Source organism: Vigna angularis, chromosome 7 (genome assembly GCF_016808095.1).
Source record: "Vigna angularis cultivar LongXiaoDou No.4 chromosome 7, ASM1680809v1, whole genome shotgun sequence".
Lineage (NCBI taxonomy): Eukaryota > Viridiplantae > Streptophyta > Magnoliopsida > Fabales > Fabaceae > Vigna > Vigna angularis.
In genome coordinates, this window is record NC_068976.1 from 13,916,206 (window position 1) to 14,026,341 (window position 110,136).

At 33.3% G+C, this 110,136-nt stretch overlaps 9 protein-coding genes across 12 annotated transcripts; 6 read left to right on the forward strand and 3 right to left on the reverse strand.

Annotated features, from left to right (window-relative positions):
* The first annotated feature begins 17,772 nt into the window (after window positions 1-17,772).
* LOC108337004 (abscisic acid receptor PYL2) lies at window positions 17,773-18,741 on the forward strand. The gene has a single exon (XM_017573442.2). The coding sequence runs from the start codon at window positions 17,912-17,914 to the stop codon at window positions 18,479-18,481; it is 570 nt and encodes a 189-aa protein (XP_017428931.1). The 5' UTR covers window positions 17,773-17,911; the 3' UTR covers window positions 18,482-18,741.
* A 12,669-nt stretch (window positions 18,742-31,410) lies between these two features.
* On the forward strand, window positions 31,411-35,390 carry LOC108336467 (homeobox protein ATH1). Of its 3 annotated transcripts, none has more exons than XM_017572933.2 (6): window positions 31,411-31,968; window positions 32,264-32,338; window positions 32,581-33,915; window positions 34,164-34,519; window positions 34,784-34,844; window positions 34,921-35,390. In XM_017572933.2, the coding sequence occupies exons 3-6, from the start codon at window positions 32,785-32,787 to the stop codon at window positions 35,083-35,085; spliced, it is 1,713 nt and encodes a 570-aa protein (XP_017428422.1). In that variant the 5' UTR covers window positions 31,411-31,968; window positions 32,264-32,338; window positions 32,581-32,784; the 3' UTR covers window positions 35,086-35,390. The 3 variants fall into 3 exon arrangements, with proteins under 3 accessions (XP_017428422.1, XP_017428426.1, XP_017428423.1); XM_017572937.2 differs by having other exon boundaries at window positions 32,264-32,326; XM_017572934.2 differs by lacking the exon at window positions 31,411-31,968 and adding an exon at window positions 31,996-32,106.
* A 745-nt stretch (window positions 35,391-36,135) lies between these two features.
* On the reverse strand, window positions 36,136-40,901 carry LOC108337067 (protein NDL2). The gene is made up of 11 exons (XM_017573509.2): window positions 40,644-40,901; window positions 38,999-39,098; window positions 38,383-38,480; window positions 38,174-38,262; window positions 37,943-38,003; window positions 37,780-37,866; window positions 37,623-37,700; window positions 37,484-37,540; window positions 37,189-37,244; window positions 36,800-36,935; window positions 36,136-36,711 (listed from the first exon to the last, which is right to left on the reverse strand). Exons 1-11 carry the CDS (start codon window positions 40,707-40,709, stop codon window positions 36,490-36,492), a joined length of 1,050 nt encoding a protein of 349 aa, XP_017428998.1. The 5' UTR covers window positions 40,710-40,901; the 3' UTR covers window positions 36,136-36,489.
* An 8,739-nt stretch (window positions 40,902-49,640) lies between these two features.
* LOC108336266 (uncharacterized) lies at window positions 49,641-53,900 on the reverse strand. The gene is made up of 5 exons (XM_017572653.2): window positions 53,060-53,900; window positions 51,610-51,662; window positions 50,760-50,926; window positions 50,518-50,669; window positions 49,641-50,273 (listed from the first exon to the last, which is right to left on the reverse strand). The coding sequence occupies exons 1-5, from the start codon at window positions 53,790-53,792 to the stop codon at window positions 49,876-49,878; spliced, it is 1,503 nt and encodes a 500-aa protein (XP_017428142.1). The 5' UTR covers window positions 53,793-53,900; the 3' UTR covers window positions 49,641-49,875.
* A 452-nt stretch (window positions 53,901-54,352) lies between these two features.
* On the forward strand, window positions 54,353-55,654 carry LOC108337746 (uncharacterized). The gene is made up of 2 exons (XM_017574328.2): window positions 54,353-54,962; window positions 55,101-55,654. Exons 1-2 carry the CDS (start codon window positions 54,577-54,579, stop codon window positions 55,333-55,335), a joined length of 621 nt encoding a protein of 206 aa, XP_017429817.1. The 5' UTR covers window positions 54,353-54,576; the 3' UTR covers window positions 55,336-55,654.
* An 8,662-nt stretch (window positions 55,655-64,316) lies between these two features.
* On the forward strand, window positions 64,317-67,316 carry LOC108337667 (probable protein phosphatase 2C 72). The gene is made up of 5 exons (XM_017574238.2): window positions 64,317-64,687; window positions 65,080-65,415; window positions 65,644-65,758; window positions 66,320-66,546; window positions 66,985-67,316. Exons 1-5 carry the CDS (start codon window positions 64,529-64,531, stop codon window positions 67,180-67,182), a joined length of 1,035 nt encoding a protein of 344 aa, XP_017429727.1. The 5' UTR covers window positions 64,317-64,528; the 3' UTR covers window positions 67,183-67,316.
* Window positions 67,317-67,602: 286 nt separating this feature from the next.
* On the reverse strand, window positions 67,603-72,083 carry LOC108337347 (uncharacterized). Of its 2 annotated transcripts, XM_017573851.2 has the most exons (5): window positions 71,651-72,083; window positions 70,423-70,528; window positions 68,431-68,574; window positions 68,313-68,331; window positions 68,017-68,183 (listed from the first exon to the last, which is right to left on the reverse strand). In XM_017573851.2, exons 1-5 carry the CDS (start codon window positions 71,905-71,907, stop codon window positions 68,158-68,160), a joined length of 552 nt encoding a protein of 183 aa, XP_017429340.1. In that variant the 5' UTR covers window positions 71,908-72,083; the 3' UTR covers window positions 68,017-68,157. The 2 variants fall into 2 exon arrangements, with proteins under 2 accessions (XP_017429339.1, XP_017429340.1); XM_017573850.2 differs by lacking the exon at window positions 68,313-68,331 and having other exon boundaries at window positions 67,603-68,183; window positions 71,651-71,961.
* A 3,469-nt stretch (window positions 72,084-75,552) lies between these two features.
* On the forward strand, window positions 75,553-81,840 carry LOC108338162 (vacuolar-processing enzyme). The gene is made up of 9 exons (XM_017574898.2): window positions 75,553-75,838; window positions 78,102-78,266; window positions 78,355-78,511; window positions 79,076-79,161; window positions 79,347-79,546; window positions 79,821-79,869; window positions 80,004-80,210; window positions 80,652-80,858; window positions 81,123-81,840. Exons 1-9 carry the CDS (start codon window positions 75,644-75,646, stop codon window positions 81,303-81,305), a joined length of 1,449 nt encoding a protein of 482 aa, XP_017430387.1. The 5' UTR covers window positions 75,553-75,643; the 3' UTR covers window positions 81,306-81,840.
* Window positions 81,841-91,721: 9,881 nt separating this feature from the next.
* Window positions 91,722-93,606, forward strand: LOC108337578 (uncharacterized). Its single transcript, XM_017574134.2, has 2 exons — window positions 91,722-92,644; window positions 92,764-93,606. The coding sequence occupies exons 1-2, from the start codon at window positions 91,901-91,903 to the stop codon at window positions 92,815-92,817; spliced, it is 798 nt and encodes a 265-aa protein (XP_017429623.1). The 5' UTR covers window positions 91,722-91,900; the 3' UTR covers window positions 92,818-93,606.
* The last annotated feature ends 16,530 nt before the right edge of the window (window positions 93,607-110,136 follow it).

Genomic DNA, 110,136 nt, shown 5'->3' on the forward strand with positions numbered 1-110,136 from the left:
GGTTTTAAACACAGGAACATATTTTATTATAGTAATCAATTCATCTTTTGGAATTCGAAGCAACTTATAATACCAAATTAATATCTTAAATTCCTTCTATTATCTTTGAGAAAAGAATATACAATGTTTGATTAAAGGATTTATTTTGCTGTAATAAGTTTAACCATTTTCTAGTAGTCTAATTTGGTATTAATAATTTTTAACACATCCTTGAAGATTTGTAAAAAGAAGAGGTTTATGAGACTGATCATAATTTGCTACTGTAGGTCATAATTAAGAGTATGGAGAAAAAAAATTATGCACATTATAGAAGGAAATTATAATTAGAAATATTAAAATTAAAATTCATGTTTAGTACAATTAGAATATAAATAGAATACGTCTTAGAAAGAATTGAATGTATTTGTTGTCTTCAAACTATTATAAAAAAATTATATTTTATTTTTAAATTAAATTATAAAATATTTGTTTGTGTTTTATAAGAATATGTGAAACATTTTCTTCAACGAATATAGAGATTATATTATAGTTTAGTGACTCCGTTTATGGCACAAAAATATACATCACTTGAACTAAATATTATAATTTTGTTTAGATACCAAATACAACTTTTTATAATAATTTATTCACAAATACATATTTAATCTTTTTTTAAAAATATCTTTTCTTTGTCAACAAATGGTAAAGATCTCAAAGTATTCTAAAATTAACATGTTTAAATTTAAATTTAATTAATTTTATCATTAACCAGATAAAAAAAATTTATATCCAATGATTTAAACAAGTTAAAACCTAATTATTATATTAGGCTAATGGCATAAAGTTAGACAACTTTAATCAATTCTAGACCCACATTTTCATAATCTCTCTTTGACTCAAAAAGACAAGACACATTACGCCTTCAACCCTTACCATAAGAGCACTACCCTACATGTTAAAAAAGCACAATTGTGTCTCACCAGATGAGACAACAATCCATATCTCATTTTCACTCTCACTTTGCTTACCAACACACCAACAATCCCTCTTATAAAAAGAAAAAAAAAATGTTTTCTATAAATGAACACTTGTTCTCTACACCAACTTTATTCTTTTTTCATCTTCTTCTCTTTTATTTTATATATATATATATATATATATATATATATATATATATATATATATATATATATATATATATATATATATATATATATATATGTGTGTGTGTGTGTGTGTGTGTCAAATAAAACTGTTTTTAATGCTTTTAGATCAAATAGTTATAAACTTTGTCAATTTTAACAAAATTATTGATCAAACGCACTTATAAAAATATATTCTTTTTTTTATTAAAACTAACAGTGTATATCAGGATAAAATATTGACATTTGTCAAGTTCATATCTCAAAGTCAACATGTAATCCTTCCTAGGTAACCGTTATAATAAGGAAAAGATATAATTTGAACATAAATATTCTTTAAAAAACAATTTATTTATAGAAAATAATAAATATTAAATTATTTTTAATCACCTTTTTTAAAGAAATTACTAATATAGATTTTGAGCCTTATTATAATGGTGATATGATATTTTTTTTATTTGAAATAATAATAGTATAGAGTATTTTTTTAATAACTAATAATTTTTATTTAAAAATATCATAACAAATCACTAAAAGAAGACTTACTATTTAAATTTCATTTAGTATACTTCCTTTTGATTGAATTATAAGAATTATAAGAAAAAGTGGAAGAAGAAAAAGAGTTTAATAGACTTAAACATGAGTAAATTTGAATTATTTTCTTTTTTTAATGATATGTATCATTTCATAAATATTTTTAATTAATTAAGCTTACATTTTAACTATACTTTTTTACTTTCGATGTTATGTTTTAATAAAATAAATTTTAGAAAACAAAAATACACTGATACCTTTTAATAATGTAGGAAAATTAATTAATTTTGTTTTTATTTAAATTTTAAATAAGAAACAGGATTAAATTTTGTCTATATTGATATAACATTTAATGTGTTTGGACTCCATTACATTTTATATGATACCTTGTTGACGGGTAATAGTTACTTGGAAAAGTAACAGTTACTTGGAAAATTAGTAAGTCGAGAGTGAAAAAACATAATTGTAATTGGAGATTTGTTAATTTTGACTTATTAAGTTAGTAATGATATATTTATAGTGAATTTGTTAATTCTAAATTATTTATTTATAAAATATAGTTAAACTAGTAAAAGTAATATCTGGTATTTCTATTTCGTCTCACTTATGGGTTTAATATACCTTACAGTAATGAAAATATTCTAGTATACATTGACTATGTATTATAAATTAATACATTTTGTTTTTCATTTTTCAAATTATATGTTAATATTAATGCGCGTTGGAGTAATGTATTTATTGGTGGACTGTAGGCCCATGTATTCTCGATCTAAATTTCATTAATCTAATTCATATTTTATACCCATTTAATTGAATTATTTCATCAATTTGAAGAGCATTAACATTTTTATTGAAACAAAATCACATGAAACAGGTAAAGCTGAAAACAAAAAGTAATGGAAAAATTGAGTAAAAGTGAAGACAAAAGAAAAAAAAAACTTGCAACTTCTAATAATTAACTCCAATCATGGTTGGGAGAGTTTGAAAACTATCTAAAATATATATAATAATTTTGTTAACGTTTAGAAAATATAATCATCTTGATCATATATTATATAAAATGTGGTCTTGCTAATATTTATTTATTAATGAATGGAGATAATAATTAACATTTACATTCCACAAATATCGATATGCAATCATTGGAATCATCAAAGTGTTGGAAGAGACAACACACATACATATAGATCTCTATATTGGTAAGATATTGTTTGCTTTGAATCAAATTCTCACGAATTTATTTTTGGTATCATTCCAAAAAACCTCTTACCAATAAAAATATCTTTTATATATATATAAACTCATGTTTAATTTTTTTTATTCTATTTGTAACTTACAAAGCTTAGGTTGCTTCCCAATTCCAGAACCTTCAATATTCATTTTCATAATATAGATTATGTTAATAAAAGTGAAATAATAGTAAAATTCCTACATGAAGGAATAGACAAATGCAAAAAAACATGCACAAATGAGTCCAATGATGCGTTTATTAATGAGAAAGTGTCAGTGTCTGTCGTTTCAACATAGCTTTTCTTGAATTTCTCACAACTTCTCACCTTAATTATTGTCCTCATTAGTGCTCTTCTATTAGTTTGGGGTCATTTATATTTCACGTGTTGGTGCATCACTAGAAGTTTCATTTATATAAAAAAAGCAATAAATCTGATCACTTGTTAAAATAAATTTTGCAGGGATCAAATATGCTTTTTTTAGACTTAAAACAAGTTTTTTACTTCCTCTCTTCTTATTTATGTTAATATCTAAATTAAAATTACATCTATTTTGTCAGACCTCATTAAAAACGTACTCAAAACCTTTCTGAACGGACGCCAGGTGTCAAGCAACGAGGATTTGAAAATCAGATAGTGGAAGGCAGGTGTCAGCAGATGAGCGGACGTTTGTTTTAACGTGAGAAGCAAAACTGATTTTTCTAAAAAATCCCGTCCCACTCTTTCTGCATGCACCCTTCTTCCCCAAAACTCTGAACTTCTCATTTTTCTTTCTTCTCTCTAAAAAGTTTTTCCTTCTCTCTATCGATTCTCACCTCTTCTCTTCTCCAATCACCATTCAGGCACCAGTTCTACTTTTCCGGTGTAGAGGACGATCGTTTGAACCGATCAGTTTAGGATTCTGAACTGGTAAGTTCATTCTCCCTCCATTTGTGTGTTTTCTGTAACATGCAAACCCAGATTCTTGGTTACATGAGCTGATCCTATCATTCTGAGTATCTTTCTGGTTTTATGTTGGTTTTAGTTCTTAGAACGTGCTGTAGAACGTTAAGGCCTCTGTTAGAAGGAGAACCCTAGTCTGTATCTGGGAATGTTCGGCTACCTTAAGAGGTAAGGGAAGCTTATTTAATTTAATTGTATGTTCGTTAAAAGTGAATGCATGTTGTTGAGTGGTTGAATGTATATAAAGTATGAATGCTGATATGCTTGGTTATATGGAATATGATTATTTACTATGTTATGGATTGTATGAAGTGTGCAAATTGATTATGATATGAATTTATAAAGTTATGAAATTATGTATTGAGAAATGAGTTGAAGATAAATGAATCCTGGATATAAATTTTTCCTATGATAATGTACGTTCGTCACTGAACGGTCATTGACCGTTCGGTAATATTAGTAACCTTAGTTGAAATTGGATTCTTTCATTTGGAAAGAATTCTAGTTGAGGACGAGCGTCTTCGTGTGGTAATACTATGCTTGAGCGTTCGGCCAAGCGTAGTTGCATCTGAGTATTCGGTGATAAGCTTAAATTTTGTAAATATATGTATTCGTATATTTTAGTTATTCTTAAACACAATTTCAATAGTATCTTATTATATTTATTAATCTTTTTATTATAAGTTTAATATTGCTCGGTCTCACACCAAGCTCTCGAAATGAGTAGTGTTGGGTCTTATACCAAGCGCTTGTACTCGGTTATGGTATGATCTATCTTGATGAAAATAGCGTTCGTCCAACTTCAGTAGAATTTCCCTCTACCATGTTCGGTCAATGACTGGCATTAGGTTCCTGTATGAAAATTATTCTAAGTAAGATTCTTTAAACGTCTTGACGTGTCTACATTCATTGATCCCGGTCCAGAGCCTTAGTACTTGACATGTTCCTTGAAGTGTTGATTTGAGCTCACGAGAGTCAGTTCATTTAACTGATTCATGTTATAAGTAACATTCGTTCTTGTGATATATATATTGGTACTCGGTTTCTTTCTCAAACTGACAGTAACCCTCTTGGTCTTATTCTATTCGGGAACGGGAGACTTCTCTGTCTCGTTCCAAGTGTTAATCCTCGATTCTAAGTGAGAATTGAACGTTCGGTATCGGGTATTCTTAAGAATCCTTGAACAAATATGGAATTTAACAAATGGGTAATGAAAGATGAATTTGAGAAAGTTAATAATAAAAGATGAAGAAAATATGAGATGAATGGAATGTTGTGGATTTGAACGAGCGTTCCATGGCGGAACGACTCTTGGCTGAATATTGGAATTTGGTAAAGTATGATTGTGGTAATGCTAAGCTGTCGATTCATCCTGATGTTCCGTGAGTGCTCGTCCTCACGTAGAAGGGAGTAGGTCATGTGTGGAAACGGCAGGAGGTCCTAGTCCTTAGGGTTACTTTGGACAGATAGGACTAACCTAGGGTGGCAGCTGATGAGGGTATTCCAGTTACTACATCACCCTGGTGCACGAATGTCGTAGCTACATAGATTTCATACAGTCCGGACAGTCAGTCTAGTAATAGGCTTCGTATGATATGTATGATGAAATGTACATTGTGTGTTGAATTGGTTGAAATGTATGTTTTTGCATGAATTAAATTACATAAGCTTACCCTGTGTTTTCTTGTCATGTCTTGTCTTGTACGTCCGTCCTTGTCATTGCAATGATCATCCGCGTGGATGTGAGCAGAAGGCGACGAGCTGCTGGAAGAAGCGCTGGAAGAAGAAAATTTGGTAGAGGTAGAAGTGAAGACCGAATAATAGCACGTTCGATCAGTAGTCTAGTTATAGTAAGGTGGTCGTTTGATCACCTTCTCTTTTGATTGTAATTGGTCGTTCGGTATATACTTTTGTAAACCGTTCGGTCAGTTTTGGTTTATTTTGTACATTTCAGTTGTAACCTTTCTGTAAGGCCGTTCGACCATAACCATATGTTTTCTTAGTGTAAGACTGAACTGAAATATTATTAAATGTAATTATTCTCTTATATAGTTTATTACTGTATTTTTGGGATGTTACATATTTGTTGTATGATTCCATTCATAGACTAAAATACTTTTAATTGAATTAGTAAAATACTATACATAAAGATAGTATGAGAAGTATTAATTGTAAGGATTATTTTAAAGTTTATAAATGTACACTATGAGGTAAGTTAATCACTTATCTGAATCCAAATAAACTAGGCAATTTAATCTTAAAAAATAAGAATAGAGTAACTATTTTCACCTAAATAAATATTTACAATTTTAAAAGTATTTCAACATTAATAAATATATCCCTTTTAAAAACTCTCAAATTAATTATCCAAATATGATTTTAATCTTTATAATGAGTGTGTGTGCAACAGCATTTTCAATCTACTTTATTCTTATTGGAAAGTGGAAAATGTCTATTTCAATAAGGTTGGAATGATAAACCAACCATACCCTAGTTGCTGAGTAAATACAAAATTTGAATATTCTGTAAAATGAAAACCAGAGAACTCATTATATGTATAGACCAAAGCTGATATACTGATATAGATGGTTTTGCTTTGAAGCAATTTAATTATGGTCAGTTTTCTGCAACTCTGGTGGTGACATTTGTGCAAACAGGTGGCGACACACATGCAAAACCTTTGCATGGAAGAAACTCCCCAATGATTCAAACCCTTTGAGAATTCAGATCAATCACTCTCTCTTGTTTGAGTATTGAAGCCAAAAGTGGGTCCATGAGAGTTGGACAATCCTGCAAAGTGAAGCTATAGATCACGAGGATTAGAGTTTCTCACATGATTTCTCAATCTTTCTACCTTTTCTCACTTCTCCCCTCTCCAAACTAAACACTTCACTCAAACTTTTACTATCAACTTTCACATAACTCATGGTTTATCTTATCAACATTCACATGATATATTGGGGTGAATTTGGATTATTATATAGTTAAAATTAATTGGGTCAAAGAAAAATTGTAGCTTTAAGGTCAATTGAAGTTTATAATGAGTTTTGTTTTTAATGGGTGTGTTAACTAAAATCCAAACACGGTTATTTTGAATGTGGAATAAATTACATATTATAATAGGGTTTTCACATCTTATGTATTCTCAAGATCTAGAGCATTATGTATTCAATATATATTTCTATAGTTAAAAAAATTGATTTTTTAATATTCAACAATTAGGTTAAAAAACTTTTGTAACATCCCAAAATACAGTAATAACCATAATCAGAATTAATTACACTTAATGATAAAAATTCAGTCTTAATTTAACGGAAGCAGAGTTTTAGGTCGAACGGCCTTACAAAAAAAATTAAATAAGAAAAACACGCTAGACATAAATCGCACCCGACCCTACGGTTACAAAGTATGGATACATACCGAACGACCAAAAATATAAAGGTCGATCCCAAAAATCAAATACAAAGAAGCATCTAATCTAAAAGTTAACCGAACATCTACTGTTCGCACTTCACTTCAACATCTACAAGAGTTGCTTCCTCCAGATTCTCCTCTTCCAATGTTTCTTCTAATAACACCTCGCCCTCTGCTCACATCCACACGGATGATCATTGCATAGACAGGACGGACGTACAATGACGATCGACAACACAAAGAAGGACGAAAGGGTAAGCTTACGTAATTTAAATTCATACTTCATCAGTTATATTCAAACAAACACACGATCAACACATATACATACACATCAATCAACACATGAATATATCAATACTAGACCGACCGTCCGGACTGTATGAATCTGTGTAGTTACAAGCGTCCTTGCACCCGAGTGATGTAGTAACTGGGATACACCAAACAGCTGCCACTCGAGGTAAGTCCGTTCTTCCGTCGCCCATGTTAACTTATGGACTAAGGACCTCCTGCCGTTCTCACACATGAATACCCCCTTCTACTTGAAGAGGCGTATCACGGAACATCAGGATGGACAGCGAGTCTTAACTTATCCACAGTCATACTTTACCAAATCAATATCCGATATAGAATTAAGAGTCGTCCCTCCTTGGGACACTCGTTCAAATACCAAAATCATAATTTCACTTCTCATAGTGCTCGCACACCTTAATACTTCCTTTTATTCACATTCTCATTCTATGTTCCACTTTCTTAAAGAGATGAACGTTCAGCCCCCTTCATAATGAGGGCAACCGTGGAGAACAAGACCGAAGAATTTACTCTATTCCAAAACAGATTAGAACCAATTACCAAATAGATGGACGACCTGTATTAATCAAGGTTACTCGACACTGTCGGTCGACACTGATGAATGATCTGTGATTCTCAAGGGTGATCGACACAGTAGGTCGACACAGATAGATGATCTGTAGTCACAAGGGTGATCGACACAGTAGGTCGACACAGATAGATGATCTGTAGTCACAAGGGTGATCGACACAGTAGGTCGACACAGATAGATGATCTGTAGTCACAAGGGTGATCGACACAGTAGGTCGACACAGATGGATGATCTGTTAGTCGCAAGAGTGATCGACACAGTAGGTCGACACAGATAGATGATCTGTAGTCACAAGGGTGATCGACACAGTAGGTCGACACAGATGGATGATCTGTTAGTCGCAAGAGTGATCGACACAGTAGGTCGACACAGATAGATGATCTGTATTATCCAAGACTTTTCCAGAAAAGAGTAAGAGCGCTTAGTGTAAGACCGAGCACTACCCAATACGATTACTATGAGTAAGGTCGACACTGCTCATTATGAGCTCAAAATAAAAGACCTACATAGCTCATACTCTACCAGAATCCTTCCCAAATGAAAGTATTCCAATCCAAAGAAGTTTACTATAACACCAAACGGTCGATAACCGTTTAATGTTAGACATACGTTGTCGTAGGGAAGTTGATATTCAAGTTTCACTTACATTCGCTCGTTTCTAAGCATGTATATTTCATAATCATACGTATCACCCATATCATACATTTCAACCAACATATATCATATTCATTCAGTACAGCGACGTTCGACCATGCATACTCAACCGACATACATTTCACACTTTCCGTTCATATCATGTTTACATACAACATACAAGTATAAATTAAATTACTAAGCTTCCCTTACCTGGATAGTAGTGTTCGTCTAACAGTATAACTTGGACTTGCCCAACTATGGCTTTCTACTCTCCACGATCTTTCTTACGCTCTTCAACTAAGTCTAACCAAAAGAAAACTCAGAGAACTCAGTTTATACCCTTGCATGCGACTGAATCTTAGTTTGCAGGTAATACAGAAGTAAGCGTTCAGAGTCGAGCGACTTACCGGTTACAGAACTAGGATCAGTTCGGTTCGGACTGAAGCTCACGGTGCGAGGGACGTTCCTACGGTTCTGAAACGTGATCGGAGAAGAAGGTGATGAGTTACAGTAGAGAGAAGGTGAAGGTTTCTAGAGAGAAGTTGGAGAAAAATGAAAGGTTGATTTTCTGAGGAAGAAGATGAGTGGTGCAGGTGAGTGGAAGGGTTTTTCGAAAATCATTTTTGTTCATTCTCATTCCATTCGAACGAGCGTCTCCTCTGCGGACACCTGCACTCCCACTTCTGATTTCAGAATTTTCCACTCGACACATGGCACTCGTGCATGCGATGCAAAGTGGGTTTTAATTACCCAGATCAGTGACGTGGCGTGTGTTTTAATGGTGATGTGACAGAGATTATTAGTGTTAGTTTTCTGGGGTCTCACATTCTCCCTAACTACAAAAATTTTCGTCCTCGAAAATTTAAAACTTACCCGTAAATAAGTGGGGATACAAGTCCCTCATTGCACTCTCCACTTCCCAAGTTGAGTCACCAGTCTTCGCGTCCCACACCATTTTAACTAGACGAACTGCCTTTCCTTTGTAGTACTTGGTGCGGCTATCTTCTACATGGACTGGTTGCAACTCCAGCGTTCGATCGGGACGAAGTTGAACGTCTTCTAACTCCAGTACGTGTGATGGGTTTGCTACATACTTCCGAAGTTGGGAAACGTGGAATACAGGGTGAAGGTTCGACAGTTGAGGCGGTAATGCAAGTTCGTAAGCCACTGGTCCGATTTTCCTCAGAATTTGATAGGGTCCGACGAACTTCGGGGATAATTTCTTTGGTCGCATAGCTCTGCCAACCCCTGTGGTTGGATTTAGTCTAAGGAATACGTGATCACCAACTTGAAATTCTAACGGCCTTCTTCTCTTGTCGGCATAGGACTTCTGCCTGCTCCTCGACGTCTTCAACCTCTCCTGGATTAACTTCACTTTCTCGGTCGTCTGTTGGATAAGTTCGGGTCCGGTTAGCACGTTCTCTCCTTCCTTGAACCAACAAAGTGGCGTTCGGCACTTCCTCCCATAAAGTGCTTCAAATGGTGCCATTCCAATGCTCGCCTGGAAACTGTTGTTATACGTGAACTCCACCAGCGGCAACACTTCATCCCAAGCTCCTAAGTGATCTAGGACACACGTCCTCAGTAAGTCTTCTAGCGTTTGGATGGTTCGCTCGGACTGGCCGTCCGTCTGAGGGTGGTAGGCTGAACTCATTTGCAATTTGCTTCCCAACTCTCCTTGTAAGGATTGCCAAAACCGAGATGTGAACCTCGTGTCTCGGTCAGAAATTATGCTCGACGGCACTCCATGCAGACGAACAATTTCCTGAATGTATAGCTTGGCCAGATTGGTCATCGACATCTTTAAATTTACTGCCAGAAAATGGGCGCTCTTCGTCAGTCGATCCACAATCACCCAAATTGAGTCATGATTTCTGACCGTACGTGGTAGGTGGGTCACGAAATCCATGGATATGCTATCCCACTTCCATTCGGGAATTTCCAACTGTTGAAGCAATCCGCCAGGTCTTTGATATTCTGCCTTCGCTCGTTGACAGGTTAGACATGATGCCACGAAACGAGCGACATCACTCTTCATTCCAGGCCACCAAAACGATTTCCGGAGGTCTTGATACATCTTAGTCATGCCAGGGTGCATACTAAGACGACTATGATGACCTTCCTCCAGAATAATCCTCTTCAGTTCGCCATCATTAGGAACGCACGTTCTGCCCATGTAACGCAACATGCTGTCCGTTCCCGTATTGAACCACTTAGCTTGATCCGTACCGAGCGCGCTTAAGATTTTTACCAGCTCTTCATCCTCGCGTTGCTTCATCCAAATCCGATCAAACACATCACTAGATATGCTAAGGCTACAACACTTGATGCTTTTCGGTTCTAATTCGAACTGTAACCTTAGATCTCTGAAACTCTCCACTAAACTTAACTCTTTCACCATCATAACCGAGACATGCACTGCCTTCCTGCTTAGAGCGTCCGCCACTACATTGGCCTTCCCAGGATGATAGAGCAACTCAAACTCATAGTCTTTTAAGAACTCTAACCAACGTCTCTGCCTCATGTTCAATTCCTTCTGATCAAATAAGTACTTGAGGCTCTTGTGATCACTAAAGACTTGGAATGTAGATCCGTACAAGTAGTGCCTCCAAATCTTTAGTGCAAAAACGACCGCTGCCAATTCCAGGTCGTGCGTTGGATAATTGCGCTCGTGAATCTTCAACTGACGAGACGCGTACGCTACCGCTCGTCTCTCTTGCATAAGCACACAGCCCAAACCTTGGTGAGACGCGTCACAGTAGACTTCAAAAGGCCTGGACGTGTCCGGAATGATTAATACAGGAGCGCTCGTCAACTTCACTTTCAACTCCTGGAAACGCTCCTCACACAAGTCGGTCCAAGCGAACGGCTGGTCCTTTCTAGTCAACCGGGTAAGCGGAGCCACTACCTTGGCGAATCCCTCTATGAATCGTCTATAGTAGCCCGCAAGTCCAACAAAACTCCTCACTTCCGTGACCGATCGCGGGCTCTTCCAATCCAGCACTGCTCGCACCTTAGATGGATCCACTGAAATACCTTCAGCCGAGACCACATGGCCCAAAAATTGTACCTCCTTCATCCAAAATTCACACTTGGACAGTTTTGCATACAATTCCTTTTCCCTCAACACGTTCAGCACTGCCCTCAAGTGTTCTTCATGCTCGGCTTGTGTCCTAGAATAGATGAGAATATCATCTATAAAAACGACCACAAACTTGTCCAAGTATGGCCGGAAGATGCGATTCATATAATCCATGAACACTGCAGGAGCGTTCGTTACTCCAAATGGCATCACTACATACTCGTAGTGTCCATAACGCGACCTGAAAGCAGTCTTCTGGATGTCGTCCTCCTTCACCCTGATTTGGTGATATCCCGAACGCAAATCAATCTTAGAGAACACCGTTGCCCCATGCAGTTGATCCAATAAGTCATCAATCCTTGGCAACGGGTATTTGTTCTTGATGGTCAGCTTGTTCAATTGCCTGTAGTCTATACATAAACGAGAGCTGCCATCCTTCTTCTTCACTAAGAGTACAGGCGCTCCCCAGGGTGATACGCTCGGTCTTATGAATTGCTTCTCCATTAGCTCTTCAATCTGCTTTTTGAGTTCAACCAACTCTGCAGGCGCCATACGGTACGGTTGAACAGATATAGGGGCTGTTGTGGTCACCAGGTCAATGGTGAATTCAATCTCCCGCACAGGAGGTAACCCTGGTATTTCTTCTGGAAAAACGTCCTGGAATTCCTCTAAAATGGACGTTCGTTCTTTACCGTCAACAACGGACGCCTGTTCTTGCCTCAACTCTCCCAGCTCTTGGTCCTCATGCGTCATGATCAAAAAGCAAGACGCGCCCTCCATAATATCTTCTTTCAGTTGACCGAGCGTCACACCTACGCATTCTTCATCTACGTCCGGAAATACTAACTCCTTATTGCCACAATCTATGAGAATGTGGTTGACAGCCAACCAATCCATCCCTAGAATGATTTCCAAGTCCTTCAAAGGTAAACAGATTAAATTCACCTTATAACTATGCCCCTCAACCACAATAGGACATCTAATGCATACGGTAGATGTCCTAAGCTCTCCAGCCGCTGGTGTTGATACCACCAAGTCGAACTGCATATCTCTCTCCACAATCCCCAGCTTTTCAACACATGCCTTCGATATGAAGGAGTGCGTCGCCCCAGAATCAAATAACACACAGCAAGGTATTCCATGAACTAGGCAGGTACCAGTGACGAGCGTACCTGAGCTCGCTGCCTCCGCTCCAGTGATTGCATACACCCGTCCAGTAGCTTGGGCTCGACCACCTCTTCCCTGCTGATTTCTCCCAGCGTTCGGCGGCCTCATTACTGCGCGTCCGCCCATGTTGCACTCGTTCTCCAGATGGCCATTTCGCCTACACCGAGTGCAATATTTCACTCCAACTAGCTGAGGACATGACGATCGATAATGTGGCCCTCCACACTTGAAACATACAACGCTACCTTGCTGCCCAGACTGTCCAGTAGGGACCAAGGCTTGAGATCCACTCGCGTTAACTGCTGGACGAGCATAAGGGGATCCTCTCTGATTCACGTTTCCCCTTGAGACAATCGGCCCCCTTGCTGTTTGCTGTTTCTTATGCCGTTCCGCTTCCGCCATGTTCTTCTCCAACACCTTGGCCCTCTCAACCATGGCAGGAAACGTTCTTATGCACAGGCTTGAAATCATCACCTTCAAATCACTCCTTAAACCGTTCTCAAACTTCCTACACTGCCACTCTCCACTGGTGGCCAGTGTATTAAACCGAATAAGGTGCTTGAACTTGTTGGTATATTCAGAAACGGACATTCCCCCTTGAACCAGCTGTAAAAACTCAACCTCCTTTGCAAAACGGACGCTGTCAGGGAAGTACTCTTCATAGAACTTGCTTCTGAACACTTCCCAAGTAATCGGCTGATGAGCGTCCGTTAGAATAGCTCTGGCGCTCGCCCACCAGTGGCTTGCTTCCCCAGTCAGCAAGTACTCCGTATACGCCAAGCGGTTTTCATCCGGACATCTCTTGGCGTTGAAAATTCTCTCCATATCTCTCAGCCACTGATCCGCTTCATCCGGAAAACCTTTCCCACTGAACTTGACCGGATGATGTTGGAGAAAACTCTCCAAACTCCATTCAGCATTTGGTTGAGCAGCGTTTGAAGAGGATGCTCCAGACGCACCTCTAGTTGCTGCAAGTATCTCCATTAACTGTCTCTGCGTGGTCTCAGAATTTGTACGAGATGCCTCCAGACTCTGCATAGCAGCTTGGTTTTGCTGCATCAGTGTGGCGTTTTGTTCCATGAGGGTGGTATTTTGTTGTTGGAGTCTCTCAATGACGTTCTCCAACAATCTAGAGTTGTTGGAAGCATCAGGTTCATTCGGTTGAGGAGGGGGAGGCAATCTAGGTGCCATTGATTCTCTGGACACAGAGAAAAACGAGCGTTAGTTACGTTCAAGAGTTAAAATAAAATTAACTCATTAAACATACAACAAGCACACAGCAAAAACGCAATGCACTCATAACCTACAGCGTCCTTTTAAGAGAACAAAACTGCTCTGATACCACTAATGTAACATCCCAAAATACAGTAATAACCATAATCAGAATTAATTACACTTAATGATAAAAATTCAGTCTTAATTTAACGGAAGCAGAGTTTTAGGTCGAACGGCCTTACAAAAAAAATTAAATAAGAAAAACACGCTCGACATAAATCGCACCCGACCCTACGGTTACAAAGTATGGATACATACCGAACGACCAAAAATATAAAGGTCGATCCCAAAAATCAAATACAAAGAAGCATCTAATCTAAAAGTTAACCGAACATCTACTGTTCGCACTTCACTTCAACATCTACAAGAGTTGCTTCCTCCAGATTCTCCTCTTCCAATGTTTCTTCTAATAACACCTCGCCCTCTGCTCACATCCACACGGATGATCATTGCATAGACAGGACGGACGTACAATGACGATCGACAACACAAAGAAGGACGAAAGGGTAAGCTTACGTAATTTAAATTCATACTTCATCAGTTATATTCAAACAAACACACGATCAACACATATACATACACATCAATCAACACATGAATATATCAATACTAGACCGACCGTCCGGACTGTATGAATCTGTGTAGTTACAAGCGTCCTTGCACCCGAGTGATGTAGTAACTGGGATACACCAAACAGCTGCCACTCGAGGTAAGTCCGTTCTTACGTCGCCCATGTTAACTTATGGACTAAGGACCTCCTGCCGTTCCCACACATGAATACCCCCTTCTACTTGAAGAGGCGTATCACGGAACATCAGGATGGACAGCGAGTCTTAACTTATCCACAGTCATACTTTACCAAATCAATATCCGATATAGAATTAAGAGTCGTCCCTCCTTGGGACACTCGTTCAAATACCAAAATCATAATTTCACTTCTCATAGTGCTCGCACACCTTAATACTTCCTTTTATTCACATTCTCATTCTATGTTCCACTTTCTTAAAGAGATGAACGTTCAGCCCCCTTCATAATGAGGGCAACCGTGGAGAACAAGACCGAAGAATTTACTCTATTCCAAAACAGATTAGAACCAATTACCAAATAGATGGACGACCTGTATTAATCAAGGTTACTCGACACTGTCGGTCGACACTGATGAATGATCTGTGATTCTCAAGGGTGATCGACACAGTAGGTCGACACAGATAGATGATCTGTAGTCACAAGGGTGATCGACACAGTAGGTCGACACAGATAGATGATCTGTAGTCACAAGGGTGATCGACACAGTAGGTCGACACAGATAGATGATCTGTAGTCACAAGGGTGATCGACACAGTAGGTCGACACAGATGGATGATCTGTTAGTCGCAAGAGTGATCGACACAGTAGGTCGACACAGATAGATGATCTGTAGTCACAAGGGTGATCGACACAGTAGGTCGACACAGATGGATGATCTGTTAGTCGCAAGAGTGATCGACACAGTAGGTCGACACAGATAGATGATCTGTATTATCCAAGACTTTTCCAGAAAAGAGTAAGAGCGCTTAGTGTAAGACCGAGCACTACCCAATACGATTACTATGAGTAAGGTCGACACTGCTCATTATGAGCTCAAAATAAAAGACCTACATAGCTCATACTCTACCAGAATCCTTCCCAAATGAAAGTATTCCAATCCAAAGAAGTTTACTATAACACCAAACGGTCGATAACCGTTTAATGTTAGACATACGTTGTCGTAGGGAAGTTGATATTCAAGTTTCACTTACATTCGCTCGTTTCTAAGCATGTATATTTCATAATCATACGTATCACCCATATCATACATTTCAACCAACATATATCATATTCATTCAGTACAGCGACGTTCGACCATGCATACTCAACCGACATACATTTCACACTTTCCGTTCATATCATGTTTACATACAACATACAAGTATAAATTAAATTACTAAGCTTCCCTTACCTGGATAGTAGTGTTCGTCTAACAGTATAACTTGGACTTGCCCAACTATGGCTTTCTACTCTCCACGATCTTTCTTACGCTCTTCAACTAAGTCTAACCAAAAGAAAACTCAGAGAACTCAGTTTATACCCTTGCATGCGACTGAATCTTAGTTTGCAGGTAATACAGAAGTAAGCGTTCAGAGTCGAGCGACTTACCGGTTACAGAACTAGGATCAGTTCGGTTCGGACTGAAGCTCACGGTGCGAGGGACGTTCCTACGGTTCTGAAACGTGATCGGAGAAGAAGGTGATGAGTTACAGTAGAGAGAAGGTGAAGGTTTCTAGAGAGAAGTTGGAGAAAAATGAAAGGTTGATTTTCTGAGGAAGAAGATGAGTGGTGCAGGTGAGTGGAAGGGTTTTTCGAAAATCATTTTTGTTCATTCTCATTCCAGTCGAACGAGCGTCTCCTCTGCGGACACCTGCACTCCCACTTCTGATTTCAGAATTTTCCACTCGACACATGGCACTCGTGCATGCGATGCAAAGTGGGTTTTAATTACCCAGATCAGTGACGTGGCGTGTGTTTTAATGGTGATGTGACAGAGATTATTAGTGTTAGTTTTCTGGGGTCTCACAACTTTCATAAAGACTCGAATACAGTACATACTTTAAGATTTAAATAACATTTAAAAACACTATATTTAAATTGGTTGATGTTTGTAAGATATGAGTTTCCTCTTATTGGTAGAAAAATGGAGTTGTCAAAATTGATTTGAACTAATGTGAACTAGAGTTAGTCTATTTCAGAATTGTCAGTTGTGAAATAAAATATATAAAAAGAAGCTACTAATAATTAGTTGTCTACTATTTATATGGGTAGGTATAGAGGTTATATTAAAAAAAATGGAATAATTAAATAATCGGAATAAACAAAGTACTCCATGCTTTTAACATATCTAACATATGCATCACTTTTAGGAAAAAAATAAAGCGAAGGCAAAGGTCAACATGACGCACAATTATTACAAACCTGTCCCTGATATGAATACTAGTGGCCAAAACAAAAATTAAATTAAATTAAAAAAATTATAAAAAAAAAACCTCAAAAGCATCACCGAATCTGCTTCAAATCACCATAAGACAAAGCTACGAATTCAATAAAAAATAATTAAAAATACATGGTGTTTGAGACAACACATTTCCTCATATAGCTAAAGTTAAGGTCCAACCAGCAAATGCTAACTTACATATGAAGTAAGAGAATATTACATACATAATGTTAGAGACAACACACTATAATTCAAACTCAATATTTTACTAAAAAAAATCATTACCCATCTAATATATAATTTTTTTCCTTCATATTTCTGTCTTTCTTCCGAAGCAATAATAAAATAATTTCTCTGGAAATTATTTAGCATGGTCCTGACGTAGCAAGTGATGTTGTGGTGTCATATAATACATCATAAAACAAAAAGACAAAAACCTTATAAATAACCAACCATACACATCGATTCTCAATTCTCATGTGTTGTTTTTTCTATGATTATTTTGTCCACTACCCTATCTATCTCCATGTATATATCATCAATGTCTTTCCTCATAATTGACATGTCTTCTTCCTTCTGCATGAAACATTAAAAGTTCACAGCAAAACACGAAGAAAACATCATATGGCTTCAACCCAGCACCATGTCCAAGGCCTAACAGCTGAGGAAGAAACAGAACTAGAACCTGTGATAAAACAATACCACCTTTTCGAACACTGTCCCAACAAATGTTCTTCCATAATATCGTACCGCATCGATGCTCCTGCGAGCACGGTTTGGCCGTTCGTGCGAAGCTTCGAGAGCCCTCAGAAGTACAAGCACTTCATCAAAGGGTGCAACATGAGAGGTGACGGTGGCGTCGGAAGCATAAGAGAAGTAACCGTTGTTTCTGGTCTTCCGGCGTCGACGAGCACCGAGAGACTCGAGATTTTGGACGATGACAAACACGTGCTGAGCTTTAGGGTGGTTGGTGGCGAGCACCGACTCAAAAACTACCGTTCCGTTACGTCGGTCAACGAGTTCAGGAAAGAGGGTAGGGTTTACACCATCGTATTGGAATCGTATGTCGTAGACATACCCGAAGGGAATACGGAGGAAGATACGAAGATGTTCGTGGACACTGTGGTGAAACTCAACCTTCAGAAACTTGGGGTGGTGGCCATGGCTTCTTCTTCATCCATGCATGAACAATAACAGGAAACGGTTAACTTCTATGGTATGTTTGCAAATTTAAGGATTTTGGTATTGTTGTGTTCAAACTCATTCAACGGTATCAACATTCTTAGATTTGTCTTGGGATATCATAGCAATTTGTTTAGGAAAATGGGGTAGGTATAGGTTAATTAATTAGTGTGCTTGTTTTCAATTTGTACGAAAATGGAGAAACAAACACGCATTTGGACTCTATTTGTCCTTCCATGATGATTAGAGTAATATTGCATGGTAATTTGGAATATGATCACTTTCATTTCTTCTCTCTTGATTTCATTTTTTGGGTTAATGATATAAAACTAATAGTTTAAAAATTAGTTTTGCATACACCAATCAACAATGGTGAACAATGATGAAGAGGAAGATAAGTTTGTGGGTTTTATATATGGTTGTTTGCACGGTTGCAATTTTAAATTCAATTGATTAGGTAGGTGGGTAGTGGTTATGTTAATTTAGTGATATGGAATAGAAAAATGGTTGGAATCTAATTAATATTTGAAGCTACTTCTTTCTGCACTCCCACGATTATTAAGTACACCTCACAATAAGACAAAAAGACTCAAACACCTTTAGAATTACCACCATTGCCATTGTTGTTGCTGCCATTTTAATCGTCATGCTGCTATAGAGGAAGAAGAGAGGAGCAACATTGCAGAGGAAAGAAACATTGCAGAGGAGGAAGAAGAGATAAAATGAAAAAAAAATTATTCTAAAAAGCTCTTTCCAAAATGTATTTCATGTGTTTACCTAGTGTTTTGGAAAATTTATCTTGAAGGTATTATATGTGTTCCAGAAAGTTTGTTTGGAAATATAATTCTGAAAAACTAATTTTAGAATACACTTCATGCATTCTAAAAATTTTGTTTCAAAAAAATAAAATTTCAAAAATTTTGTTTTGGAAATCTTGTTCAAAGAATCTTGTTTTGAAAATTCCAGAAAACTTATTTTGGAAAGTTTTAAAAATACGTATTATGGAAGTCACTTTAACAGAGTGCAAAACGATCATTTGAAAATTCGAGGGGTGCAGAAAGTAAAATCAGGCATTGGGTTCTGCGGCTATTTCTTAGTGGGTTGGACTGGGCCTATGAACACTAACTGGTTATTGGAAGTATTTCTTAGGCGAAAAATGAAAATAATTATTTGCTATAAAGCTTATAGTTAAAATGGCATTAGATTGTAATGTTGGTAGCATTGATTAATGTTGAAAAGAGAAAAGAAGATAGGTAGATGGTAGTTGAGTTAGAGCTTAAATGTCAAAACCCTCATTCAAAGTAAAGAAGAGCAAAAGAGAGAAAAATCTCGTGATAAAACTTCAGAAACATGTGAGTATGAAAATGTGAAAAGCTCCTTTGTTTAGGTTTTGCAAGCAAGCTTTGTTTTCATCACTACAAGCGTGATAACTTATTACATACAATTTTTTCTTTTGCAATTCAACGTGTAACGTTTCAACAAGCTTTTATGAAACCTACGATGACATCATTACATAAGACAACCAAATGTAAGGTTGGTTTTGTAAGTAGTGTTGGAATCGATAGAAAATGGGCCTGTATTGTTTCTTCTTACGCCTTCATGCGTTTCTTCTTACACCTTCCTATAAAGATAAAAGGATGGTATAATAATTCTTTTTATAATTATGTAAAATTTTTCCGAATATGTTAATATAATTTAGTATAAGGTTTATTCAGACTTAATAAGGTACATGTTTGTCGGTTTTTGAGGAAGTAACAGCATAGGTACATTTGATGCCCCTATGAGAGGTTGTCTCTTGTACCATTTAATAAGCCAACCAATAACAATGGATCAAAAACAAAAGAAAAAAGAAAAAATGTCCCAACCAAGTGAAGAAATTAACAAAGAGGATAAATGCAGAAGAAAATGAGACAATACTCCTACTTTTCTTGATTTGATATTTTGACTTTATTTTTCTTGGTTTATCTATAAAAACACACTACTCCTACTCCGCTTGATTTTATATATGTACCCCTATATATTTTGAGACTTACCGACATATATCTAAAATACCTTTTTATAAATAATATTATATATATATATATATATATATATATATATATATATATATATATATATATATATATATTTCATTAGTAGAGTTAAGGAGGTCTCATATTCTAACTTTCTAATAAATTCCAAATTGTTTTACAATATAATGTGATGGAGTTAAGTGTAAAAAGTATTCTAATGTTTAAGTTTGTATATTAGAATTAAGGTTTAATATCTTGGTAGGTCCCTATTTTGGTTTGAAATTTCAAATAAGTCTCCTTTCTTTTCTGTGTATTAATTGGGTCCTTATTTTTATAAAATTGGAGTAATTAGAGGCCTGCCGTCAAATTGGACAAACGAGCGTTTAAGTATGAGTTACGTGGCATGGTCAGTATATTTACTAAGCACACGTGGCATTAAAAACGAGTTTTGTATTAAAAAATTTGTATGCACAGAGGTGAAATCAGCTTTAAGGAAGGGCAAAGTGGGAAAAATGAAAAAAATTTAAGGGCAGCCCCTTTTAATTGAGAAATGCAACTAAGATTGGGGAAACAAATTGGGGGTTCGTATTGTTAAGGTTAGTGTGAGGATAAAAATCGCATTCTTTCTTCGATTCGAAGCGCCAGGGTTCGTGGGTGAAGAACATCTAGTTGGAAGCGCGAGAGTGCATGCGCAGGTTCATGTCTCGGTAGGTGAGGTGTGGGTCCTTATGTTGTTGGAAGTGCGAGGCTGAAGCATGTGGTGAGTGGAGGTTAATCTGAAGGAAGGTCGGTGTTTGTGCTGTATTGTCTTTGTTTTTATAGTTGGGAAACTACAATATTCGGCGGTGGTCCCCCATTGATGTATGGTTTGGTTTGCGTTGTTGATTGCATTTCGGTGGTTTCTCATGTATGTTTAAAGTTATTTGACTTTGTCTGAGTGCGTGTTGTTATTGTTTTAATTTTTTTTTGTCGTCATATGTTTGCATAACAGGTGTGTAGATATATTTATATTGTGTTGTGCGTAATGGAGGACGCTATTGACTGTGTTTTCCACCATGGAGGAAAGTTCATCAATGATGGTACCCTAAAGTATGAAGGGGAGACAACAACTTTATCCTTTGACCCTGACATGTGGAGTTTTTTTGTGGTTGACAATGTAGTGAAAAGTTATGGATATGATAATTTTAAAGATTTATGGTACTGTGTAGGAGGGGGTTTAGTGTTAGAAAATAGGTTGGAACAATTGATTGATGACACTGGTGCCATGCATATGGCTAACTTAGCTAGGCTTAATGGTGAGGTTCATTTATACGTTGTGCATGTTGTTTCTCATCCGGAAGTCATACATATGCTTCAATATATTACTAATGATGAAGGAGAAGTTGAAGGTAATGGTGAAGTACAAAAAAAGGGTGAAGAAGATGGTGATGGTATTGAAGTAGATGGTGAGGTTGATGGTGACTTACAAGAGGTGCATGAGGGTCAAGAAGATGGTGATGGTGTTGAAGTAGATAGTGTAGTTGATGGTGACTTAGAAGAGGTGCATGAGGGTGAACAAGATGGTGATGTTGTTCAAGTATATGATGAATGTGATGGTGACTTAGAAGAGGTGCATGAGGGTGAAGAAGATGGTGACGACGATGGTAACTTACAAGAGGTGCATGAGGGTGAAGAAGCTGGTGATGGTGTTCAAGTAGAGGTTGAAGGTCATGGTTACGTACAAGAGTTGCATCAGGTTGAAGAAGAGCAAGAGTTGAATGTTGTGAAGGAGTTATGGAGGATGAAGTTGATCTTTGTAGTTGGAGTATATCTACTGATGAAGGTGATGTACATGGAAATAATGAGTGCTTAGAGGGGCTAGTAGATGTGAGTGTTGAATGTGATATAGATGGTGATGTAGATGGTAATGTGGAAGTAGAAGTAGAAAGTCTTTATGACAGTGATGATGTGAGTGTTGAATGTCATGATCATGATGATAGAGGTTTGTCAAATGAGGAGTGGAAATCTGAGGAATTACTTAGTGCAACAGATAGTGATGAAGAGGTTAATGACAGTGAAGGTTATGGGAGGTTTGGTACTTTTTCTATGCCAAAAAGTATGGTAGACTTTACATGAGAAGTTGGGACCTTTTTTGCAGAAAAACAAGATATTTTAGATGTTGTAAAAGGGTATGTCTTGGAAAATGGGAGGAATATAAAGTTTGTAAAAATTGACAAAAGAAAATTGAGGATGAAGTGCTTTGGTGCAAAAGGAGAATGCCCATGGACCATGTACATTGGTTATATGGAGGCTGTAAAATCATGGCAGCTAAGAACTAAAAATGACATTCATACATGCAGCAGGGCGTTCAACCTCAAGTTACTTGACGCCAAGTGGTTGAGCAAAAAGTTGGTGAAATCAATAAGGGAAAATCCTAAGATGAAGGGTGTAGATATTCTTGTAAAAGTTCAAAGGAAGTGGAACATAGGTATATGTGTATGGCTTATAGATCCAAAGTTATTGCTTCTAATCACATTGATGGGTCCTTTAATGAACAATATAAGAGGATATATGATTATGCGCATGAGTTTTTGGGAAGAAATCCAGGATCTACAGTTAAGGTGCATGTTGAGAATAATGAGGGCGAGGTCATTTTCAACAGATTTTACTGTTGTCTGAAGGCATGCAAAGACAATTTTGTCTGTTATAGGTCAATAATTGGATTAGATGGGCCCTTTTTGAAAGGAAAGTATGGTGGTGAGCTGATAACGGCTATTGGAAGAGATGGAAATGATCAAATGTTGCTCATTGCATATGCGGTGGTAGAAGTGGAAAACAAAGATTCATGGACGTGGTTTTTGAATCTTTTGATTGATGATCTTGGTGGTGAAGAAGTATGTTCATCAATTACTTTTGTGTCAAACCAACAAAAGGTAATAATCATATTTAATTTGCTTCTTTCCTACACTAATTCATTAATTTGATATGGTCGTAACTGTTATTTTTTATTTTAACATCACAGGGTCTATTACTAGCCATACAACAGCTACTCACAGGTGTTGACTAGAATTTTGTGTCAGACACTTATATTCAAACTTTAGAAAAAAAAATTCCTGGTAAAAAACTGAAACGGCTGATGTGGAGGGCAGCTACTGCCACTCATCCACAAAATTGGGAGAGGAAAATGAGAAACATTAAAGATGTAAATGAAGACGCATTCAAGCATTTGATTGTCATCCCTCCAAGGTTGATATTTTGTATTTATTTTTTTTTTTGCCCTTTCTAATTTACACCACTTATTGATTTAAGTATGTTTGTGGAAATGTTTCTGGAAAGTGGAAAGCTGAATATTGGTCATGTGAGTTTTGATATAAATATTATACAAGTAGTTTTGATATTAATCATAGACTATAGATTGATTTTGATATGCATTTCTCGTTGTCTTTGTTGATTTAAGTCTGTAGCTGTGATGTATAGATATTTTGCATTTTGTTGGATATAGCAGTAGTTATTAGTTGTAGGTTAATACTTTTCAATTGAGTAGGAGAATTGAACTTTGTTAGGCACATTGAACATTTGTTTAATACTATATGAATATCAATGTGCTTCACCTATTTTCATATACTCTTAACATTTGTTTATATCATATGTTGTAGATACTGGTCAAGGTCCAGATTCAGTCCAACACCAAAATGTGATACATTGGTCAACAATATGAGTGAGGCTTTCAATAGTGTCCTGGTTCACACCAGGACTAAACCAATCCTAACAATGCTGGAAAAAATTAGGGTCTACATCATGCAAAGATGGGCAAAAAGCAGGTATAAGATACAATCATTTTCAGGACCAATTCGTCCAAAGATCCAGACTAGATTTACAAAGGAATCCCAATCAACCAAGAACTGGATCCCTAGGTAACTTTCTTCTCCACTACCTAAATGTGTTATGCTTTATTCATTCCTAGGTAAACTTTCTTAATTTGTTTTATAATTTGTTCACAGTTGGTCAGCAAATAAACTATTTGAAGTGAGACATGTCTCCCAAAGTGGAGAAAAATTTGTTGTAAACATAGACGAGTTCTCATGCTCGTGTAGGAGATGGAGCATCACAGGAATTCCATGTTGTCACTCCCTAGCCGCAATGAAGTTTCTCAATATTGATGGACAACAGTTCTTTCTGACTTGCTTTCTAAAGTCCACCTACGAAGAAACATATGCATCAATCGTATACCCCATCAACGACAACAACATGTGGGACCTAACACCATATCCGGATGTCATGCCTCCTAGGAAAAAAGTTATGCCCGAAAAACCTAAAAGGAAAAGAAGACTAGAGCAGTGGGAGATCAGAAAGGATGATTCTCGAGTGAGCAAGGGTGGTTTGCGCAAGAGATGTGGACTATGTAGGGAGGTTGGGCACAACAGGAGTCGTTGCCCCAAAGCAACCCAAGAACCAATCATACCATCATCACAATTATCTGAATTTTGTCATGATTCCTGAAGCTCAACCATAGAAGTGTGTATGAATGACAATGATGCCAAGTTTAAGGATCTTATTATGTAATAGTTCAATTCTAAGGAACAATGTTTATGGTTTTTCTGTTATGTAATTTATGAATGACAATGATGCCAATTGTGTATGGTTTTGGATGTATGACAATGAGCAAGAACTATTTTCTCAATATGATTTAGAATATATTAGAATTTTCTTGTTTGATGTCTGATGTGTAGTAAATGATCGGTCATAAATGATAGCCATGCCAATTTTCTTATTTCACAAATTATATCTGGCACTGTACTTCCATTGTTGTGTGCCTAAAGCATTAGGATTGTTTCTGAATACTTTGGTGGGCACACTTATGTTTAGAAATTGTTGAAGGAAGTTAACATCTGAATTGTTAAGTCTTTGGAAGATCAATTTTCTTTGATCTCTTGAAGTTAAGAAGGATCATTGTTGTTTTTTCGGTTTAACATAAAAACTAGAAGCACATTGCTGTTTTTTTAGTCCAGTTTAACCTTTTCACCATGCTAATCAATCCTTACAAAGTCCACTTCGAGTTTGGTCATGTTGAGCTGCTATTTTCTAGATTAGATAAGTGTATTTACACTTCCTCTAGTGACTTTTATTATTGCCTTATCATTTAAATCAGTAGAACTTAATTTTGTTGGTGTGGTTGAGCATTTTTCTGTAGAATTAGCTATTACAAGGTCAGAAATCATTTTTCTTTGATTCGGTGTCACTTCGCAATTGAAACAAGTTTATTTTGATGAGTCGAAATAGCTATTGTGCATTTTCACTTTCTAAACCATCACTTTGAGTCTTATTTTATGATGCAAAGTTGAATCTAGTAGCTTGTTTTGAAAAAAGCGCATTCTGTAGGGAAGTTATATTACTTGTCTATCTAAGTAGCGGATCAAACTAAGTACTCTTTTATCGGTTCTATCACTTGTCAATCTAGGGAAGTTATATATATAACACAACTATATATGCAAGACACAAGGAAGTTAGAGTTGTAGATATAGTTTTGTTGCTTAGATATTCATTGTAAATATAGTTTTGCTAGGGATTCATTGTAAAATTGTTGCTCATACAGTACAGAACCACCTTTTTCACAGTGATATAACATTAAACCAAAACCTCAATTTATTACGATTCCCACTTCAGTAACACAACTTCATTCCTTCACATAGTCAAATACATAATCAGTAGCATCCTAACAAAACGAAAAACCCTGCTAATTTCATCCTAACAAAACGACCAACACTACTACATTATGGATTTATCATCCATATTGAAATTACAATAATATTAAGCATACAAATAAAAAAAACCAACCCTATCAACACCTTTATCCATTTCTCCACAACCTTAACAAATTTATGCAAATCACTTATAATCTTCGTTCCGCTTCCCATTTCTCCTGTCTTTGACAAACACTCATGCTTTTCTTCCCACTTCACATTCGTATAGCTTTTTCTCAATACCATCGTCACAACACCATTTGAAGAAATTGCAACCACCTTCATGTCCATTCTGTAAAAAAAAATAATTAAAATGACTTTCTACTCAAACAAAACACTACTCATCCACGTTCTTTTACCTTGTACTTAGGGCAGCCCCAAAATTGCTTCCCTCTGTTCTTAGCAGTTCAAGTTGTTCTTACCACCGTTTTCTTTCCACACAGGCAAAGGGGTGATACACCACCAATCGTAGATACTCCACCACCACGAAAAACGACATCAGAGTTTTGATTTCGCCACCCATTGCATGTCGAAGATGAACAAGAATGCGACTTCTGCATTTCATTATCCATCTCTTCGAATCGAAGAAAGAACATGCACTCTCGCGCTTCCAACTAGATGTTCTTCACCCACGAACCCTGACGCTTCGAATCGAAGAAAGAATGCGATTTTTTCCCTCACACGAACCCTAACAATACGAACCCCCAATTTGTTTCCCCAATCTTAGTTGCATTTCTCAATTAAAGGGGCTACCCTTAAATTTTTTCATTTTTCCCACTTTGCCCTTCCCTAAAACTAATTTCACCTCTGTGCATACAAATTTTTTAATACAAAACTAGTTTTTAGTGCCACGTATGCTTAGTAAATATACTGACCATGCCATGTAACCCATACTTAAACGGTCGTTTGTTCAATTTGACGGCAGGCCTCTAATTTCTTAAATTTTACAAAAACAAAGACCCAATTGATACGCCGAAAAGAAAGGGGACCTATTTGAGATTCCGGACCAAAATAGGAACCTATCGAAACATTAAACCTAAAATTAACTATTAACAATACAATAAATATAGTTATTTATTTTCTTAACTTTAATTATATTTATAAGTTTTATAATAGATTTTTAATTAATATTAATCTAATTATTGTCTAATATAACTGATAAACATATATTAAGACGGATATCTAATTAATTATTAATCGAATAATATATATATATATATATATATTTCTAAGTATAATGTGTCATCTTAAACGGAACAAATTAATTATATATAACTAGCATAAATAACTAAACACTTTCGATCTCACAATTTAATGCAAATTAAATAAATAGTATTTGGTCATTTTAAGACCAAATACTTGAATAATATTTCTCAACTGATAAAATCAGCAAAACCTCAAAAACACTCACCAATAAAAAAAAAGTAAAGATATTTTAGAACAGGAAAAAGGTTACTATAATTTGAGTTTTGATGGAAGAAAAATATTTTTTAATTAGCTGGATATACTTATGAAAAAATAACAAATAAAGAAATAAATAGTTTAAGAAAATAGTTAGAAATAATGTATACAAAAACAGGAAAAAGAAGTTGGGTGAAAATAAATTAAAAAGGTCATCACTTCACATGGTTAAAATTTTAAAGAGATAAAAAAAAAAAACTAACTCTTCTTTTTCATAATTGAGACATGAAAAGCATGGAAGTGAGTATAAGATGGAAAAACATTATAAAGTGTTAAATGCAAAACATGAGTATGCAAAAGAAAATACTGTGAAGCTTAATATCCATGAATAATTATTGAAAATATTACGTTTAATTAATTGTTTTTAACTTTGACATATCCCTTAAATTTGATTCTTTTAATAACTTAGTAGCATCAAATATCTGCCACTTTGATCATTGCACTTTGCATAAATAGAAAAGGTTACCCTCTTTCTTCTCATTATACACCTTTATAAAATGAAACTTTGTATTCATATATTTTATATCATTTTGCATTTCATGGTCAAGATATAAAAAAAATTATTTGTATTATTCAAACAATATTGTATTATAAAATTTTAAAATACAAAGTATGAAACTTGGCCCAAAAAAAAGTAAAGTAGATATTTATTATTATCCTCAGCCTAGAGAAGAGAGCATCACAACGGCTACACACAAATTAAAATCCCACAATATATGCAAAATGACACCCTCTTCTTTCATTATTTCACTTGTTAAATAACTGTGAATTTTATATAGTGTTTATTGTTGATTTTTAATTATTAAATGAATTTAAATCTTAAATAGGAATATTTTCATCTCATGATTTTCATAAAATATTTAAAAATAATACATAAGTAAAAATTATTTTTATTCCACATGCTAAGTGTTTTTGGTTAGAGTTTTTCTTAATTATATGGAAAAAAATCTGTTAAACAAAAGAAACCCAAGTTACTTAATCTTTCTGTTTAGTACAAACATTAGATATTAATCTTGTCTTATAAAATATTATAAATTATTTTCATTTATAATTTCTTTATTTTTCTCATCTAGTTTCCAAAATTATGATGGTTAAAAAATCATAAAAGTAAAATTTATAATAGATATTGAATTATTTATTTAATAAATATATATAATTTTGTATAATTTTTATATAAATTATTTAATGAGTATATATATATAATTTGAATATAAAATATAAAATAATTAAAGTGTTTTCTACACCACTCTCTTCCATTATAGACGGAATGTTGCATTACAAACATCGCTATTTTTTTATTCATTAGTTTTTCAAAGATTGAAACTGAAACAGGGAACAATTAAAGCTTATGCGTGTTTCCTTCCTCGATTTCATCCAAAACTTAAATAAATTATTTTAATAAAATTAAACAGATTAAAATAAAAATTATACACTTTATTAAATTATAAGAACAAATTTATACAACTTTTAAACATGAAACCAACAATAAAAAACATTAAGCCGTTCTCTTTAAATTAATTTTATTGGGAGGATTTTTAGTATTTACATTTATATTAGTTTTATTTTTATAGCTGTTCTAATTTTATCTTTTTTATTTTTATGTCTACAAATAGGAAAGAAAATGCGGACATGCATGCTAAGTTTTTGTAATTTTTTTTTTCATGTAAAATATTGAGATGTAATATTTTAATAACTTTACTTTTATTTAATTAAATTAGAATGGTTAGATATATTATTTTATTTTTAACTAGTTTATTATTATTTTTTAATTGTACTTCAGGTTTAACTTATATTTTTTTATTATAAACTAGAGTTAGAGTCTATTCTAACTATATTTATTGTTTGTTGGATGTATTGTTCTTTATGTTTTAGACCATCCATTAATGTCTAGTCTTACGCTTATGTATTGAAAGTCTCGCATCGACTAGAGATAAGGTCAATTTAGAATATCTAAGTGAGTGTAAATTTCACCTTATAAACCGGTTTTATAGACTTCAGTTATGTTTAAAGTTTATTTCTTAACATTGTATCTAAAGTCAAGTTCTTTTGAGAAAAAAATTTATGTCCCCATTGTCGGCGTCCACTATTTGCTACCTCTGTTCACCGACGTTCTTCGTAGGGGAGTCTATTTCTAGGTGCTTTAATGAATAAATGAGACAATTTATTGTTTGTCAACGGTGCGTCATCATTTTCGTCGTCCACTGTGAAGGGAAGTTTGTTTTTATGTGGTCCAATCTATTCCCTGCAATCTATTACTCTTAGTCACTACATGCCATTATTCGTTATTGATGACAATATAGTCCTTGCAGTTTGTCGTTATCCACTATTGCAAGCCCACATTAGTTACTAATGGTAATCTAGTTTTTGCAGTTTGTCATTGTCCGCCACTGTTGGCCATCTAGTACTGATGATAATCTTCATTGTCAAAGTCATCATAATTGAAGTTTCGTTGTTTTCCATGACTTTCAAATATTATTCTCCATAACTATCGTTAATTGTTTGTCGACCTCTATCGTACTCTTTCTGAACTGGATGTCAATAATGATTTCTCAACTGCGATTTGCAAGAAGAAATTTATATGGAGCAACCTCTCATATTTGTTGCTCAAGGGAGTCTTCTGAGTTAGTATTCGGCCTTCTATGTCATATTCACAAATCATTAACAATTTTGTATCATAGAAACCCATATTTTCACTAAGTCTTTATTGATTATATTAGTAATAAGTTTGGTATATACTATTTATATACAACAGAGGGGAGTGTTAAAATATATTATTTTTATCTTATGTTTGTCTTTTATTTTTAATTAGTTTATTATTATTCTTTATTTGTATTTTGGGTTTAATCCAAAATTCTTGTATTATAAATAAAATACTACGTGTATATTTAAGAGAGATTAATCTCATATATAGATTTTAGTATATTCAACAAGTATGAATAATAAAATTTATAAACATATTTTTTAAATAAGTAGTATACATAATTTTATAATTTCTAATTTTTAAATATAAACTTGTTGAAAATACAAATTACTTTGAATTAAATTAAAATTAGAATGATACGTGAATAAGATAACTACTTTTTAGATGAAAAAAACATAAATAAATAAGTAGTTTAAAAAAATATATACACTTGACATGTTAGGTTAGTATTGGATTCATGAATTTAACTCAATGTGAGTCAAATGCACATCAGTGCATAGTTGACTCATGCGAATTGCATGAACGACATAAACATACAAATAAGCTAAAATATTCAATTGATTATGTATTTTTCCTTACAGTCTCATACTGATCATACTGAAATCCCTACTTAAAAATTATTTTAGTTATAAATTAATAAAATTGTAATCTAATCTTTTGTTTAGTTTTATATGGATTTTTTTTTGTCTCCATTATCTAAGTTATGGTACTAAAAGGTAATTTGTTTTCCACTACAGGGACTGATTTTTGTTGATATTATTTATTTTGAAATGTATTATCTAATATACCTTAATTGTGATAATATATTAATCTAACTTTACAATTTAATAATGTGTGGAGTTTAAAAAAAAAGGATGATGATAGATATTATATTAAAATATGATGTGAGTAAATGCAAAAAGTGATGGAATGAGTAGTTGATGAATGATGAAGAAGGAGGTTTATTGATAGGAAAAATTGTCGTCATTAATTGGCATGCTTACATAAGAAGGTCTATGTCTGAGAGCTACTATCCACAAGAAAGTACGTTCAACAGCTACACTACAAACCCTATAACAGTGTTCTTTCCATTTCTCTCTCTCATTCACACGTCAAAACAATTCCCTCGTGCCTTTGTTGTTACATTGTGTAAGGAAAGCCTTGGCTTTTCTTTACCCCATTTGAGTCATGTTCCTATTCACGTTAGCATCTTGTTTAAAAATGGCTAAAAAACCAAAGGGTCTTCACCAAAGTGTTTCTGAGGCCCCCCACCCTTGCTGTTAACATCAGAGAAAGAGAGAGAATACTGATATTTTTGTTGCATTGCATTTGCAGTGACTGAACAAAATGATAATAATAGTGATAGAAATAGTAATAGGTGTTTGTTGTTTAGGTGTGAGGACTGAGGAGGACAAAAGAGATCAGAGAGGGCCCGTTAAAGGCTGCACCACAAATGAGTGGCACTGTACCAAAGGCTACTACCAATGTCTACTGTTCTCTCTCTCTCTCTCCTTCCTTGCTTTTACTCCTTCGTGGCCCTTCTACCTCCATCTATCTCAAACACCTTTTTCATCCATCTCCAACACTAGGTGCAACATCTACCTCTTTTCGCTCCTTGTTTGTTATGTAAGCTATCTTTTCTTCTTGAGCCTTTACATACATTTTACACACTCTTCCATGCTTTTGGTTTTCTTCGGGTGCTTGTCTTTTTTCTGTTTGCTAAAAGACCACATAAGACGTACATATATGTGTGTGTGTTTTTTTGTAAGAGAATTTAATAGCTTATTAGTCTTTACCATCGTGCTTTCTGCTTATGCTTTATAAATTGTAATCTTTGAGGTCAAATTTGATGACTCTATATCCTTTAGAACTTAGTACAGGCAGTTTCTTATTTTTCATGCTCCTTTTTTTTGTTTTCTAGGTTCTTGGAGGGAAACTAGACATCCTTTGAAGAAGTGTTCCAGTGATGGCTCAGCTTGTTCTGGTGCGTGATAAGGTTGTTTTACTTGGTTTTTCTTTTGACTTGGTCCTTCTCTTGAAATCATTTGTGTCAACTTTAGTTTACAGAAGTAGTCCAAAAGCCTCTTTTTTTTTTATTATTATTATTGTTAATTTCGCCTTTCATCTTTCAGTAAGTGTTCTAGTTTGGAATGATGATAAATTAAGTCACAATGTAGGAGAGTTCTCTACTGCTATTTTTGTTGCTGCCTTGTTCTAATTTTCTTTTCCTGTTTGTAGCATGGAGCTATTTCCATTTTCTTCAAGGGAGTAAGGTGATTCTTCCAAAAAAGGGGATAACTACAATTCTTCTAAGAAGGGGAGAAGGAGATTCTACTAGTCCAGATGACCATGAATTTGAACAAAAACCAAGCCACTCTGGAGGTAATGCTGTTTTGAAAGGCTATTGAAGAAGTATCAAGTGCCTCTTTTTACATTTCCCAGATGGAGAATAATATGTACAGTGCTTCACTGGACATTGCTGGCAGAAATTCTGCTGTCATAGAAGAAATTGCACAGCATTTAGCACCGAAGCCACTGATTCAATGCTACTCATTTGACCTCAATAACCAAAACCACATTATAAATGGAATTCCAGTTCTTGCTGCAGAACAAGGTGAACCTAGAAGTGATGTCCATGTAGATGGTTGCTTCATAAACCCAGCTAGAATTGCTGATTCCAATTCATTTGTCTCAATACAAGGAAAGAGTATTGTAGGAGATGCCTCAAATCCCATTAACAACAGTGCCATTCAAGAGCATTTAGCTGGAGGAAGGCCAATTGCTTCTGCTGCTTCACTTGCTGATAGAATAGGCCTTCAAGAAAATCTGCAGAGTTCAGCAGCTTTGCCTCATTCAATGAGTTCATTGGAGGCACTGGGACCATACATCTTCAATAATTGGCAAGATACATCAAACCCTTTGGCTGCAACTTTTGGTGATCATGCCTATGATGAATTATCAAGTATTCAGAAGTGGAATGTGAACAAGTTTCTGAAAGCTCCAGAGGCCAATGGGACTGAGATCCAGGCTTATTCTTCCATAGGAAACCTGGTTCAAAATGGATGGACATCATCAAATGTTGCAAGCTTGGGAAATTTTGCCTATAATTCCTCTAATTGCAGTAAAGAACTGTCACTAAGTCTTTCAAGATCTCCTCCAACTACAGGTCAGTGCTCAGAGATGAGCTGCTCCAACGCATCTCGCAGCATGAATGGAAGAAGTTCAGGCTTGGAGCAACCTTCCTGCAGCAGCAAGGAACTGTGTATGAGATTAGGTTCCAACAAACATGTCCAGTTTTCACCAGCAATATTGGGGTCCAGATATCTTGCTGGAGTTCAAGAGATATTTGCTCAAATTGCCACATACTCATTTGAAAACGTAGAGCTGATGAATTACCCAGCTTCTGGTGTTAGAGCAGGAGGAAATAAGTCAGCTTCAGCTTTCATACCAAAGAGAAGGGTAGCGAGTAATCAGAATGAAAATTCCATGTATGGAGCACATGCAGAAGAGTCTCCATCGGAAAGACATGCAGCTGATTCAAACAAATCCCAACTTCTCATGCTTCTACAACTGGTAAAATGCTACCTCTTCCACTCATCAGTAGCACATAACTTATGGTCATGATTTAATTATATGTTCAAATGTGCTTGCTCTGCAGTTATCATTTTTGAACATTAAAGTTTATGCATGGAAAAAGGGCAAAAATATATTATATGGTTGCAGATGATAAACCATATGTATATTAACCTTGGGAAAACAAATATGTGAAAGTTTTGATTTTGACATAGTTACAGCAATGGACTAATGCCCTTTATGATTAGGTGGAGAATGGATATAGCCAGTGTTTGGATGAGGTTCATACTGTGGCATCTGCGTTCCATGCTGCTACTGAGTTGGATCCACACATGCATGCACATTTTGCACTTCAAACCATCTCTCTCTTGTACAAGGACTTGAGAGAGAGGATTAGCAACTGTATTCGTGCAATGGGACCAGATTTTAACAGCTTGTGTTCAGAAGAGGAGAAGGAATGGTCTCTTGAAACTTCGTTCATTCAAAAGCAATGGGCTCTGCAGCAGTTGAAGAAAAAAGATCAGTTATGGAGACCCCAAAGGGGATTGCCAGAGAGATCTGTCTCAGTTCTACGCGCTTGGATGTTTCAGAATTTCCTCCATCCGTGAGTTTCTTTATTCCAAGATATTGAATTTCTTTACAACAACTTTTAGCTTTTAGATTGCAGAGACATCAAACAAGAGAACTTACATAAGTTGTTTTGAATTATGAAAGAGGTCTTGTTTGGATAAATTTCAGCAAAAACACTCATAAGAGAAGTAAATAAGAAGATAGAATGGATTACATAGAGTAGTTGTTTTTGTTTTCAATTCATGGATCTACCCTCAAATGCATGTTTATTTATATGATATGATGTGATGGATTTCAGGTATCCTAAAGATGCAGAGAAGCATTCATTGGCAGTAAAAAGTGGGTTGACAAGAAGCCAGGTACTTGTTACTCTCCTGTTAGATACATCCTTTCTACTTGTTTGAGATGATGTTGTGTTTATGGTTGATTTAGCAGGTATCCAATTGGTTTATCAATGCACGTGTTCGATTATGGAAGCCTATGATTGAAGAAATGTATGCTGAAATGAGTAGAAGAAAAGCTTGTAGAAATGAAGAAGGATTGGAGAGCACTCACAGAAGCAGGATGAGCATGAACAGTCAAATGTTGAATATCAATTGAAGTTGAAGATAGTCATATAATATAATATGACATTATTATTATTACTATGTTTTTGGATCAAGTGAGTAATTTGACACTGCTGAAATCAGAATTGTGAATAATGCTGTGCTTAGTTCAATATTTAGGAGAAGATACGTTATCTTGAAAGAGGTGCTTTCATAGAATGGATTATGATTTGCAGTTGCTAACATGGAATTTATTTGACTGTCCAAAATGCCTCTTTTGGTTTTGGTTAGATTGTAAATTCCGTGCTGCTCTGTAGCACTTAGAAGAGAAGTGATTTTTTTTGCCTATTCATCAAGTAGACCGAGTATTTATAAATGTGAAATTTTTTTGAAAGAATACACGCATTTTTTTTTTTTAAATTATAGTGCTGCGAAAATACAAATTTATTTTAAAATTTTGCCGACAAAAAAAAATCTTATTATTGTAAAATAAATTTCACTTGAAACAAATGGTCTTTCTTTTCGTTGATTACAACAATTAAAATTATATTTTCTTTATAAAAACGTGTTTACTACATTAATGTAATAAATACTTTGAATGAAAAAGATCATTTTTACATGTTTAAAATCAATTTTAAAGAGTTATGTTGATAAAATTTATAAAACTAGCATTTTTAACATCCGTAAATGTATAAAAAATACATCTTTATATAATTACTTATTTGCAAAGTTAAAATGATTTTATTATATTGAGTGCATGAAATTAGCAGAAAAATATCATTTGATTTCATTTAAATTTGAAAATGATAGTATATTTAAAACAATAATATTTGTAAAGCATTTTAATGTTAAAATCAGTTTAAGAAGAAAAAAAGTATAGCGTACACGATTAAGAACATTATAATGATATTGAATTGGATAATCATTTGATAATTCTACTTTTTAACTATGTATTTAACTGATATATATGCTGAACTTTATCGATTCCTCCTAGCATACAATTCGCTAATTAACCGCATCCTATTTATCAGTACGAATGCAGCGTAACACGGGCAATTCCATATCCTGAATAAACATTTGGCTGTGAAGTTTGAAAGACGAGGCAATTAAATTCCAAGAATCCTTCATATTTTCAAAATTCAATTATACTTATCGACAGCGAATAAGATGTCGAAAACAAGAAAATACTACAAAGAGAAGATAGCACAGTAATTTCCTCATCGTCTCCAGGTTTGCTGTTTATACAATTTTAACCAGAACTTTCATCTCCCCCAACCAATATGGAAACAACAATACCGAAGCTTTACAAGTATTCAGGCTTGAGACTAAATGACTAAAATCTATGTCTGATTACAAATGAAAGAATGACTATATTGATTTCTTATTTTCTTATCTCCTTATCTACAACGATCACTCACTCCGTTCCATCACCAGTATCCCAGTCTTTATTCATCTACATTTATATTTTCATAGAAATTCGTGTCTTTATGGGTTTCAATTTTAAACCCATACTCTCTGGGGAGTAAAGCTCGGGAGATATGCAAGATGGACTCAAGGGGCTTCTTGGGCTGACACTCAGCTTGGATGGCTTGTACAAGCCATATCCCATGAGAAAGTACTCCATCGGTATTAACATCGCATGAGGCTGCTCCTCTGTTACCATTGATCCACATGCTTGAACCTGTTGTTTCACCAGCAGATATAGTAAAGCTAAACCCGATTGCAATATTACAGAATCTTATCACAGATTAATAAACTATTTTCAATACCTCAACTAAGGCACTGAATCGTCTGTCCAATTTCGAAGTCATGTGGAGAGCCTCCGAGTGAAATGGTGACATATCCCCAACAAAAATAAGTGAACGGCACTGTAATTTTCTCAACCCTTCACTTATGTCAGGTCTCCTGTTAGGTCCCAAAATGAAGTTAAATGAATAAGAAATATATCTGTAAGCAAACGAGTATATTGTTATCCAGAGCATACTGAACTAAAGCGCTGTCATACTTGTGCAGCCAAGAATACAATTATAATAACCGCTTTCAGAGTGATGTTGCAACCTTTGAAATAATACATATCTACAGGGGCAATTGCCAATTCTAAACACCACGCCCCCTCAAAATGAAATACGAGAATACTATTTTGGAACTGTAATCATACCCGTTAATAGCCTCCAGGAATCGCCACACATTCAAACTCTGCCTCTCATCCAACAACTGTAAGAAAATATAGAGTATAGTGTTCAGGTTCAAACAAATAGCTACCAGTAAAGTGTTCAGATTGCAGATTGCTCGAGCTCACTTAATGGATGATGTAGTAGGCATCCAATTTGTGAGGTTTTTTCTTTTTTTCTCTTTTCTCCTGTTTTTAATTCTGACGCATAAAAAATAACTAGCTCTCAGTTATTACCCTGTTCCTAGATGAAAATGAAACAAAAAAGAAAATGTTGACCAACCCTTCGGCAAGCTTTAACAATATCCGACTCCGGCAATTGTGTACCACCTCGAATTTCCTATCACCACCAATCAAAGTCAATGTTTCAGCACAAAACAATGGAAGTAAAACAAGGAATACTTTTGGAGGCAAAGATATACCTTGCTGAAGTACCGCTTCAGCAATATTTCCTTTACTAAGCCACACATGCCATAGAAGTATAGCAAATTTGACATGACCTGCAAATATTTTAAAATCGTCAGAAAAGAATGTGATTAACTTTTAGATCAAAACAATCTTTCAGCATAGGACCAGAACCTTGTTGTACAACCATTCAGCCCAAGATGGTTCTTTACATAGAGGCGAAACAAGTATCAAACCAAGAACACGTTGTCTATACTTCATCTGTTGTCAAGTGTTAGAAAGACCTGGAGTATCTTAGGGACATTTAAGAAGGAGACAAACACACATGAATACTCACAGCAAATAAGGTAAGAACGTAAGCCCCAGCAGTTACTCCCATACACATGACTGCGCTAAGACTGCAAAACAGGAACAAGTAAAGGATAAATCAGCTTCTATGGCCAGTACCCATCACTTTCAATCTGTGGAACTTGGAGTCAACTGAGAAATTTAAAAACGAACAAGGCTCCAAAATAATTTCTTCATGTCACTAAATGGGAAGCAACATCTAATTAAGCTAAACACTCACCCGAAAAAGTTGAGAACCTCAGCTATTTGATCAGCTAAGTCATCCACAGAAAGAATTGGGTAATTTGGATCAATTGGAGCAGCTCCTAACTGCAATAACACTTGAAGAAAGCACAGCATGATAAGGAACCAGGTATATTATAAACGTTTGAAATTGAAAACAGGAGACAAGAATCAAGCAACAACATTGTACAGCTTCAAGATACAAACCTCATGCCCAGGTGGACTAATGTGATAAATGCAGAAATTGTGGAGCAGAAGGTAATATGCCTCGGGACAAAATAATAACCCCTGAAAGCAGGAGACATCTGATGAAACCACATGCATAAAAAGAAAGGTTAGATTGTCAGTGCATTACAAAAAAGAAAAAAGTGTTGAATTGAGAATAATCAATGTTTGGCAAAAAGCACTAAACGGCAGTTATGGATTTTATTTTGCCTGCATCAAAACTTTTAGGAGCAAGCCTAAAATTTTCAGAAAATAAATACATAGTTTCAGGAGAGGGAAAGTTCAAATGTTTAATTTTTATAAAAACTGTTACATACATTACAAAAAAAAAAAGTTGAATTGAGAGTAATCCATATCTGGTAAAAATGTTTAATTTATTATGAAAACTAACACATATTTCAATGCCAGCATGTACCAGATTTAAAACTCTGGTTAAACTGAATCTACTTAAATGTACTGGGAAAGAATTTGTAACCATAGCAATAGGAACAAATCCATAAAAGCTATAACTTCAAGACATAAAGTAAAATGTTCTGATGCAAAATTAGAGGGGGTGATTAACGAGATATACGTAAAATGTAAAATCCGCTTGACTTACAATTTAAAGCCAAATCTGGATATGTGATAAGTGCTGGCTTATCCTGGTCTCCGTATACAGAAACGGATATAGAACCATGGCGTGTTCTGATGATATGTTCCTGCAGAAGCATATGAGTAGCACACTAATCACTAACGGCACATAAAATTAATCGTGTTGGAAGTTCCACATCGATTAGAGATAAGGTCAATTCATAGTATATAAGTGGATGCAAACCTCACCTTATAAGCTGGTTTTATGGGGTTGAGTTAGACTTAAAGTTCACTTCTTAACAAACCGACAAACGACAACAAAGTGATCATTACATATCATTGCCTTTATGTTTTATAAAAACAAACAGGGAAGGAATCGTATAAGTGAGCAAAAAATGATCTGTAGCACGTTTGAGTTTTGTTGACGACGAGTAATGGTAGAATACATTATTAGAAGCTCCTTTTAAAAGAAAATCATTATTCTACTCTTATCACAATAAAAGAAAGAAATTCATTTTCATGAATGGACAATATTTTATTCAACAAAAGGTCTTTAATCATGTGTAACCAATTATGTATGTGCACCAAAGACGCGTAGAAACACTTGGGGCAGCAAAATGAAATCACAAAACGTAACTCATGCAAAGAAGCAACCCATAACAAGCCACAAAACCTTTCAAGGCGGAAACAATGTAGATTGCATGTGAAGAAGCACCTTTTGAAAGAAAATAATTATTCTACTCTTATCACAATAGAAAAAGAAATTCATTTTTATGAATGGACAATATAAAAATTTTTATGCCATCACCTAAGTACAAATCAGTTAAAATATTGTTTTTAAATTATTTATTACAAAAATCAACAATATTAAAATACATGTCAAGCTGTAAAGAGACAATAGTGCATAAAAGTATATTTGAATTAAACTCTTAAAAAAAGTTGGTTTTCTTATAAGAAACAATATTCCGCCATCATCCAATCAGAAATCATCATCAGTATCACTTTTGAATTAGTTATTACAAAACTAAACAATGTAAAATATTTTCATATTAACCGTCCAGAGTATTAACTAAAGAAAAAAAAACAAAATTTAAAAATCTAAAACCACAATCTAATTTCTTTAACCATATAGGCATGATAACACACTAACACAACGTCTTCACCATTTTGCAAAACCCTTAGACAACATCGAAAAGCGAAGTATTAACAACTGTAATTGCAGCAACCATTTGCCTTGCGGAGATTCACAACTCAAAAGCTGGGTTATTCTTGACATCAACCTCCATTACAGAACATAAACAAAAAACGAAACGAAAAACGCGTTTCAGCTCGGCACCAAAAAACAAACAAACAAAAGCCCAAAAAACGCAATTGAAGCCATTGTCAGTGTTACAAGGGAATAGAAATCAAACGCAGAACTCCGAAATTACAAAAAAACAAAACGCGAGAAAAATAAAACACAAAAGGAACGAATCGAACTAAAAGCGCAAAAAGATATTTGATTGATTATAGAGTAAGTCCTGTAATGCAAAAGAAGATTATTATCGCTATTCTTATTGTTGTTGTTGTTGTTGCGTATAACATCAAATCGATAACAGAAAATCCAATGCAGAATCACAATAATCATAATTATGATAACGCTAATGATAATGAAGATAATAAAATTAATATACCTGAGGTGAAGGAGAGAAGGAATCGATGTCTAGCGAGTGAGAATCGCTTGAGGTTGAATCGGCCATGGAATGGAAAGTGATTCGAGAGTGGAATCGCGAATGCAGAATCGCGTTTTGTATCGATGCTGTTGTTATGGCAACACAACGAAACGAAACGAACAATGATGTGTTTGTTTGAGTGAGTGATGGTGGTGTTAATAAACTCGAGCGAGTCAAAACGAGTCACCGACGATTCCATGGCGTGGCACTTGTTTGTTTGGGGCCTCACCAGCCATCTGCATCAAACAAAAACAATCCTAACCTAACCCCACACTCTGGTCAACTTAACCACACTTGGGTAAGCCGACACATTTTTTTTTCTTCTTTTACAGCTTTTCTTCTTAGGTGGAGAATAGAACAAAAAAAATGGTAATAATAATGCACTTTTAATATATTCTTTTTATATTTCTTTAATTATTTATTTTTATTTTAATAGAATACTTGTGAGGTTTCTTTTACTTTTCTTTCACATCAAATATGAATTGGTGATTGTCTATAGAGAAGTTTAAATTTTGTTTTAATATAAATTTTCAAGTAAATCTATATTTATATTAAGAATAATTTAGAAAGTTAATTTTTATTTTTTTTAAGTTTTGGATTTGAGATAGTATTAATTTTTTTATATATCTTTATTTTGTATTAAAGGTAAAATATATTTGTAATATCTTATTTTAATATGAGACTAAAATTTGTATTTTAATTGATATTTAAACTATCATATTTAATAGTTTTATATTGTCTAGAAGTAAAAAGGTGTAATTGTTTAAATATTTTCTTATTTTTGAAATATTTTTTAGAATCAAAATAATAATATAATTTCATAAAAAAATTATAAATTGTTTTAGTTTTCGACTTTTAAATGATATTGATATAGAAGTATATTTAGATATTAATGAATGATTTGGTAAGAGTTTGATAATAAATAAAAAAACTCTAATTTGTTTTAATATCATGTTACAAATAGATTTTAAGCTAATTCAATCTTAAAATACTCAACTTTAAAATAAGATTTGCATAACTTATATATTTTAAATTCTTTAAATTAATCTGATTTTTAGTTAAAATTATTCTATATTTGATTTAAGTAGGAATATGATTAATTGGGAATGTGATTCACATGAATATATGTTGTGTGTTATTATTGAGAAGCATAAATAAATGAGAGGTAGAAAGTCAGAAGAGAAGATTGCAATGCAATGGTTAGAGAAGTTATTGTTTTGAGAAAGGAGAATGGGTTCCACAGCATGGTATCCTTTTGCACACAAATCACTTTCAATTCAGAAATTAGCAGCAGCTGTCACATTCAACTAAATTGCATTTTACGTAACTCATAAACAATAACTCTCTATTCATGCAAGAAAAAACAATTTCATTTAAATCAACAATCTCAACTACTGCTTCCTGTCATCTTCGTTTTCTTTCTGTAAAATATTTATACGCCTATAATTTTTTTTTTATATTTTCTAGAACCCTTTTCTTCTTACAAATAAATAAATGGAGAAAGCAATCTTTTAATCAACTATTTTATTTATACTAATTATATACTTTATAACTCAAACAAATACTTAATTAAAATTAAAATAGTTTTAAAATATTTCAAATAAACTAATACATGTCTTAATCAATCAATACATCTCTTGAAAATAATATTGCATAGTTTAAATATCTACTTTTACGTATTAACAGATAAAGTGCATCTAATAATTGATCATTGTCCATCTAATAATAGTTATTTTGTCTTTTATTTTTTATAAATGGGTCACGTAGGTAATTTTATTTTTGTTGCTTTTAAAATAAATTTTAAATATAATATATAAAATAAATATTTATTTAATAATTTGATACAGCATGATCAATTTCAATATATTAATTAATTGGTGAAACAAAATACCTTCCATGTATATTATTTACTCTTTCTACGCAATAGCAATTAAATAGCATTATCTAAAATTGCAAAAGCTTACCAGATAATTAACACATCCAAAACATGATAAAGTGGTGATGATTAACATTATTTATAAAAATATATCAAACTTTAATATAAACTATTTCAAATATTTAAAATATTCCTCAAAATGTATCAAGAAAAATCATGACAATTATCAAAATGACATCGTAACTTTTGATAGCTAAGCAGAAGCAATGATAAAACTGGAAACGTAAACTCAGAGAGGAAATACGCGTAAAGTAGAAAAACAGAGAATGAAAGAGAGAAAATTTTTAAAACTGAATAATACGTTGTATCTTTAACAATACATGGTAAAGTCCTTTATATAAGTACATATACTGCATAAATAGTAACAAACACAACTAACTAAAGAGACTTGAATTACATAACTAATACTCCTCCTTAATTCAAGTCACCTATAGCAAATACTCCAATTTCAGATCTGAGAAAAACAAATATATTTTGGTTGAGTGCTTTGGTAAATAAATCAGCCAACTGTGACTCGGTTTTACAGTATTTCAGCTCAACGTTACCTTTGTTCACCATATCACGAAGAAAATAATACTTCACATCGATGTGCTTGCTTCTTCCTTGACTTATTGGATTATTTGCCAGGCTCATTGCTGATGTGTTGTCCATCTTCAGCTCAAATGATTTCTTAGTTTGCACCTTCAAATGCTTCAGGATTTCACTCAACCAGATACCTTGGCACACAACACTGCAACCTGCCACATATTCTGCTTCACAACTTGATAGAGCAACTATGGTTTGCTTCTTTGAACTCCATGAAACAGGTGTGTCATTTACAAAGAAAACACTGCTTGATGTACTCTTCCTTTCTACTTGATCGCCTCTGAAGTCTGAGTCCATGTATCCAATCAGCTTCAAATTCTCTTTCTTCATATCATATGGGAACAAAATGCCGTATCCAGATGTTCCTTTAACATATCTTAGAATACGCTTTGTTGTTGTCAAATGACTCCTCTTTGGGTTGCTCATGAAATGACTTAACAATCCTACTCCATACGTTAGATTCGGTCTGCTGTTACACAAAAATCTCAAAGAGTCAATAAGCTGCTTATAACTTGTTCCATCCATGCTTTCTTCTTCTTCATCCAACCTTAGTTTTGTGTTAATATCAAGTGGACTTCTACACGTATTGCACTGAGTCATCTTGAATTTTTCAAGTAATTCCTTTACATATTTCTTCTGATGCATCAGCATTCCTACAACTCTCTGTGTGAATTCTATCCCGAGAAAGTAACTAAGCCTACCAAGAACTGTCATTTCAAACTCTGCCTCCATCATCTGCTTGAATTCTTCAACGCATCCTAAGCTGGGACCCGTCACCAATAGATCGTCAACATATAAACAGACGATCAACACTTCTTCTTTATCACTCTTTTTCACATACAAGCTGTGTTCAACAACACATCTTTCGAATCCTTGGTTGTTGAAGAATTCATTGATTCTCTTGTTCCAAGCCCTAGGTGCTTGTCTCAAGTCGTAGAGTGCTTTGTGAAGCCTGTAAACTTTGTGCTTATTTTCCTCGTTGCTGAAACCTGGAGGTTGCTGGACATATACTTCCTCCTCCTAAGGTCCATGCAAAAACGCAGACTTGACATCAAGAGCAAACAATGGTCATTTCTTAGCACATGCAATAGCAATTACAACATGTATAGTTTCTAACCTTGCAACAACGCATAAACCTCCTTGAACTCAACTCCTTGTTGTTGCAAGAAACCTCTTGCCACCAATCGAGCTTTGTGCTTCGAGACTGTGCCATTCGGATTCAGCTTGGTCTTAAAGACCCACTTCACACCAATACACTGCTTGTCGGGTGGAAGATCAACCATCTTCCACGTTTTGTTCTTCTCAATAGATCTAAGTTCCTCCACCATAGCTTCCCTCTAGTGTGGTTGTGATAGAGCTTGATCGACATTTATTGGTTCCCTTCCCGCTATCAAAGCTAGATGGACTATATCACCTTCTTCATCCACCCCTGCATCTGAATACATTTCATATTCGGAGAAACGAAAAGGTCTTACCATTTGTCTTCTCGGCCTTGTTGAGGATTCTGCATGACTTGTATGTTCAGTATCGCCGTTGACCCTAGTCTCAGCATCATCTCCTTCGACTTGCAATGGCAATTGCATCACAGTTCTTAATTTCTTCATGCTAGTTTGATTGCTTTCCCAATCCCAGCTTTCATCTTCAAGGATCATGACGTCTCTGCTAACGATCATCTTTCTTTTAATAGGGTTGTACAGCTTATATGCTCCGGTAGGGTGGTAACCCATGAAAACCATAGCTTCTCCTCTATCGTCAAGCTTTGTTCTTTTCTGCTCTGCAACGTGACAGAAAGCCAAGGAACCAAAAATCTTAAAGTGTTTAACAGAGGGCTTCGTACCTGACCACTTTGTATGAGGAACGTCTTCTGGCAGCCTCCTTGTTGAACACCTATTCAACACATACATAGATGTTGATATCGCTTCTCCCCACAATTCACGTGCTACGCCCTTCTCTTTAAGCAAGCTTCTCGCCATATTCATTATGGTCCGATTTCGTCTCTCTGCCAAATCGTTGTGTTGTGGCGTATAGGGTGCTATTACCTCATGTATTATTCCTTGTGCACGATAGAATTCTTCGAACTCACACGAAGTATATTCTCCCCCACCATCGGTTCTGAGCAACTTTATTTGCCTTCCATTCTCCTTTTCAACCTGATTCTTGAACCTTTTGAACATTTTCAGTGCTTCGCTTTTTCATTTTATGAAATACACCCAAGTCATACGACTGAATTCATCGACGAAAGTGATAAAGTAACGATTTCCTACAAGCGTTGGTGTCTCTAGTGGACCACATACATCTGAATGTACCACTTCAAGGCGTTCCTTAGATCTCATCTCCAGATGTGTCTTGAAAGGTTTTCTGGTTTGCTTGGCTATGATGCATGATTCGCATGATCTTTCAGGTATGATAATTTCTGGTAACCCAAAAACCATTGTCCTCTTGCTCAGCTTTTGTAAGTCTGTAAAGTTGAGATGTCCAAACCTGAGATGTCATCTCCAATTCTCATCTCCAATTCTCATCTTCTGTCACGGCTGACATACATTGCATTTCCACCATATCCATGCAAACTTGGAAGGTACGATTCTTGCAAATATTTTTTCGTAGGATCAACTTATTGTTTCTGTCTAATATCTCAGCTTGACCTTTGTTACCCATGATCACGGTGAAACCTTTTTCTACTAACTGACCTAGACTAAGCAAGTTGCACTTCATCTCTGGAACGAGAAGGACGTCTTCAATTGTCACATGCAGTCCATTCTTCTTCTTCACGACCACATTTCCAATGCCTTCAACCTGTAATGTGCTATTATCGGCAACTCTTACCTTGCTCTTCCTTGATTCATCTAGGTTGATCAACCACTCTTTGTTATAAGTCATATGGTTAGAACATCCTGAGTCTAAATACCAAGACTTGTTCACTTGATTTGTCGTGCTTTCTGAAGAAGTAGTAACCATGAGAATCAATGGTTCTGAATCGGATTCTTCCTTTACAAGATGTGCCTCCTTGCTCTGGTCTTTCTTAAACGGCCTTTCCTTGTTGGAATAGCATTCATAGGAGAAGTGTCCCATCTTGTGACACGTGAAACACTCCACGTTTCGTCTATCTTTCTTCTTGTAATGATGACTGGTGTTGTTTCTTCCTTCTTGTTCATCAACATCATCATTCTTCCATCTTCTTTGTACAACCGTTTCGTTTTTCCACTTACCTTGAGAAGTAGGCTTACTTCTCCAGTTCTTGAATCTCTTCTTCCCGTCACCTCTAACATGTTGTACCTGATCATCAATTCTAACTGGATCTCTGTCGAAAAGTCGCATTTCGTGGGCCTTCAAGGAGCTCTGAAGCTCTTCTATTTTCAACTTTTCCAGATCTTTAGACTCTTCGATTGCGACAACGATGTAATCAAACCTCCTAGGTAACGATCTCATTATCTTTTCCATTATCAGCACATCGCTAAGTTTCTCTCCGCAACCCTTCATTTGATTTGTAATCGTTAGAAATTTATTAAAATAATCACTGACCTTATCTTCGTCTTCCATTTGCAGCAACTCGTACTGTCTTCTCAAAGTTTGAAGCCGCACTTTCTTGATCTTCTCTCCACCGGCATGGCATCGCACCAAGATATTCCATGCTTCCCTCGCTGTGTTCGAGTTCTGAATTTTTGCAAAGTGTGTATCATCTACACACTGATGAATGATCAGCAAAGCCTTGTCATCCTTCTTTTTAAAATCTTCTTTCTGATCTTCTGTGCCATGAATCTCAATTGCAGACTCCACCCCTTCTATCACACTGCTGACGCCTTGCACTCGAAACAACACCCGCATTTGCGTACTCCATCTACTCCAATTCTTTTCTGAAAGAATGGGAAGATTCATTGCAGAAAGATCCGCCATCACTGCCTTCTTTCTGCTTCAAGACCCTTCTTCTTTAAAACGTTCTCTTGGCCAGCCGCATTGTACCCAACACACGAACACCCTTCGTCTCTTTCTTCGCAACCTAGGCTAACTGATACCACTGATAGCTAAGCAAAAACAATGATAAAACTGGAAACGTAAACTCGGAGAGGAAATACGCGTAAAGTAGAGAAACAGAGAATGAGAGAGAGAAAATTTTTAAAACTGAATAATACGTTGTATCTTTAACAATACATGGTAAAATCCTTTATATGAGTACAAATACTGCATAAATAGTAACAAACACAACTAACTAAACAGACTTGAATTACATAGCTAATAACTTCAACCACTTATTCAAATGTAAATTTTTATATCCACCGAAAAACAAACAAGACAAAGTTAAATCAATGTACCATAATATAAAAAAAATCGTTTTTCTATAAAGACAACTTAGATCTTTCATATTTTTTTCATCAAATGATTTCAAACAACCCAATACCATTGAAGTTGTATCTTCAATAAAAAAAAGTATACATGCAAATTAAAATAGGTGTTTTTATTCATCATTTTCTAGACCATTATATTTTTATCATTCTCATCTTCATTATCATACTGAGACAATGAAGATGTTACGTATTCACATTATTCACATTGATACGTTAGAGTTATTAGCTTTTAATTTTAATAAATTCTTTTATTCTTTTTGTTAGGGTTGAGGTCAATATTTAAAGTTAGAGTGCGTCTTTTATATTCTAAAAGTTATTATGAAATTAAAGTTCTATTGCCACTGTTTATTCAAATTGTTTGGATCATTACCTTAAATTGTTATAACTCCTGATCGACTAGTTCAGTGTTGTGTTGTTTGATCTTGAAGGTGACTCACACTAATCTAAATAAAAACTGGTGGTTCAATTTATGATTGATTAAAGATCATACAATATATTTTTTATTTTATCTTTTATATTTTGTAACTCTTGTTACACTTCTATTTTTCTTCCTCTTGTTTTCTAATAATTCTGCTTAAATTTAATTTCGTAAAGATATGTTATTCTCAAAATTTGATTATTGATTTTAGGATTATATCAAACATTTTATCTACTAATCCAAGACCAAATATTTTTTTTTTATTTAAGTCAATCCATATATATCTTAATCAGATGACATTTGGACTGATCATCATTTGTAACATTGTTCACACAAATTTGGAATGTTAACTTTTGTTTTCTTTGTTAAAATTTATCTTTCAAATAGTGAGTTTGGGATTTATCTTTCAAATCCCCTTTACTTTGGTAATTACCAACCACTTAACATCATCCTTTTGTTGCATAAGATAAGATGATAGGTAAAGTTGAGATGCACTTTTAAAAAAAAAATGGATCAAACTTTTCATATTTTCTTCTTTTTCTTATTTATATACTCTTAGATTTACAAGAACACCATAATAATTACTTAAAGTTTCACTGTATCTAATTTAATCAACACATATCCATTATTAAATGAAATTTTCTTAATTTGGAATTATGTTTAATAAGTTACGTTAATTTAATAAGTTAATATTTAAACTAGATAAACGGTGTAAACAATTAAAACCCTTATTGACATGATTTAACTCATTTGGATTATGAAGTTATATTTATTCGCTTTTTAAGTTTGAGACAAAATCGTATAAAAATTTAACACAGACAAACTTTAATTTTACATCAAAATTTACGTTAATGTTTAAAGAGTAAAAATATATTTAACACAATAAAACTTATAAGAATTAAAAAGATGATTTTTTAATATAAGAAAAAAATAATAAAGTTTGTGCAACTTTAGTTTTTTTTTTTTGTGATATAAAATAGTTGCTGTTACAGTTTATTAAAAAAAATATTATAGAAATAATCTTGAAAAGAAAATGGTGTTTCAAACCATTTTTTTAAATAATCTATATCATCTAAGATGATATAGATTAATATGATTTTCAAGATTAAAGTAAAAATGATTTATGAGTAGTATATTCATTTGGGATTACGTTAACTTATACATAATTTCAATAATAATAGCAAATCAGGTTACATAATTAGGAGATTTTAATATTTCTTTAACATCTTAGTGAATTATATATATATTTATAAGGTAAAAAATAGTATAAAATAAACGTTTTTCTTCTTTTTTTGAAGTTTTATTTTTACTGATATTGTAATTTTGATATATATAAGATAATCTTGTTATATTCTATTGGAGGACTTACACACAAATCTTTAAGAATATGCTCGTTTACGTTAAAATATTCATTGTTGATATCAGTAATAATTTTGTAGTACAATTATAACATATGAAGAACTATCAACATGAAGAAAAGCTATGATAACTTGAAATTAAGTATTATTATTTTTACAAGATAAACACATTAAACTTCAGTTATAAAAAGGTAAACTAAAAGTTTATATAACAAAAACTATTTAATCTTTAATACGGAAAGATAGTTTATGATATCGAAATAATGATAAAAGTATAAACATTTTATTTGGAAGATAAAAATATAAAAATTAATATCCAAATAAAATGAAAACTAGGGTTGATCCAATATCCAAATATGATATATACTTTGCAGAAGTTTCTGGGCCAAATGTTGGCAATTTCCTAGCACCAAAATGACAAAGGATGGTCATAAAAAGTCATTAGCCCAGTGTCCTAATACAGTTTCACCTATCATATAGTTATATTGTTCCTTTTATTTAGGAGGTTTGATTAGACCAAAATATCCAATGCACTGTGCTCCCAACATCCAAAGCATCATTGTTGTCTGAATGTAAAAGCGTTTTCTCTTACTGAAGTCTCATGAATATGACATCTCATATATTTTAGCGGTGTTTTATTAGTATCATCCTCGATCCCTTCTTTGCGTTTTCTTGTCCCATCAATAACTGAGCTCAGATCATCAGCAGCAGCAGCCAAACTTGCAGTTTCAACACTATCAGGCATGTCTATGTCACCATCAAGTTTGTCTGCCTCGGCTTCTCCATTCATAGAAAAGAGATTCTTATCCAGATTGTTGAAGAAATGCTTTATTACTGGAAGTAAACACTCGGTTCTTGAAGTGAAAAAATTAGCTTTGAACATTAAGTCCATCTGCTTGGCAGTTTCGCCAGCAAACACAGAAATTCCTTGTTCCTCAACAACTAGAAGCCACTCTGAACATGAAATCGCTATTAGATACAAGAGGGAAAAGAAAGAGTAGTCTCACAAAGAAAACCAAAGAGGTAGTACTATTTGTTTCAGTTAACAACAATCTTAATTCAATCATCGGTGACATTTTGTGAATTTTTTATTTAGATCATGGAACTTTATAAAAATACAGCAGTGTGTTAATGGTACGGAGACAAGTAAAAAAATGGAAAAACGATAAGAATTGCAAGAAAAAACGAAGGAACTCACTAATAAGGGCTATGGGAGTGGAAACATTTGGTCTGGTGATCTTCCTGCCTATGCAATTTTGATTAGTAACCCAGTTGATCAATTGACTGGGTATACAAGATCTACAGAAGGCATTTATGTACGACATAGCTTTCCCTTGGTCACCTTTTTCCCTGTGACCAAACCAGAGAATATGAGACTTGTCAGGTGAAACATTTGACAAACCCTTCATCCATCAGAGTCACAATTTCCTTTTCTCATACCTAGCAGACTGCACAGCTAACTCAGCAACAAACAACCAAGTTATAGCAACATCTTTCAAGCTGTTGGCATATAGTGAAAATTCTGCCTGAGGGTTAATGAATGAATAGTCTATCATCATCACAGAATTGTACAGGACTTCTTTTAAAAGAACTTGATTTTCAGAACCCTACAGTAAAACAAGAAGTTAGTCGTCGAATCTAATTGTAAAAATTAGAAACAAGTAATGTACTATAATACATCACACATTTATTAAAGGTAAAAAGGAATAACGTCATGTCCACAGAACTAAGAGCTGAAATTACCAACATAAGAAGGGTGCCCATTATTGGATACAATGACCGTGAAGACGATGGCAATGAATAATTAATGTAGCTAACCAAGCAGTAATCCCTTTTCAAAGACATTATACTGAAAATCAAACTAGTGAACCATTCATGAATAATCGATTATGTAAAGAATTTTACTGGTAAGGTTGAGTTTTAAATTTCCAAAATGTAACTCAGTTTTCCAACAATAATCAATACTTCAGCTCCTGCTCTTACATCAATTATTTTATAAAGAATAGATTTGAGCACTGAAAAATATGTCTTGCATACTATTAAACAGTGCAGTTTAGATCTGATTGCATGCTAACCTGAGTAACCTCTATAGATGGAAGTCACGTCAAGACATGACTAGCCTCCATTAAACATATGCCATGCGGGGTAAGTGGGCTTGTAGTTATTTGAAGTTAGTCCTTTTAGTTTTGAGATCCATAAAAGTTTTCAGGAGAAAACGGTGCTTTGACTAAAGCCCTTAATTCCAAATTATGATCAAGGAAAATAAAAGCAAAAGAGACATGGTACTGACCAGTAGAGAGGTCACTGGGAAAACTGGCTCCAACATCATCCTGAAAAGGGTATCTGAATGGAGACCAATCAGCAATCAGGAAGAACAAACATGAAAACTGTAATGAGGTCACCCCAGAAAGCACAAGGATTGGACCAATGTCAAGCTGACAAATAAACAAATACGGGTAAAAGAGAGATTGAACTGAGAAAACAAACATTTGTGTCAAGTGATCCTATTTGTTTTGCAACAGGAGAAAACTATAATCAAGCATAATTGAGTTTCATCCAGAACTAGCTTCCTAAATTGGTGAAAGAGCACGATTAGATGAAGACATTTACGGGGTAAGATTAAGAAACAAAATTAAAAAAGTATTTTTTGTGCAGAAAATAAAATTATATTTCAAACAAAATAAAGGGCACGTATCAATATTTTTTGTTAAACACTTCTTAATATCTTGTCACTTAAATAAACACATTACATCTTTTTTAAGTTAAAATCTAAGGAATATATGTTTTGACACCGCTGTTTTCCTTTACATCATTAATATAAATAATGATGATAATAATCATATTAATTGACATCGCCCAAATTTATAGAATAGCATAACAGTACCACATTTTACCATGTATAAATCAACCTTAATTAGTGTCCTTCCTCTTAGCAAATATTCACTCATTGATTGTTAATGATGTCATATTAAGTGAGAATATAAATGTAGTGCAAACAAAAGAAACAGGCACAACCTAAAATTTAAGTTAGATTTTCAGTGTGATTAGTCATATAATTATATAATTCTACTTTCCTAACATACAAATGTTCAGGAGTATGAATACACAAGAAATGAAACCCACGACCAGTCCTGGCAACATATCAGTAGATAAAATCCATAATGGTTTTGTTAATTGAGTACCGAGGTAATGGGTTTTTCTTTCTTATTATAGATGGGTGGCCGAATATCACGGTACCGCTTCCCGCAAAATTAATAAAATACTCCAGATAATAAAATTAATTTTTCCTTAAAAAAAATTAATAAGATACTTTTAATAAACTTATATTCTATTTTAAATTGTTTAAAATTGAAACTGATCAATAAAAGTGATTAATATATATATTCTATTTTTTTTATCATGTAATTTACTTGTTTGTTTTGATACATTAATTTTAAAGAGACGAATTTTATTTAAATTTTAAATTATCATAATTAAAATAAAAAAAATGTATTCAGAGAAAAAAAAAATTATCAAAACAAAGAATAAAATATTTTTCTAGTGATCACGATATCCGCAGATATTTTATAAACCTGTGGATAATGGTCAATTCCGGAATATTAATGTAATACTGAAAATGAAAAGTGCAACTTCACCCAATAGTCACATTAGGTGACCAAGTAGTCACTATAAATGCACAAAGAAATTAAACTGTAATTCTAAAATGAAAAAATAGTTGAATTGAGAAATCAGGGTCTTACCCAAAAAGCGAAAACTTCGAAACCCTGTTATGGTCTGAACTGCGGAAGCGAGCAAATTCTTCTCCAGCTCCGCTCTGCTAAGTCCTTTCTCGAACGCCAAACACAGCTTCAACAAAAGCGCTTCGCACATAACAACTCCCGCCAAGATCCCAACCTCGCAACCCCTCATAATCCCCTTCCGAAATTCCTCACTCACAAGAGGGAAAAACCCTTCCACGGCGCAATCTCCAAAAACCCCACCGCCACCGCCACCGCCACCATCATCGTCCACCATCCACACCTTGATCAAATCCCCGAACTCCAGGACCGCCACGTCGCCGTTGCAAACCTCCTTCCCGCAGTAAATGCTGCAGTAGCTCACAACTCCTTCCACCAGACTCTCCACCTCGCTTCTAAACTCCCGTTGCCGAAGCGCCAAGCGGTGTAGAACAAACACCAGCGGCGCGAGCGCAGCGATCCGCTTCGTGGACCCGCACGCACCGGTACACGAAACGAGCAACTGGAACAGGTCCCTGACGCTTCGTGAAGGCTCGCGCGCTGCACGAAATTCGAGGGCAGCGTAGAACCAGAGGATTGGGATGGGAGGGTTGGGAGTGGCGTGGAGCATGCGGGAGAAGATGGAGGTGAAGTCGGAGAAGTTGGTGACGCCTCTGCTGTGTTCGGCGAAGAAGCGGTTGATGGATTCCTTGAGCATGTGTTCGTAAGGGTTACCGTTAGGGTTAGGATTCATCATTTTTGGGAAATTTGGTTGGGTGTGATGAAGGGGAAGAGTGAAGGTGAAGGAAATGAAGGGAAATTAAAGAGAGAGAGAGAAACCCTAGGTTTTATGGAAGGTGCAGGGAAAACGGGAGGGAAAGGAATATACACTTTGGTAACGGACAACTTTTTTGAATTTCCTTTTCTACAATATTTAAATTGTTTATTACTTTGATTTTTTTTTTTCATTTTGTAATTAACATGATTAATGCCATTCTATGTTTTTCGTCAATCCACTTGTTAGTTTAAATTTAGTTATTTTAATGCTTGTAATTAAGCTTAATAGTTTATTTGTCATGAAAGTGCATGACCATCAAACTTTTTTTTAATTTCAATAAACTAAGATAAAACTCGTATCATATCATTAAAATGTATTTTAAATCATATATTTTTAACTAAAATATGTAAAAATGTATTTCAACTAAATGAGAAATTATTTTATAGATAAAGAAATTTTTTATGAAAATTTTCTATTTTTTTAATATAAATTAACCTTGGAAAAGTTTTATTGTTTTGACGTTGGAAGTTAGTTATTTTGGTAAAATGTTATGGTGAAATGTAGCAATCAGCTCCAAAACTATAAACAAGGAAGGTTTGTTACAAATTGGTCCACCATGATCCTAAAATGGCGAGCATATTGCAGAGGAGATTGCCTCAGGAAGAAACACAGATTTTCCGTGAACGATACCTTTCATTCCTCCTTAACAAATTACAGACAAAAATAAAAAATAAAACCAAACCAAAGTGCGTGTTGTGTCTCCATGGCTCTCATCACTCGAACCGGAACCACGTGCCGCCTCCCTCAGCGGCTAGCTTCGGCGTCCCTCCTCCACAGCAGTTCAGGAACGGTGGCTCCGACGAGTTATTGTGCGCCGTCTCCGCCGGCGAAGTCCTCCCCCGTGCGATTGTCGAAGCCGGCGGAGTTCGTAATCTCGAAGGTCGACGCGCTCATGAACTGGGCCCGCGTGGGGTCCATCTGGCCCATGACGTTTGGGCTGGCCTGTTGCGCGGTGGAGATGATGCACACGGGCGCGGCCCGTTACGATCTGGACCGCTTCGGAATCATCTTCAGGCCCAGCCCACGCCAGTCCGATTGCATGATCGTTGCCGGCACCCTCACCAACAAGATGGCCCCTGCTCTTCGCAAGTTCGTCTTCTCTCTTCTAACCATTTTCTTTGTCATTGCCCATAAAAATTCATTTTTTTTTATCTGCTTATAATAAAAATGTAATTTTTAGAAAAGGGTAATGGATTTACTAACAAAAGATGGTAAAAAAATTATTAGGGTTTATGATCAAATGCCAGAACCAAGGTGGGTGATATCAATGGGAAGCTGTGCCAATGGAGGAGGATATTACCACTATTCATACTCAGTTGTGAGAGGATGTGACAGGATTGTTCCTGTTGACATATATATCCCAGGTTGTCCTCCAACTGCAGAGGCTTTACTCTATGGTCTCCTCCAGCTCCAGAAGAAGATCAATAGGCGCAAGGACTTCCTCTGGTGGTGGACAAAGTGAAGAACTATTGCTTCTTCCATGCCCTTTCTACATCATATGTTATAGCAATAATAATCACCATTTTCTTTTCTTTCAATGCATGTTTGGTTTGGATCCGAAGCTGAACTTACTCAGACTAGTTTTTATTCCTAATACCTTAGCTTCCAACCACAATCCGAACATGCACTAGAAAGCTTCTGGATTTCAAAGGTTTCTGTGTTGATATATAAATCATAAACCTGTGTGAATAAATGACCACCACCTCAAGTTTATTAACTCAAATTTTCGTTTTGAGCAACTAATATATGCAAGATGGCATGTCACACTTGTGTCATTGAAATTTTCGATGTACTAGTCTTCAAAATATCTAATGTTTTAATAGTCTCTATCCATGAAGATTTTAACACTCAAAATTTTAGATGCAAAATAAATTATTTAGTTTAGTGGAAGTATCTCAAGTCTTATAATATTTGTTTCATTATGATTTTTCTTCAGCGTAACAGAGGGAGTGTTTTCTTTAGTGAGTAAATCATAGCATATTCCCACATTGCAATCACTCCTTATAAGATTAGTATTTAATGTCAATGGTAGGTTTGTATCACAGATTTTAAAACTGAGTGGGAAATTATCAGTAATGTTTGTTGTGATTGCGTGACCTTTTGACACCTATTCCAAATTTGGTATAACACTACCAACATATAAAACAAAGTTTTCTTTAATATACTCTCTTATTTTTTTAGAATTACTAACTTGTAAAATGAAATTGGACATAGACCATTAACATAGTTTAAAACTATATATATTAGTAGCTCAAGTTACACCAAATTGATTATACAAGGTGGGATAAAACCAATATGTGCCAATTAGATCTAGTTAGTCATTTTATTAAGCTAAACGTGTTACTAATCAAGTTTAATTTAATTAGGTGGTGATTAGATCGATTGTAATCACAGGCTTATACAAAACTATAAATACAAGTTAAAAGTATACTTGTTGAAACTTTTATGATACATTTATCACAATATAATCAATTAAACTGTTTGAATAACGAACTAATTTAAACATCAAAGTATCTATAGCAGGTATACTCGATCGTCTAAAATGCACAAACTGTAAGGAAAAGAGTTTAGGAGTGAAAAAAAAATGATTAAAGTAAACACTCAACCCCGTACACTCGAAACATTTTGGCACCCACAGGCCAAGCAGAATCTTTTAAGCTTATGTGGTGACCACAAGGAATATAGTGAGCAATCAAACGCAAAAGAAGACCGTCAACAATGAAATGGACTTGATGGAGATGATGAGAATAATGCAATGGAAGCAATCGTCAACATGACCAATATGTTGTCGTTTGTCTAGGAATCATAGAAACACCTTTGTCCAATAACTAGATGATATCAATGTTCAACAAGTATGATGGGTCCACATACCCAGACTAGCACATCAGGATTTTCATGAACCAAATGATGTGGTACACCACAAGTGACGCTATATGGTGTCAGTTTTCTCTACCTCGCTAAAGGGAGAAAAGCCTTGGTTTGGTTTTCCACCCTTTTCACCAACTCGATAAACTGCTTCGTGACCATACAAACGAAGTTTAGGGCTTAATTTGCAACAAGTTGACCAATCAACTACGTCGATTACTCTCGTCAATGTTTGGCAGGAGAAGGACAAATCTCTTGAGACGTTCAAGAAGGTGTCCTGTTACATCCAAAACCTCACTTCTGATATGGTCATGCATCACTTAATAACAAAGTCTATGCATGAAGCTATCCAAAAGCATGGACGAACTGAGGTAGAAAGTAGTCCAATTCATGCAAGTAAAAAACATGAAATTTATTTACAAACACATATACACAAAATCATCTAATACTAAGAAAGAGGTGATAGATAGAAAAATCGCAAGAATAAGAGAAAGATCGAGAGACCTCTACTTTAGCAAGTCACCCCTCTTAACGTTTCAAGACTAAGATATTATTGAAAAATGAAAAGACATAAAACAATGTATTTAAAGTCATTTCTTAAAAAAAAAACTAACAAAACTATATAAAGTTGGATACAAATACAATATATAGTTATATAATGAGCAAGGAACTTCAAATTCGACAATGTTATTCAGAGGCCTATTTCACTTCGAAGAAGCTGACATAGATGATACGTATGGATTGTGGATTTATTCTTAAGCTCTTTTGGATTGACACCAAACATCTTCCTTTCAATGCCATGGTTTGAAAGCATTTTATTATATGATTTGTTGTTATTGGAGAACTAAATGTCTTTTTTTGTTCTTCATGATCTGTTCTGTAATAGTAGAAGTTACATCCCTACACTCCTCCAATTTACATAAGCATATTTTAGGTTTTTCAACAAATCCAATATGTATCATACTCTTATTACAAGGTTCCATCACTTCACGAATTTTATAACAAGTTTTCACTTATATATGGAAAAGACATTGACAAACCCCTGTTACCATTGGTTAAATTCTTCTCATTGTTTTCTTTTTTATTCAAACCATTTGCATTGTCTTGCAAAGAAAACAATCTCTGTTTACCTCTTTAGCAACGTGGTATGCCTTTTTGCTTCGTGTTTGAATAAGTATTTATGAAAAAATAGATAAATTTCCTCAAATATATAATAACTTTAAAGTATACTCATTCCTCTATTTAAATTTAAATTAAATACTTATTAAATTAAAATAAATAGCTCATTTAAACAATTTTCTTAAAAACAATTATTTTAGCTGGTAATATATACATGTCCAAAAGGATGCAAGGCTCTAATTTTATCATGGTGGTCTCATATATACGTGTTAGATTAATCTTAAGTACATATTATAAAAAAAATAACTAAAGTAGAAAAAATATACATGACGTAGAAAAACTAGTTTTTATTATATAAAAAACTCTATGATATTTCCTAAATCTTTTACGAGTTAAAATATGCGTTTATTTTAAAATAAAGGATTTGCATTTTTTAAATACCAAAAAATTAATTCCAGAGATAGAAAAATCAAGGAAAAAAAATTCTTAGTTTGAAAACCTAATATAATAACGGAAAACAAATTCCAAAAATTAATTCACCTATTTACTCGGTTAAATAATTTGTGATGATAACATGTCCAACGGCCTTAAACGGAGTCCAAATAGCAGGCCCAAACTTTCGGATCTTTTAAACAGTTTTTTCGCAAATTTTGACGCCGAAACTAACATTAGGGTTTACAGCACAAGTATATAAAGCTGTGACCACACGATGCTAACCATCTTCATCTGATAGCACTGACACGTTTTGTTCAATGAGGTGAGTTTTGTTGTTGTTGTTCTTCCATGTTGTGTGTTTTTGAGATGTTCGGCCATGGAAGTAAACCATGGGCTCTATATTAAGAGTCAACAGCAGGGGCTTGTTCTATAGTTACCTGACTGCCGCTTAGAGCCAAGATGAAAACACCAGTTGAAGATCCTTGAAACATATCCCCTTTGTTTCAAGACACAATTTCTGGTCAAATTTTCTATTTTTGTTTTCGTCAATTGTTGTTGTTGTTGGCACTTCAGTCAGACACGGGTGTTTGTTGCTCAATCTAAAAACAAACAACCTTTTGCATGGTGCCTATATTTAATCGGCTATTGATTCACGATTGGGGGAACTTTTCATCTGTGGTTCCTTCAAATTTCAAGCAGCTACATCTTCCCCAATCAATAAAATTTTTTAAACCTAAAACTATATATTTTGCTCATCAAAATATTTTTTTAAAATATATTAAATTTAATAATAAATACAGAACTGCCAAGCTCACTCCTCCATCTCACATTTGAGAGGCACATTAAAAACTGTATAAATTATTCAGCAAGATTTCAGAAACAAAATTAAAACTTGAAAAAGAAGTGAAAAAAAATTGAAAGTTTTAGAATGAAATTTGAAGTCTTTGAACCCCTCATAGCAACTGCTACTATCAGTCAGGACTGAAAACTGCATGACATTACCATGTTTAAGTATCAGCAAAACACTTTAAACTGCATGACATTATCAGCCAAATACTTTGAAACAGAGTGAAATCAATTTTAGGATCACATAGACATAGTACTACATCATCAAAACAGAGTTAGCAACTTTTCGGATATTCTTCATACTACATCCGAAAGTTTCAGGTTCAGTAGTACAATCATTATAAAATTTGAATGCTCTTTCTCTTCCCGCAAGTCTACTAATATTGTGAGAAATAGGGCATTTCATCCGTTCTAAAAACATTATCAAGAAACTATTCTTCTCTCGTTCTCTTTTTTTTAATTTCATTTTTTTTTTCTAAATTTATTTTATTATCTGTATAAAGATAATTCTCTTAAAAATTTTATTTATTTTATTATTATTATATATATTTTAGTTTTTTTTCTATAGCCAATGACCCGGTCTTTTTCTTTGATTCTCATAAATATTAAAAAAAATTCTTTATTTAAATTTATTTGATTCGAAAAAAAATATTTGTAAATAAAAAAAAATAAAAGATAAAACCAAAATAGTATCTTGCTAAGGTGTTGCTTCCTCCACTCCCCAAACTATTTTAAATACAATTATATTCTTAGTTAAAAAGATTTTTACTTTTACCCTATTTTAAATAATTTGAAACCTTAATTTTACTTTCCCAGCACCCACCCACGGAACTCCCATTCCCTTTCCCATTTCCGTTTCACCTCCTCCTCCTGCACTTTCATTCTTTTTTCTTTCACTTTCCTTTTTGGTTTGAAAGCTTTCATTGTCGTCGTGGTGTGAAGGAGCGTCGCCGCCATGGTGTGAAGGAGCGTCGCCGCCATGGTGTGAAGGAGCGTCGTTGCCATGGTGTGAAGGAGCGTCGCCGCCGTGGTGTGGAGGAACATCGAGGAGCGTCCAGAGCATTAACCAGAGTGAGGAAGTATACATCAACAGAGGTGACATCCTTCAACGGATGTCCCCTAATAAAATAAACCCTAAAATAAACGTAACATTTAAACGAAGGTGACATCTTCAACGGATGTCAACATCCTTTAAGGTAAAACGGATGTCAACATCCGTTAAGGTAAAACGGATGTCAACATCCGTTAAGGTAAAACGGATGTCAACATCCGTTAAGGTAAAACGGATGTCAACATCCGTTAAGGTAAAACGGATGTCAACATCCGTTAAGGTAAAACGGATGTCAACATCCGTTAAGGTAAAACGGATGTCAACATCCGTTTAAATGTTACGTTTTTTATTTTAGGGTTTTATTTCAAGTTTTATTCGAATACGCACCTGGAGGAAGCACGAGCGACACTGCACCACAAGAGGGAGACTGCTTGATAATTTTTTCCACCACCACCAACCTTTGCAACTTGTAGTATCTCACAACCCCGAAAGGAAGGGAGGAAGAAATATAATGTTAAAATGAAAGAAAAGTATTTTACTCATGTACGGGACTAGAATATGTTATTAGTGAAATAGGTTGTGAATGAGTAAAATTAAAAAATAATAACCCTAAAAATAAAATTTTACTGAGGGGCAAAATAGTAAAGGGGAGGTGGAGGGAGAAAGGTGTGGTGGTGGAGGAGCAACACCCCTTGCGCAAGTTCTTAAGGACATCAGTCACCTTTTATACAACACAATCAATATTGACATCACCATCGGAATAACAGACAACTTCCTAAAACCAACCACTAGCTTTTCAAAATCATTAGTATAGTCATCGTCATAAGGTTCATATACACATCCAACAAAATCAAGTGATGCATCACCAACTTTCTTGGCCAAACATTGCAACCTTCTTTGTGAACGTTGGAAGATTACCAGCGTGTGCCTATTTTTTTTTTTTGTTACTTTCTCCTTAAGCTAAAGAGGGTTAGTTCTATCATAAGGTCTATAAATAGACCTTCATTTGCTAACATTTTCTCTTTTTGTCCTCTCCATTAGTTTCATCTCTTCTCTTTTTCTTTTCCAATAATATTTTAGGTTTATTTAGAGTTTCTTAGTTATGATATTCTCGTAAATCTTTCGAAAATTCTTGTTAAATCTTGTTTGTTCCTAGTTTTTATTATCTTTTGTCAGTTTTTCTAAGATAATTTTAAGGATCTATAACTTATATCAATAACTCAATCTCAGAAAATAAGAATATTGTTTTCGAAACTAAAACGGTATTTCTCAAACCTTTTTTTAAGATGTATCAAAAATCAAAATCTTCTCTAGTAAGAATTTTTAGCATCAAATAATTTGTAATGGTTGAATAATTTCTATTTTAGTGCTTTAGTACTAATTCTTTGCCTTTCCTTGGGAATGCAGGTCAATTGCAATATCATGATCAAAATGGTCGAGTTCTTATCGAAACAGAAAAGGTATAATTTGTAAAGCTGGAGAAAACCTTACATCCTATGCATAGGAAAGTCATCCACCCATCTTGTGTCCATTTAAATGTTTTACTCGACGCTTTCACAAAAGCTAGGTTGATGGATGAAGCCAAGAGGGTTTATGAGGAGCTATAAACCTTTGGTATAGTTCCTGATCTTGTATGTTATCGTACCCTGCTGAAATGTGGAAAGCATGAATGAACTATTTTGAAAGCATACGCGAGTCAACAAAAGGCGAAAACTTCACCATGAGTAAAGCTGTGCATTCTTACAAATCTGCCGAAAAGCAATGTAAAGCCAAGCTAAGGAAAGATTAATTTTAAAGAACAATGGAATCCCATTCTTTAAGAAAGTTGAGGTTGTATCAGGAGAGTGAAAACTCCATGAGATACTTGTGTATGTGAGAAGAATTATGATAGTGGCAATGGTTATGGTGGATGTTGCATGTATGCTGTGGGTACATCATGATTGGGCTCGTTGTTCAGAAGTACTTTTGTGAGGGGGATGTGATTCACGTTTTACTTTTTGGCAATAGTCATAATATGGAGAATTATGTTATAATAGAATCTGTGTTGGTTCGAATCTCTAAAATTAGGATGTTCAAAATTCATTCAAGTGCACTAAACTATCAAATAAATGTATTATATTATACCACAAATTTTGAACTGTTTAGATTTAAAACTAAACTCTACCTTTTTATAGTTCAATTTAAAAAAAAAATTGAACTCTACCTTTTTATAATTCGGTTTTAAAAAATTGAACTTCTAAAATTAGGTTTAGTTAATTACTCGTTAATTTAAAAGCAGTTAATTTTATATTTTTTACTTGTTTCATTATAACTCAACCAAATTTTGGCTAGGACTGAGTTGACTGAATTTAGTCAATTTTTAGTTCAAAATTGACTTAATTGAGTTTCAACACTGGTTGTCTCAACTGAATTTGGCCGAAGTCGAGTTAATCGAATTTAGTCAAATTTTGATCAAGACTAACTTGATTGAGATTTGGTCAAGACAGTCTCGATTGAATTTGGTTGATTTTTTATCGTGGTTGTTCTAATCAAATTTGGTTGATTTTCGGTCGAGGACGACTTGACTGAATTTTGGTCGAAAATGACTCAACCAAGTTTCGACCATGGATGTCCTGGCTGAATTTGATCGAAATTCGGTTAAGGCTGTCTCGACATCTTGCCAGACCTAGCCCATCTCAACTTTTAACCCAACTTGACTCATCTCAACTTTGGTCCGACCTATTCCATCTTGACTTTAGCCTATATCAACTCGTCTCGACCTTTAATCTTGTCAGACTTGTTTCAACCTTGGATCCAACATGATTTGTATTGATATTTGGTCTAACCTAGTTTGTCTTAATCTTTCATCAGACCCGTCTCGAACTTGGATCAAGTTGATTGGTCTCGACCTTTGCTTTGACTCAATCCATCTCGATTTTTAACATATTCTGGTCTCAAAGTTGTGTTGTGTGTCAAAGTAGAAAACAAAAAAATAGTTCAGTTTGTTTGACCGTGTATATAAGTGCAGTTCATTTTGTCTACTTCTATTCTTAACTTTGTATAAGGAGTTTTAGATTGAATTTAGCTTGTGAAATTGGCCTGGTTTGACTGAATGTGTATTAGGAACTAAAATCCTACCTTTTGTCTCGTTTTTGGTTCATTTTTGCCGTTGTATATGAAGTGCTTCATGCTACTTTGGCAAATGCTGTTCGTTAGTTACAAATAAGCAAATATAGTTTACCCTTCTAATCCATTTATCTTGTTTTAAATTATGAATTTGTTGTCAGTGTGAAAGCCAAAAGGGTGAGGAAAATGAAGATCATTTATGGACTGTTTCATTGCAATATATCACTTTGAGGAATCCAACCGTCTTTCCAAACTTCAAAAGACTGTTATGATTGAGATGAAGAATCTAGAAATACTGTACGGTTGTAATTTTTCTTGTACAATATCTGTTTGATATATGAATATATCTAATATTATTTGTATATTATCCCTATCATTGACAAAATCTATTTGTTTTATTTATATCACACTTATCAGTTGGCTTATCGAATGATAAGAGAAGAGAAGTTTGTCCTTTCACGCAATTCAAAGATCTTCACCTGAAAAGGATCACTTCTTACAATGATGCAGACGAAGCAAGTTGTGCAACTTGCTGATACGTGTTCATTTTTTAAATAAAAGCAACTTGTGTCACTTGCTGATACATGGCCAACTTTTAAAACAAGAACCGACTCTAATTTGTAATTTTATATTAAGTTTTTAATATAAGACGATAAGAGAGAAGTTGTTTAGAAAAATATAATATTTGACTCATGCCTATTAGGAGATTAAGATTCCCAATATTACATGAAGTGGTGATCTAATCTCTTTAGCCCTAAATATTTTATTACATGCACAAGATCATTAAAAAAATGTACTGTTTGATATTTTCCTTTTGTTGATACTTTTATATATTAAATTTTTTCTTTCTTTTTCTATTAAGACGGCAATGTTAACTTTCATTTTATTTTATTTATAGGATCTTCCTAATGTCAACTTGCGTTCTCAAATAAATTATATGAGGCTTAGAGTGTTTGGCTTTATGACAGAAAGTAGAAAATTTGTTTCTTTTTTGGAGTCAAACTTGTAGTTATTAAAGGTTAGATATTTGTTGGTAAATGAAGATATTTTTGTCGCCGTGCTTTCATTTGTCAACTGTAAAAAAAAAACATATTTTTTTAATTAGGTTGGAAAATGTCTAAAATGTTTAAAATGGAAAGTCACTCCCTTTTGAGCATTGGTTTAGAATATTAAATCTAAAAATTATCCCTTAAAGGGAGTACTGGAAATTGAATAAAGTTGAAGGATTAGGGAAATGGGTATCTGCATATCAGTTTCAGAAAAAGATGATGATGAGAATGTGACAATATTTGAAGAAAGGAAGAAGGTCCTGAATGGGAGTCAGATACTCTTCTCTGTTTACTCCAAACAGGGTACCAAAGGACTCAACCAAGATGCTGCCTCTATTCACCAGGTTTTTTCTGCAGTTTCATTGTTCAAACATCAAACAAATCACAGAATTTCATGTTTTTTTTTTTCCAATTTCTTAGGAGTTTATGCATCTCAAAGATATAAGTTAAAATCATGAGATTTTAAAATGGTTTTAGAAATCAAACCAAGTAATAATCCTTAAAAGGCCAACCTACCTTTGATTGCCTGTTTTTATAAGTTTGATGTCTGCATTTAAAACAGTTTTGCAAATCTATGAATAGAAAAATCATGATTTTTGAAATAACTAAAACAAAAGATCAACAGATGTACTGTACATGATCATATGGTTATGAACTGTTTTCTCTTGCTTTGTCAGTCTGATTAAGATTTGTTGAGTACATAATCATTTTCGTGTGCATTTTCCTAAAAAAAAAGGGTTATGGAACGGAAGATGGAACATTTTGTGGTGTTTATGATGGTCATGGAGGGAATGGACACAGAGTGAGTAAAATAGTAAGCAGACAATTATCTTCCCTCATTCTGGAACAAAAGAATGCTCTTGAAAAGATTGATGCTATAGAAAATGGTTGTCACAACACCACCCCAAAAGACCATGTTGGCACAATGAAAGAGAACTCAGATGCAAACAACTTTCAGAAATGGAAAGAAGCAATTGTTAGTGCCTTCAAGGTGATGGAGAAAGAGGTCAAGCTTCAACATAATCTAGATTGCTCTGGCAGTGGAACCACTGCTGTAACTATCATAAAACAGGTAAAAAGGTTGCCAGAAACTCATCTACTTTTGAACACATTACTAAAAATCACAAAGTTTTAGTAAACTAATTATATTTTATCTAATTTCTTTTATAATTTTTATTAAGTTTCAAGAGAAATGACCAATTACGAAACATGAAGAAAAAAATAACTACACCTCCTTAATAAACTTCCTATTAATTTTCATGGTTATTGTGAAAAGAACATGATGAATAACAATACACAGGGTGAAGGTCTTATCATAGCAAATCTGGGTGATTCGAGAGCAGTGATGGGAACGATATGTGAAGAAAAACTCGTAGCCACCCAATTGACCACGGATTTGAAGCCCGAGTTACCTCGTAAGATTCTTCTTGTAAACTATATATACCTTGCAGATTCTTCTTCTGGGACACCACTTTTCTTGAGGTCTAAACCTGAAATGCTTGTACTAATATCACTTTATGGTAACAAAGTGTAAGTCAATAAAATTAGCATTTTCCTTTGTTATCAGAAACTTTAAAAATAAATTAATATAATATTTTTAATAAAATGACTTTAAATATATTTTATATATTAAATGATGTTATAGATTATCATTTGAATTAAAATATGTCAAATTGACGTAAACAGCTAAAATTTTAGTCTAAAATATTATTTAATATGTTAAAAAAAAATTAATATAATTGGATTAAGATAACTATATTTGCTTATTCTTAAAGTTTAATAATCAAATCGTTTCAAAGTTTGAGACGAGTTTAAGGATTAAAAACATGTTTAATTTTCTAAAATAATATATTTGCAGAAACTTCTGGTTTATACAAATAACAATGCATTGGAAGCTTTAAGAAGTTGATTAAAGTTGTTTGCATGCAAAACTATTAAAACCAAGTAAATTTATTTGGAACCAAATTGGAATGCAGGAGAAGCAGAAAGAATAAGAAGGTGCAATGGTTGTGTGTATGCATCAAAGGAAGAACCAGAAATCCAGAGAGTGTGGATGCCCAACAATGAACACTCCCCTGGCCTAGCCATGTCTCGATCTTTTGGAGATTTCTTGCTCAAGGATTATGGTGTTATTGCTATCCCAGATATTTCTCACCACCCTTTAGGATCAAGTGATCAATTTATTGTTCTTGCCAGTGATGGGGTAGGTGATATTTGCAGAACAGAGTGTTATGTCTGCATGCAAGATTCAAAGTAAAAAGAAACAGTTAACTATTTTATAAAATTAAGTAAACTCTTTTTTCGGTACATTATTCATTTATATTTGGCTTTAAACACGTAATTTACTATATCTGAAGTTTATCTCTTAAATAAACTGTTGTACAGTTTGTCATATTAGTAAGATTTTCGAAGAATTGTATGTTCAAAAATGTTTTGTTGTGTTTATCTCTTTCATTACATCATTTATTACCTTTTAACTTTTTCTTTGTTCCTAGTATAATTTGTTATACAACTTATAGGTTATGCAGCATTTCTTATTAGAAATTGTTCCCTGTTATTGTGTGTGGAATTAGCTAGTGGAGTGTATTTTTGCACAAGCATTCTATAAGGAACTTTTTTTTTTGGTTTTTCTTGCTTATAGGTGTGGGATGTACTAAGCAACAACGAGGTTGCATCAATTGTGTGGAGTGCAGAGAGTGAAGAGGTTGCAGCAAGAGCAGTAGTGGAAGCAGCAACTGCTGCATGGAAAAACAAGTTTCCTTCATATATGGCAGATGACTGCACTGTGGTTTGTCTCTTCTTGCACCAGAAACCACAGCTTCAGCCATTTCAAAACTAACCTTCGTTAGTTAGTGTTCCTTCACTAATATTCTGGACACCATTTCCTCAAATCATGCTTTGTGAAACTAGATGAATTGAAAACTAGATGTTTTTAGCAGGGGCCAAGAAACTAAGAAAGAGGAATTGCTTCAATCACTGATAGATATTGCATGTATTTCAGCGAGCGTTTTGAAGAGTTAATTTTAAATAAAATTGATATTTTTAAAATTAAATAAATGTAATGCTTTAGATGTTTTATTTTAAAAGAAAATAGTGATAATATAAAATTTATAACCAAATAAAAAAGTTTGCTTTATTTCATTGTTAATTTTGAATTCTAAATCAAATCAACGTGAAACCAAATATTTATCAGAGTCGACTTGAGTGACCTTTAGAATTAATTTAAATAATATATTCTAGATCCATAGACTCATATAATACCGACTAATTCATAACTGAAGGATAAATATGTAGTGTATTTGTCCAAGACTAGCGAAACTCTTCACAATAGTTCCCATCCATTTCAAGTGCATAAAAAATCTTATGCTATATAGTAAATACCCTCTCGTCTCATTACAAGAAAAATCCTTCCCAGTAAAATCCAAATGCAAAATACTGCCCCATCTGTGTGAACTTGTTTCACAGACCAAAATCGGGATGAAAGGCAAAAAGAGAGCAGTAATGGGTGAGAATGAGAAAGAGATGTAAATTTTGATAAAGGATTGAAAAAAGAGTCACAGTATGAAGGTCCCTTTTCATCCAGAGTCAGGTTGGGTTGTTATCCGTGCTTAGTTCGAGCAAGTCATCATCATAAGAAACAGGTATCCTTAATCTGTCATGAACAGAGCTACGTTTCGCTTCTCCTGATGGTTCAGGTTGATTTTGCCTTTGTAATGCAGAAAAGGGTTTCTCAGAAACATTACCCTGAGGCCTGCTACCAAATGTAGAGGCCTCCCCTAAAGAAGAATTCTCTTTCCTTTGCAGAGGTGGCCTGTTAACATTTGGCTGCCTGAACTGCTTCTGCATTGTTATAAACAATGACGAGAAACTAGATATTAGAGAGCAAATTATGACATGATGAATAATCTTGGTTCTGACACAAATTCATAACACTTGTTCAAAAGAAAACAGTACAACTCTGACACTAACCGGGCTGCTTCTTCCTGTCCTAGATAATAGGAACATGCAAAAACAAACTTATTTTCATTCAATACAAACACAGATATGTAAAGTGTTTTGACACAAAACATAAAGGTCAGTCACACACCTCAAACTCCTTTGCTTTTTTCATGATCTCTTTGTAAGCATTTGGTTCTCGAACCTTAATGATGCTCCACAATACCCCACCCCTTGTCCGAAATCGGCTACCATCAACAGTCTTCTGTCCTCCACAGGACTGTATAGCATCCACCTGTCATTTCACATTTATTTATACGAGTTTACAAGATGTGTATCAAATTAAACAATTCAGAGAAGAACACCAAAAACAATTAAAAAACACCAAATCCATTAATTAGTGATTAAAGTCAGTAATATTCTCATTTATAAATAATTTGTAAAATAATGTACACCATCCACTGTGATTCATGAAGAGAATAAGCTACAAACAATTTCAAATTCATTAAATCCTAATGAAACAGTAGAAACAAATAACTAATATGTTCATGGGCCAAAGTATTCCAAAATTTAAGCAAAAATGCCCTCAATGATTGATCCTGCAAATGCAGATATCCTGGAGAGCTGAAACGAGTTATATGCTCAGTTAAATACAACCTTCATGTGTTTCACCTACATTTATCTGGGTAATCTCTCTAACTAAATCCTGACCCTCCTGGTCTTAAGGAAAATGCTTGATGGTACTAGCATGTTTAAAACAAAATATTATTTTTACTCACCAATTTTTCCCTAATATTTGAGCCATTCAGCTATATAGAAGAAACTATACAAAGAATTCTACAACAATGTTGTGAATCAAAGATTCAGGCCATATGAAATTTTTATAGCCCTCAATAAAGTAACATTATGCATATTTAGAGAGATCCAATTTTAGCTGTGACTTTGTTGGCTACTCCATTTAGGAGAGCAAGATGAAGAGAAGCAATAAATATCGACCTTCAAAAGAATCAAATAATTGAAGTGGTTCATCAGCCAGGAACATCAAAAGCTCAGGCAGAGGTTTGAAATGATCTCTGATAAAAATCTGCAATGTTAGATACAGCGTTGTACACATCAGACATTATGAATGGTTGTATGGCGCTATGAAGAGTGGATATATTCAGCTAACAACAGGCAAATAAAAGCCACAACTCTGATCAAGGGAAAATATTAAAAAAAAAATTATAAACATTGTTATGCACATTCATGCAAGAGATGAAACAAAGAGACACGCCAAGAATAGGAATATCTTATGATGCACAACTGCGATATCAGATAACTCCAGTATTCGATACAGCGATACAATCATTCTAAAATTAATAGGATACATGTAAGATACACAACTAAAAATGCATAAGTGCAATCATACAAATCTAAATTACATGCATATTTTTTGGAAATGCTAAAATAATAAAAAAAAAATTCTAAATTATTTTCATCATAAATTAATTTCTACTATTTACATACAAGAATAGTGCTATTGATCATATTTTCATCTTAAAACCATTCATAAAGAGAACAACTTTCACTTTGATTTGTCAGGGGACAACCTTCCTATATTACACAAATTTATATGCTTCATGTAGTTGTATTGGATTACATAAAATGATTTAAAGATTTAACACTTTACAGTTACATATTGATTAAAAACATATCGGTATAAGATGGGTGAAGCAAATAGAAGTATTATAGATACTTTATTGACACAAACTGGTGCAGTATTCAAGAGTATTGGATATGTGAAACTATTTGAATTGTTCTTACTATTGCATTTCTTTTAAAATGTTTTCATATAATTAAAACCACCATATCCATAATCCAATTATTACGAGCAACAAATACAATTAAAAGAACAGAAAGTGTTTAGTCGAACAATTCAGAAGTAAGTCAAGACACGTAGTAAGTCAAGATCCGTAGTAAGTCAAGAAACGTAAGTAAGGGGAACTCAGCACATTCAAGCACCAACCAAAATTTCATTAGATGTTCTTAAATTGTTTTCAAACCTCTAAACGACCATGATATTTCACTCTAAAATTAATAGAGTAACAGACACAGAAAAAGAACTTTCAACATGAAAGCAACATTTCAGTGAGGGTTCCAATACCTCATTGATGAGATCACTTAATGAAGAAACTCCAAGGCAAGCAACAGCTGTATATACCATGTATGACTTTTTCTCTTTCAGCCGCCGACATACATCTATCACAAACCTGATAGAAGAAATAAATTTATCAGAAACTGAAAAATTGATCAGTAAATAATTTAGGATAAGGATTGAGGATTGGTGAGCAGTGGTGCAACGATGAGGAAGCTGTCTTGTTACCAGACATCACAGATTAATAGTTTAAAACCCGAAAACAACCTCACAACTTGCAAGGTTCCTGTCTTTTCCCATTAGTTGGGAGTCTGCTGTACTGGACCAGTCATTAGATTAAGTCAAGCTGTACACATGCTACAGACTCTACTGAGTAGGTTGGTATTTGTATTTGGTACGTCTTGTGCTCATAGATACTCCTAAAGACTAAAGTCATATGCTAAATGTTTGGCCAACTTGATTCCTAACAGGATAACTAGAACTTGAAAACCAAAGGAATGATGGAAAGTGTATGGTGATGCTGTGTCCTAACTTCAAACTATAGTACTGGAATTATTTTCACAACCACATTCTTTTTCTAAGAATTCAATTAATTGTTATAAATTGTGGTGCTTATTTGAAAAAACCATCTAATATCAAAGGAATGATGGGATATGTTTGGTGCTGCATAACTTCAATCTACTGTGTTGACATTATTTTCAGAAATTTAATTACGTAATAGGTTGTAGTGCTTATTTGAAAAATCCACTATCATTATCTATTATCATCAATACAATTTGGTCATATAATCTTCCTATTAAAATTCTGTTTTATTGTATTACAAGTAGAACTATTATTACCATCATAACTTTCTTTTTCTATTTCAGTATTTAACACAGTTATATAATCAGACTTATATTCAATATCCAACATCACTAATTGAGTTAGAAACAATCAAGTACAAACAGGTCGCAATCATACAAACAGACCCTTACAAAATGAAAAGAAATAAACAATTTTGGTTACGAAACTCGAAAGCTTTTCTCTCAATTCACAAAAAATACTACTGTAACTCTTGTTCAAATAAAACTAATTTTTCGAAATCCACTTGCAAAACATCATTTTCACCAAAAAAAAAGTCAGGTAAACGAAGTGGTGTCGTGAACGTAAAGTAGACACCTTTTTTCTCATACTCTGTCAACAGCAAAAACAAGAACGAAAACCCATTGAAAAGAAATAAGAGGGTAACAGTTAAAACCTGTTAATATCAACGGCACCGTTTATTCCTGAACCCTTTCTTCTGTTTCTCTTGTTTTTACGCCTTCGGTTCTTACTCTGCGGTTTCGTGTTATCAGCTTCCACGACAACGTTTTGTCCAGAAACGTTTCGTGAATCATCTTGTTCCTGTTTCTGCTCCTGTTCCACTAATTCCCCTTCTTCAACGTCGACCATTTCAACATCGTTCAAAATTTCCTCTTCGAGAATCGCGTCCAGAATGTTCTCTCCATTCTCCATTTCAAAACACTCAACAACTCCAATAATCGAAAACCTCAACGAATCAAATGAAAAGTTTCTCAGTTTATATATTTCACTGCTTCAGTTTCATCACGCTCCGTTTAATATCGCCGACTTAACTTAAACTCCAAATTTAGGGTAATTAATTACGAGTGCCGCATAATGCTTAGCGTTAATTATATTTACTATATTGTATAAACTTTAAAAACGAAACTTCATCGAAAGGTAATATAGGAGGAAAAACTTAGGGTTTAAATTTGATTTTTATGCATGGTTTGCTCAGTGCGAAATTTGTCTACATAAAATTTAGTTGAATTGTACCATCCACTTAAATGCTGATGAATTATGAAATTTAATTCTTATTTTTAAGTTTTAATAAAAACAATATTTATTTTGGTTTCAAATATAGTTTAGATGGTATTTTTGATAATATAATATAATGATTTAGATAGTGTTAATTATTAAAATAGAACAAAAATTGATATTTTAGAGATGATATTATACATAAGCTTTCATTATGTTAACATGTTAGGTGTGATGATATATTCAATTCTTGCTTCTATATAAAAGTTACTATATATACACAAACTCAATTCTTAGAATACATACTAATAATTTAAACATGGGTTGTATAATTACAAAAGAGCTATAAACTTTTTTGTATTAGTTAATTTCAAATATGCATTTAAAATTATTTTTAATTGTAAGTTAAATTCCAATATATATATATATATATATATATATATATATATATATATATATATATATATATATATTCAAATAAATGTAAAAATATTTGTTTTCTTTAATAATGGTTTAGGATTTAATTAAGATTTATCTTTTAGTGATATTACTTTAAATGTAGAATAAATTATATTAAGCACAAAATACACTCATTTGAATTTGGTGTGTTGGAATCAATTTAATGATAGATTTCTTATATATCTTACTTTTTTTTAATGAAATTCATTAAGAAAATCACTTTTGTTTTCCTATATCAATAAGTTGTTGACGAAACAAACTCTTCATATAGATTCTTTTGTCCAAACATCTCATTGTTGTCTTCAAATAGACAAGATGAAGAGTAGTCAATTATGTTAAATTGTGATTTGATGAGCCACCATTGAACCTAAAAAATTGACAAGTCATGTTCTTGAATGGCTTAAACTCTTATTGTTCACACATTGCATAAGGTGGTGATTCTTTTTTGGATAAGGATCAAATGGGGGTTGAAGAAAGGATTCTATTTGGCAGAATTTTTATGGTAGTTGATGGACTCATACTTGCAAGTGGATTTTTGTCTCCTACACATACCAATATGTTGCTACTTATCATTCTAGTCCATTTGCTCCAACACAATTCTATTATTTTTGAAATAAAAAAATACGATGAATGGTATCTTTTACTATTTGAAAAAGTTTGTTGATATTTTAAAATGTAATCATTTAGATGAATTTTAAAAAGGGTTTACATACAGAGTCTTAATCATGAAAGAATTTTAAAAAATAATCACTTCACAATCTTCTAGAAAAATGACAACAATGTATTTAGTGAAAGTAATGTTTTAAAATATTGGAAAAGAGAGATTTTCACGCAATCATGATCAATTGTTTGTAGAAGATGATTCTTAGTTTCTCGTTTTGGTGAGAGTGCAAGCCTTTGTGTCAAAGCAATGCTTTCTTGAACAATTTGAATACAATGCCAAATAATATAACAAATCCTTAATTTTAAGGTATTTTGTAATAGGTTTGATTGGTGTTATGCTATTTTCTAAGACAAGCCAAGATGGTCCCTCCATCACATGGGATTTATCTCTCAGTTCTTTTAATAATATAAAAACATTTAATAATAATATGGTAGTGTAGATGTATTTTTGCAATAGACATAATATCAAATAAAGCAAGTACTAGATTAACATCATTTACTTTTGTGCCTTTCTATAAATTTAAATAAAATAAAGCATTTGAAAGAAAACATACAAAATTACATCATTTGGAATGAAATTCCTTATAATTACTTTAGGGTGTAGTTAGCAAATGAACAAACTATTTTGCTGAAGTTATAATAAGGAATGAAAAAAACATTTACTTCATACACGCAAACCCATATGAGTCCAATTCTAAAAGAAAATATTGGCCCAACTCCTTTATAAAATAAACATATTTTTCTCTTTTTTTTCTCTGTTTTCTCTAAAATAATGATAGAATGATATATTTTTATATTTATTTAACACACAATACAAAAATAAAATGATCATAAAAAAACTTTTTTATATTTTTTCAAATAAATAAATAATATCAAATAAATATAAAAAAATATGTATGTCAAAATATTTTTTTTAAATATCGCCTATAATTTCACTTTCTTACACTACGAAGTAACTTTGGTTTTGTTAAAAATTAATTGTTAATAAATAAATACTACAAGCTAATAACACGACTAGAAAAAGTAGACAGAATTTAAAACGGAATTAGCAGTGTATTTTACAGTTAGCTAGTCTATTAAAAGACCACTAATTAAGCATATGAATGTGTTAATAATAACATATTAAATTACTTTTTATCCCAGATAATTTCATATAATAAATAATTTAACTTTTCCCTGTTTAAAAAATTAGATTATCAGCTTTAACAAATCTTATTAAGCAAACAAAATTGGAAAAAGGAATTAAACCATAAGAAGTTAATTATTACTCAGTCAAACGAAAAGGCAATGATATCACATTCATCGAAACCTAATTGATGATGTTAGCATCATGTCTGTATAAGGATAATAAATATAATAGTGTAGTGTTTATAAAATTACCCAGTGGGCTTGCACACAAGTCTATGTTATTTGTTTGACATTGACATTGAAATCAATGTCCAATCAAAAGAGACCCTTGAATATGGAAATGATATTATGGAAAAGATTCCACATACAGATAAGTATCTATTGAATGGCAAATACTGTTGAAGGCTACACTGATGCACTCCAAATGATTATTCTGTATCTTTATATTTTTTTTACGAGATAATTTTTTTTATTCCAAGAGTTTTTTTTATTATGTTACAAATTAATAAATTGTATTATTAGCTTTTCTTTTAAATTGGAAAAATCTAATTAAGACTCTGGTTTAGGGTTAATGGCTTAACTGATTATATAAAACCATTACAGGTAAACAAAATATTATTAAATATTACTATAATAAAAAATTAAATGAAAATGAAATTTATAAAATTAAGATCTTAGATTTAAAAAATAAAAAGAGTAAACAAAAGTCTTAACATAAAGCTATCAATAATTCAGTTATAGGAATTTTGTCCTTTAATGATAGAAGATAAAAATGTTTATTGGAGGCAGAAAGAAGCTTGAATTGAGAGTAGCAGGCCCACACATTATTCCAGAGTTATGATTCCAGGCCCAAGATCCTAAAAAAAGAATCTCGCAACATTTTTATTTTTTAATTTTAAATTTTATATATATTCAATTTTCTTAACAACTTACGTTGATAATAGTGAGGAATAAGTGAAATGCCATCGATGGCGTAAGGGAAAAAGGCAAGGTGGGTCCCACGGTGAAGCTTCCCTTATGAATATAACCAAAAATAAGGAAGGTATCCAATTCGTCACCCACACGCTACCCGTTACCCAACCTTCCCAATTCGCAATTATTGTTTATCTATATAATCTCTTATTCTCTGTTCAAATTTCCAAATTACAGCTACTTACCTCACTCTTCTCTCTTTGCTCTTCCAATGGCCACCGCCACTTCTCTTTCCACGCTCTTCCTTCTCTTCCTCGCAACCGTCGCTCTTGTTGCTGCTCGCCGTGACCTCGTCGGAGACTTCCTCCGACTGCCGTCCGATTCCGGTAACGATGACAACGTCCAGGGGACGCGCTGGGCCATCCTCTTCGCCGGTTCGAACGGCTATTGGAACTACAGACATCAGGTCCGTCTCTTTTTCACTCGATTCTACTAGTTTTGATGCTTTTATATTTTCATTTTATCAGAAATTATTTCCGCCGTTCGATTGTGAATCTTTCCACAGAATATTTTAGATTCTATGCTTCAGAAGAGTGTGCACCGTCCGATTCAGGACAAATGAATCTCTGATCCTTACCGGTTTCAAAGGACCTACTGAATAAATAGACGTGACAACTTGCCACTGACGTTCCAACTGACTCTTAGATATCAGTTAACTTTCAGTTTAATTAAACAACTTATTTTTTCAAAATTCAGTAACAATAAAAATATTTGGTAAATCCGAACTAATATACTATGATATAGTTTTTGTCTCTTATAATAAAATTTCAGTCGTGTATGATGACGTAATATGAACAAAATTTAAATATCTGAGTTTTAGAATATTTTTTAATCTTAACAAAACGTAATAAATCAACTTTTAAAATTATAACAAAAATAAATGTTGATAAAATCTTTTAAGATATGTGGTATGAGAAAATCTGCTTGAAATCCCGTATTAAAATCATTGTAAAGTAAAATACATATTAAGTAAATAAAGTACACACAAAATTAAATGATATTTTGAATAGCTAATGAAGAATTTTAAAGTATAAATATGCTGTCAAACAATTAACAACTAAATAAGTAATTAAACCTTATTATTGCTATTGTTATAAATAGTTGAGTTAATAATTTCAAGTTGCTTCTTGTATATGGTAGTTGAACGAAGGGAGATCCTCGCATGTTTTGTGTTTTGAGTAACTTTGCTTTGCCAAGTACTTGTGTTCTTGCTAAGTTTTCTAACATCTTATTATAATCAGCAATTCTCTTGCATGACATAATACCAACCTAAACTGTTGACTTTTAGTTTATAGTTAAAATATAGAGAATAATTGCACACTTGGAGTGTCCTTCAATTATTAAAAAGTTGCATTTATTTCCTGTACTTTAATATTAAAAACATACAGATATGTATCTTATTCTTAGGACAGTCACTCGATGGAGAGATGTGCGGTTTTCTTTATCAAGAAGGGTGTGACTAGGATAGCAATAACTCTGAGGGAGGCAAGGCATTAAAACAGAAACTCTGATAATCCACTCTAAATTTTGTTTTTTTTTTACTAAATTACATCTGAATTTGATTTCTTATAAATTTATTTTTTAACTCATTATTGTATTTTGTAATTTATGTGTGATGAAATAATTAATATTTTTTAATGTGATTTGATATGTCTTGTATTTCTGTCTGTTTACGTTGTCACTCAACAGCAACCACCTCTTTGGTGAACCAATATGACGTAATAACTTGTGCGTATTTTTTTTCTTTAAATTTGACATTATTATAAATATATGTTTTATGTATAATGGTTTTAAATGTTTTGTTTTTATTCAGTCATCACTTCCCTTTAAGAAATTCTATTAATGATATTCACATATTTAATGAGACTCACGTGAATTTCATCCAAAAGACTGAACCAGCAAAAAAACATGCCTTTAGAAAGCAGGAAAAAAAACATGATTAACATTTTGATACTCGTAAAATATATTATTGACACCGTAGACAGCACTCAATCTCCAATTAGTGCCGTTTACGAAAGTGACTGCAAGTTAGTTTCAACGCGAAATCATTTACAATGTTATCTCTGAATAAATTGAAAATAATTGACACGTTTAAATACAAATTATGAAAATTATGATAAGTTAATATTTTTTATTCACTTAACTTTTTACATTTTGATATTATCTTTTTCTACTTTTTACTTTTTTTTTTCTTTAAAAAAAATATAAATTTTATATTTTTATGATCATTTTACTTTTTGTATTTTGTATTTTGTGTCAAAAGTGTGTATTACTCTTAATTATATGTTAAGTTTGGTCCCTGTAGTCAATATTTTATCATTCTGTGATATACAAGTCATCATGCTGAAAAACTGTTTTGAATGCTGTCCAGCTTTTATGTCTTAGCTGTGATTTTTTGTCATCTTAATTGCAATCTTTATGATTGAATCATAATGATTTGAACGGAGTTTATAAAACATAGACTGACATAGGGAAAATGATTTAAACAGATAAAACTTAGTCGGCTCTCATCTTAAAAGGATACAAAACTTTCATCTTTAAACCCGTTTCCTGTTTCGATGATATGCACACGGGAAACGAAAAAAAGCTCTGGACTCCCTTAATTTAACATAATTTCCTGTATTGCATAATTATTTAGTTCTAATGTATAGTTTTTCTTGTTGCATCAGGCCGATATTTGTCATGCCTATCAAATACTGAGGAAAGGTGGCCTGAAAGAAGAAAATATCATTGTTTTTATGTATGATGACATTGCATTCAATTGGGACAATCCAAGGCCTGGAGTCATCATTAACAAACCAGATGGGGGTGATGTTTATGAAGGAGTTCCAAAGGTATTTATGTTAGGCTTTTCACTATCCAATATCTTCTTGCTATTTCTAGTTTGATAGGGTCTAATATGTGGACTGTTTTTCATGGTAGGATTACACTGGCGAAGATGCTACTGCTCATAACTTTTATGCTGCTTTACTTGGAGATAAGTCGGCGCTTACCGGTGGCAGTGGGAAGGTTGTGAACAGTGGGCCCGATGATCGCATATTTATATTCTACTCTGATCATGGTGGTCCAGGGGTTCTCGGTTAGTAGCTCTAAGTTCTCTCACAGAAAATTTTAATTACAGTCATGGATTGTGTTGGTTGTTTATATGGGTTTCAGCATGGTATAGGCCTGGATTGAGGTTATTACTTTTGTTGTTTGGTTGGTTTTGTGTGTAGATTTACTTGATTATGCCTGTGGTTTGGTTAGTAATACAACCTCTGTTCATAATTTCTGACGGAGACATTTCAAAGTGTGCTGAAATGAAAATCATTCATTGTGATTTTGTAATCCTAGTTTTCCGTTATATAATATTTCATTCTTTTCTGATCAGAAAAATATTTTCATCCTTTTTCTAGAGACTATTATATATCCCATGATTCAGTAGATCGAACGGCCTCTATGTATATCTCTTTTGAATTCTTTTTGAACACGTGTGGGTAACATGAAGGTTAAATTACAGTTACCAGAGCAAAAGGAATATGGAAAAGGGAAAAAAAAGAAAGGGAGACGGGTGGAATACATGGTTCTTCCTACTGACAATGTTAATATCTGCTCCTTGCTATTTCTTACTTGATTTTTTTTGGGATATGTGAATGGATTTTAGGGACGCCTGCTGGTCCTTACATATATGCATCTGATTTGGTTGAAGTATTGAAGAAAAAGCATGCTTCTGGAACGTATAAAAACCTAGTGAGTTTCTAAAAGTTCTCATTTTTTAAAATTTGGATTTCATTGCTTTTTAGGTAAATAATCCCCCTCCACCTTTCAAAAATCTCTCACTGGGGGCTTTGGCTAAGAACATAGTAAGATGTTTTGAACACAGAATAAGGTAATTTGAACGCACTAAGTCCTTGGATTATACTATGGTGGTGCAGGTATTTTATTTGGAGGCATGTGAAGCTGGAAGTATTTTTGAAGGTCTTCTTCCTGAAGATATCAATATTTATGCAACAACGGCTTCGAATGCCGAAGAAAGTAGTTGGGGAACATATTGTCCTGGGGAGTATCCTAGTCCTCCCCCAGAATATTCAACCTGCTTGGGTGACCTGTACAGTGTTGCTTGGATGGAAGACAGGTATGTGCATCGTAGGCAAAAACAATTAGATCATAAATGATATCAATTATCATGGAATACTTATATATTCATGACTTATGTATTCACAGTGGAGTTGTTAATGCGTGTGACTATCGTACTGTGTGTTTGTTCTTCGAGATGCTTTTTATAATAAAGTTGTTTTTATTTATTTTTGCACTTGCTCTGTTTTTAATGTTAGATCAGAAGAACTGTATGTTTAAATAATAACGTAAATTGCATGGGATTAATTTTATTTTTCTTTACTTGTGAGCAGTGATAGACACAATTTGCGAACAGAATCTTTACACCAACAATATAAAGTGGTGAGTTCTTGTTTTTTAATTTTTTAAATTAAATAGTATAAATATAAGAATATAATTCAATACCTTGATTGCTCAGTTACAAGTGAGATGTGCTAAGAGTTGTAACTGAGGCTTTATTCATCCTGCCTTTACAGGTTAAGGATAGGACTCTAGCTGGAGGTTACTATGGCTCTCACGTGATGCAGTATGGTGATGTAGGGTTTAACAAGGATAATCTCTTCCTGTATTTGGGTACAGATCCTGCAAATGATAATTTGACTTTCGTGGATGAAAACTCCTTATGGTCATCTTCAACAGCAGTCAACCAAAGGGATGCTGATCTCGTCCATTTTTGGCATAAGGTATCTTGTTTGTGCAATATTCATTCTTTTGGTTATGAATTAATTGCTTGATCATGTTCTCACCGGTGAAAACCAATAAACATGTCATATGCTGTTAATGGGAACAAAACATATTGTTTGGTTAAACCAATACTCCTCAGTGTTGAGATAAGTGGGTGCGTCAATGCACGGGATATCATAACCATATATTTGAAGTACTAGTAGAACTGAACTAGCTAGATATTCATACGGGGAAGTGATCTAAAACCGATAGATCTGTAAAGTTATGTGCATCTCATGCCTTGATGCTACTCGCCAGTAGTAACCCTTTTTTCCAGGAATGTTTTGCACTAAACCACTAGAAGATAAAGGTTGTAATCTGATGACACATTTAATTTTGTGGGTGATAAAATTTTGCTTACTGTATTTTATCTTAATTTCATCTACACTGTTTTTTGCCAGTTCCGCAAAGCTCCGGAAGGTTCTCCTAAAAAAAATGAAGCTCGGAAACAAGTTCTGGAAGTAATGTCTCACAGAATGCATATAGACGACAGTGTGAAACTTGTTGGAAAGCTTTTATTTGGATTTGAAAAGGCTCCTGAAGTACTGAATGCTGTTAGACCGGCTGGATCGGCACTTGTTGATGACTGGGCCTGCCTGAAAACCATGGTATAATTTTTTTATGAGGCCAATATGATAGAGAGATTTTGTCATAAATAAGTATAGAGTAATAGAATTAGATTCATTACTTTTTAGCTTGACCCTTGAAGCAATGATGTAGTTATGGTTTGTGATGGGTTCTAATTGCAAAATAACCTCTCTGAAAATGAACAAGGGCAAACATTGTTGAACCTGAAACAGAGTCGGGTCTCTTTCGTTGATCACTTTGGTTTAAGAGAAAATAATGGTCATCTTAACCTATTTTGAATGCAGGTAAGGACTTTTGAGACACATTGTGGATCCTTGTCTCAGTATGGGATGAAACACATGAGGTCCTTTGCAAACATCTGCAATGTAGGAATAAAGAAGGAGCAAATGGCTGAAGCCTCAGCACAAGCTTGTGTCACTATTCCTGCCAGTTCCTGGAGTTCTCTGCAAAGGGGTTTCAGTGCATAATTCCTGTAATGTTCACCGGTAAAGATCAAAGCATGATTATTGTTACATTATGTTATGTGGTTGTACATACATATCTTGTCCCGCCTCTGTAAATGCAATTGGGACACTACTAGGAGTCGGAAGAAGGATCCATAGTTCCATATATTTTAGTTTGGCATATATTGCTTGTGTTTGGAAACCTGTTGAGAATGGATGAATCACGTTTGTAATGTGAAAGTTACAACTACACTAGTTTCTGAAAATTACATCAGAAACGTGACAAATCACATTTGAAACGCTAATCCAAACACGTAATGCAACTGCATTTGTATAAACCCATCCATTTATGGCATTAGGAGGATAAAGCGATAGTTGCTTTGTATGCAAACACAGGTTTATGATGTGTTTTGATTCAATAGGCAACTGGCAGATCGGGTTTTCCCTAGTCACTTTGCAACAGACTGTCCAACATTTTGTATAATTATTCTCTGGTACAACATATGATGTAAAAATTACTGTTTAATGTTAATGGGGACATTATATTTATCCTTTATGATATTTGGACTCAACTATACTATACTATTGTCTGTTGTTTTTACTTACTTTTCCAGTCTTACAAAGTTACTATTTAGTAAAATCTCAAATAATTTACAACATTAATTTCACAATCCAATCTAGAAAGTTTAGCTAGAAGTTGGTTTCATATATCACGATTAGCTTCTTGTGATTAAAACTAGGTAATAATATAATGATACTCGCAAAACAAAAAATAATGATTTCGAGCCATTAAATATCGAAAATGACCTTTAAATATTATGGTAGCTATTACCGAACATGTGATTAGCTTAACAATTTTACATAACCTTTTATCTCCGTTTTTCTTACTCCAACTTTAATCTCTTTCGTATTTTTCATATATCCTGATATCATAATTTTTTTGAAGTTATCTTCATCATCTTACATTTAATTATATATTTCTTTTTATTTTATATTAACTAAACTATATTTCCCAAAATAATGGTATACATAATTTAATTTACCTTATAAATTAATAATCATTATAACTCACTAAATAAATTATTTTTTATGAAACATATCGATTTAACAGTTCAGAGAGATTTAACTGTTACATATGATATGTCCCATTTTATATTTTAACACGTTGTAAAATATACTTCATCTTCTCTTCATTCACCAATAAGCACTCATCCCCCTTATAAGAAATCTCTCAAATATCACGTTTAAACCTTTTCTCTTGGGAAGTAAAATAAATTAAATGCTCACACGTGACGCACTGACTTTTTTCTTCAAAAGACAAAAACGAAGGTCATGTTTTACTCAAAATCCATTGATAATTCCTAAGAAGTAAAGGATAAAATAAAAAGCCAATATTTTTACTCAAAATTTCATAAAGCCACACTCCCCTAAACCCAAACTCTTCAATCCTGCAATCTGGATCAACCCACAAGGTAAATTTCATAAAGCCACACTCCCCTAAACCTATTATTATCTGTTTAATTTTCTTCCAATACAAAAAGGATTTCTCAATTCATATACTTTTGGATTCCCTATTAAATGTTTAGAATTCTAAGGTCAGTAAAGGTTAAGAAACAAACATACAGCATTGATTACTCATGGTTTGTGCTTCTTCTTTTTTCTTAATTTATCTTATTTAGGAATTGGGATACTTCAATGGCTATGAGGGGCAAGGAAATTATCTCAGCAGAGAGGGATGTGTACGATATGACAGAGACTCATAACAATAATGTTATTGAGCATAATAACAAGAAGTTGGTGGTCACATCAGACAATGCCTATAATAATAATAACAAGAATGGTATTATTAATGGATCAGTCTCGGAAAAGGAGGAGGTACCAATTTGGGTACCCAAGTTCATGATTGGTTTGACCAACAAAGAGAAGGAGGAAGATTTTTTTGGTCTTCAAAGGTACAAAACTTCCTCCAAGACGCAAAAGGAGGGCTAAATTCATGCAACGCACCATCAATGTAAGCCTTCACCGTTAACTCTTTTCTTTTACATTTTCCCCACTTTAATTTAATTTCCTACTTCTTTCAACATATGCTTTCATCATAATTACCACAAGTGCAAAATTCAAAATAAACTTTTTTTTCTTCACATAAACAAGCTTATATAATATGATTAATATTTACATCTTTAATTAATAATAATAATAATTTTATAATTTTCATTATCTTTCCCTTAATTTAAACAATTTCGTTTTTTCAGTGTTTGTATATTCTCTTTATCTCTCTTTCTTTTTTTATTCCGTAACATTCGTCATCTAATCCAAACCATTCATTCCCATTAGAAATATTTAAATCTAATTTATTAACGTAAATAAACAAACAAAAGCTTCCATCACGTGACATTAATTAAGGATTTGAATGAAACGTTGTTGTATGAGTTGTCACGACAATTAGAAAAAAGAATGACGTGATTTTCTGAAAAAGTTATTGTATGAAAAAAATAATAGTTAATACAATTAGAAAAGGTTATTATATAACGTTAAAATGTTTTCTCTAACGCCTATTTAATTTATAGAGAAAGATATTTAAATACTTAATTTTGGTATAATAAACATTTTAAAGTTCAACTACTTCTCTCGAAGATGTTAAAAGGTATCTTTTACATCATAATGTCTTTATTTGGTGGGTCTATATTAAAACATTTTTAACGTTATATAAAGGTTTTCATTTACTTATATGTTATTTTCACTTTAATATCAAAAATATTTGTTATTATAAAATATTTTTCTAAAACAAAATATAATTTTAATATAAAAAAATAATTTTTTATTTTATTTTTATGGCTCAAAGTTTATTCAAAAGCAAAAGGTCCTAAATTTATTATAATATCAACATCCTTCAATATATTAATTTTATATAACTTAGGTACTAAACTTATTACTTCTTGCAATATAAATGTTTTAAATGATTAACATAAGCTCGAAGCATGTTTCTACAAGCATAATAAAACTAAAAATATCCAATCGTAAATTGATTAATTTAAAATCAAACTTATCCATATTCCTTCAAATACGCGTAGATGTGATATTTGTTGGGTTATTGGGCTCCCTTTCTATGTGGAGAATAGGTCCAAATAATGTGGACCTTTAGATCTCACTAGGTCAAATTGAGATGAGTCAGATTAGTAAAGCACATTACAGTCACTTGAAGAGATGCAAAAGCCAAGTGAGAGAAAAAGAAAGAGAGAAAGTCATTCCCGCATAACCCTAAACCTACACTGGTGTTTTATTCGCTGTGAACTCGTTCACCGTTGTATCGAGCTAATTTTTGGACAGTAGGTTCCAGACATATGGTTCTTCATTCTGACCGTTCGGATCGTCAATCGGAGGTCTAGAATGGGAGAAATCGGTCCCGCACCAGCAACCCTGTTTTGTGGAATTTTCATCTTCTTGGTTCTCATTTGTAAGCATTTGTGCTTATTTAAATTGGCTTATTGAACACATCATTTGGTGTTATTATTGGAGACTCTTTTGTACCCTATTATTGATCATAGTGTATTTTTCTTTGGTCTGGACGACTCGTGGTTTTTACCCTTGCATTGAGGGGTTTTCCACGCTAAAAATTGTTGGTGTCTCTTTGTGCTTTGGATTCTATTTTTGTTCTATTTGTTTGGTGCTCCTCACAGATTCTCGCAAGAAGGGGGATTGAATTTCCGCTGCGTTATTACTGTTTGATAAGTTGTTAAATTTTTTGGCCCTTTCCCCATCAGAGTGGTATCAGAGCTCTTTGGTTAAGGGACTGTTTAGTTTGCGTGAATGATGGAGGCACATACAAAATTGATTCCTTTGAATGGAGAAAATTATCACCTATGGAAAGGCAAGATGAAGGATTTTCTATTTGTGAAAAATTTGCATCTTCCAGTTTTTGCTTCCAATAAACTGGAATCCAAGTCAGATGAAGAATGGGATTTTGAACATCAATAGGTATGTGGATTTATCAGGCAGTTTGTTGATGATAATGTTTATAATTTTGTTGCTAATGAGACACATGCGAGAAGCCTTTTGGATAAGCTTGAGTCCTTGTATGCCTCTAAGTCAGGAACTAATAAATTGTACTTGCTGAAAAATTTTGTGGAGTTGAAGTACAAGGAAGGAAATCTTGTTTCAAATCACTTGAGTGAATTTCAAGGGCGCTATGATCAATTAGCAGGAGTGGGTATAAAATTTGATGATGATCTATTGGGTTTATTCCTGTTAAACTCTTTACCGGATTCATGGGAGACATTTCGGGTTTCCATGATAAGTGCTACCCCTAATGGTGATATTTCTTTGCAAATGGCAAAGAGTGGTGCTCTTAATGAGGAGATGAGAAGGAAGACACAGGGTACTTCATCTCATTCAGAAGTGCTTATTACAGAGAATAGGGGGAGAAGCCAGAAGAAAGAACAAAATAGTGGTAGAGATAAAAGCAGGAGCAAGTCCAAGTCTCGGTACAAGAATGTGGAGTGTCACTATTGTCACAAAACAGGGCATATAAATAAGAACTGTTTTTTGTTGAAGAAAGAAAACAAAGACAAAAAGGGTAAGCAAAGAGAAAAAGATATTGATGATGGTGATCGTGTTACTACTACTACTACATGTGGTGACCTTATTTGTCTTTGTGATTATGACACTATTAATCTTGTATCTGATGAGAGCATGTGGATAATTGATAGTGGTGCTACACTGCATGTTACATCTAGGAAGGAGTTCTTATACACCTGGTGATTTTGGAGTATTGAAGATGGGTAATGATGGAGTGTCTAAGGTTATTGGTGTTGGTGATGTTCACTTGCAAACCAACATGGGGATGCAGTTGTTGCTTAGAGGAGTTAAACATGCTCCAGATGTTCGCTTTAACTTGATTTCTGTGCAGGTAGTTGATGATGGTGGATTTGATGACCACTTTGGTTTTGGAAAGTGGAAGCTCACCAAAGGTAACTTGATTGTGGCTAAAGGGGAGAAAAACTCTAAGCTTTACTGGACAAAAGCTTTGGTTGCTAAAGATAGTGTGAATGCCATGTATATGGAGTCATCTTTGTGGCACAGAAGGCTTGGGCATATTAGTGAAAAAGGACTTAACTGCTTAGTTAAAAAGGATGTTCTCTCAAGATTGAAGAGTGTAGAGTTGGAGAAATGTTCTCACTGCATGGCTGGTAAACAAACCAGAGTATCCTTCAAGAAGCATCCTCCTTCCAGGAAGTTAGAGTTGCTTGAATTGGTGCATTCTGATGTTTGTGGCCCATTGAAGGTAAAGTCTTTTAGTGGTGCACTTTACTTTATTACTTTTATTGATGATTGTTCCAGGAAGCTTTGGGTTTATGCTTTACAGAGAAAGGACCAAGTGTTGGACAAGTTTAAAGAATTTCATGCTTTGGTTGAGAGACAGTCAGGCAAGAAGCTGAAACGCATTCGTACTGACAATGGTGGTGAATATTGTGGACCATTTGATGCTTATTGTAGACAGTATGGTATTGCACATGAGAAGACTCCTCCCAAAACTCCTCAGTTGAATGGTTTAGCAGAGAGGATGAACATGACATTGATTGAAAGAGTTAGGTGTATGTTTTCTGAAGCAAAATTGCCTAAACATTTTTGGGGTGAGGCATTGTTTACAGTAGTGCATGTTATTAATCTAAGTCCTGCAGTCGCTTTGAACTCTGAGGTGCCAGACAAGATTTGGTTTGGCAAGAATGTTACTTATGATCATTTGCGTGTGTTCGGTTGTAAAGCATTTGTTCATGCTCCAAAGGATGAAAGATCCAAGTTGGATGTGAAGACAAGGCAATGCATCTTCATTGGCTTTGGTCATGATGAATTTGGCTACAAGTTGTATGATCCCGTTGAAAAGAAAGTTGTTAGAAGTCGTGATGTGCAATTCATGGAAGATCAAACCATTGAAGATATTGATAAGGTGGAAAAGTCTACACCTAAGGAAGATGGTAATGTGGCTGATTTTGATCCAATTCGGTTGTCTATTAATGATTTGGATATTGATGTTCATGATGATGAACAACATGGTGATACTAATCGACAAATTGGAGATGACTTGGATGTTCCTATTGATAATGTTGATGAAGAGGAACATGATGTGTCACTAGATGAGAGTCTTGGTGATGTACCTGAGTTATGAGAAGCTCAACCCAGAAGATCTGATAGGCCAAAACAACCTTCTAAGAAGTACTCTACCAATGAGTATGTGATGTTGACTGATGACGGAGAACCTGAATGTTACGAGGAGGCCATTGAAAGTGAAGAAAAGCAAAAGTGGTTGGATGCAATGCAGGATGAGATGAAATCTCTGCATGATAATCACACTTATGACTTGGTGAAGTTACCTAATGTAAGAGAGCCTTAAAGAACAGGTGGATTTTCAGGGTGAAGCAAGAGAGCAGTTCTACATCTACCAGATATAAAGCCAGGTTAGTGGTGAAAGGCTTCAGACAAAGAAAGGGTGTTGACTTCAATGAGATTTTCTCACCTGTGGTGAGGTTGACATCAATAAGAACTGTGTTATGTTTAGCTGCTACTCTAGATTTGGAGGTTGAGCAGATGGATGTGAAGACAACTTTCCTTCATGGTGATTTGGAGGAAGAGATTTACATGAAGCAACCGGATGGTTTTCTTGTTGAAGGCAAGGAAGACTATGTGTGTAGGCTACGAAAAAGCCTATATGGTTTGAAGCAGGCTCCGAGGCAGTGGTATAAGAAGTTTGAGTCTGTTATGTGTGAGCAAGGCTACAAGAAGACTACTTCTGACCATTGTGTTTTTGTCAGGAAATTTTCTGAGAATGATTTCATTATACTGTTGATGACATGCTTATTGTTGGGAAAGATGTATCCAAAATTGACAGGTTGAAGAAACAACTGGGCGAGTCATTTTCCATGAAAGACATGGGAGCTGCTAAGAAGATTCTTGGTATAAGTATCACTCGTGATAGAAAAGAGAAGAAACTTTGGCTATCACAGGAGCACTACATTCAGAAGGTGTTGCAAAGATTTCAAATGGAAAATGCTAAAGTTGTAAGTACTCCTCTTGCTACTCATTTTAAGTTGAGTGTTAAACAAAGTCCTTCAAATGAAGCTGAGAAGATGGATATGAGCAAAGTTCCTTATGCTTCTGTGGTGGGTAGTTTGATGTATGCAATGGTATGTACAAGGCCTGATATTGCACATATTGTTGGTACAGTCAGTAGATTTCTGTCAAATCCAGGTAAAGAGCATTGGAATGCTGTGAAATGGATTTTGAGGTATCTTCGTGGTACTAGTGGTGTCGCAACCGGAATCGCGACGGGACGACGATCCAAAAAAGAAACGAGTTTTGAAAAAGAGATTTGGAGTCGCCACCATAATTTATTCTGGAAAACTACGGAAAAACCATAAAATGATAAGACACGGTCCACGAAAACCAGATTCTGGGTTCGGGAGTCAGTTACGCGTAGGAAAGGTATTAGCACCCTACAACGCCTGCCCGAAGGCAGTACCTTTAATTACATGCGCGAAAATGATGTGGTTTACAAAATGTTTAACTGTCCCCTAAAATAAAACTCTAAAGAAACAAAATATATTTTTTAGATTTTTGGGCCCAACAAGGATTGACCTTTCTCCTACGTATTCTCATTCAAAATGAGAAATCAGGGTTACGTAGTTCTATTGGAAACTGCTTGAAAATTTTGTTTGAGGAATTGTTTGAGAGATTTGTTTGAGAAATTGATTATGGATAAATTTGGATTTTTTTTTGGGAAGTAAACCTGACAAGGACTAGCCTTGCTCCTACGTATCTCCACTTTTGATGGAGAATCAAGGATCACGTAGTTCTGGCTTAAAAGATTGTTTGTTGTTTGAAAAAGCAAATGTTTTCAATTTTTTTTTGAAGATTTTATGTATTTTGGTATTTTTGAGAAAAAAGAAGGTAATGAGTACTAGGCCGACGCAGACGGTCACACGAGCACTCATACCATTATTTAAAATTTTTGATATTGAGGATATTAAGTATTAAGCTGATGCGGATGATCGCACGAGCACCCATATCCTCATTTAATATTACGTAAATAAGAGAGAAAGGTGTTGAGACTTTGGCAAGTGTACCAAATCGTTCAAGTAATAAAACCGGTAAGACCGGATATCGTTTCCCAAGAGACTCGTGTCCTAGACAATCGTATAATATCTAACTAATTTAGACTAAAGAATGATTCCATGTTTTTATGGTTTTCATGCAATTGAAATAAAGATAAAACATAAATTGTAAAAGTGATCTTTGATAACGCAAACCCTTAGGAATGGAAAGATTAGAAATGCTATGGAATGATATTGTTGGGGGATGATTTCACGTACTTCACTCTTATGTATAGAAAATCACTTCCTCTTCATTAATTAGCCAATGTCAATCTTCTAATTTACTCAAACTCAATCCCTTGGTAGAGAGAGCCTAGACTTACTTCTTAAATTCCAATCCCTTAGAAAACCTAACAAGTTCATCCGCTTTAAGAATTGAGATTCAAGACAACCAAAGGTCCTAGTTCTATCCCTAGATACAATTTCCTTTAGGTGTTTAATCCAGTTCTAGATTCACCCAATATTTCCCAATATCAAGCAAACCCTAAAATCATGATATGGTTGAATTACTCATACAAGCTTTAAGTAGAGGAATTAAACACTAACAATCAATGAAAGAGGCATATAATCATTCAAAACAACTGTAATTACATAAGAGATCCGTGGTTACATCAATCCCCAACAAGAATGAAACTAGCTCTCCATGAATGGAGAGCTTGAGCTTACAACAATGGTGGAAATGGAAGAAGGAGGAGGACCCAAGGATGAAGAAGGGCTGTTCCCACAGCTCCTAGCTCGCCTCTGGACGCTCCAATTGAGAGAATTCGTGTCTGGGATGCCAAAGATGCCAACCCCTTCGCGTTCCAGAACTAAATAAGCCGTTTCTGCCACATCAGCAAAAGTCGCGCCCAGCGGCCCGACAGACAGGCGCCCCGCGCTCCCTCGGTCAGCACTGTCACGCCCGGCGCCGCCTAGGCCAGCAGGCGCCCGGCGTGACTCTCTGCAGCAGCCTTGGTTCTTCATCTTTTCAGCTACTCTTCTCTCTTTTCTTGGGTTTTGGCAATGTTCTTTGGTGAGTAGCTTCTCCCAGCTTCTTTGAGTGGGGATTAGCCATCAAATGGGCTAATTACAACTTATAATGTAATCACTTACAAATAACAAGAAATTGAGTTAAACAAGACTAAAAGTAAAGGAAGAGTTGACAATTTCCATCAATTTGATGTTGGATAATGAAGTAAAATTGGTCATTATCAAAAGGTATTGAACACTAGGACGATGCGGGCGATCACACGTGTGCTTAACCTTTAAAACGTATTTTTGTAATTTTTTATAAGAAAGAAGAAGAGGTTTTTAGCACAAGGACGACGCGAGCAGTCACACGTGTGCTTAAACCTTTAAAATGTATTTTTGTAATTTTTTATAAGAAAGAAGAAGAGGTTTTTAGCACAAAAACGACACGAGCGATCACACGTGTGCTTAAACCTTTAAAATAATTTTATTCTATTTTAGAAAAGAAGAAGAAAAGGTTTTAGCACAAGGACGATGCGTGCGATCACACATGTGCCTAAACCTTCAAAATATTTTATTATTTTTTTTAGAAAAGAAGAAGAAAAGGTTTTAGCACAAGGACGATGCGTGCGATCACACATGTGCCTAAACCTTTAAAATATTTTATTTTTATTTTTTTTTAGAAAAGAAGAAGAAAAGGTTTTTAGCACAAGGACGATGCGTGCGATCACACATGTGCCTAGACCTTTGAAATATTTTATTATACAAAAGAAGAAGAAAAAGTTTTAGCACAAGGACGATGCGTGCGATCACACATGTGCCTAAACCTTTAAAATATTTTTGTAAATTTTGTATATATATATATAAATATTTTATTTTTTTTATGTATTATTAAATATGTATTTTAAAATAAATAGATATTTAGAATAAATAAATAAAATAAAATAAAAACAATAAAAAACAATAACAACAATAAAAATAATAAAATAAAAAAATAAATAGAATAAGATAAATAAGGGAACAAAATAAAATAAATAAAGAAAAACAAATAAATAAATAAGTAATAAAAATAAAACAAATAGTGGGGGGTGCCCAAATGAGAAAATGGGGTGTCTAAACTAATTTTCCTTTTATAAACAGGGGCCTAAACCCAAACTGAAAGGGGGTGAGGAAGTGAGAATATGGGGTACAGGCAAGAAAAGGAATTTTGTTTCTTTTGTTATTATTCTTTAAGAACAGAATGGGCCTGAGCCCAGGCCAAGAAAACGTGTGGGGTGTGCGGGTGAAAAACGGGGCTGCGCGAAGGAGAAAGGTTTTTTTTTTCTTGGGCTTGGCCTAGCACTGGCCCGAGGATGTATGGGGGTGCGCGGGTGAAGAATGGGGGATGCGCAAAGGGGGCTGGGTCAGTAATAGGCCCAAGGCCTTTTCATTCTCCAGCTCAGAAACCCTTAGGGGTTCTCTCACTCTGTGCATCACACAGCTTCACTCAAACGAGACCCCAAGGTCTCTTTCTCAGGAAACCCAGAGATGCTCCTCCACCCTTCAACAGCCACGCCCCAGCCACCGTCCAAACAGCCACCGCGGGAGGGCCCTCTATCCGGTCCAACTCTCCGTTGTCGACGCCACCCAGGCCGCCGCTGGTCACTGGCCTCAGATCCGCCTCCTCTCCCTCTCGCTTCGAGGACAGCAGCCCAAGGGAGGGTCTTCCTCCGCCACACACGCACCAACACTTCTTCAAATCGACACCGCGAACCTCCGTCCATGGCGTCGCCAGTAAGGACGCATGCCACCGGAGTCGTCGTCCGAGCTAACGCACCAGGCCGCCTCCTTCTCCTTTCGAAAACGGCGACCCCAAGGAAGGGTTTTCCTCCGCCTTCATCTCCGATTCCTTCGAGTCCAACGACACCCATCATCATCATCCTCAACCACCGAACCCTCCTCTCCGCCTTCAACATTCACCCATTACCAGGCAACTCAGCCTCCGACAACCGTGAACCACACCAAACCTATAAGAAACAACCTAAACCATTCCCAAATTACCATCGACTTCTCCGTGCCTTAAGGATTTTCCCGAAACCACCGAACCACCGTCTTCTACCTCTGCGTGTCTCTGTAATATATTTTGTGTTTGTTTGGTTGGGAATGGGGTGTGGTGATAGCCGTGAGTGTGAATACGGCTATGGTGATGGAGGGAACGAGGGAGGAGGGGATGAGTCAGTGAAGATGAAACCACTGTTCGGTTATTTTTTCTTTCTGTTATATGATTTTCTGGTGAGTAACCATTCTACTGATTCAAATTCATTTGATGGTTGGAGATGAAAAGAGGCATAGTTTCATGGTCTGACTTAGTTTGTGGTTGCTGTATTTGATTGTCTGCTTTTCGGGTGAAGGGATACAGCAAAGCCATGTTTATGGTGTTGGAGTGGTGGTCTCGCTGGAGATAGCCGAGAGCTCGAACCGCTGTGGCAAGACCACTTCGTAACGTAGTGATGAGGTGAGCTCCAACGGGTTCGGTTATTCAGAGGTTAAGCGGCGTTGGCAGAGAAAGAGCAAAGGCTTGAAGTGCATGGGTTGAAGATGATGGAAGAGAATGAAGAAAGTGAAGTGTGCTTTTGTTGATGATGCAGATGCAAATAGAAGCTGGAGCAAAAGCTCTACGAGTAGCAGTCTATTCGGTCAGAAACCGAAGGAAGACAATGGGGCGTCTCAACTCGCATTAAGGTGAGGCGAGCGTGAATAAGGGGTGATATTGGGTGGAAGTGAATGAAACAGTGAATGAAACAATAACTGAAAATTCACACATCAGTAATGGCTATGGATGCAGCTAATATAAGTTAGGGATACTTACCTTCAATGAACGAGTAGCCCCCTCCTTCCTCTACTTTTCCTCCGCTCTTCCAACCCTTGCACTCTCCTCTCTTTTTTGTGAATAATCTCCCCATCAGCAATGGATGATCCACGAAGATGAAGGCCCCCCTTGCTTTTCTGTGCTTTTTTCTTCTGCCACTTCGTATGCGCCAAATTACCTTGTACCAATTTCGTACGCCCCTAATGCCTTTGCCACCACTTTCTCTCTGCAGAAAACCGTTTCTGCCTCTCCCCCTCCAGCACACACACTGTTTTTGTCCCCCAACCCGAAAACATTCTCTCTTTTCTCATATCTTTTTTCTTCTTTTTTTTTTCTTTTAACCATATTAATTATATTAAGCAAAATAAACTTTAAATAGGTAAAAACTAAAAATGAAAATACAATAACAAAATATATATATATATATATAGATATAAAATAAAAATAAAATAATAAAAATGTAAGAAAAATATATATACACATATATGGAGAAAAATAAGATAATATATGTAAATAAAACTAGGATAATACAAAAATAATAATAATAATAATAATAAATAATGAGAAAAGAAATAAATAAATAAATAACAATAAATAAATAAATAAAAGATAAAAAACGAAAATAAAAGATAAAAATAAAAAATAAAAATAAAAATAAGTAAATAATATAATAGACTACAGTAAAGCCAACAATCAATCTGGACGAAATTTGGTATTGACAAGTGGTTTGAGGCTTTGTTTTGGAGGTGATAAGCCTACTTTGGTGGGTTACTCAGATTCAGATATGGCTGGAGACATTGATTCCAGAAAGTCTACTTCAGGGTATTTGATTCATTTTGCAGGGGAACCTTGGCTTGACAATCAAAGTTGCAAAAGTGTGTAGCGTTGTCTACTACTGAGGCAAAATTCATTGCACTTACTGAAGCATGTAAGGAGTTGCTATGGGTGAAGAAATTCTTGCAGGAGCTTGGTTTTGTGCAAGGGAAATACTTGTTGTATTATGACAGTCAAAGTGTTATTCATCTTGGTTGTTGGAATTAGCCAAAGTTCATACAGATGATAATGGTGCTGATATGCTGACCAAGGCATTGCCAAGAGGAAAGTTTGAAGTTTGTTGTGAGATCGCCGGTTTGGCGGATATCTCCACATAGTCGTGAGGGGGAGATTTATTGGGTTATTGGGCTCCCTTCCTATGTGGAGAATAGGCCCAAATAATGTGGACCTTTAGGTCTCACTAAGTCAAATTGAGATGGGTCAGATTAGTAGAGCACATTAGAGTCATTTGAAGAGAGGCAAAAGCCAAGTGAGAGAAAAAGAAAGAGAGAAAGCCATTCCCGCATAACCCTAAACCTGCACTGGTGTTTTATTCCCTGTGAACTCGTTCACCGTTGGATCGAGCTGATTTTTGGACAGTAGGTTTCAAACATATGGTTCTTCATTCTGACTGTTCGGATCGTCAATCAGAGGTCTAGATTGGGAGAAATCGGTCCCGCACCAACAGCCCTATTTTGTGGAATTTTCATCTTCTTGGTTCTCATTTGTAAGCATTTGTGCTTATTTAAATTGGCTTATTGAACACATCATTTGGTGTTATTATTGGAGACTCTTTTGTACCCTATTATTGATCATAGTGTATTTTTCTTTGGTCTGGACGACTCGTGGTTTTTACCTTTGCATTGAGGGGTTTTCCACGCTAAAAATTGTTGGTGTCTCTTTGTGCTTTGGATTCTATTTTTGTTCTATTTGTTTGGTGCTCCTCACAGATTCTTGCAAGAAGGGGGATTGAATTTCCGCTGCGTTATTACTGTTTGATAAGTTGTTAAATTTTTTGACTCTTTCCCATCAAAATTTATCCAATGAAAACATATATTAAAAAAGAGAGTACTAATGTAAAATAATATCATTATCGTATTTAACATTATACTTATTATTATTAACATTATAATTATCATTATTATTATTATAATAATGATAATAATGGAGTGTGTTGCAGGTGGTAAGTCCAGGTACAAGACTAAGCAAACTTTGTGCGCAACGATATGAAGTTAGGGAGAAGAATATATCGAAAAAGGTAAGGCCAAATAGTTATTTAGTTTTTTCAGCATAAGCAAAGAAACTAAATTTAGGTTTATGTTATGCAGAGAACAAGAGGGTTGAAAGCAATGTCCAATATGGAATCTGAATCTGAGTAGAAAGAAGGAAGACAATAACAATCAATGGAGTTGTTTCTGTGTGGTCAATGGTATGAGAAATTTTGAGGCCAACAAATTCAAAACCAAATATTTATTACTTTTTCTTTAATCAACCTTACTTTTTATTTCTTTATTGGATATTTTATTATAAACTGCTTTTATTTTTCTGAAAAATTTCTTTCATGGTAATTCATTGTGTATTAATTTTCAATTTTTTTATCGATATGTTAACATAACAATAATCTATCTCATTATATAATTATATAATTTATGTTGTCTTGTTGTAGAATTATTTACAGAATTATTTCATTAAATTGTTCATCATCGTTTTGCTATAAGTTTAATCGATCAACCAAATTTTCAAAACTTAAAAGCTTTTTTTCGTAATGAAATACATAACAAATAAAAATAACTAACATAATTTGATGACCTCATTTTTTGTTTGATGGAGATAAAATTAATTTCTTCTTTTTTCGAAATAGTTTAATCGCTTTTTATTTTTTTTAGCAATTTTTTTTCGATTAACATAATATGGGCTATAAATATTTTAAAATTGTATCCTAAATGATGATGGATGAGTCAGAATTGTTAAGACAATATCGTTTAGAGTGACTATAGATTATCTAACAACTTATATTTTAAAGTTTAATCCACAATACTTAATGAAATATCGTCTATTGAGTAAAGCGTCTAAAAAAGGGGTTTATTAAAAATAATGTTTAACGAAATAAGCGTTTATCAATACAAACCAACTTTGAATGAAAATAACACTTATAATGTTTTATCATTTAATAGACATGTTTAAACAAACAATGTATAACAAAAAGAAACATTTAAGTATATGGTTAACTAAATATTGAAGCTTAAGATTTTATATCCAAATAGAATTGAACATATAAGCATCCAAAGAAAAGAATCATCTAGGAAAAACTTGTCAAACAATATAATGAAACTCAAACTGTTTTATGAAATAAACATTTTTTTTGTTTACATCATTTGAAGATATTATATCGAACACTCTACTTCTTAAACTATGTCCGATCAAACGAGTTGAAATGTGCTAATATGTTTTAAACATACAATATGTCTTAACGTTTACTAACATTTAAAACATTTAATGTATGTATGAAAAAAATGTTTCTTTACTTATATATTTTGCTTTCTTTATTTATATAAATCATGATAGTACACTCTAATTCCTGTATAAGATGGATAAAGATGTTAATAAGAGATATGAATGTTTGAGTCGCATGGAAAAGACAAGGGAGAGGAGTGTGAGCGGGAGGAGGAAGAAGGATATGAAGGAAAAAAGATAAGGGTAACTTGGTCTTTTCACAAATCTGTGGGAGTGGAGGATGAAATGTACAAGGTATTGGAAGAAAGAGCCATGAAAGTGTTGATTTTCCATCTTCTTATAGACCCACTGACACAACCCAATGACATTGCTTCATGCAACTCCGATAATTACTAAATACACCCCATAATATTAGGAAAAGATTCCAACATCCTTCACCACAGCACAACGCCACACCATGATTGTTGCTCCCATCAATGTTACTGCCACCGCCGCACCGGTGTTGCTAAAGAACAGAGGGAGAACACTCTAAAGGAAGTAAAAAAGAGAAAATACTTATGCTGGAAAGTTTTTTTAAATGTATTTTATTTATTTTGGAAAGCTCTCATATTTCATATAGAGATGTTCCGAAAAAGTCATTTTAGAATGCATTATATGCTTTTAAGAATGTTTGTTTCCAAAATCCCATTTCAAAACTTTATTCCGAAATGTATTTCATATATTCAAAAAATTCTGTAATGAAAATCTCGTTTCAAAAATATTGTTCTGAAAATCCTATTTCAAAAATCTTGTTCCAAAAACTTTGAGAGAAGCTTATTCCAGAATATTTTTGAAGTATAAAAAATCCAAAAATCACTTTCATAAAGACTAAAATGATTATTTCGAAAATTTGAGGAGGTGCGCAAAGAAATTGTGGGTTGGAAGAAGTAAAAGCCGAAAAAGTATTAAACCTCACATGAAAAAAGAGACTCTTAATGAAAAGCTATTTTAATAAAATAAATAAAAAAATAAATGCTCTGACTCGTGAATTGAAGTGTGCTTCTTCCTCTACTTGGATAGTTACTTCCTACACCTTTATAGTTTGAATTTTGAGTAATGAAAATGAAAAAATCATTCTATTCCTTTTATAATTTTTATCGTTTATGGGATGAAAAGATTAAAATTTAAGTTAAATTTGAAAATTTTATGGAAGCCATATATCATTAGATTAGATCGATAAAATAAGGGATCTTATTAGCTCTTTCACATGTGCTCCAAATTGTTCTAGCAATAAAACAGAAAAATCAAAATATAATTTTTTAAAGAGATTTATGTATGCTTACCCAATGTGAATTTTTACTAATTTAGACTAAAGACTTAATCACACATATTCCTTCAAATATAAAGAGTGGAGATACTTCCAAATTCACAATATTTAATGCAACTAAACTTAAAATTATAAACTTGATTAATTCATCAAATTGTAAACTCACATCAGTACATGTTTTTTAAACAAAACTTATATAACATAATTCTAACATTTACACAAAAGCTCTCATTAACCCTAAATTCTTAAAGACGAGTTATAAATCATTACTAAAAAAAAGTTTTGTAGGGTATGAATTCTTTTTATCATAAGGAAGTCTTTCTCTTTTGAAGTGGAAAAAGTAAAATCACAATGCTTAATTCATATATATATCACATGAACTATAATTTGTTAACTCAAATCAAATCACATTAAATGCTTTGTTCATTTAATTGTTGATTTGTAAACATGTTTGTATTTTATCTCTAGTTGAAGTGAGATCGCTTCAACAAAATCCAATGAACTCAATCAATAAAAATTTATTTTACATGAAAAAATAATTTATATAAATAATGTTTTATAAAATTATATAATTTAAAAGTACTTTAAATAAAATTGGAAATCCTTTTAACTGTTGAGAAGTTGAAAGTGTTAAGGAATGAGTTGGTGAGTGAGTCATGAATTGAAAGAGGTACAAAGATTTGGCAGTGATTGCACTCTTCAGAATCCAAAAGCAGTGCAGTTAAGTTCTTTTAATAAAGAAGCTGCTTTTGCCAAAGTGAAAAATGTTTGTACTTTTAAAATGTTCTTGTAATAACTTTTTCTTCTTTCAGTATCTGTCAACAGAGAAAATCCCTTTTTAAAGAATGCTAAAACACATGATTGTTGGTTTAGGGAAGAGATGCTATTATTCCTTCTTCTTGGTTGCCATCATATCAAATACAGCTAAGCATGGAATAATTTCAGGAATTGATTCCTTATTCATATACTCTATTTTGTTCTTTGTATAAACATCAAACTTTTCAATTTTTTATTCTAGCATAATGAACCCTGACACTTATTATATGAACAGAATTATAAAATATTAAATGAACAGACTTAAATATACTTTTATCTTATAGTTTTGGGTTAAGTTTGTTTAATCCTTTAAATTTAAAATCAATTGTTTAATATTTAATATTTGTGATTTCAAAACAATTGGGTCTCTATGTCCAAACGTCTCATACTAAATATTATTAAATAAGTACTTTAAAAAATAAACATGTAATTTGGTATTTGATTCTAGGAATCTAAAATTAATCATCATATAAATAACTGGAAATTATTAATCATATAAGTGAAATTTTAACCGCATTCAAGATTTAAAAAAAAAATCCAATTTTAAATTTGAGAGACTAAAAGTAATTTTACTCATGAATAAAAACATATTAACTCATGAATATAATCTCTTCAGAATATGAATTTAAAAAACATGAATTATTCTTCTCTATTTTTGACCTATTTACTCTTATATAATCTAGAAAATTTAATCTTAAAAGTTTTTATAATGTTTAAATAATGAGAACATGTTATTTTAATATTAAAATAACTAAAAATATAAACAGAAATTTTATTAAAGTTTCATTATTTAAAACATAAATCATTAGAAAGTGTCTAGATCATCAAGGCAACAAGATCTTCTTCTTCATCCAATCAGTTGTTTTAAAAGAATAAGTTAGTTTCTACTCTTTTCTTGAACTGTATCCTCTTTCACATATGCGAACAATTCTATGTTGCATGTGTCTCCTTAGCCTTATAATATGTTTTTGGTTGATCAGTGTTTCTAACTGCGTACCCAGATCATGATTCTGTGATCTGTAGTTGTATTAGAGTTCTCTAACACTAGTACAAAAATATCATATAAGGTCGTTGTTTTTTGGCCTTTCACGTCGACGTTATATCGGGAGACGTTAAATTGACGTCAAATTTAAAAAATTCGACGTTAATCAATATTTTTGTTTTTTTCAATTAATTGTAATCATTTTTTACAACTCTACGAGACCTGAAAAACATAAAAACAACAAATTTCAGTTTTTGGTATTTTATAAAGCATGAACTATGAATGTGTAGTATAGTATCAACAACAAACAACAACAACAAACAACAAATAAGTTCAATCAAACAACAACAAACAAGTTCAACCAAATAACAACAATAAACAAGTTCAACCAAATAACAACAACAAACAACTTCAACAAAAAACAACAACAAACAACTTCAACAAAAAAACAACAACAAACAAGTTCAACATATAAGTTCTTCAAAACGAAAACGAAAACTAACATTCAAAAGGTGGTTCGTCGGAATAAAGTGTTTCCACCAGTGAGAGAGAAAGCAGAATGCGCCTACGAAAGACAAGAACAACAAATAATCGGTCAAAACAAATGAAAGTTATACATAAAGTAGTTAATTAATATGCATTTGTATCAAATGAAAGAAAGATTACATGTGATGGTCGTCAAACTTCGTTCGAGAAAAGTTTGAGAAGAGAAGAGGGTCCCGCGCGCTAAGATAAAGTGAATGAATTTTCAATCTCCCGCTCAAATTAAAAAGGGAAAACTTTTGGCTGACAAATAATATGTCGAAGCTCCTACAAAATTCGACGTATTATATGTGGTTTAAAAGAAAAAAGAAAAAAAGAATTAAAAAGGGGTTACTTTTTGGCTTCTGGCTGAATAATAATACATCGAAGCCCTTACAGAATTCGACGTATTATTTGTTTAAAAGAAAAAAGAAAAAAGAATTAAAAAGGGTAACTCTTTGGCTTCTAACTCACAAATATTACGTCGAATCCCTACAGGATTTGACGTACTATTGGTGGTTTAAAAGAAAGAAGAAAGAGAATGACGCGTTAGTTTAAATAATTATCATCATAGAACGTCGAATTGAATGGGGCTTCGACGTTCTACAATTGCATTTATTTACAAAAATGTCATCGGCCATTTTTAACATTGGCTATTCAGTGATTGGACGTTGAACGCGTGACGTTATACGTTGTTTTTGCACTAGTGTAAGCTAAGGGAGTGGTTGTTGGTCTTTTAGAGTTGTTGAAGTTTTCGATCAGGTAAGAGAAGCTAATTGTGTGTTTATAAAGTCTTAATAAGTTATTAATTTGTTTTGATGTGCTTTAATTGAAATGAAATTGATTTGCTGTAATTGAATAATACTTGTAAATGGACTAAATGTGTATCGTCTGAGTTGGAAGAGCATGGTTGTGAACACTTATTGATGTTTCAACTGTTTTAATCACTTAAGATGAGGTTATGAGGTCATAATTGTTTGAAATTCGTTGTTACTTCTTGATGTAGTTAATAGGTTGAGTTTTGGGTTGGTTTCGAGTCTATTTTTAGGGTTTTGACAAGTGAAAATATGAAAGTGTTGGTTTGGGAAGAAACTGAAGTTTTGGGGTTTGTTTTTGAGTCATTTAAGACTTCTTTAGCCACCTAGTTTACAAAAATCTAGTTTGTAATATATGAAATACGTTTAGTTTGTATTTTGGGGTAGTTAGTTTGATTAAATGGACTAAATCCTTAAACAAGTGAGCAAATTAGTATTCCCTCTAATGATGGATGTGTATTTAGTTTAAGTATGTAATGAAAGCGAATTCATGGAGAAAATCCTAGTGTTGTGTTTTAGTGTAATATATTGTTGTATGGACTCTAAAATGAGGGAATATTTCTGACACTCCAATAGCCACCCACTCTTAAGTCGAGAGGGATGATTACGTCGTGAGGAGTAGCATCTTAGCCTAGGGTGAGTTTGATTATAGGTGTTTAATACATTAACTTTGTGTGGTAAGATGTTTCACTACACATGTGCAAGTCTCTCAAGAGTTTGTCACTAAATCATGTATCCAAATGGTCAAGTCTAGAATCTAGGTATAAATATATACTTAGTTTTGATAACTTGATAATGGAATTGTTATATTTCTTATTTGATTGTCGCATGTTTGAGTTTTTTAAGATTAGCTTACCTTGCTACTTTTGTTTATTTGTTTGATTCTTTCTTTTTAGCAATGATCACTTGATTGATGTGAATAGAGAAACATATTACAGTGGAGTAGTGCTGAATGATGAGGATGTTGATACTTAGATAAAATAATTTAGTTTATTTTCGATGTTTTTGAAGAACTTTTAGTTCTTTTGTAAATATTATTAATAGTATAAGATATCTTATATATACAGCTTGAATTATGATTATATTTTTGGATCGTATTTTATATATTTTATTTAGTTAACTGTTCTTGTTTGTCGAATATGTGATAATTCCTTAATAGTATTAAAATTATAATTTTTGGAATGTTATATATTCTAATACAAATTTTATTGATTATTATCAACAAAATATCTAATTATAAAACAGTAAAACTTTTATAATGATAATAATTTATAATTTTTATTTTAGTAATTTTTAATATATATAATTTTAATTTAGATTCAAGTAATAATAATTATATATTTTTTTATATTTTTAATAATTATTGTATGTATATATATATATATATATATATATATATATATATATATATATATATTCTGGGAAGTAATGAAAGGTAGGGGTAAAAAACCAACTACCAAGACTTTCCAAGGAAGCAATCAGGGCAATTTTATTTTTGTGAGTGTTACTTTCACCCTTAGATGGGAAATGACACCACGTTTGTGTTGAGTGCCAATATTGCACACTCGTGTATCACAATTTAACTTTAATTCAATATAATTGGTGGCACTTAGTAGGATTTAATTGTAATATCTCCATTTCAAGATACATAGTTTTTTATTATGTAAAAATGACTGGTATTCTAACGTTGAATTTCTTTTATATGTCTTCAAATTAATTGCTTTCTCTTTCTTAAAGTAATATATTTATAAGAAAATAAATTTAATTTTAAAAAGTAGTGTATTTATATTTTAAATTATTGTTAATGTGTGTTAAATAATATTAAAATGGAATCACTATGAAAACGAATATAGTATTTAATAATAAATGTTTTTCTTTAACTTTTCTTCAATTTTGAGTCAAAATGCATTAATGGTCTTAATTAAATGAAAGAATGATATAATAAAATAAAATTAATTAAGATTTGTACTGTGGTCAACAATACCAACACATAAAAAGTTATATAGTTTAGAAAAAATGTTGAAAAACTATGTTTAATAAAACAGTAAATATATTTATAAAATATTAAATAAAATGTATTTAATGCCTTGAAAATACGAAACATTCAATATTTACTATACAAAAAAAGTTATGCTCGAATTTGGAATCATTGTTGGTGCAATTGAGAAGAAGCTTCCATTAAGGAATGGTCACGCAACTTAGCAAAAGAAAAACGTTGAAAGGTATAAATTCAAAAAGCATTTACGAGAACCTAAGAAAAAGGTGTCCACCAACTCATTCTATTCTCTTTGAGAAAACGTAATTCAGAAGATTTCATTTCGATGTGCCAAATGTCAATTAATTAAAAGAGATCATCGTCATCTTTGCAATAAGTGTTAACGTGCAAGGGACGCGCTTGCATGAGTAGAATTACTTAAGCTAATATAACTAAAGAAATTAAATATGACCATTCAAGAAGAATATGATTATCTATTTAAATTAAAACTAAAATTTTACCTTCAATCATAAAAGTTTCGATTAAGAAATTAACAATATGACTTCAGTGTCTGAAAGCGATACTCTGAATTTTAAATAGAGTCCAAATTAAATGTAAAATAATAATTATTTGATTTAAGAAATCAAAGTACCCAACAATTACTCAAATAAATAACACTTGGAATTTGTTGTAAAAATCTTTGTATCTGTGTTCGATTGCTATAGATACATTTAAAAATTAATAGTATGTAATATTAATGTTCAATTTTTCAAACCAAATATACGTTCAATATTATGCAGTTAAAATAGTCTGTAAATTATTCTAAATTCTTCAAATTCAAATCCTATAATAAACAAATTAAAAACAATCTCTTCCTACCACCGTAACAACAGCAACGCAGAATAAACCTAATGTGTAAACTTAAAATGGTAGGGCGATTTCATCCGTAGATTTCAAACAGTTATATTTGGTTACAAAACAAAAAGCTATAAGAATGGAATGAACTAAAACTTCTTCACGAAACTAGATTTGAGGAAAGAAACGCCGGAAACATTTTAGATTCAAGCCAAGTAAAAAAAAATAAATAAATTCGTCGCTACAAAAATTTAAGGTAAATTCACAGCCAACTCCACGAATAATTCTTACAAAACATAAATGCTAAAAACTCGGAAAGCGCAGCCCAAATCTAAATATAAAATAAATTGATTATGTACTAGAATTAATGATCACAATAACAACAGTAGTAGTACTCAACTCATACAAACAATATAGATCCAGCAATCAACATATATAATCTCTACATAGGAACATGAACAGAGAGAAAGAGAGAATTATACACTAATGCTACTCAAATCTCCACTCCTAATAAAATTCCACACAGGTAAACGAGAAAATCCATGAGCTCAGCTCAGATCCGAAGGGAAGAACCAAAGGCAAGAGCAGCAACAGCGCAAACAACCCCGGCGACGAAGGACGGCGAAACAGCGACGGCGGGAGACGTCGGACTCGGGGCCGGAGCGTCGGCCGCGGAGATAACGGCGACGAGTACCGACATTACGGCAATGAACATTGCTTTAGAGAAAGCCATTGAATTTATCACAATTTTTCTGATTTTGGTGTTTAGGGTTTGGGTTGCGTTGGGCGCAGTGAGAGTTCGTTTTGGGAAGAGGCGAAAATGGTGGTTTATATAGAAGGAGGGAGGAGAGGTACGGGCAGTTCGGGTAGTTGCCCGAAGTACAGACTGGCAATGGGTCCATTGCCAGCTGGATCTGCTTCTATTCTGAAATATCAGGTTTCACATGACTATTTCGCCACGACGCCGTTTCGCCTGAAGTTCCTTGTCCCACTGGCTCGTGCTCTCATTTTCACACACAACACCTAAAATGATTATTATTTAGAATAAATAATGCATGTGTTAAATACGTTTTCAGTTTATGAATTTTTATACGAAACTAAAATTCATGTATAAAATTTTGTCTCTAAACATAGGTATATATATATATTTTTAAAGTTTTAATACTAAATTATATCAAAATTCTAAACATAAATAAGTTTTAATTTTAAAACTAAAAACATACTTAACCTCTTACAATAATATGTAATAATAAAACATATTTATTTAACATATATTTTTTTAATTTTTAATTTTCATAATTTTAAAATATCATTTGTAATTTCATAATTTTATAATTTTAAAAAAAAATTATATTAATATGTAATAGAACATATTTATTTGGCATATACAAATTATTTTTGTGTTTTATTTTTAAAATTTTAAAATTTCATAATTTCATAACTATACAATTTTATTATTTTAAAATTTCATAATTTGTAATTTTGTAAGAAAAAAATCATCGCTATACTTTTTTAACAAAATATTATATGACAAGATTTAAGTAAGGTGAAGAGAAACGATAATTATCACCTTATCAGAAAAATCTATCGATTAAAAGTTTTAAAGTTTTATAAACTCAAGAATCATATAAATTTGATAGAAATTCAATTAAAAGTTTTGGGACTCAAAACTTAATTAAACCATTTTTAAATAATGTTTTATATTTAAAGTTAAATCTTTTTAATTTTTTTTTTGAAAAATTCTTCAAATATGAAAGAAAAACAAGAAAATAAGTCAAAAATTACCATAATAATATTGCGATATTATTTTTTACTATAAAAAAAAGTGTCTATTATATTTTGTAATTATTAGGCCATAGGTAAACGTGCAGAGAGGCGCGTGAAGAAGAATGGAGAAAATCTAAATTGAATTTATTGTTATTAATATCATTTAAATGATAAGGCAAGTTTCCTTCTAAAGTAAGCAAGTAAAAGTATTTATTCTTTTACTTAATTGTTAGGAAATTATTAATTTTATTACAAAGGTATTTAGAATGACAAATTAGTACGTGTGTAATTAAAACTAATTAAGTTTGAACTATCATTTTGCCTATTTATGTAAGATTCAGAGGATGGAAAAAAAAATATAGACGCGTAAATAATAAAATAAAATGATTTAGGTAGGTGATGCTTAAAAAATACTATCATAAATTATGCAAAACTTTATATTATTTATATAATTATTTATACTTATATAAGGAATTTCTTTCTTTTTCATATTTACAAAATAAATAAAACTTACTTATATTAAAATTATTTATATCTAACTTTAAAATGATAATAATAATTTTATTATTTTTTATTAATCATTATATAAAACATAATTATTCTTTATATATATATATATATATATATATATATATATATATATATATATATATATATATATATAAACCTATAAAATAGAGTATTAGAGTTGGTAAATGTATTAAAATAATGATATTGAGTATTTTATTTTAAGATAATTCTATAATATAAATAGAATTTTTCTAAATTCGTTTCGTTACTTAGAATAGACCTTATCTCTCTAAAACTTTTTCTCTTTACTTTCTCTCACATCTTTCTAAGTGTTCTTCTCATAAGTCATTTGTTTGACGACTAAGAGGTGTCTTGACGATCACGGCGTCAATGTTACAATCTAACTTACCAATTTATGTCTTAGAGCAAGTAAGTTTCTAGTCATTTTTTTTACCTTTTAGCTTCGGTCCATGATCATGCATGGAAACTGTTTTGCATGCATCATTTGGCCTTCATTTCTCGTTCTTGGTTGATCTAGAGTTCTACAGACTCTGTCCATTTCCAATTTGGTATCTTGTAGGTTCGTCTAGAGATTCCTTATGTTTCAAGCAATCAACAGAACATTTCTTTAAGTTGGGCAGTTTATTGTAAGGTAAGGAAAACTGGATCTATCTTAGTTTGTGTTTGTTTATATTAAAATAGAATCTATGAGAATAATATGATGTATTGGATGAAATTGTGAAGTAATATAGTATTTGTTAGGTGTAAATAACAATATTTGGTATTATGAAGTGTTTGTGATTGTAATAATGTGAAATTGATTTTCTATGTTGTTATGAACATGTGTGATGAAGTTGCGTTGTTGTTTGGAACTAAATTCAAAATGATTATGATGAGAAATTGTGAAATTCTTTGGTTTTAGGCCTAAAATGGGGATTTGCATGTGTGAGTTTGAGAATTTGGGGCTGATGTGAGGAAAATATTGTTTAGGTGCTGTCATGAGGTAAATTGAGACTTGTTAGGAGGGCTAGATGGTTGAAAACTGTTACGTAGCAAATGGAGGGTTTATAGTTGAAGTTTTCAAGTGTTTTTGGTGTAAAATGGAGGTTTTGAGTAGTGAGATTTTGAAGTAGTGAGTATAAACTGTTTTGGAAGGTTAGAGGTCTGTTATTATACCTATAAGGACTTTTCTAGGTACTAAAATCAGTAAAATCTGTAATGAAAGTGATATTGGCTTCATAAATTGAGTTTCTAGTCCATTTTAGAGGTTTTAGGTGTTGAGAATTGAAAGTAGGATAATTAGGATGAAACTGAGGTGTTGGAGTGTGCTAACAAGTGTATTTAGACTTGTTTATGTAGGTTGTAAACTGGTATGAAGGTTTAAAAGTGTAGAATTGAAATTGGGTAGCTTGTAGGAGTGAATTTGGGTTTTAAAGGGTCAATATGAGTTATAGTAGTGTTTATGATTTTTCTCAAGGTCTGGAGTGAAGTGTTCCAAGTCTGGTTTTTCATGTTTGTGCTACTGCTAGGGCGTTGAGCTCCAGCCCTCCAACGCCTGGGCGCCAACTCACTGTCTCGTGGGCGATGAGCGCCTTCTTCTAGGTGCCTGAGCGCCACCTTGGGTACTTTTATATTATATTGTAAGTGAATCGTGATGCACTGTTGGGTATGTTTTAAGTGTTTTCCAATGATTTTGTTTGGTTGTTTAATGCATTGTAAAGTATGATTAAAGGTTATCAATGTTAGTGTGCATTGTAAAAGTAAAAAGATGTATGTACAAGTTTTCAAAGTTGTGAATTGAGTTCCAAGATGGAATTCTTTGTGTAGTTTTAAGTGTAGTTGTCTGAATGCAGGGAGCTCTGTCTTGGGGGTTATCCTAGCACTCTAATGGTCATTCATTCTCATATAGAAAGGATTGATACATGTGGTGAGAGTAGCATGTCTTAGTCTTAGGTGCTTCCAATATGATTCAAGGTGTGGAACAGACTATCCTCGTGAGTATGGTAAGGTGAAACTCATTGGCAATTACTCTACAAAGCAGTAGAAGCCACCACAAGTGCATAACCCGTCATAACTCGGCATTCATTCTAAGTCTGGACAGTCCATTCATAAAGTGTCATGCATAAAGTGTTTGATGATGGTGTAGTGATATGTTTGTTGTATGTAAAATGTTTAAATGAGTTTATATATATATATATATATATATATATATATATATATATATATATATATATATATATATATATATATATATATATATATATATATATATATATATATTCCTTCATTATAAACTAGTTTATCCTTCTATTTGTGTTTGTGTTTGTATGTTGTTGTGTTTTTTTCTTTGCTATGATCATCTTGTAAATGTGAGTGGAGTGAGATGAAGTTTTCGTGGAACAAACACTAGATGGAGGAGATGTTGCTGCTTAATTGTTCTTTAGATTATCTTTTGTTAATAGTTTTTGTTAACCCTTGTATATAAAGTTTTAAATTTATAATATTTTGGGATAAATAATATTTTATAATTTTTTCTCTAACTGCTTCTTTATATTGCTTCTTTATATTAATCATGTGATGACTATTATATAGTTTTATATTATATTTTGGGACGTTACAAAATATACAATATATATATATATATATATATATATATATATATATATATATATATATATATATATATATATATATATATATATATTTCAATTTTATCCTTAATAAGTAATTTTCTGTTAAATTGAAATAATTATCTTATTAATTATATTCTTTAAGTGATTTTTCTAAAATTGAGTAGTTTTTATTTGAATCTTTTTTAGTTTAACCATTTTATAAAATTAAAATAGTTATTTATAATAAAAATACCTATAAAATAAATAAATTTTTTATTACAATAATTATTTATATTTATTTTTACAATTATAATTTTATTATCTTTTGTTATCATAAGAAAATGTGAATTTAAAAATAACTTTTTACAATATAAAATATTACTTACAAAATAAATAAAAATTATCTATAATAAAATTGAGAAAACGATTTATACTTGCTTTTATAATTATAATTTTATTTTATTTTTATCATAAAAAAATGTAAATATATATGTACCTAACACATATTTTTACTAGTATATCATAAATGCTTTTATTTGTTAAATAGAGAAGAAATAAAATATTTATTTTCCCAGAATCCTTTGTGTATGATTTATGTTGAACTGTTTTTCTATATTCATTCTGATAATAATAAATAATTTAAAATCAATATTAATAAATAATAAATAAATAAAACTATTGATGACAAAAGACAATTATAATTTAAATAATTTGTCTTCACTTACATATTTTTTTTATTAAACTAACTATTAATGATATAAAAAATTTATTTGTAGGAAAAGTTATGTTTGTATCTTTTCAGTGTATTAATTCTTTGTATGTGCGATAGATAATCTTATGTATATACATTAGGAGCTTGAAATACATATTTTTATTTATGTTTTCACGAGCATTGTGGAAGTATTTATGTGATTAAGGTTCTTTAGGATGTATTGTGGAAGTTTTTTCTCTAAACATTGTAAAATAATAGTAAAATATTGAATTAAGTTATTTATTTGAAATATTGAATTAAAAGTTAATAAAAGTAACTGTGATTTAGTTTTATTAATAAAATGAGTGTGATAGCTCTTAAGTCTCTTACACAAATTTTCATACAAATTAATCCTTCAAAAATATATATGCTTACATACAAGTTCTTTTATATTGAAAAGTCTCTTAATCAAATAATTACAAAAGATATATTTCAAAGATTACTTTACATGAAAAATTAATTAAAATCAATACACTTGTTTTTGAAAATCAATTTGGATAATACATTAAAATTGGTAATATATTATTTATAAAAATAGCATACCCTTTTTTTTTCTCTGCAAAATTTTTTTAACTCACGAAAATAAGCTTCCTAACTCTCCTCTCAATGATTTTATGGGAAACTGAATCAAAAATCCATCTCAAGGAACATTTTTCTTGATTGTTATTTTTTAAAAATTAAATTAAAAAAGAAATTACTCGTTCAACTTGAAATTCTCGTAAAACTAAATTTCTTAT

What these genes read in the sequence shown, in the direction of transcription:
- LOC108337667 (XM_017574238.2), top strand. Translation starts at nt 64,529, where the DNA reads ATGGGTATCTGCATATCAGTTTCAGAAAAAGATGATGATGAGAATGTG. An exon ending in ATGCTGCCTCTATTCACCAG is followed by an intron (nt 64,688 to 65,079) that starts GTTTTTTCTGCA and finishes CTAAAAAAAAAG; the next exon opens with GGTTATGGAACGGAAGATGG. An exon ending in TTGTTCTTGCCAGTGATGGG is followed by an intron (nt 66,547 to 66,984) that starts GTAGGTGATATT and finishes TCTTGCTTATAG; the next exon opens with GTGTGGGATGTACTAAGCAA.
- LOC108337578 (XM_017574134.2), top strand. Translation starts at nt 91,901, where the DNA reads ATGCTCCTCCACCCTTCAACAGCCACGCCCCAGCCACCGTCCAAACAG. An exon ending in TTCTGTTATATGATTTTCTG is followed by an intron (nt 92,645 to 92,763) that starts GTGAGTAACCAT and finishes TTTCGGGTGAAG; the next exon opens with GGATACAGCAAAGCCATGTT.
- LOC108337746 (XM_017574328.2), top strand. Translation starts at nt 54,577, where the DNA reads ATGGCTCTCATCACTCGAACCGGAACCACGTGCCGCCTCCCTCAGCGG. An exon ending in ATGGCCCCTGCTCTTCGCAA is followed by an intron (nt 54,963 to 55,100) that starts GTTCGTCTTCTC and finishes AAAAATTATTAG; the next exon opens with GGTTTATGATCAAATGCCAG.
- LOC108338162 (XM_017574898.2), top strand. Translation starts at nt 75,644, where the DNA reads ATGGCCACCGCCACTTCTCTTTCCACGCTCTTCCTTCTCTTCCTCGCA. An exon ending in TGGTGGTCCAGGGGTTCTCG is followed by an intron (nt 78,512 to 79,075) that starts GTTAGTAGCTCT and finishes AATGGATTTTAG; the next exon opens with GGACGCCTGCTGGTCCTTAC. An exon ending in TACACCAACAATATAAAGTG is followed by an intron (nt 79,870 to 80,003) that starts GTGAGTTCTTGT and finishes CTGCCTTTACAG; the next exon opens with GTTAAGGATAGGACTCTAGC.
- LOC108336266 (XM_017572653.2), bottom strand. Translation starts at nt 53,792, where the DNA reads ATGATGAATCCTAACCCTAACGGTAACCCTTACGAACACATGCTCAAG. An exon ending in TCCCAGTGACCTCTCTACTG is followed by an intron (nt 50,927 to 51,609) that starts GTCAGTACCATG and finishes GTTTTACTGTAG; the next exon opens with GGTTCTGAAAATCAAGTTCT. An exon ending in TTAGCTGTGCAGTCTGCTAG is followed by an intron (nt 50,670 to 50,759) that starts GTATGAGAAAAG and finishes GTTTGGTCACAG; the next exon opens with GGAAAAAGGTGACCAAGGGA.
- LOC108337067 (XM_017573509.2), bottom strand. Translation starts at nt 40,709, where the DNA reads ATGGCCGATTCAACCTCAAGCGATTCTCACTCGCTAGACATCGATTCC. An exon ending in CCTTCTCTCCTTCACCTCAG is followed by an intron (nt 39,099 to 40,643) that starts GTATATTAATTT and finishes ATGCTTCTGCAG; the next exon opens with GAACATATCATCAGAACACG. An exon ending in TTGTTAAAGCTTGCCGAAGG is followed by an intron (nt 37,245 to 37,483) that starts GTTGGTCAACAT and finishes ATTTTCTTACAG; the next exon opens with TTGTTGGATGAGAGGCAGAG.
- LOC108337347 (XM_017573850.2), bottom strand. Translation starts at nt 71,907, where the DNA reads ATGGAGAATGGAGAGAACATTCTGGACGCGATTCTCGAAGAGGAAATT. An exon ending in GGTGCCGTTGATATTAACAG is followed by an intron (nt 70,529 to 71,650) that starts GTTTTAACTGTT and finishes TTCTTCTATCAG; the next exon opens with GTTTGTGATAGATGTATGTC. An exon ending in AAAAAGCAAAGGAGTTTGAG is followed by an intron (nt 68,184 to 68,430) that starts GTGTGTGACTGA and finishes ATAACAATGCAG; the next exon opens with AAGCAGTTCAGGCAGCCAAA.
- LOC108337004 (XM_017573442.2), top strand. Translation starts at nt 17,912, where the DNA reads ATGGCTTCAACCCAGCACCATGTCCAAGGCCTAACAGCTGAGGAAGAA.
- LOC108336467 (XM_017572933.2), top strand. Translation starts at nt 32,785, where the DNA reads ATGGAGAATAATATGTACAGTGCTTCACTGGACATTGCTGGCAGAAAT. An exon ending in TTCTCATGCTTCTACAACTG is followed by an intron (nt 33,916 to 34,163) that starts GTAAAATGCTAC and finishes CTTTATGATTAG; the next exon opens with GTGGAGAATGGATATAGCCA. An exon ending in TTTCAGAATTTCCTCCATCC is followed by an intron (nt 34,520 to 34,783) that starts GTGAGTTTCTTT and finishes GATGGATTTCAG; the next exon opens with GTATCCTAAAGATGCAGAGA.